Genomic DNA, 144179 nt, shown 5'->3' on the forward strand with positions numbered 1-144179 from the left:
TATTTTATGTTTTCCTGCAAAGGAGAACAGGTAAGAAGAACAATGGCTGCTCAAATTTGATCCAAAATATTATGGTTTTAAGCAGATGAATAACCAATGTTTAAAACTATCTTACAATGAGACATAAAGCAGCAAGTTTTTGTCTCCAGAGGTGCTTCATTCGGGGTTATATGACCACCTTCTTTGAATGAAGGAGTCACACGTGGAATAAAGAGTCATAATAAGTGACTTCTAAGGTCTCCTTTTACTATGATTCTTGGAGTCTATGACTCTGGCTATCATGTTCACTGGAGTTACACGTAACCATGTGAACGTCCTGCACTGTTGAATACATGGGCATACATATTGGAGGACCAAGAACTCAGAAAATGCTTTCTAGTGGGCACAATAACAAATGTTGATGAATCCAGAACCCTTTGGAAATGATTGCTCATGCTGAGGGCGTGGAGGGCTAGGGTCGCAATGTCTTTGCACTGGTCTCGGCATCAGAAACATGAGCTCAGACTTAGGCTCTCCTAATAACAGGCTGTTATATAGAAAGATCTCCTTACTTCCCAGGGTTTCAAATTTATCCTCTGGAAAAATAAACGAGGTTAATTAAACAGTGTAATTTCATATATTCTTTCCAGCTGTAAGTGATTGTATATAGATAGGAAGTGAGATATATTTCATTTTTAAAAATCCCAATAGATAATTATCCAAAGCCACATAGCTATGAACCAATCCTTTACTTCACAAACCTAATCTTTGTTTTACAAAGGATTTCCTTGAGAAAGCATGCTAAAGAATGTTTATTTCTACCAATTTTATTTACACACAGTTTTACTATCATGAAATAAAATTGGTCAGTATCAGGCAAGTAGGAGGTGAGAAGATTATAAACATTATCATCATTTACCATTGTTGTACAATTTCCTATATATAAACTACAGTGATTAAAAGCATGATTTTACAATGCTTCTATTAATCACAGAACTATTAATCCATTGCTGAGTTTATGCCTGCTCCATGAAAAATCCTGGTGACTGACAAAAAGATGAAAACATCATGGGTGCTTAGAATGAGCTCTAATTGAAAGGGCTGGCTTCAGTGAAGTTTACTGTTTGAAGAGGGATTTCAGTTTATGGCTGGTTTTATTTATTTAAGAGCTAAATTTTACTTCATTCCTCTCATGAATTGCATTTTATTTTAAGTAGTGAAAATAGTCTCTATCAAGAAATAGCAAGAAATGACAGACGTGGGGCAGAGATGACATGTCAAGTCAGGGCTAGATTGCAGAAAATTTGGAAGTCAGAAATTTATCTTTTCCACCCTAACTCTGATTTCTAGGTCCTTATGTGTTTCTAGCATCCCTACCTTTTGCTCAACTTTTTAATGCTTCAAATAATTCCAGGTTTCCATGCCATTGTGAAAAGTGGTCTTGTAAAGTCATCTTGAGCTGCTAAAGGTTAAACTTCTTTAAAATACCAAATCCATTATATATCTAAGATTGAAGGAATTATAACCAGATTACTAAGGTGTGTACAAATCTTTTTACTTTATAAAGCACCTTTTTCCATTTATTACCTGATTATAATCTTACAACATTCTCTTGAGGTATATAAGTTTGATATTATTCATATCTCTTGTACATGGGGAGGGAAATTGTTTAGAGGGTTTAAATGGCCTATCCACAGTCTCTGAGCTAATCACTGGAAGAAGATGAACTCTGACTCAAGTTTCTCTATCGTAAAACCCAAGGATTCAAACAATGCTTCTGCTGTAGTTACCCATGCCAACCATAAGTGGCTGACCTCAACTTGTCTTCTCAATGTTGTTTCTTCTTTTTTCTATTTCTTCATTATTCATTTATCATATAAGCCTTCGTTTTTATAATCAGAAAAGTCCTAAACTAAAAAAAAGAAGTAATCCTTGGGGCACATATCTAGTTTTCAGTGATGAATGGCTAAAACATCCAGCATGTCACCATCTATGTTCTTATAGACTTTGTGAAATGGTACAATAAAAATATCATCTCATCCCAATCCCTTGTTCAACAGATTAAAAAACAAGATCTCAGAGAATCTAAGTGCCTTGAACAATGTTGCATGCCTAATTAGGTGTAGAGTTAAAACAGAAACTAAAGTTGCCAACATGAACTCTTGTACATATTCTTTTAAAAAACAATTTTTTTTCCCCTTAACGTTCTCTAGGAAAAGAAGTTCCACAGAGTTCTTCAGTGTCCTGTTCTATTTTTCCTTCTCACTGGAATCTTTTCTTTCTGTCCAACAAAACTAAAAAAATTCCTGATTTTGTCCAACTTTGTCCTGATGGAAACCAATCAAGAATTTCAACAGGAGGGCCAGCCCAGTGGCATAGTGGTTAAGTTCGAGCACTCCTCTTAGGTGGCCAGAGTTCGCAGGTTCGGATCCTGGGCATGGACCTACACACCTCTCATCAAGCCATGCTGTGGCGGTGTCCCACATATAAAGTACAGGAAGATGGGCATGGATGTTAGCTCAGGGCTAATCTTCCTCACCAAAAACAAATAAATAAATAAAAGAATTTCAACAGGGCTCACTGAGTGTAATACTTCATATAGTGATGGTAGCCTGAGTGTCTGGTGTCTAACTGCTAGCGTTCTTGTGGGGAGGGTAAAGAGAATGGTAAGGGGACATTTTGGCCTTCTAAAATGTAATAGTTTAGTGACTGGATGGCGTGTGAATAAAACTCAGCAACCGTGGAATGACCATACTTCCATGAGGACAAGCAAGTCAGAGTGTAATGGACATGGAGATGCGCCACCCAGACCCCCTTTGAGGAAAGACTCGCTGCCAGTTGTGGGAAGTGTGGTCAGCAGACAACCTTCTGTCAGCACCTGCTCAGCAAAATGGAGCTGGATCCACCCTTTTCCTGAAGAAGTCATGTCCTTCCCACCTCTCCCAGGGGGCAGCCTGAATCCTGTGCTGCAGCAAGGAGTGGGTACAAAGGTGCCCCACTTTAGCCTGACAGAGGACAGCCCTGATGGGAAATACTCGCTCCAGAGCTCCCGGCCAAGTTGGTGGAGGCCTGGTCAGGCATGCACTACAATTTAACTTCTTTCTCTGCCCAGTTTTGTTTTCTCTCCCTTTCCTTCATAGTGATGGCTGATAAATATCTTGCATCCCAAGTATTTCAGCATCTGTGTCCCAGAAACCAAGTCTGCAACACAGAGTTGCCGTGCAGGGAGAGCCGAACAGTGCAGATATGCAGGGAGAGTCAGAGAGAGAGTTACGATAGCTTTGCATTTTCTGCTTTTGTTCTCCTGAACGCGGCTATAATTCTGCCTTTTTATTCTGTGTGCCAACCTTACAGATTAGAATAAATCACTTTCATTATTTTTAGTATTAGTTTATTGCTTAATTTAATTCAAATCAGTTTTTGTTTCTAGAAACCATAGTCATAACTATACAACTGAATATGACTGAATGCCATATTTGGTAGTACTGATACAAAGTATAATAAAAGCTAAAAGAATTAAAATATTAGTGTGAGCTTCTGAAGACAGAGAAATAAACAAGAATGCCAGATTTTAACCATTTTTTTCTCCAGCCTCATTTTTATTTTCTTTCCCTTTCTTTCTCTCTTTCTCTCTTTCTCTCTTTCTCTGTTTCTCTCTTTCTCTCTCTCCCTCTCTCTCTCTCTCCCTCCTCGCCCCCCTCCTCTCTCTCCCCCCCTCCCTCTCTCTCTCTCTCTCCCCCCCCCCTCTTTTTATTTTCTTTCCTTTAATTCTTCCTCTCTATTTCCTCCTGGTCTCTACAACTAATTGTTCCTATCCAACAGCCTGAGAAGATTCCTATGATGCCAAAACAACAAATGGAGTTTCTAAGAGTGGTATGTCTATCTAGTCTGGGATATTATAAGGGACAGATAGTGCCAGAATTTCAGCAGATCCTGTATGGCATGGCCAGGGCTTGTATTAGAGAAAAGGAAACAAAAACTCATGAACAAAAATTCAGGTCCTGCTGCATTTTATTCCACATCGAGGAAATTATAGTCTACAACTTAGTTAAGTTACCTAATCTTTCTATGCTTTTTAGCTTAGCATCCTTCATGTTTCTCCTCTTTCTTTCTAGTTCAGTGACATTTTTTTCTCATCCTCCAAATCCTTAATTTACTAGGTTGGAAGCTCTATGAAAGAGAGAAGCATATCTATCCTTTTCACCTTGGTATCCCCAACGCTAAGCATGGGTCATAGGGCATATTTCAGTGTATGTTCACCTGAAAAGATGGGTTTATTTATTAATAAGTGAATGTTTAGCCTTTTCTTACTGTAACATATTTTATAGAAGTTATTTTATTTGACTCTGATAACAGGAGTCAGCTCTAAAGTAAACTGAGACCCCTAAAGAGTTGCCCTCAGGCAGATGCAGGGCCTGAGCCCAGTGGGGTCTTCTGCATCCATAGCCACTTTGCTTTCCTTGTTAGCAAGAGCAGCAACAGGCTGCAGAGATAGTTCCTCTCTCAATCAGCTGCCAGTAGTGAATGATAAGAGTAATAAAGCAAAGCTTCCTGGGATGCAAGCAGATCAAAATTACAGGTCCCTACTTCAAAGGTTTAGTTTTGTTTTACTAACATGCATATTAATGAAAAGCAACGGAGATTCTTCCAAGTCCCATTTTGCTTGCTGAAATAGAGAGAACCGAAAGGAGGATCAGAAGCCCCATTGAAGCCCAACTTCAAATGCTCCAATAGATCTGTAGTCTCTCAGAAACCAGATAGGTTGACAGAGCACCAGGGTCTATGGCAGCTGAATACAGCAAGTGATGAGTCAATGATTAGTGATGACAGTGAGACTTCAAGCATCCTGGGAAGTGCAAAATAACAAGTGGCTCTTAAAAGGAAGCTTCAGACTCCTAAACCAGAGTTCAGCGTTCACCAATGCATGGAAAGCAGTGTGGAGCCTTTGACCTAATCAGTGCCTGCAGTAGTGTCTCTTGATTGTCTGGCACATGCATTTTATGCTTCACTTTTAATCTTTCAGGTTTTCCTTAGGTGTCTGTTCCCCTTCCCCTTACTACTCCACCCTATGTTGTGACTCGTTAGTGGGTCCCAGCTGACTCATGGGCTATGGTACTCACCCTTTCACCCATGCTATGCCCCATGCCCTCTTCCCTTCTTTCTCCTAAAGAGGATCCCTCATTCTATCTTATCCACAGAGTTTCCTTAATTACTACACCCCATACTTCTAAGAATCACACATACAATCTGACTGACACATAGCTCAGCATTTTAATTTATGTTGCTCTTTGTGCCATTTTTGCAAGAATATAGGTCTACAATGCATCTTCCTGCAGGTCACTGGTTGTGTTTTTTAATTCCTTGGGGTGAATTAGCACGTTACTAGGTCATAAGAACATGCTTAATATAAAGTGACAGACTTGTGTTATCAAGCATCATGTATGTATAAATGATTTGTTCCCTAGCCCTATAAAAATACACGTTCCCTATCTCTTTACAAATATCTTCTGGCATTTTCAAGATGCTTCTGGAAATGGAAAAGGCTTTGCTTTAAACATGAACCAACATAAATGTCATCAATAAAAAGACATTGTAAATTACACACAAAGCCCCCTCTAGTGAATATAACCATATCTAAATCTCTTTGTACATGTTTGGTACACTGAAAAACTTTTTCTTACTATCCTGTTTATATTCTAGGAGCAAACTTAAAGCAAATTTTACACATTGGTATAAATGCTTTGTTCATGACAGATTTACTGAATAATTTGACCTTACTCCATTTTCTTTTCTAAATTTGCACTCAGATTGGTGAGGTTTAAAACACATTTTTGATGTGAAACACTTTGTGTTGCCTTAATGTAATGGAGCTGCCTGAATCACTGGGTGAGTCTGAGCAGGATTATAGCAGGCTGTTCATCTCCTGTTGCCATGCCAGTGACGTCTGGCCACGACATGACGTAATGAGTGCTGTCTAGTTTAATAAAAGACGAGTTCCCCTCCAGTACTTCAGGAGAGAGATTTCAATCAGTTCACCGTCTGGGCCTCAATCTACCCTCAGGTTGAAATCATGCTGTCAGCAGCATCTCAGCTTGCCGTGAAGAGTGCTATCCAAAGCATGTTTGCTTGGACCAGCTCCAGACTGAGAAAGCCCGCAGCACAAGATAAACTAACAAGCAAAGACAAGGACATTTTCCAAGTAGTGATGACTCCTGATCGCATCCCTAAGTTCTTCATCCCTTCTTTGGATGTGGCACGTGTAGACTTTCGTCTAAAATCAGTCAAATTCCCAGAAGACTGGTGTCTAGAGAGAAGACTGTCTGATGTGATAAACGGCAAATCTCCTTCGGCCCAATGCAACTCAGAATCTTCTATAAAAGAGAAGAGAATGAAGAAAAGAGAAACCTGGTGCAAAAAGGATTCTCTGTCCTTGGCTAAGGGTCTTGCTGACTGCAAGGATGTGCAAGGAGCTATGCGTCACTCAGACCCAGCAACCAGGGCTGCCCTTTCGTTGCCGCATCTCCCCAAAGTTACAACCCCATATGGGTTTCTCACACTAGGTGAGAGCCCCAACATTCGAAGGAAAGAATCACTCTTCTTTGAGTCTCACAAAGCTGGGATCAGACCCCTGTTTTCACAGAGAAAAGGAATTATTGGCCTCCACAGTTACCCATCAAACCTTCTGGATAGATCAGGAGACCAGAGCAGTCATTCCCAGGCCCCCGACTTCTTACTGAAGCAGAGCAGGACAACATCTTTGGAGCTGATGGACCAAAATCCTTCTGCCTCTCCAACACATTGCCCTGTTGAGCCTGAAAACTGTCATTTCAAGGAAGAGAAAAAGACTTTTCAAAGACTGATGATGAAACACCTTCCCAGCATTAAGTGCACGTAAGCACAAGTCAGACACGGGCAGAACAATGTTTGGGTAATGCAACGTTTACCTGTAGGATTCCCATTTTGCGTATCAGAAGTGATTCCAGGCACGGAAGCAGCTGCACTGTTCTCCGCCTGCACATGGGCCACACACAATTTCAGCCCTGTAAGGAGAGATCTGCCAGGTCACTCTAACAAGAAGGGTAAATCATTAGTAAAATATATACTTTTTAACGTATTTAACTCAGTTGGGCTCCGTTTTTGGTACTGTCATTAAGATCAGTGATTTTTTCCTAAATAATGTGGTTAGTAGAGTATTCCTATTAGATTGCTGCAAGCTCTGGCTCTGTGTTAAATGCAAAGTTACAATCAAAACCAGGTAGAGAGGTAGGAGAAAGGATGTGGCATAGTGCAAATAATAACTATTTAAGGCATTTGTAAATGTTTGAAAGATAGTGTAAGAAATGAGAGCAAATGAGAATTTCTGTATTGTTTTATCCACGTGCCTTACTAAGCACTTTTTATAGGTCTAGACAATATGTAATTCTTACTGTGATATAAAGTTCATGAGATTTTCTAAATGTATATGCATATATACACTTATAAGAGATGAATATTCGTTAGTTTATCAAGTACTCTTTGTTCATAGGTAGCTGAATGAAGTTTATCCTTATAGAGGTATCAGGTGCCTATAGAAAACAAAGCACTGGTAATTGTTTTTCTTAATTTATAAATCTTGGAGGCTTGCGTGCCTCTTTTGCTTGGCCATATTTTGTATAATGTGCTCAGCTGAAAGCTGTGCCACCATATTGTGTGTAATTACTAAAACCAACAAAAAATGTTTTTGTTTTCACGTCTTTCAAGAGCGTTATTTGATTCTCTAATGTATGATGAGTGAAAAAAAATGATATGCTCAAATAAAAAAATACTTTCCAAAATCTCTCTGACTCCAGCTCTCTGTGGGAAGCTGTAGTGAGGAAGGTAAATGAGGGCCAGGGTATAACTAATGCCCTTGGTGAACTCATGGTCTGTTTCTGGTGATAGAACTCACATACAAGAGGCCAGTAAAAATCAATGTGGGAATGTACATATTCAACCATGGGAAAAATAATACTGTCTTGACATGGTACCTTAATTGCCTATAATTGTTCTTGAACTCCAATATGCCAAAGCACACAACACAAGAATGAGAAACTTGAATGGCATATATTCATCACCTATTTCTAGGAATGACATAGGAATGTGAGAGAATTTGTTTTGGGTCATCATTGTAAGAGAAACGTAAGTGACATGCTAACTTTTTCACTCCAACAGTAGATACAAATTATCTAACTAGCTCAAATTATAGGGAATATTGATTTTAACTTTTTCCTTCTTTTTTTCTTATCAGCTTTTTTTGTGTGTGTGTGGACAGTATCTCTATAACTTAATATCGTGCAGAATTTCCTTTATTCTCCAAGAAATCAAGTGTAATTAATAGTTTTCTTTGAATCTTTGCCTTAAATATTGTTTCATAGAAATTTATAATCAGATTTATGCTAACATCAAGTAGTAAGATTAAATAAAGAGAAATATTTATCTAAAATTAAACATACTAAACAAACCTAAAACTATTCTAAAATAAAAAAATTTATTTTGAAAAAACACACTAATGAAGACATCTTTAAAAGTTAAGGAAAAAAATGTGATGAGCTCTAGTCTGTGATTGAGAACAAAAATCTTTGTTCTTTGATCTTTATAGAATGTCCTTTTCCCAACTCGATGAGAAAACTGAGCAGGCTTCAATAAGATTAAACAAATCACTCAAAGTTACATGGTTGTTATGCGGCAAAGTCAACATGTGAAGTCAAGACATCTGACTCCCAAATAAATGCTGTTTCTATTATTGATATTTAATTTTAACAAAAAGAGAACTCATCAATAGATTAACTAGTTAAGCAAGATCATAAAAGAATAGATCATATGGTAACTAAGTAGTTTTCATGAAAATAAGGGTGAAGGAAAGTTTAGGTCCAAAGATTTGTGCTTTGCCCAGGGAGAGGGAGATTGGGGCAATACTACTGTGGGAGGCTCTGAGTCTCCTAGGATTACTAGGAGAGTGACATCAAGACTAGAATGCAAAGGGAAGTGAGGGCACTAAAGGTGGAAGTAGAAAGGCAAAGAATATAAACAAAGGCCATGTTTATAATTTTTCTAAATCCTGGATGCAAAATCCATGGTTCTCTAGAGTTACAGTGTTCTAGAAACAAAAACGCAGTGTCTTGTGCTCCTGGCACTGGCACAAACTCTGTCACACTTAGAGGGGTAATGATTAGTCTTATGTGTCACTTTGACTAGGCTATCGTAACCAGTGATTTAGTCAAATATTAGTTTAGGTATTGCTGTGAAAGTATTTTGTAGATGTAGTCAAAATCTACAACCAGTTGACTTTAAGTAAAGGAGATTATCCCCCATGATGTGGGTGAGCCTCATCCAATAAATTGAAGGCCTTAAGAGCAAAAAACTAAAGTTTCCCATGGAACAAGGAATTTTGCCTTAGGACTGCAACATCAATTCCTTTCTCGGTTCCTAGACTGCTGGTCTGCCCTACAAATGTTGAATTTACCTGCCAGCACAATCATGTAATCCAATGCCTTCAAAATAAATCTCTTCATTACATATATACATGTCCTATTGTTTCTGCTTCTCTGGAGAACACTGACTGATACAGCAGGGCCCCTGTGAATGCTGCAGCTGCTGGACTATCTGTAGAGCAGAGTGTGCACGGGAGTCAAAGAGGCCCCCTTCTCTGTCGCCTTTTGTCTAACTTCCTCTGGTGAGAGAGGGAGACCCAAAAACATGGAGTTTTAATTCTGAGGAGAATTTTTTTTAAAAAAATTTATTTTGAATCCTTCACTTAGGACTGACTTAACAAACGGTCAAAGTGGCAAACCTTGGTTTTCTGGTCATTTATCGCTTCCTCTGATGGAATTGCTCGGAGCCTGTGTGTTCTCCCCGTTTCCTCGCTTCAAACCTGCTCATAGGAAACAGACAACCAAACGCAAATCTTCTCATAAAATCAATTCCAACTTGAATTGTACATGCTTAAGTTGCTATTACTTTTTCTAAGGGAATTGACAGTTGAAGCTTTATCTCTGATCTTGTAATGAAAAGTATGGTGCTATTAAAGACTATCAGGAATCACAAACCCAGTGGAAAGGCAGGGCCTCCCCCACTGGAAGTCTGCTGCACATGCCCTTCTCCCACTTTCGCATACACTGGGCTTCCTATTAAAACAGGGAAGGTGAAATGTGATCTAAAACTAATGTTCAAAGAAGCAAGGATACTGTCATGTGGTGTCTGTTCTTACACCATATCCATTGACTTAACTGTTCTCTTGATTCCATTATCTTTACCCATGAAAGAGTGTCAATAGTCTGAATCCTACACCTTTGAATATAATGTAAGGTTAAATATTGACAATAACCAATAGCCAGTGTATTTTGTTATCACTAAATTGATTTCATATAGTTTATCTTAGTGAGCCTCATGGTAACTTATGAAGTATATGTTATTATCATTTCTATTTTATGGATGTTGACATTGTTAATTTGGTTTCTTAAGATTAAACTTGGGCTTCCTCTCATCAAAGTCCAAGCCCTTTCTTAATCTAAGGAACTTGCTACCCTCTATTAGCAGTTCCAGATTCTTACATCTTGCACATGAGTATTTTTTTCTAAGGTACTGACAGAAAATTCATAACTTTCATATTTTACTATGTGATGGTATGAATACTAAATATGATATAATATAACCATTATTTCCAAAAAATGGCCTGCTACCTCAACAGAATGGAAAGGAGAGAATATTAGAATAAATGTTTAGAAAATCAAATTAGCTTTTTATTCTTATATATCAGTGAAAAGAGTAAAACTTTTGATCTACGTGGTTATTTGGCAATATTGTTTGTAGGCGAGTCCTTTTTCACACTTTTATTTTGTTTTCAACTCAGTTCAACTGATCAACAATTTATTGCTACCTCCCTGTAAACCCAGCACCATCCTAATTGTTATGGGAGATAAAAAGAAATGTATAAATATAAGTAGCTGGCCTCAAAATTAATAGTTAATCCTAACAAACAATGGTTAATGAACGTTCACCATGTGCCCGGCACCCTGTTAAGTGCTTTATAAGCATTATCTCCTTTAACCCTGGCATAATGGCATAATGCCCCTGCCGCTATTCCCAGGAAGCTCATGACAATAAAAAGACTTGTTCACTATCGCATGACTAGAAAGTAGCAGAGCAGGACTCAGATCCATGCAACAAGGCCCTAAACTTTGAACTTTTAATCACTAAGCTGTATCAACTCCCTGGAGACAAAATACAGTCATGCGCCACATAACGACATTTCAGTTAACAATGGATGACATATACGACGGTGGTCCCATAAGACTAGTACCATATAGCCTGGGTGTGTGGTAGGCTATACCATGTAGGTTTGTGTAAGTATACTCTATGATGTTTGCACCATGATGAAATTGCCTAACGACGCATTTTTCAGAAGATAGCCCTGTCATTAAGTGATGCATGACTATACACAAACAAACCAATTAGAGAAGCATAATAGAGCAAACCATACAATAGGAGATGCTAAACTTTAGATATTCAAATATCAAGTGTGGCCAAGAAAGGAAAGACCCACTTAGACACAACTTATCCTTCACTAGAATGAAAACCCCAGGGCACAGCATTGATCTGTCTTATTTACTGTTGTATTTCTCGCCCCTAATCCACAGTCTGGCACATAATAGACGTTTAATAATTATTTTCTGAACAATTTATTTAAAAATGATTAGTAAATCAACAGAAGAATAGATTTTGAATGTATAGAGAGGAGGGAGTGGGTCACTACTGATGGTGGAAAATATGGCTTTTTCTTCCATTCATTTGCTCTACCAACAAATATTTGTTGAGTTTCACTGTGCTAGCGGCTCATTTGAAGAATGATGAAGAAGGTAGTGTGGATGCTTAATCATGCTTGGTCTGATATAGAAAGACTAGAGCCATCCAGACTTTTGGAGGAAGCAGACTGACACACAGAAGTGTATTTGGACATCTGCAGACACAATGTCTGATCTCATTTATGTCCTGGGGCAGCTACAGCTCCCTCTCTGGGGAAGAGGTCATAACTTGTAAGGATGGTACGTTTCGTGATCCCATTTTATATACGCTGAAATAGACCTTCATGCAAATCCTAGTTAGAAACCATTTAAAAACAGACTTGCAACGGGCACAATTGATGAAATTTGAATATGGACTGTGGATTAGATGATCTTATTGTATCAATATTAAAAAATTTCCTGATTTAGATAATTCTGATATGGTTCTATAAGAGAATATCTTTGTCTTTAGGAAATAAAAACCTCCTTAAGTGAGATTTCTTCTATCTCTACCTAAGACTTGGCTTCAAATCATCTATTTGATGCTTGAACAGGCAACACATTAACAGATTATCATAAACATCATCATTTCTAAACCACTTACAGCTTGCACAGTGATTTTTTTGGTCATATTCATAATTTCTGTTGAGTTTCACTGTGCTAGTGGCCCATATGGAGAATAATGGAAAATTGTGAAAAAGGATAATGAAGGGAGACAAGCCCTCTGACATATTAAAATACATTATAAACCTGCAATAATTAAAACATCATGGTACTGACAAATGAGTTGAAAGGCAATTCAGTGAAATGGAATAGAAATTCCAAAAATAAACCTTAGCATATATGGAATTTAGTATATGATAAAGGTGGCATCTCAAGTCAGTGGAGGAAAGTATGGATTATTTAATAAATTGAGTTAGGTCAACTGAGTGACCACTTAAAAAAATAAAATTGGATTCACATCTCAAAAATTTAAATTTTGATCAAAGAGACACAGTGGAAGATCTATTTTATAACCTCAAAGAGGGGTTAATCCCAGTTGATTATGGGAAAATAAAGCATTATGATAAACACATTGCATGTATTATATTTAAAGTGTCAGAGCTAAGTTTTGAAGGATGAATATTTAATTTTTTAATAATCAGTTAAGTAAGGATAATTATTTCTATTTCTAGACAGGTAAAATTGAAACGAAAGAGGTTAGCTACATTGGCATTATACATTGGCAATTATCAGTGAAATATAGAGTGAAGATTCTCCATTCTGGATGCACAGCAGAATGATAGGGAGAATTTCGAAAAACTACCATTGTCTGGGTGCCAATCTAGAAATTTTGATGTAGTTTTTCTAGTGCTGGTCCTGGGCATCAGCTGTTTTAAAAAGTTCCTAGGTGATTCTAACGTACATCTTGGGTTGAGAAACACAACTGTAAAGATAAGATTTGCAACTAAGCTGGTAGTCTGACTCCAAATCCTGTGATCTTTCCACAACAATATTTGTGATAAACTAAAGGAACAATTACAAATAGAGTTTAACGATTCTGCATTCTTAATAGTTTGAACACTAACAAAAGCATAGAAAATAACTCAAAAGCAGCTTTAAAATTGTCATAAAACTTGTGCATAATAATTCTGGAAAATATTACTCTCAAGCTATTAGTTCTTTTGTTTCCACACAGTTCTAAGAGCTTTAATATTGTTTTTTATTCTTTAGAATTATTAGAACATAAAATTAAGATTTAAAAAATTATCAGTGGTATTATCGCAGGCCTCTCCACTGGAACAGCTTAAAGAAAAGTTTTAAGAAGAGGCCGAAAGTCAACCTACCTTTGCCAGAGAGATGAACACAACTAATTCCATGATACTTTCCATCCCTGTCTTCCTCAGGTTCTGGAAAGAAATCCGAAACCCCTTCATAATTCCTGATTTCCCACACTGTCCCTCCAGTTTGGTTCTGAATATCTCCTAAAATGGTCCACAATCATGCCCTTCACAAGCCACACACTCATTCCCTGCCTCTTCTGGAATTCATTCTCCAGCAAAATGCCTGCTTCATCATCCTCTCCTCTAAGTGTCCTTTGACCTTCTGGCTCTGACTGAAACCTGGCTGTCCTCTGACCCACGCTTCCCCAGCAGCTCTCTCACCTATGACTGCTTCCTCTCTCACAAATTTTGAACCACTGAGCTCATTACATGCAAAATCTAAATATCAATGTCCTAGGATTGTTAAAGAAAAAAGTTATTCTGACTTTTGTTAAAACAGGAAGCAAGACTTTACTCAGGACTAATGCGATAACTATCAAGACCTACAGTCGGAGAGAAGGATCTGGTTCAACTGAATACAACAAAGAGAGCTGAGGGTTAGCCAATGAACAGAGTGAGGGATCAGTGGATGAAAAATTACTGAACGGAGAATCAAGGGTAGGGGGATTAATGCTAATCCTACTTAACAGGATTTTTGCTGAAGGCAGGCCAGAGGGATCAGATATCAAGGGTGTGGGATTCTCACTAAACTAATTTAGCAATATTCTTGCTAAAACTGGACTCAGCAAGGACAGGGGCCAAGGTGAAGGCTTAGGGAAGAGGGTTCAAAGCAGCCTGACCAAAGTTTGATCAAGGACAGAATCTCTGTCCTGATCTAAGGATTATAAAGACAAGTCGGGGGATCATGGGTTTATGTTTCCCAACACAACATTTGTTTTCCAACTACCTGTTTTTATTTTGTTGCAAACAAGCACATCAGGTTGTTGAGTTAGGTGGAGGGAGATGGAGTGCCTTTTACAAACATACTGACATATCCTTCGTGTAATAGACATTCATCCTTCAGGAGAAGGGGCCACTGTTTATTGCCAGTTACCACGTGGCACCTGTGTTGCCTTGGCACTTTGTGTGAGTTGTTCCATTTGAAACCCTTTAAGGGCTGGCATTAATCATTGTTAGGGGAGGTTGTCTTTAGTATAGGAGAAACAGGCTGAAAAAACTTAGAGTGAGCCAGTCTAACTCCTCTTCCCGCCTTCAGAATGGGTCTTCCTGAATTTAACTTCCACATTGCCAAAAGGTTGATATATTTCAGTAGTTAGTAGATTTTACTGTTTTGTTCCACAAATGAAAATCCTTTGTCGAAATCTCATTTCCTAACATATAAATTCTATAAAGAAGTCATTAATGAGCTGCTCCTGCATGAATCTCAGCTTTCACAATTCACCCTATACTTCAATGAATATTAATAATTTCCTCAAATACCTTGGCTCACACATTCATGCCCCATCATTCGCATCTGTCTCTATCTTTCTGCACTGAATTATTCTGTGGTAAATAATATTAACCCTAAAATCTTAGGGGGGTTAAACCGACAAAATTTTATTTCTTGCGAACAATACAGGTTTGCTGCATTTGGGCTTGGGTATCTGTTCATCGCACAGGGACCCAGCAGGCAGAGTAGCTACCACCTCAAGTGTGGCCAGTCACAGTGCCAGAGAGAAAAGGAAGAGCCCAGCTCATTGGGCAGAACTGGTCCATGCTCCGCCTGCCCAGGTTGGGCGAAAGAGAGAGAAAGTGTGTCTCAGAGGAGGAAGAACCAAAATTCTTTGGCTAACAACACTAATGATGACCACATACTGGTCTTCTGGTGAAGTTACCTAATTCTTCCAGAACTCAGTTCAAATATTTCCTCCTTTCCTGATCGCCACCTCTTTGCACCCACTACTCATTTGCACTTAGCATATCATACTAAAATTATTAATTTACATGCCAGCTCCCCAACTAAATTATTAGCTTCTTGAACATAGAAAGTGTATCTTATTCTTGCATTTTTGGCACCTAAGCCAGTGTATTTTTTATTGTGCGTATAATTGTTGAATCAATGAAAATAAGAAAAAATAATAGCTCTATTTCTGGCTGACCAACCCTTCATTGGTGAGTAACATTTTGCCATTAGAAATGTTGGTTTTTGGTGTAAGGCTGTATTCCCTAAGAGGTCAAAGTATGCCATGAAAAATAATTTCTTTCTGCATCATTATAAATGAATTTGGTGAATTTAACAAACATTTATATAACCCTAAATCAATACTAGACATATTAACTCATTTAATCTACATGTAAACCCATTTTACAGATAAGGAAAGTGAGACACAGAAGTTAAGTAACTTGTCACAGCTAGAGAAAGGCAGTGCACAAATTAAATCCCATGCCATCCAGCTTCAGACTCCTTGCTTTTGACCACTAGACTATGCTGACTTTTCGAGTAACATGACTTCTTGAAAGGATAATTGAGTACTTTGCTTGGGTTATACTAATGGGAAGAGTTTAAGTTGATCATATCAGTGGTCCCCAAGCACTTGCCTATTTGTGGAGTAATACTGGAATGGTGTAAGAATCTCCCAGGGAATCAAAGAATCCATTTGGTATAGCTGAAATTTAAAATTAAACAAAACTCACAGATTATTTTGACGCACAGCCATACTTGTAACTCAGTAGTCTAAATTATTGTATCAAAATTTGTCCCTGTAAAGTAATAGGCTATTCATTAACTCATAACGATAACGGCAGAGTAGGAAATAGTTTATCACAATGGGTAATGGCCATCTTAGAGTGGAGTTTTAGTTCTTTCCAAAGAAACTTGTTCCAGTCACATGATGGACGGTGAAAAATCCCAGGGATATTAGCTCTCTCTGTTGCTTGCTTATGGAAATGTTAGTACTATACTTAAGAGCACGTGATAGCTTTAAGTAGAATCATCTGTCATAATGATAATGTATTTATATTAATTCTTGAGATAAAATGAAAAATTTGTCTTATAAATGTATATTTGTATTTGCCAACAATTTTTTCATGCCAACTAGTATATAAAATATATTAAAAGAACTCTAATGCATTAAGTGAGCAGGTGTTGCAAACATCCCAAGGTTGTTTAGGCAATGGGATAATTTAGTTCAACTGACTTAATGAATGCCCACATTATTCATAAAGGCTTCACACTGGCCTGCCCCCCAGGAGCCTTAGGTATTGCTTTTACAGAGTACTCAGCTTAAAATGATTACATAGTAATAAATAAACAATAAAGTATATTGCCAACTTAAAATGGACACAATCTGGGAGAGTTTACCTAAATATCAAATAATAAAATAGGTGATATCAAAAGTCCCTTTTACGTTTCACTCCTGAAACAGTCTATTAGCAAGACATGCATTTCTGAAAAAGGGGAAACAACAACAACAACACACCTGGTGCCTGCATTGCTGTATATGCTTTTCCAAAATGCCAACAATTAGCTCTAAGATGATAATGTGACCAGTCTTACAGGGCTGTATAATGAATGGTGTTGTTTCAATTTGGAATAATTGATGTATTCATATGCATTCTAGGTGCAGGAGAGTGCCACTAAAGAGGCATGGACTCCATATGACATTCCCCAAATCATACCCCAATGAAGGCTAATGACACTCATTAAAATAAAATAGCATTCATAGAAAGACATTGGGAATTCAAATGCTCTCCCATATTATAGGATGTCGTTACTAGATTGCTTTAGCTATAGAGTGACAGGAGAATATATATGAATATTTGGAAGAAGGAAATGTAACTGTTACTTCTTTGTTGTGTTTCACATCTATCCACATCAAAGCTGATCGTATTACAGCGTTTCTGCTACGCCCAAATGTTCCAAACTCCAGAAAGCCACCATCTTCCTTTGGGCTGGCTCCAAATTCATGCTGTCTTTAGTATTCATAAACATGATCCCTTAAACTACTCCATAACAAAGCATCAGACAGTCTTCCCCACATCCAGTCAGTCATGGTGTCCTGTGTATTCGGCGACACTGCTACAGCTGTTTCAGGTCCTCTTTGTTTGTCACCTGGGTAATTGCACAATGGACTCCTGACTTCCCTGTTTTCTCTCCTCTATGATCTTTTGGTCATACTGTGGCCCAATTTATCTTCTTAAGTCACCAGTCAGATACTGTCTGCCACCTTAAGAACACTTGGAGTCTCCTTGTTTTCTACAGAATAAAGTCTAAAACACTGTACCACTCATTGGATTTTCTTTGTGCTTTTAACTCTATCCAGTCTTTTTTATCTTATTTCCTTCTACACCTCTCTATCCACTCCACACTCAAGAAAGAATATACTTTCAGATATTTCTTCCAATATAATGTTAGACAATTTCAGCAATAGGGATATTCAAACGCTATAATCCATTATTGACCTATCGTTATACGATAACTATTTACTAATCATTTATTTCTAACAGATGTATACACTAATCATGCTTTCATAAGGGAAATAAACTCTGACTGCCTGTAAAGAGAAATATTTCATAGCTGGTTAGTAAAAGAAAAGGGGAGATATGGTTGCACTTTCTGAAATATGGGTGATTCCTGTCGACAAGTACCTGGGCAAGTCAAAGTGATCATGACAGGGAACATGCTTATGAACATAAGTAGATGAGATAAGAGGCAAAAGATGGAGGGATGTGGGGAAATGGTGCATCCATATGCTCTTTTATTCTTCATCTTTTCTATTTATGGGAGAATCATATGCCTGGGGTAAATGTATTTACATAAAGTTATACATTTTTAGTGCTCAAAGAGGTTCCATAATGCAAAGAAGACAAGAATATGCCAATGACAAGAGGAATTGGAATCTATAATGCTTCTGTGAGAACACGTAGCACATAGAACTCTCTGGATTTGAGTGTTGACTTCCAGAATCAGAGGCAATGAGTGGAGGTAATAGCGGGCCCCAATACCATGAGCTAAAACCACACTCTAGAGGCCACTGAACAAGGAGTATATTTGGTACATTCATTATTTATTTGAACATCCCCACACCATTAATGCTCTGACACCAATTCTCTGATACCAACTGGGTGACCTGCCATGCAATTCTGTTCTGACACTAACTACCCAGAGTTAGCTTCAAAGTCCGCAGGTTTAAGGGCTCAGTCCCATAAGACTGTTCTCACTTCACATGCCGGCCACAAGTCTCACGGACCACCTGCACTTCTAACAGACCAGCTATTAATTAGCAGGTTCCCAGAACTCCTTCAGGTTCAATGATTCACTAAAATGACTCACAGAACTCACTCTAAGCACTATAGTTACTATTGTAGTTTTATTATAAAGGTTACACATAGGACAAGATTTGGAACTGTCCCAGACACAGAGCTTCCATGCCATCTCTCTGTGGAGTCAGGGCACATCACTCTTCCTGCACATCAGTGAATTCACCAACCAGGAAGTTCTACCAAGTCTTGTGTCCAGAGTCTTTATTGGGCATGTAGTCATGATTGATTAAGTCATTGGCTAAGTGATTGAATTCAATCTCGAGCACTTGCTCCACTCCTTGGAGGTCGGGCTGGTCCAAAGTTCCAAAATTCCAATCATGTAGCTGGTTTTTCTGGTGACCAACCGTCATTCTGAAGCTATCTGGTGTTCCACCTTGTCACTTTGTTAACATAAAAATGACACTCCTATCACTCAGGAAATTCCAAGGGTTCTAGGAGTTGTGTGCTAAGAATTTCATGGGGACAAAGACTAGATATATTCTCCGTTACATCACACCACTTTTCCATCATGGAGCATATTTGGTAAATTACCAAAATTCTGCACTATTTTAAAAATTTTTTTATTTATTCAACTTATGCAATGTGTCAGAAATAAAAATAGTTCAAGAAACATCCATATACCCTTTTTCAGTTTCATTCAGGGTTTAACGTTTAACCCCATTTGGTTACTTTATCATTCGTTCTCTCTCTCTCCCTCCCTTTCTTCACACACACACACACACACACACACACACACACACACACACGTTTTTTTCCTAAACCATTTCAGGGTACTTTACATGCATTATTGGCACTACTCTTAAGGTTATGATAAAAGTTTTCTCTACTAAAAGGCTTCTCTTTGTCCATGCAAATGTAATTATGTTTATTAAGGCAATTTTTTTTCTATTTTGTATTATTGGTAGTTATTTTCATTTCCATCTTTACTAAAGGTGATGGATAAAGATGTTATCATTTTACATGTAGATTCCTAGAACCCATTCCCTATTATTATTCTGACTTGTAGGCCTCTTAAGGGCCCAGGAATCTCTGTTTTTAAGAAATACCTCCACATTATCCTGATCCAGGTAATCTTTTTAAAAATGCTTTGAGGGTCATCCCTACATCATCATCAAGTCTAGTGCTCAGTAAATATTTTCTAAGGGGAAATGTTTTGTAAAGGAAATTATTTAATGAAATTCTCTTGATTTTTATTATCCAAATATTGATGAATTATGTTATATTCACTATATACTATAATCTCCCTTACAATGAAAAATGGCAGACTGAGATACTAGTAAGTTACTGTATATTCTGTACAGTCAGAAATACTATACGCAAGTATTTTTGATTTAGTTTAATCTCTATCTGAGGCTGGATTCCCCAGAAGAAACACCTAAGGTGAAGATTCAGGTAAAGAGCATGAGGGAAGCAGGACAGGGCACAGAAAGGAGCTAAGCCAATATGTGTCTCAGCTGGAGTCTAGATTTAGCCTGATCTCCATGGGAGATCTGGAGCATAAATTGTACTACACAGAGAAAAAACCAAAAACAAGGAAGCTGGCTTCTTGTATTCATGTCGGTCAGTCATTTGATACCACCAATTGGGGGGGTAGAGAACACCACCTCCCAGGCAAGGCAGCTCCCATTTGGCTGAGGACAATCCTCCAGTCAAGAGTGCAGCTGAGAGCATTAGCAACCAACACTCACAGCAGCCAGGAGACAGGAGCACCAGCTTGGTAAAGGGAATTTGGGAAGGACGTCAACAGTGTCCTCTACAGTCTCAATATCCAAACAATTTTTAATGAATATTTAGCAGAGTTCCAGGGTGTTCCAAACACTATGAGGTCTCTTCAGATGCCCAGATACATTTTAAAATTTAACATAATGGTTTTGGGATAGTCTTTGAAATATGCTCACTTTCATGACTCTGGTAATTAAGCTTTAAAAAGGACCAGGCAGCTATTAAAAGAAGATTTTCAGGTGTACATACTATAACATGGTGCTCTAGAGCCAAAATTTGAGGTTGATTATCTATATTCTCAATGTAAACCGGACACTGCCCCTTCCTTCCTTTCACTCACTATCTTTACTTCAAGCTATTTATTCAAGTTATCCCTTCTCCACTTAAATGCAACCTCTTTATAGGCAATATCTGCATTGTTTCGGATATATATTCCTGTTTATTTTCTGTTCAGTAAATGCTCAATTCATGGCTAATGAGTAACTAAACATATGTATGAATGTACACAACTATACTGTGTTTGGACCAAAAATTCTCTGAGTGCACCTGAGAAGGAGGACAAACATATGGAATAGTAATTAGCTTAAATAAGATATAATTTACTGCTAAAGTTGGTTAGAAAGGCTGTGACTAGGAAGCTAACGAAATGATAAGACAGTGAATCTTGGTGAAATATTTTTCTGGCTGAGAATCAATAAGGATGAATAATCTGGTTGTTGAATCATCTAAATAAAAACAATAATGCCTTACTTGTAGGGAAAAGACAGGAATGAATGTAAATAGTTCATTCTTGAATTCTATGTGAATACATATTTTCAGGTGGTGGATTAAATATGGAACTGGAAGAGGAGATTGTTTTACTTCTAAGCTTGCACATTTGCACATCATTTTTTTTTTCAATTTGTCAGATTCTTGGTACAGATGGTGTACCAGGTGGTTTAAAAATCTGTCTAACAACAATAACAACCGAAAATCTAAAGTCATCACTCCTTTTCTGCAGATGTTGGTTTTTGTTCTCATGGCAGCCACCAAGATCAATAACTTCTTTCTCCCTTAAAATAAAAACACGTGTTACTTTTAGTTTATTTATGCTCAATCTTTAATCTGAAAATGATTTTAAATGGCTTATAATGATATCTCAAAAAATTTTGTTCCCTTAGTTGTTTTCTGAGTGTTTGGCTTCCATTTTCTGAATATTTTAGCAGTTGCCTAAATGTTGATTGTTGACTCTGGGATCTAGCTTTTATCTCTGTATCCAGTATGAAGCCCCATTTTCTATCTTGCACCACTAATGGCCAGAGCTCAAGATTCAGGACTCATTATTTAGAACAAAAGCTCTGATGTATACAGATGGCATTTGCAGAAATGGTGCTGGGGCTCTGCCAACACTGGTACCTTGGGTAGCAGGGGAGGAATGCTGGAACAAGCATGGAATATGGAAATGGGACAGCCCAAGTAAGCTTTACATTAGACCTCTAGACAAGTTGATGAGACCATAATCAGGCACCAGACATAACCGGAGAATTACAGAAACACGTTAGTAATGAATTAGTCAACAAAATACCATATTTAACCCAATTACTCTGTTTTCTTTAAATGTTACACCTATTTTCATTTCTAGTAACAAACATTATGCTTTATAGAAAATAGACGCACATATTAATCCAAATTTAATAAATGCTTATTAAACAATAATCATGGACTAAATATTTGAACCGTTAGAAATGACTTTTTATTAAGTTTTGTGTTACATAAGTTCATTTGAAATGCACCAATATATAAACCTTGAAGTTTGAAAGAGCTTGGAATTCAAAGGCTATGAGGGGAAGAGTAGTTAGTTTCCTCAGCTCTCATTTCATGGATACTTACAAGGGCTGGGTTATAAGATTCGAGGAGGAATGTACTGATGGTGATCACCTCCATGAATATTTGCAAAATAAGGAGGATAATTGACTTGAACTTGCTCTATTTTGTATTAAAAATGCCTAGTGGTATATCATGATTTAATAAGCAGAGAGCCCCTTCTGTATGGCAGATACTACACCATGTGTGGAAGACTCAATAACAAAATAAGACATGGTTTCCTGATTTCATGGCTCTTGTAGTCATGTGGGTCTCAAACAGAGGTGATTAGCCTCCCTAGATAGGATGTGGAAAAGAGGCAAGTGGTGAATGTGTGTATATGTCAGGGGGCAGGGAGAGAGCTTGGGGCCCACTGATTGACATAATGATTAGATAGGGCTATGGGTCTTTAGTGGTTAAGGTCCAGGAATGGTAAACATCCTGCACCGCCTGGGAGGAACCCACACAATGAAGAATCACCTGCCCAACGTGCTTATAGCGTCTCTCTTAAAGAACACTACAGGAGGAAATTCTGCCATTTGCAATAACATGGATCGACCTTGAGGGTATTATAAGTCAGACAAAGAAAAACAAATATTGTTTGATCTCATTTGTAGATGGAATCTAAAAAACAAAAAAATCCAAGTTATAGATACAGAGAACAGATTGGTGGTCGCCAGGGGAGTGGGATGGAGGTGGGCAAAAGAGGTGAAGGTGGTCAAAATGTATAAACTCTCAGTTACAAGATTAATAATAATAAAAAAGAAAAACATTGCAGGAAAGAAAAATAATGTGCACTTAGGAAATAACTCATAAAATTAAAATACAGAGTTGCAGCACATATGAGGGATATTACAACATGTATTTGAGATGTCTAACCTAACTTTAGAGCTTTAGAGAATTAGGCAAGTTCTTTCAAAGGAAATAGCAACTGGAGGATGAACAAAGGTTAATTATATGAAATGGGATTGGAGAGAGGTAGTTACAGTCTTGTGCAAAAGTCTGTGGGCAGAAGAGAAGATGCCCTGTACAAGGAATAAAAAGAAATTTGCATAGAGGTAATGTGACTGTCAGGTGGGGAGTGGGGAGAAATGAAGCTTGAACAAATGCCAGGACCAGGTTATGCAAGGCCTTATAAGGTGTGTGATGGACTCTGGATGTCATCCTGAGAAAAACAGGAAATCACAGGAGAATTTTCATTTAGAGAGTGACATGACTATAGGGGAGAAGAATATTCTTCTACCCTCTAGGTTCTTCTGGATGGTCTAAGAAGTAAATTGACATGAAACAGAATAACAGGAGAAAATCAAACAAATTTAATAACATGTATTAAATGTTATTAATAACATTTATTAATAATTAATAACATTTATAACTAATAAGATGTATTAAATGTATTTCTCCTAGGAGAAACCCAGGAAACTGAGTAACTCAACAAAATGGCTAAAGCTACCACCTTATATACCATCTTCAGCTAAAGACAAAGGAGAATGTTGGGGGTAGTGGTTTGGGACTTCAAAAGGGAGGAAGGCAATTCACATGGAGAAGGAAAAGCAAATGTTTGATAAGCAAATGTTTGGTAAACAAATGTTTGCTGGACCTTCTGTAGACAATGGGACCAGAGAGAGAATTTTAATAAAATTGGCCTTGCTAGGTGTCTTCTTGTCTACCATGCCCAGAGTTATCTATGGAGATAGCTTCTTCCTGGGATAGGACTTCTATCTTAAATTCTTGTAGGCAGTTGAGGGAAGGTCACAGTTTTTTTCTGAGTCTTTTGTTCTTCAAATAATCAAATTTGTAGAATAAATTGAATGATCTTCTAATATCTGTTTACTTTTCCAATAAATTCTTCTGCCACTGGTGTCCACAAGCACTAAGAGAGATGAGCAAGGGAGTAGAGAAAAGAAGACAAGCATTGTATCAGAACATCAATCAGATGCTCAATATGGATGGAATACTTTTCCTGCCTGCATCCTCATTGCCCCATATAAATATAATGCAAGACACATATGTAATTCTACATTTACTCGTAGCCATATTAAAAAATCACAAAGAAATAGGTGAAGTTGATTTTAATAATATACTTTTATTTGACCCAATATATTTAAATACTACCTTTTCACCATGCAACCAATATAAAAATTTAATAAAATAGTTTACATTATTTTTTTTTAATTTTCTTACCTAATATTAGAAATGTAGCAAGCATTTTATACCTATAGTGCATCTCAATCTGGACTAGCCAAATATTTTATGTGCTAGCCACATATGGACAGTAATTACCATATTGGACAGCACAGGCATGATGTTTGCTAGTGAAGAAAGAACAAAAAAATATTTTGATTGTTTGCTGTATAATTGGATAGAACTTAGATGTTTTCCCCCAAATCAAGTTTTCTCAGGAACTGAGCGAAAGCAAAATCCCCCTTTGTACCAATTGATTAAAAAGGAGAAAGAAGGAAAACATCACGACTCATTCTTTTCTTTCGGTCTATGGATAACTCTATGAGGCGAACTTTATGTAACAAATTGGTGATTGTTCTCTTCATAAATCAGAACCCCGTGATTTCATTGATTTTACCAAATGGCTCTTTTAAAACTAAACAATAAGTGAAAATTCCTATTTATTTTAGTGCTTTACTTAATGAGAATGTTCAAGGTCTGAGATAGGTGCAAATAGATTTGGAAATGTATTCGTTCAAAACTCAATGTCCTAGGATACAATTAATTCTTATCATTTCAATTCATAATATTACATGCTGTTTGAAGGTTGGCTGCGAAGAAAAGAACAAAATTGCAAGCTCTGTCCTCTATCCCAGGGACAGGAATATACAGCACTAACTGGAAGAAAATAAAAATGTCTAAAACTTAAAAACTACATATTAGGCATTTTATAAACACCTCACATGTTAATTCATTTAATATTTAGGACAATGCTATGAGGTAGACATTACCATTAAAGTCATTTTACAGACAAAGAAGTAGCAGCTCACAGAGGTCGTGCAACTTGCTCAAGGTCATACAATCAGTAGGTGAGAGATCCAGGATTTGAACCCACACAGTCTAGCTCCAAGGCTCTTCTCTTCATTGTTACTGAATACCGAATACAATAGTTACTTCTTGAATGAATGAAAACATGATTTCATCACAAAATGAGTTATATTTGGATATAACACACAATGATTTTAGGATTAAGAAAAGGAAAAATAGGGGCCGGCCAGGTGGCGCAAGCAGTTAAGTGCGCGCGCTCCACTGCGGTGGCCCAGGGTTCTCAGCTTCGGATCCCCGGTGCGCACTGACGCACTGCTTGGCAAGCCGTGTTGTGGCAGCCTCCCATATAAAGTGGAGGAAGATGGGCATGGATGTTAGCCCAGGGCCAGTGTTCCTCGGCAAAAAAAGATGAGGATTGGCAGACATTAGCACAGGGAAAAAAAAAAAAAAAAACAAGAAAAGATAAAAAAAAAAAGGAAAAATAAACATGAGCTAGATTGGTCTTGAATAGCTTCAAGGAAAAAGTAGGATTTAAATGAGGTCTTGGAAGACAGTAAGTTTTACAGATGCATAGTATGGCAGCAAATGTATTTAGCACATGGAGAAGCATAGGAGCAGAGGACAGAGAAGGTGACTAGTTTGGGTTTGAGGAGACCGTGCAGTCACAGTTCAGAACAGCTCACATGAAAGACTGACCGGCAAGAGCCATGCTAGTGATTCAGAGGTGGCTCTTGGCCAGTGTTGCAGTGGTTCCCCGCCTTTTGCTTTGTTTAGTCCAACATAAAAAGCTATGTCAAAGGGAGGGTTTCCTCAATCTATGCAATTCCTTACAGTGCAGAATATGTTGGCCTGGCAGTTGTCCCTTTCTTGGTTCATGTATATTTAGTACAAATCTTTCCAATATGAAATGTACAACCACATGAAAACAGGGGGGAGACAATAAATATTAGGGCTTACAACCTGTAAAAAATCCAAATTTTCCAGGAATTCTTTCATATTCCCACTACTTCCCATATCCCACTCTCAGATTGGATTTGATGTTCTGGCTTTTGTGTTCAAGCTCATATCCCTGTATGCATTCCATCATCAAATCTTGTCTCCATAGACAGATTTTTCCCCCAGCTTTATTGAGATATAATTAACATATAGAAGTGTATAGTTTAAAGTGTACAATGTGATTATTTGATACAGGTATATATTGCAAAACGATTACCACAATAATGTTAGTAACACCTCCATCACCTCACATAATTACCTTTCAGGTGTGTGTGGTGGGAATATTTAAGATCTACTTTCTTGGCAACTTTTAAGTATATAATACAGTACTGTTAACTATAGTCACCATGTTGTACATTAGATTCCCAGAACTTATCTCATAACTGAAAGTTTATACCCTTTGACCAACATCTCCCCATTTCTGCCACCCCCCAGACGCTGGCAACCACCATTCTACTTTCTGTTTCTAGTACGACATTTTTATATTACATGTGTAAGTGAGATCATACAGTATTTGTCTTTCTCTGGTCCCAGATGTATACTTCTTGCGATTAAAAATCTTGTCTTATGTATCCTTGACTCCTCAGTGCCTGGCACTGAAGTTAGTATATTGGTTGATTAATAGTACAATGGTTATGAGAGAGGATTCCATGACCACATGGCACAGCTTTGACTCTTGTCCCTGCCACTCATTGACTGTGCGACTTTGGTTAAATTACTTACCTCACAGAGTCATCGTAAAGATTCAAGAGTTAAATATATGTAATGCACCAGACCAGTACCTGGGACACATATGTGCTGTATAAGATTCACTATTCTATATGTTTTTGTTTTTGAACTGAATTGTTAGGGATAAAAAGAGTCGTCTCCTTTCTGCAGAGATCTTTCTAACTTGCTCTTCTCTGATGCAGAAAATTCTCCTGACTTAACTCTAAATGTATTAAACTTTTACTCTATTGTCATTCATTCCCTTGTTAATCTAATTAAATCAATAAAAGTATGTACTTTTAATATAGGTGCTAATATCTCTTGTAAGCACTTCATAATATATAATTTGTACATGTTCTTGAGTGTTTTCTTTCATTAATATGGGGTAATATGGAGCTTCTGTATTCCATCAATGCAGAGAGTCTTGGGCATATTTCCTCTTTGAATACCAATAGAACTTTGGTCCCCCTTAGTGTTAATGTTTGTTAAGGGTAATATAGCCTCGGATATACTCAGAAACATGACGGCCAGAGGAAGACATGGGAAGAGGTGGGGATGGGGATCCCTCCTGGGACCACAGACAGACTCCTCTAACCCTGCAGCAGATGCCCTGCAGGCTCATGGGATGCCACCTATGGGATGATTGCCTTTGTGAGTTTCTTCATTTAAAATGTCTTTTCAAATACCCTACCCCAAATAAACCTTAACATCTGGGAAGAGAAGCCTATAGAACACTACATACAACTGTTAAATATAATACATTGTGTTTACTTGTTCTCTTACATCTCAGAATTCCTCCATATTGATTATCTATTTGGATACTTTGGGCAAATACACCTTTATCCTCCTTTATCCAAATACACCTTTTCATGCGTTTATTCCAGACCTAGCCCAGGCTCCTTTTGCCTTTGAACTAACAAGCCTGACCTTGGCTCTCTAAAGCTACATGTGGTCCTCCATTTCTGTGTGCATGAATATTGGATATTGCGTCAGTAAGATTTTAAGCTGTTTGAAGTAGTGTTGTATTTCACAGATTTCCACTCTGGCACCATGTGTTATATGTAGTATGTTTTATAAATTTTTCCTATAAAACTTCTGAGAAACTTAAAGCTTTTGTAACTTTTTAAAATTTAAACTAAAGAAATTGACATGAACTTACGAAGAATTCTGTATTTGAAGTAATTACTTATAATTGCCTCCAAATAGAAATGAAGCTGTGACAAAGATTTGGAAACTCTGAAGGATAATGTCTTAAGTGCTTTCGAGTGGTGAGGTGTTTTAAATGAAAACTCCTTCATAGAAACATTGCCCATTGGCAGTGTTTTATATTGCAAGTACTGGCTGCTTAAATTTTTTTGTGTATTTCTGACAGTTTGTAGACAACAGACAAAAATTCCAAAATGGACTTAGGCTTCAGGTGAAAATGTTGAATGTGTTGAAATTTTAACAAAGATTATATTTACCTGATGTGAGCATATTGGAGCTGGGCTGCCATGTAAGGGAATGACTCTATTTCACAGGCATTCTGCTTCTACAACAATACAAATATAAACTAGAAAAGGTAATAGATATCCAAGAAGTTGAGAATCTAAAATAGTGCATTTTTTCTGGGTGGAAACCCACTTAATTCCCATTCCCTAGTTTCATGTTTTGCTTTAAATTGTACAGAAAGAATAAAATGGCCAGGTCTTAGAGCTATTTCAGTCTTTGGGACTCACTGGTTGGTGTACTTGAACAGGTCATTTGACCGACTGGATCTCAGCGTCCTTATTTGTAAAGTGAAGATGAGAGTACAAATCCCTCAGGTTCTCCCCTTCACTCCTCAGTCAGTTTAAAGGCCATAGTCAACCATTATAATACCTCCCTTGCCTGCTTTCTCAGAGTGGTGTTGTGCCCTTCCCAGTTCATCATCAAGGCACATGATGTCAGCTAGTCCCAATTTCAGTGATGTTAACTTCAATCACTTGGTTAAGGTAGTGTTCACCAGGACTCTGCACTAAAAGTTAACATTTTACTTTTTAAATTAATTATTACTTTGGAGATACTTTGATAAAATGTTAATATTATGCTTCTTATCAATCACCTACTAGTTTTTTAATCTGATGATTGCCTAACTCGTGAAGATATCATGCTTATCTATCACCAACTAGTTTTTTAATCTCTTAATGATTATCTAACTCAGTCAAGCCTTCTATATCTAAAAGAGCGTTTCCTTCTTCTCATTTATTTATTTATTTATGTATATCAATATGGTTTCATGGATTCTTATTTTATTCGTTGCTGTCATTATTTATTTTGATGCCCAAATTGTCTCAGATTTGTCCAGTGGGAGCACCCTCGACCTAGTCCCTGCATGTTTTTAATATGTCTCATGAACATTTCCTTACTTTCTGGAGTTACAAGATGCAGGCTCATCAGTACTTTCACTGCCTTAGTGGTAGAGTTAGCTTTTTTTCTAAGGAATCTTGTTTCTCTTAATGAGGAATGGTATTTAGAAATGAAGATCCGGATGCTAAGTGAATTCCTTGCTACTGAGGCTTCATTGTTTCTTGGCCCTCTCTGGCTGAGAGTTTTTATGATGAAACGTTGTTTCTACCTCCAAGCAGAAAGCAGACGTAATCATGGGACTCAGTGTTTTCCCCTTCTCTCAAGTATCGCAGTCCTGTGCTTCATGTTATGACAGCAAACAGATACCTTATACATTTTGTGCAGTCATACTGTTGTATTCTGTGGGAAGACAAGCAGGTACCCATTACTCTGTCATGGCCCTGAAGTATGATTTTGTTTTGTTTTATAGCAGGTGAGAGACAGAAATTTTAACAAACATTTGTTCTAATTCAAGTCAGCTTACGGAACACAAAGCAAATAAAGGGGACATTAATTAGAGGAACTATCATATAAATATGGAGAATTTATCATGATCTAAAGTCCTGACAAATGCCACATGGTCAGAGTTCCCCTATGCTCAAGATATGGCCCCTGCAGGACACTGAAAAAAAATCTTGCCTCTGCCTCCATTAACTTAGTCTTTTTAGTTTGATTCAATTTTGCAAAGCCCTACCCCTCTTCAACTTTACACAGAGAAGTGAAGGAGGTGGAGAAGAATGGAGATTTGTATGTTTCACGACTGCCCATTTGTTCTCTCTTTATAAATACATCAGAATTAGAATAGTCCATCTTGTTTACGGTACCTTAAGACTGAAGACAGGAAGGCTAAGGGGTATGATATATTTTGTCAGACACATCAAGCTCCTCCTCCTGAATAAGTAATTTCATACAAAGAGTAAATATTTTAAAACTATGTAACTTCTTTCTTAAAGATATTGACAAGTTGTATTATTTTTCTTTACTAGTCACCTAGTTAATGTACACTAGTCAAGTTGGTATATATCATTTGATGAAGGTGACAGAGATTAATTTATCTTTCTATCTATTATTTCATCAATAAATAGGTTAACAAGTGAGAATATAAAATTCTTCCTATAAATCTTAGTTATGCTGTTATTATGATACTCATTTAATTTGGTAAAATAATTTACTTATTACCATAATATAATCAGAGTGATACATTGCTAACATTTCACTACATCTTTACTAGCTTAACAAAAAAACTTGCAGCCAAGGCACACTCCAATGGAAGAAAACTGTAGAAAAATGAAAACTTTGTATCAATAATTCATGTTACCTTGTTTGTCAACTCTATGTTACTCACTCCACGTTGTTATTAATTCTATTTTCATTCATTGTTCAATCTTTAGTTTCTAGATGAAATTTGCCACAGGGCTGCGGAATATATGAAGATACTGCACCACTTTAAAAGAAAATTGGGAGCTGAAGTTATATTTATTCAGAAAATATTTATTGATTACATGGTACATAAATAACATTGTTTTAGATACATTAGAAAGTATGTAAATACATGAGAGGTCCTTGTGGACCTTATAATTATATTGAAGAGTCAAGTTATGCCTTGGCAAAGTATTGGAAAGTACCTTCAAATATATTATTCTTAGTTCTGATTGCTAAGTATTATTAATATTATCCAATTTTATATTGAAATAGTAATGACAGACAATAACAATAGCAACAACAACAAATACCCTAATGTAAGGACATAAGTAGTCTTTCCAAGGCTACGTGGCTAATTTGATGAAAGCTGAAGGCTAACTTAAGTCTTCTGATTTAAAACCACAAGTTTTTAAACTGCTAACACCAGATTGCAAAATATTATATTACAGTCAAATGAGTGATGGAATCTGTGAGTGTTTTGAGTGGTTTCTAGAAGTTAGCCTTACAGAGGTGATGAGACCTCGGCTAGGATCTGAATAATGAATGGAGTTTCACAGAGAATGTGGGATCAGGAGACTCTTGGGAAAAGGGGAAAATGATGGGCAAAGGACTCAGAGCATGCCAGCTGCTATGTTCATGAATATGCCAACGAGAAGAAAAGATCAGCAAGACTAAAGAGCCAGAAATCCAAGGAGCGTCAGCTCTGTCTATGGTCTGCAGCATGTGTCAGTCATATAAGAGAAATCAACCATTCTGAGTTCTGATTCTAGGGGAAGGTAGTCTATGCCAATGTTCCTTATGGAGGAGGGGGCTGGTTATAAAACCTCAGGATCTTGATTTGACTCTACTGTAAGAGATGTTTCCTGTCTAGCAAAACCACCCCTTTCTGACCCTCTTTTAAATCTTTTGGAATGATACAGTGACTTTTCTCAAGGCTACTCGTTTTCAGGGTGTGAGAATCTTGCTCACAGGAAAGCATATTTTCAACTCCTCCTGAGACTCCCATAGAGGCTCAGCCTTAATCGTAGGGAGAAAATGATTGCCCATGCATTGTGATCTCAGAGGCAGCAGAATGGAAAGAGGACTAGAAAACAGATGACCTGAGCATGTAAAATTGTGGCACTACACATGAATTGTTTAAGTCCTCTGAGTCTCAGTTTATACATTTACTTTAAAACTAGGATTAATGCCTTCCTGACTGACTTCTCAACTTTGATGTGACACTTAAATGATATTATCGATCTGAAAGGGCCTTCCTTGTTCAGTAGTATCCATCTCATGAAGGTTTCAGTTTTAAAGGTCTTGGTATTAATCAATCTTTAGCCTCACTTCTCTATAGTAACAAAAGGAAATGTACTTAAGCCAGCAGGGAGCATCTTAACAAGATCTGTTGATATCATTACATATGATGCCATGCATCTCTCTCATATGAACCCCATTCTTTCCATTCTCATCCCCATGGTCTTAGTTGAGGCTCACAACATTTCTGGCCCAAATTATTCCAACAACCCCTCTCAGCCTGCCTTCTAAGCACAACCTACCCCCATTCAACTCATTCTTCTCACTTATTCAGAGTAATTGTTTGCTGTCCTACTCAAAGTCCTTCAGTTTCCACTGACCTTCCTCCCCACTCTCGCTATACCTCTAAAAAAAAAGTCTAAAATTCTTATCCTCGTCATAACACACAGGACTTGTCATTATCTGCCCTCTTAAGGCTGCACAAAGGCTAAGGAAGACAGCTAAATTTAGCACCAAACAGACAGCACTTAAATCCAGGTTTTCTTACTCCCAGACCAAGACTTTTTTCGTCTGAATGATGTTGATAAAAGATTTAACCCAAGAAGAAAATGTTATTATACAAGTTACTATGTTAGTATCAACAATACTGCCAGCATTACAACATTTCTACCTAAGAAAAACATATAAATAGAAAATAATATTTATTAGCCATATTCATTAAAATAATCATGATAACTATCATTTAATCAATGCATACTATTGCTAGTCATGATGAAAAGAACTTTGCACACAGTATCTCATTTAATTCTCATTGTAAGCATACAAACAGGTACCACTTTATCCATATTTTATAGGTGAAGAAAAAGATTTACACAGATCATATTACTTTTCCAAACGCAAACAGCTAATGGGTAAGGAGTATATGATCTGTGCTCTTAACCACTAAGATTTGTACTTAACTGAAGTAATCAACTGACTTTGGGAATGATTGGGTAGAAAGGAAAACATTTAAAATCTGGTAGAAGATAAAACAAAATGTCTGTTTAAAATTAGAAGCCACCAGTAAAAAAATAAATAAATAAATCTCATGGACATACTACCTTTTCTAATTTCCCATTCACATTTCTGGTTGTCTGGGTATCCCAGAGTTTCCCAAAATATAATTGACAACAATATTGTTATAATGAATTTAAAGTACATAAATATAATATTTTCTATTTTTGCACCTATTGAAATTATTGGGCATATGTTTTGGTTATAGTTCTTCTTGAGCTGTTTACTAAACATCTCTTTGGTTTATTTTTTATTTTGTAAAGATCACATTTAACTAAAAAATGTTAAGTAAATTATGCCGTTCAGGAATCTAAGTAAGTGGTTCTTGACTTATAGCATTTTCCCACCTTAAATTCAATTGATATGCTCTAAGAAGAGATTTTAAATTAATCTTTGACATGCAGACTAAATTTTCACATTTTAAGAGGAAATGGTGCTGTATAGCCATGCTTCCTCATGGTACCTAATTATCTTCTCTCTCACCTGAGTGAAATTAATTGTCCCGGACACCTACATTCAAATGATGTGCACACTGTGTAAAAGAAAGGAAGATAATAAATTTATTCTCACCGCTTTTTAATTTACGTCTCTTGTCATTAATCAATCCCCGTGGTACGTGAGTTTATATTTCTAGTTTGCATAATACTTGGAGGATTTTTCCCAGTCAAAACTAGGTGCTGATACATGCCTTGGGAACTCTGAGTGGGGATTTTTTTCCACTTAATTAAGCCAAAATACTTGTGAAAACCCTACTTCTCTAGATTATTGAGGCCAGGGGACTCTTTGAGGAGTCCTTTGGTGAAAATACTTCTGAGAATCTCCTTTACAAAGCTAGTGTTTAAAGACAATGTTACAAATCTCACCTTGACCTTTGTAGAGCAAGTGCTTTGCTTAGAGTGCATAGATGAGGTCCAGCACAGGAAGTTTCTAATCATAGATAATCTTGCTCAAGGGAAGTCATTTTACTGCAATAAATACTTAATAATTTTTTCTTCTGTGAAAAAAAAATCCAATATTCTCTGATGACATCTTTTGGAATTTTGCTCCTTTTTGTATGGGAAGGAGAATTCTACAGTCGGGTGAAAGATGAATATGATAACCTAGAATTCAAAGTAAGTCTATTGGTGGAAGTGGGCGATTACCTTGGAGAAAACGATTAGAAATAGTCAAGGGCTATTGCTTCTTTTATTTCTGTTTTATTTCTCTATCCTACCATACTTGCCATTTTATTATTTCTTCTTTTTAATTAAAAGTTAATTACAGAAATGCTCAAAGGCTAATATCAAAAATGTCCACATACTCACCACTCAGAGCTATCAAATGTTATCTTACAAAATTTTTAATATTTTGTAATGAAATAGTACATTACTTAAGATGATGCCTAAGATTTGCTTCATATAAGCAAATAATGCAGGAGAGGGAAGTGAGTGAAAGTATAGACGTAACAAATTAACCAGGACTCTACAATTGTCGAATCTGGAATGTTGGATGCATGACTATTCTATGTACTTGGTGTACGTTTGAGTTTTTCATAAGAAAAGTTTTAAAAAAATCTTATGTAAATAGCTTCATGTTTTTGCTCTTCCTAATAAATATGCCGTAATACCTTTTTAATAATGGTCACTTGAACCCTGTGTAATTTGGGAGAAAATAATAATGACAAATGGTGTTCAAGTCCCCTCATTCTACTCCTCAGTCCATCTCTCTTCCCTTCCAGTAGCACGAAGATGATTTTGGTGTGATTTCAGCCATATATATTTTAGTTTTGTTAACTAAATGTGTATCGATAAATAGTATATTATTTCCTATATTTTAATGTTTTACATAAATAATGTTATCTTCTACCTCATGCAAGTTATTTTTTCCTATGAATAATTTTCTTTTAGATTTATCCATGTCATCACAAATGAATCTAGTTCTTTCATCTTACCTGAGGTAGAATAGTCTATTGCTGGATGTAGCCACAATTTATTTTTCTATTGCAAGCACTGCTACAGTGAACATCCCATTATACAACTACTTGTATACTTTTGCAAGGATTGCCTTAGGGTACATACCTGGAAGTCAAATTTTTCCATCATAGGGCATTTTCATGTTCACCTTCACTAGACAGAGTCAAATTACTCTCTGGAGTAATTGGGAGAGTTCGAAAAGTGAGAGAGCCCTGTTTTGCAGTAACTTTTGATGAATGTCTGGAATTGATTGGTTCTAATTTTTTTTTTTTTTTTTTTGCTAATCTGATGGTATGATGCATATCCCATTGTCATTTTATTTTGATTTCTCTGATTACTAGTGAGAATAAACATCTTTTCAAACATATGTTAGCCTTTCAGATTTTTTCTTCCGTAAATTGCCAGCTCATATTCTTTGTTTTTTTCCTATTACAACATTTGATTTTTCTTACTGATTTGTAAACATTCATTATACGTTTAGGATACTAAGCTGTGGATAATCATAACATAGAGATGATGCCAACAAATTTAGATATGTTTTATCACCAGTTCAAGGTCATGCAGATAATAACTATACCCATGACACTTAACTACAAGCCCTTTTTCTCCTACACTGTGCTACCTTTCAAATATCAAATAATAAGGCCAAATAAAAGGAATTCTAATACATTTTACATTTCTGAAACTTCATAGTTTTATCAATGGTCAAGTTCATGAAGAAGGTAATTTTTCTTCCATGTAAAAATTTAGCTGCTTTGTGTTGATGAGTGTGTAAGGATGATATTAAGAAAAGCAAGAAAATTAGATACTTCCATTTTCAGACAAAAACAGCCTCCTGAATTTGGACACTTCTTAAAATTTTTAAATATGAGTGATAAAGTCTATTAACAGATTATATTCCTGCAGTGGGTGCAGCTGTAGCATTGTCACATAATGGATTCATTTTTGATGAGTGTTAATAAGAGCAATTAAATTATCCATGGGCTTGCTGAACCATGTGATGCTGGATGTATAAGACATAAATTCTAACATCTTATTTATTTAAAATACAATTATGACAGTGTTCCCACTAAAATACCTGTGCTTCTTGACATCACCTGGAAAGCAAAGAGGTAACATATTAAATCTGAAGTTTGGTACCAGGTGCCAAGAAGAGAGAACTCTTCCTGTTTGTCACCTTCCTGTCATAGAATTTTGCTATGTTTGTAAAATAACACGATTCTTGTGTTGCTTTAAAGACTTTGAAGCATCATCATAGCGATAAATAACATTCTTTGTTCTCTGAACAACTTATAGAGACACAGAGAACTCAGAAGAATAGCCGGCCTCACCTGGTTTTGCCCTTAGGCAGAAAATAGATGCAAGTGCTTGCTCCAGGGTGTTTTTCATTTCTTCAGAGTCTCACATGAACTTCAACTGATTGTTCTAATTGATCCCCCGAGGTCTATAGTGTACATATGGAGCAGCATGTGCATTCCTAGGCTGGGTACAGAAAGAAGTGACGGAATGTCATGGATTGTCAAACATGGGAAAGGGAGGACCAGGCAAAGGAAGTTTTGAAGGGCAATAAGGAATTTTGTCCTTACCAGTCCGTCTTGTGTGTCACTCTACACATAATCGGTAGCTCAATAATTCCACTAAATTGAGTGTTTCTTGCAGTTTTAGGCACATTTATATTAAGGAATATATAAAAATGAATATATTTTGTAGGTCCATGAAACAAGCAGGGGTTTCTAGATGGTAAATTTTTCCTGGAATTTGTTCACTTAGTTTTTGTTTGTTTGTTTTGTATTGGTTCTTGTTATTGCTGTAACAAGTAGTGAAACACACTCACTGCTAATGATGAGTTTGGCTAAATATCCAAAACCTAACCAGTGAATCCCACCTCAAACCTGTAACTCTTCTCTTGTTTCCTTGTTTGTGTCAATGACATCTACTATTATTAGTCATCTCGGCTTAGAAGAAAACATAGAGTTATTAGTAAATCCTTTCAGTCTTAAATTTCCTATACCAGATCAAGTGAAACTTTTCTTTAGAATAACTGTAGTGGGATTCCAAATTTACTCACACTGACGTTTGGATGTATGAAGAAAATATAACCAATTAGTCTAGTACTGTTGATTAAAAAGACAATTCTTTCCACACTGCTCTATAGTGGTACCACTGTCATCATCAATAAAGCAGTCATATATATGCTGGTCTGTTTCTGAACTATCTGTTTGATTTTATTGGTCAGTTTGTCTATCTTTGCATCAATACTACATGATCTTATTTAATATATCATTATATTAGGTCCAACATTTATGTTACAAATCCTTCAGATTTGTTCTTTGAAATTGCCTAGGGTATTCTTGACCCTTTGAATTTCTAAAATAATTTTAGAATTAACTAGTTAAATTTGGGGGGAAGGAAGCTTAGATTTTAATTGGGATTGGCTAAATTATAGATTAATTTTGAGAAAATTGACATCTTTATAACATTAAATATTCCAATATTGAGATGAGACATCCCTCCATTTATTTAGATTTTCTTCTATTTCTCCCCAAAAATATTGTACAAGTTTCATTGCAGAGGTCTTCATATTTTTGTTAGGTATTCAGATATGATACAATTTAGATTATACAGAGATCACTCAGTGAAAACATAAAGAAAAATTTGGAGAATAGCCACATTGGGACAAGGAAGAAGTACAGAAAAGAAGTAATCAAAAGTAGGTATACAGGTTCAAGAAATATAGAGGTAAAATAAACTTGTTTTGGTGACTAGATGTGAAGAATGAAGAAATCAAAGGAGTCCATAAGGGCTCAGAGACTTTAAAGGGAGTTAAACTTTGTAGATAGGTTGTGTTTGATGCAATTGTAGAAGGGCATCCAGGTGATAATTTCCAATTAAGTGTTGTGTACAAAAATGGGGTTGTATAAAGCAGTCACTTAACTTGTAAACCTAATAAGATCAGTGACTTTATCTCGTTGATTGTGATATGCCCAGATTCTAGTGTGTGACCCATATAAAATCCTCAATAAATACTTGGTGAATGGGACAGCAAGAAGAAAGAAAGGAAGGAAGGAAGGAGGGAGGGAAGGAGGTAAAGGAGAGAGAGACAGAGACATGGGGTGGGGGGAAGAGAATAAAAATAAAAGAGAAAAAGAACCCAGAGTATCTCAGAAAAGAGACAGGTCCTTTTCTGGTAATATAAGTTATTTCCTCTTAAGTAGTTTTATCCTCACTACTCTGATCACATTGTTCATCTCATTTTCATCTGAAATGTTTTATATGAACATAACGTAAAAGGGAAATTTAGATGTCTTTATTATTGTGAAAATCCTAATAAAAGGGAAATGTGATCATTCAATGAATATTTATTTGTTCAGGTTAGTAAGTATAATGATAATAATTTTTACTTTGCAATAAAGCAAGGAATGAGAATGGGTTATTGCTTTTATAGCCCAACGTTTATTTCACTTGATTCAGAGACTTTCACATTATTGCATTTAAGAAACAATTACTGTACTATCCAGTTATCATTTTATTAAGGTAAAGCCATCTTAATACTATGACACTTAAATGTAAATTTCAAGGGAGGATAATTCAAATTTAAATGAGTCTATGTCTTGAAAGTTGTAGGAGTTCAATTGGTTTCTACTAAATGAAAATATTTTTGAACTTCTTTGCTGAAGTAGGAAAGCTGAAACAGATTTAAGAAGTTTCTTAGGTCAGCCTCTCACCTTTAAGCAAAATAAGCTCTATTTCACCACAGAAAGGTAAAACCCTATTCTAGTCTGTTCTTCTATGACATCGATTTTCCTTTTCTCTTGACTATATGTCCATGAACCTTAGGATCTAAGTGTCTGGTAGACCTTTTGTTTGTGTGAGGAGTTGAGTCCAAGAAACTTTGACATGCAACATTTTCCCAGGCCAGTGACAGAATAAAGAAGCCAGCAGGGCATACAAAATGAGAGATGGAGACCTGAGTAAGTCAGGAGTCATTTTAAGGACAAAGTCAAAGATACTTGTGGCTAGAAGGGATTATTAGAGTAATTCTTACTCTAATTCTATCTCATTCTAAGTAACATGGACTGTTTGGTAAAGTGACCATAAAAGAAAGTTGAAGAAAATATATCATCTTAAAATGGTAGCCAATCTTTTAAAAAGATACACTCCAAAAATAGAGAATATTTAGTCCAGACTCAATGTCATTACATTTCAAAAGGAAATCTAAGAAAGAGGAAGTAAATTAATGTTCAAAAGCATGTTGTGTACCAGATTCTCTCCTAAAGTTATCTTTAGGAGAGATAACCTATCTCCATAGGTTATCATCATTTTTTTCCATTTAGTCTCAAGATATGATATTATCTCTGTATTAGTTTCTTAGGCCTGCTGTAAAAAACTACCACAAACTCGGTGGCTTAAGCAATAGACATTTATTCTCTGACAGTTCTAAAGACGAAAAGTCCAAAATCAAGGTGTCAGCAGGACAAACCTTCCTGAAGGCTCTAGAGAATAATCCTTCCTTGCCTCTTCCAGCTTCTAGTGACTCCTGGTACACTTTAGCTTAGGTCTGCATGACTCCAACCTCTGCTTCATCTTCACACGGTCTTATTCTACACTTCTCTCTATCAATTTCTCCTTTTCTTCTCTTATGAGGACTGGTCGTTGAATTCAGGGCTCACCCTAATCCAGGATGATCTTGTCATGACACTCTTTACTTATTTACATCTGCAAAGTTCCCTTATTTCCCCAAACAAGATAACATTTACAGATTCTGGGAGTTAGGACATGGAGACATCATTTTTGTCACTCATTTGGTCACCACTCAACCACTATAATCTCCATTTTTTTTTACAGGTGAGAAAAATGTGACCACAGAAGATAAACAGCTTCTCAAGAACCTATTAGAATGAAAAGAAATTTAAAACCTAAAAAAGAAATTCAAATCCTAGTCTGAGACCAAAAACTTTGCAGAATAATTCTACAAGACCCAAATTGCAAATTATGATTGTGATTGTGCTGACATATGTAATCTATAAAAAAGACAAAACTGTATTTCTGAGAAGATTTTAATGACTAATGACATTGAAGTGTCAGTTAAAATATAAATAATAAACAAAACTAATAGTATACCATAGATTAGTTAAAATCATGTCTTGCAAAAAATACCAAGAAAAACAGAGCAAGCTTTGGAGCCATAAGAAGAATAAAAAGGGTAAGCACTCTTGTCCTTGGTGATGATGAAATATTGTTAATAGATTACATAAAAAAGAAAACCTTGATTCTTATTTGTATTTTGGATATTCTGTCAAGGAAAAAGATCTTTGAACTGAAAGTGTGAGAAGAAAATTTTGAGAGTAGAACTGAAGTCTAAAATGGATGAAGAGTTGGGAAGAGAGGAACTAGCTTTTTCGAACATAGATGAATTTCAGCTAAATATATGATGTAACTTCTGGCTGGTAAAATCGCTAATCTACCTTGGTCAAGTTACAAAATGATGAATAATTAGAGTTCTGCTGAAAGGAAAAAGTTGTGTTTATCATGACATTGTTTTAAAAGAGAGAGGTGTAGTCCAGAAATTATACATTGTCTAAATTTACCTCAACCTCTGGGAATATTTGAGAAAGGATTATTCAAGGATTGCTAGCAAGAGTCCAGAAGAACAAAAATGTGATCATTACAACCCATGATAAAGTCAATAAAGATCATTCATTCTATTCTAGGATGATTTCTTCAATTGGTACACAGGAAAAATCTGGAAAATATATTTAGCTTGAGAAGCTCCGATACCCTCCTACAACATTGAGGTTATTGGTCAGATATTAGCAACTAGTTGACTCACTTTAACCAAACAATGCTGCTTAACACATAGCCATTTTCTATATATCCATTTGTCTGCACCAGTTCTCACTAAATTCATCCCTCATCTCCTACATTAATTTTATAGCCTCATCTGTCCCCCAAATTTTGATGTCTCTACCTGCCGATTCATTTGCCATATTGCTGTCAAGCCAATCTACTAAAGTACAGAATTGTCCGCGTGAGTCCTTTGCAATCTGATCTTATCCTTATTTGATGTCCTTCCACCAATATTCCCTTTCATCTTTATTTCAGCCATTTCTTTTTCTAAATGAGCCCTGCAACTTAGTGATTCTATGACTTTGCCTGTGTGTTTTCCCTCTTGTTAAAATACTGTTGTCCTGGTAACCACCTAGTCATGCTTTAAGGGCCTAGAACAAATATTATGATTTCTTAAAGATTTTTTCTGATCATTATCCCATCTCACATCCGTGATTAAATTATTCCTGTTATTGTATAAATGTAGCAATTATATGAATGACGACTTCTTCTGGTTTATTACTGATCTATTTCCCCAAGTAGACTCTGAACAGTTCTAGGACAAACCTGTTTCAACCATGTTCTCAGTACTCAGACACTGGTACTTAGCAGATACAAACTAAGCATATATTTTACAACCAACATAAAGTTTCCTTGTTCTCTGGCAAAAGAACCATTAATCGCCTAACTTATCTTGTCTAATGTTCTTAACACAGCTGATGGAGATGTGAAAACCATATATGTATATTTATATATATATATTATTTATATGTAATTATATTATATATTATGTTACATATAATATATATTATATAATTATATTATATATATTTAATATTATTTTATATTAATATATTTTTATATAAAATAAATGTATATTACTAGCTAACAACAGAATTATTTTAGGATCTGTTTAGAAAAGTACCCAGTAAACTTAGCAAACTGAGTCAGCAGGGTATAAAGAAACAAAAGAGACAAGCAACTTTTTCTACCTTAAAATAGAACATAAGTTAAAGGCTAACAAAAGTTAAAGAGTTACATAGGGAGAAGCAATTCAATCAAAATGGTGGGAGAAATTGTTATAATACTTTGGAAACGGTTGAGTCGTTTTTTTCAATAGTGTTGTTCAGTGTTTCATTTTATGTGTTTGCATACTTCATTATTCCCAAACACATAGTAAAGTCTGCTGCATACAGAAAGACTCTTGAGTAAATTTTTTTTAAAAAATGTAAGACAGGAAAGTAGCAGATTAAAGAATTATACTGACCTCTTCATAGCTGGAAACAGACAGCATGTGCAGGATTATAAGACAGTATGTAAAGTGAACTGATTAAGTGAAAAGCAGAGCTTTGGTTTCACCGAAATCAGAGCAAGGCCTTTGGACTTTTCATAGGACCTGGAGCAGGATTATACCAATTTTGTTTAGATCTTTAAAAGTAGGATTGACCAAGGCTGAGATTTGTATAGCATTAAAAATGTGGTTATCAAATTTTCAGGTGGCTTATAACTAGAAGGGAGATCAAATATGTTGAAAGCAACATCCCACATCTAATGACACAAAGTATAACATGGTCATACATACATATAAGAAAGAAAGATATGTAACTTAAAGAAATCAAAAGAAAAATGTTTGGGAGGTTTGTACAGCAGAGTTTAATATAAATCAATTTTGTTAGGTTGTCAAAAAATTATTGCAAGTATTAATATGTTATCTTGAACAAAAATTTAAAACAGAGTTCATAGCACTCTACTTGTGTCTCATAGGAGAACTTGAGTTTGGTGATGACTTTTTAGATATGACACCAAAGGCACTGTCCATGAAAGAAAGACTTAATACACTGGACTTAATTAAATTTGAAATGTCTGCTCTGTGAAAAACACCATCAAGAGAATGAAAAGATAAGTCACAGTATGGGAGAAACTATTTGTAAAAGAATTATCTGTTAAAGGACTGTTATCCAAAATATACAAAGAACTTTTAAAACTCAGTAATAATAAAACAAACCACCCAATTAAAAAATGAACCAAAGATCTTAACAGAAAGCTAACCAAAAAAGATATACAGATGGTAAATAAGCACATGGAAAAATATTCCACGTCATACGTCATCAGTGAAACGCAAATTAAAACAACAATGAGCTATCACTACACACCTATTAGAATGGTCAAAATCCAGAATACTGACAACATCAAATGCTGGCAAGAATGTGGAGCAACCAGAACTCTCATTCATTGTGCAAAATGGTACAGCCACTTTGGAAGATAGTTTGACAATTTCTTACAAAACTAAACATACTCTTATCATATGATCCAGCAATTGCACTTCTTGGTATTTACTCAAAGGAGTCGGAAACTTATGTCTACCCAAAAACCTGCACACAGATGTTTATATCAACTTTATTCATAATTGCCAAAACTTGGAAGCAACCAAGATGTCCCTCAGTAGGTGAATGGATAAATAAACTGTGGTACATCCAGACAGTGAATGTTATCCAGCGCTAAAGAGAAATGAGCTATCTATCATGAAAAATCATGAAGAAATCTTTTTTTTTATAATTTTATTTATTTATTTTTCCCCCAAAGCCCCAGTTGATAGTTGTATGTCATAGCTGCACATTCTTCTAGTTGCTGTATGTGGGACGCGGCCTCAGCATGGCCAGAGAAGCGGTGCGTTGGTGCGTACCTGGGATCTGAAGCCGGGCCGCCAGTAGCAGAGCCCGCGCACTTAACCGCTAAGCCACGGGGCCGGCCCAAGAAATCTTAAATGAATGTTACTAAATAAAAGAAGCCAATATGAATAGACTACATACTGTGTGGTTCCAATTATATGACATTCTGGAAAAGGCAAAACTTTGGAGCCTAAAAAATCAGTGGTTTCCCAGGGTTAAAAGGGTGAGAGAGATGAATAGATGGAGTACAGAGAATTCTTAGGGCATGACACTATTCTGTATGATAATAAAATGAAACTACATATACAATATGTAGCATAATAATACATGTCGTTATAAATTTGTCCAAACCCATAGAATATATAACACCAAGAGTGAAACCTCATGTATACTATGAACTCTGGATGATAATGATGTGTGTAGGTTCATCCGTTGTAACAAGCTTACCGTTTCTGATGGGAGATGTTGATAATGGTGGAGGCTGTGCATGTGGGGGGGCAGGGAGTATATGAGATATCTCTGCACCTTCTACTCAATTTTGCTGTGAATCCAAAACTGCTCTAAAAAATAAAGTCTATTAAAAAAATTATAATAGAATATTGTAACCAGGATACTGGACATTGATAAAATCCACCAATATTATACAAATTTCCCCAGTTTTACTTACAAGGTGTCTTTTGATGCAGAATCTGAACAAAGCATGAAAAAGGAAGCAAGAGGAGAACCAGTCACAGAGGATTTGCCTCAGAAAGGGCTGAGGTTTCATAACTTAGAAAAATTACTGGAGAAACAAGGGGAAGTAGGGGTGTTCATGGGTTGAGTTGGAAGGAAAGAACCTCTTAGTTTGAAATAACCTTTCAGTGGTTGTGGGAAGAAAGCGAAGGAGAGAGTTTTAGGACTGTGCATGCCATCTTGTGAAGAACATTGAGAATAATAGTAATGAACAGTGAGGATTTTAAAGATATAGACACTTCCCACTTTTCTGTGTTTAGTCTGGGTTTTTAAAAAAAATGGAATTTATTTTTTTATTATTTTTCTGTTAGATTTATATTTCTTCAAATTGTCACGGACAGAGACAGGGGCACAGAGAGCCCTGTGAAATTAAACAAAGACCACACAAATGAGAACAAACACAGGCTATTTATTCAGAGCTTGCTATAGGAAGGGAGTCAACCATCATTATTTGCATTTGGCAGAGACTCAAAGGCAGAAAAGTCAGTAAACAAACTTTATAGTGGAAAAAAAGGAAGGTTCACGTGTGCTCTTGTTGGAGGTTGTTGGCTTGGTGAAGCTAGAAGCAGGCTGACTAGAATGAGGCATCTTATGTGATTGGTTTGGGAAGCATGTTTATCATTCTCTGGTTTTCCAGGTGTTGGGAGAGGGGACAAAAAATTGGAAAACTGAGAGTCCTCTACCAAGTCCTGCTTAGTCTGGGCTGATTGCTGCAGAGGTTGGGGTTTGGTTCCTTGAGCTGGTTGCTGAAGAGACTGTGGGTCAGAGTTGTTCTGTCAAATATGATTTGGCCATTGTCATTGGTATATTCAGTCTCTTAGCCCTGGTTTTCCTCCCTCCCTCCCTCCCTTGCTCCCTCCTTCCCTCCCTTCCTCCTTTCCTTCCTTCCTTCCTTCCTACTTTCCTTCCTTCCTTCCTTCCTTCCTTCCTTTCCATCTATCTGTTCATCTGTTTGTCAGGCTTATCCAGCTGCCTCTTAATAGCCCAGTTACATTTCAAAACTTGGATTGTGAGGCAAGATTTATTCACATGAAATTCCTGGCAAATTATTTCCTTAAAGTATAATGTGGAGTTTTGAGAATGGAGTGATCAGCATAAGGTAGAAAAATAGAGCAATCTTTACAGAGGAAGCAAGACTTTAACTTTTTTTCAAATATACATTGAGCACTTAAAAAATGAAGATAATATCTTTAGCCTTGGTGATAATGTGGTCACAGTTCTATTTACCAAAAAGCTCACAGTGCAGTTAGGAAGGTAGACAAAATATATATATAAAGAATGTGAAATAATTATTTTAATAGAAGTTTGAACAATTTTTTGTGGAAATACAGAGGAGAAAACTACTTGTTCTGACCAAAGCAGATGGAATGGGCTTCGCGGAGGGGAGATATGCAGAGGTTTCTAAAGATGAGTTGGTGCTTGTAAAGTAGACAAGAGAGAAAGGGCAATCTTTACAGAAGGAATAATATCTGCAAAGATGCTGGAATATTAAAGATCTGACAGACCCGAGGAATGGTAAGAACTGTGATGTGGAGAGAGAGTCTTCTGCATTAAAGATGTGGTAATAGGTTGGGTCAAGATTCTAGAAGACAACATTTCATGCTTAGGAAATGGTCTTTGCTCTTCGGTCCTACAAGATACGTTTTTTTAAAGTAGAGAATGAATATGATTTGACATTTTTAGCTGATAGTTCTAGTAGCAGTGTGGGAAGTAAACTTCAATGAAGAGATATTTGTTGGTAGTAATAAGAGTTAGAAAATTGTGCAATATTTCAGAGGAGGAATCAGATGAGACTCTGAACCAAGACATTCCAAAGGGGATGCAGAGGTGAGTCCTACGCATACTGAGAGACACTTTCAAGAGAGAATTTGTGAGATCTGGTAATCAAGTAGATTGTGTGTTGAGGGTGGGGGTTGGGAGGATGAATAATGTGTTTACTAATTTTGTTTGGATTATGTTGTGGGGCCTTGGGGCCTCAGTTTGGAAATGCAGGTTTGATATCTGGAAAATACACAGGAACTAGAAAATAGATATTTGGGTCTTGTGTCATATATTTGGGAGTCCGAGAATTCAAAGTTTTTGAATTTATAAGATCCTTGATGACATTATCCAGTGTTTCCAGTGGGAGTTGGTTGTGAGATCAGCATTAGCAAAAGTACAGCAATGGGATTAGAAACGCCTGTAAAGCATTTTATCATGAGAGATATAATTATTTAAACAATCCTATGCTTTAGTTTTTCAAAATTAAAAAAAAAAAGGTTGCCATTCATATCTCTATTATCTCTTTAATTGAAATCAGAAACATTTAGCCCTTTTAGACTGTGTCTACACCTGAAAATTAAGTGTGGACTAAACTACATTTTTGGGGGGAAATTTCTCTAAAGTGTAAGAAAAAATATGCAGATATTGTTGTACACATTCTCTCTAATAGTTCCTCAACTTATAAATTATCCTTTGTTTCTAGTCTTCAGTTCATAAACATTTCTTATTAAAGATACCATTCTTGTAATTCCACAAGATTTACCCTACAAGTATTCTTAAAAGGTGAGATTTAAAGATGCTTGACAAGACACTTGGTAGTAGACACTTTTTGAGATTGCCTCAGGTACATGCACAATAATTGAGTAAAAACTTGTCTGCTTCTTGCAAATGGAAGAAAGATACATGCATTGATTTTGAACACTTTCCATGTGCCTGATAAGAAGCTGTGGCTATTTTATTTTCTAAGCACTGTAATTATCAGCAAGGGAAAAAAAGCCAAGAGAAGCAAGAGAATTAATATGCTCTTTTTTTCCTCTCTTCAGAAATAAAAGTAAATTCACTGTGTGATAGCAAAGCTAGTAATGCCCTTCTCACTTTTATATTAATGACCAGAGATATAAATGCCCGAGGCATTGCCTTCAGGTTTTGATAGCTCTGAAACCCAACTCTAAGACTTAACAATAAAAGAAATGGTTTCTTTTGCTCTATAAAGATTAGTGATGCTATTTAAGATAGTGCCACAGGTACATAGCCAATAGATTTCTCCAATCTGAGTGGATTTTGAAAGAGCCTTTCTCTTGGGACTCATCAATAAAACATTAGATTCAACTTTATCTTATAAAAATCTTTTAAAGGAGGTAGGTTTAATACAGAGTAAATATTATAATATGAAAACCACAAGAATTACATTTTGCAAATGAAAATGAACAGAATTGAGCAGCACAGGGAAGAAAGGTTTCATGTAATAAATTAAAGTTAGGAAATTATAGCTTTAATTTAGGAGTTGCATTTTCTTCAAGGGAAATATAAAAACATTTAGATAAGGACATATTTTTTTGAAATCAAATGTTTGAAATAAATGGCTTTCTTTAAAGCAAATGGACCAAAAACTTAGAAATGGGGGGAGAAGTCAAGATGGCGGCATAAGCGGACTCTGAACTCACCTCCTCCCGTGGACACAGCCAATTTACAACAACTTAAGGAAAAAGTACCCCTGAGACAGAACTGAAAACTGGATAAGAGGAACTCCTGCAACAACGGACAATCCTAATTGAGGTGGCAGAGGCAGAAATTCCCTTCTGGAGAGGAAAAACGCTGCCTTCACAAGCGGCCTGCTTCACGGCCGCCGGGAGCAGCCTATAGGTCCGCAGCCCTCCTTGGAGGAGCGGGGCCCTGAACTGGGGAGCGCCCCCGCTGTGGGTATTTTGTGGACCCAGCACAATTGAGATGAGTGGCATAATATCTGACTTTGCCTGCTACTAACGCATTGGGGAGCACCCCCAGAATAGCTGGTTCACAAAGAAACTAAAACCGACTCTTAAAGGGCCCACGCGCAAACTCACCCGTTTCAGAAAGCAACCTAAAATCACCAGAAAGAAAGGTGCACAGTGCTTTGGTGAAAAGAGACTCACCTAATAGGCCCTGAGTGCATCTCGGTGAGAGGTAAGACCTCTCCAGGGACTGGGACATTGGCGGCGGCCATTGTTGTGGCCTGGTGTGGGCGTGCTGACACAGACACCATTGGAGTTCTCCCTGGGGCCTGCTAGCCCAGGGTCTGCCCCACCCACTAGAGCACCGATTTAATCCAGCTCAGCCAGGGCAGGCAGCCCACCCTAGGGATTGGCCCCACCCAACAACAAGCCCTCAGGCAACTTGTAGGCCTGCATAGATTGGTGACTGGATTCTCTGCAGCCTGGTGACTAAGCCCACTTCAGTGGGGCAGGGCTTGCACAAGGAGCGGGTGGAGAGTGTGGAGAGGTGGTGGAGTGTGTGGGGATCCCACCGTGGAGAGACTGGGTCCACTTCAGGAGGTCGGGGAGCACACACACAGGGCAGGGCTATGTTGACTGTGTGCATGGACCTGTGAGCAGTGGGGCTTGCTGGCTACAGAGGACTTGTGCTTCTCAAAAACCCACATGGGGGTTTGCCCCACCTTCCAAAGCCTGAAACAATGGGGTGCTCCCATGCCTGAGGCCAGGCCCACCCAGCTGCAATCCTCAGAGAGCTGACAAGAGACCTAAAGCCTGGAGGCTTATAGCCATTGTAAGCCCCTGAGGCTAACAACCTGCTACACTGGGGGCCTACTCACTTAAAAGAAATACTGCAACATCAATGTGGTATTAAAACTTGCAGCCAACTGTGCTGGGGCTCCTCACACCTGATAAAGTGACTGAAGGGCCCACAACAACTACAAGCAGCTAAGCATTACAACAGCTTGCCAGGAGCATAACTCGGCCTCCCTGGGTGCCTACAGGGAGAGCAAACAGGCCACAATAGAAGGACACACATAGCCCACATAGGAGTCACCCCTGGAACATTGAGCACTGAGGGAAGCACACGGCAGGCCTCCTAAGCCATCACTTATATAAGGTCACCTATCTAAGAACAGGAGATGGAGCTGACCTACCTAATACATAGACACAAGCACAGGGAAAGAGGCAAAATGAGGAGTCAAAGGAATACATTCCAAGTAAGGGAACAGGACAAAACCCCAGAAAAGGAACTAAATGAAACAGAAATGAGCAACCTACCTGACAGAGAGTTCAAACAAAGAGTGTTAAGGATGCTCACTGATCTGGGGAGAAGAATAGATGAACTCAGTGAGAATGTCAACAAAGAAATGGAAGATATAAAAAAGAACCAATCAGAAATGAAGAGTACAATACTGGAAATGAAAAATTCACTAGAGGGACTCAAAAGCAGAGTAGAGGATACAGAAGAACGGATCTGTGAGCTGCACGAAAGACTAGAAGAAATTACCCAAGCTAAACAAGTAAAAGAGAAAAGAATTAAAAAGAGTGAGGACAGTCTAAGGGACCTCTGGGACAACATCAAGCACACTAATATCCATGTTATATGAGTCCCGGAAGGAGAAGAGCAAGACAAAGGGGCAGAGAATCTATTTCAAGAAATAATAGATGAAAACTTCCCTAACCTAAGGAAGGAAACAGACATCCAGGTACAGGAAGCACAGAGAGCCCCAAACAAGATAAACCCAAAGAAGCCCACACCAAGACACATCATAATCAAAATGTCCAGAATTAAAGATAAACAGAGAATCTTAAAAGCTACAAGAGAAAGTCAAGTTACATACAAAGGAAACCCCATAAGGCTATCAGCTGACTTCTCAGCAGAAACCTTACAGGCTAGAAGAGAGTGGCACGATATATTTAAAGTGCTAAAAGGAAAAAACTTACAGTCAAGAATACTCTACCCAGCAAGGTTATCATTCAAAATGGAAGGAGAGGTCAAAAATTTCCCAGACAAGCAAAAATTAAAGGAGTTTATCACCAAGAAACCAGTGCCACAAGAAATGTTAAAGAGACCGATTTAAGGGGAAAAGAGAAGACCACAAATAGGAAAAATTATCTATTTCCATGATAAGAGGGTAATGGATACAAATGCACAAAAAAGAGGTTAGATATGATATCAAAAACATAAAATGAGGGAGGACGGGAGTTAAAGAGTACAGCTTTCAGACAGAGTTCAAACTAAAGAGACCATCAATTCTGTGTAGAAGGAGAAAGGAACAGAGAAGGACTACTAAAACACTGAGAAAAAAAAAGTTAAAGCAAATGGACCTAGCCACATACTTAGAACAATAGATCATAAAGTAGACATTAATTGAGTCTAACTGAATCTAGAAAAAGATAAATATTGATTTATTGAATGAAAAAATAAACAAATAAATTGGGGTTGAGTGGGAAGTGAGTCATATATCTATTTTTTTCCTAAAATGTTGGGCCCTTTCACTGAATGACTACAAGCATCTATGTACACACACACACACACACACACACACACACACAAATTTAGAACGCCTCTTCTAGGAAGAGTGATTAACACTCCCTCCCTTCCTGCAAGAAACGTTAAATACTAGATTTTCATAATAGGAACTTGTATTATAACGTGGGACAAACCTATGTGGCCAGAGATCTAAATGTAAGTTTGTAGTCAAAGTATTTGGCAGCATGGATTTGTCCAATAGCCAGAAAGCAAGCAAGCAAAAAAGCAACAACAAAATCAAACTTAAGGCCAAGAGAATAATCTGGGGAGAAATTATGTCATTGCTGGGGACAGGTGATAAAATTCCAAATGGGCACTATTAAAAAGTAGAGTCCACAGTGCTATTAAGATAATTTTAGGCAGGAAACAATAAATACCCAAATACTGTCTTGGCACTCTTTAGGTATACGACTGCTCTATTATTCATCGGGCTTTTGCCATTCAGGAAGCTAATAAGTTGTGTTGGGCCAATGGAACACTGCTTTTGCCAACCCTGCAGACCCAGGTGGCTTTGGCCCTCTCAGTCTTAAATCTGAATTTTGGAATCTTTAACTTCAACGAGATGGAAAACTAATGCTTTCCCATATCAGTGTAATAACCTTAGAACCAGCTATCACATGAAAGAAAGTGAGAAGATTTAAAAAGAGAGAGAGAAAGGAAACTGGGCTACTTCAGGCTCTGATCATTCTAACCACATGAAATTCATGCTTGTTTCACTCAAAAAAGTATTTACTAAACTCCTATGTGGCAAGCACTGTTCTAGGCACTGGACTACAGTAGCGAAAAGCCACTCTAACAGTAAACCAAAAGTACCTCCTCTTATGGAACTTGCATGCAAATTCATAGGGAAAGGAAAAGATACAAACAAAGAGATCATTCCAGGCAATTAAAACAGCAATAAAACACAATTAAGCATGTTACAGTGACAGAGAGGACTGGATGAGGGCATCCATTTCTGGCAATCTGGCAGATCTGGTGTACTGACCAATGTCTCAATTGTGTTGAGAAAAAATGTAAAAATATTTTCAAAGGATATTTTTAAATGTTCCAATGTACAAGAAAAAAAAAAGAAGGGAACTTCACAAACCAAAAATTAAGAAGAGAGGGAACTCAGAAAGGTAAGAAGAGCACAGAGTCCAGCTTCTATCTTCAGGGTATTTTTCAAACCGAGTGAACACGAACTTTGGTTTTTTGTTGCCTCATGGCACACATGGGAGGAAAAAACAGTCAGATTTACACAAGAGGGAGAGGCTAAGAGGAGACATCTCTACATAAAGCTGAGACCCCAAAGGGCTAAATCTTAGTGAGTAGGTGTAGCAGAAATAAACCTTCCATCCCTTAGGAGAGTCCAAAGAGAAATTTCAGTGGTGAACCTGGCTGCTGAATGAGAAGAGAAAAAAATCTTGGGGCCGGCCTGGTGGCTTTGTGATTAAGTTCAGCATGCTCCACTTTGGTGGCCCGGGTTCGGTTCCCCGGGCACAGACCTATACCTTTTATCGGCTGTGGTGGCGACCCACATATAAAACAGAGGAATATTGGCCACAGATGTTAGCTCAGGGCAAATATTCCTCTGCAAAAAAAAAATCTGTCCTAAGAGTTTATAACCATAACTAGGTTCTCTTCTGATTTTGAAGTCCAAATTCATGCTACCTAAATGGTCTGGGGAAAAAAATCAAGCTAGTAATTTTAGTAAAGTGGTCCCTGATATGTAGTTCCCCAAGAAATAGGCAGAAGCAAATCTTCTCAAAAAAAACCCACCTTGAATTTAGTCTTAAAGATTTTTCACACTTATAGTTACGAGAACTGTGACCTCACAGTCAAAAAAAGAAAAAAAAAAAAGAAAAAACATACACACAAAGAAAGAAATGATGTTTTATGAACTATAAACATACACACACACACACACACATAATGGAATCAGATCTACAAATTCCTCACATATTAGCACTGCAGACTCAGAAAACAAAGTAATTATTGTTAATATACTTTAAAAAAGAAGAAATTGAAAATGGGATTAAAAGTAAGAGACCATACAAAATGACTAAGGAGAATTTTTTTATGTTAAAAATAACATCAAAATGAAAAATATGTAATGTTAGAAATTTAAAACAGTGGACTGACAATAACAGATTAAGCCCATTTAATGTTAATTAATTAATTGGAATATAAAATTAAAGAAATCATCCAGAATGCAACACAGAGAGTATAAAAGAAATTAAAAATATGAACAACTAATAGACATAGAGTATATAAGCAGAGCATTTAATATATGCCCAGAAGGAGGAGAATGGTAGAGAAGAATAGTTGAATATGCAGTGACTGAGAGGCTTTCAGAAGTGATGAATGACAACAAAAGATTCAGAAGGCCCAAATAATCTCGAGCATGATAAAAATATAAATAAATATTTTAAAAAGTTTGCCACACATTTCACCACAAAGCGAGTGTTAATAAATCTCAAAGGATTGATAGCATATTGATCATGTAGTCTTAACACTATGCTGCTAAGTTAGGTGTTAATAGCAGAGAGAAATCCAGCTAAATACCATATATTTTGGAATTAAGCAATGATCTTCCAATAAACTCCTGTGTAAAAGAAAAAAATCACAAAAGGAATCAGAAAATATTATCTTAAATGCACATATTAGTAATAAGAAAAGCTAAATATTAATGAGTTAAACATTCAATCAAAGGAATTAAGAAAAAAATTAATAGAATAAACCTTCAAACAAGGTAGAAAGGAATAATGAACATAATAAGCAGAGAACAGAAAATAAAGAAATAGAAAACAAATACAGGCAGTGCTTGCTGTGTGTGGACCATAGAAATAACCATGCAAGGTGAAACATGCAAATAATCTTAATAATCTGTGGGAAAAATTACTATTGTGCTATGACTTAAAAATTTTGGTCAAAATATTAAAAGCTTTCTCATTGTTGGTTATAAGTGCAAGGAAATAAAAATATTAAAACTAGTATTTATTTAGTATTTATAAATTAAAACACTAAATGTATTGAGAATTAACATATTTTATTTCTTTGTAAGAAAATTTTCAAGAGTAGTTTGCTTGCCTTCTTCTCGTTGAATAACTTATGGTATGTTGTTTATGCACTGGTGAATCATGCTCCTTTCTAAATTGGATTAGCTTCCAACATTTTAGTCTTTGCATTTTCAATGTTGTGAAATATTTCTGAGAGTTCTTTTAGTGTGTAATTTTTGCCGGTATCACTTCCTCTGGGACATCTTCATCCTTTTCGATGTAACCACTTTCCTTGTTTACTTCCATAAGTTCACCTTCATTAAGTTCCTCGGGCTGCGTGCCTATGGTCTCTCAAAAGATGTCAGTGTCAATGATATTCCCATAGTCAGCTATTTCTACTATAACTCCCTTTACATTCTATTTGAATTCTACAAAATTATTTGTGCAATATGGTAAAAGTTTCTGCCATACCGAATACATATTACTCATTCAAACATATTCCTGCCATGTTTGAATGTTTTCAGTTGTGTGCTTTATGTCATATTTATTCCAACACCAAGCTAAAAAAAAATTTCATGATTTCTGATTTCTTTGTAATTATTCTTTTCTTTCAATGTGGCGGGTAACTTTAGTTCTTTGGCCTGAATGGGATCCTTGATTAAGATTTTTGTTTTATTACAGCCTTTTTATGCCCAAAATAGAAGGAAATGCTCTATTTCAATCATAAACAGCTCTCTATATTTAGTGAAATTTAAACTAAAAAATGTCAAAATGACTTTACCTTGTTTTTAAAATCTATCAGACTTTTTCAATGCAGGCCTAAATTTTTTCCTGTCTTTGTTTTGCTGTTGTCATTTTCAAATCTTCTAATCATTTCCAATATCACTTTCAGTGATTTATTTTTTTTCTTTGCTGCACTTTCATCTTTGTTGGTCAATTCTTTCTTTTGATTATCCATACATGAAAATGCTGCCTTTATCACTGGGAGACAAGAAGGCAGCACAACTATATACTTTGCTATCTGTTCATGAATTGAGTAACAGATGCTCAGTGATCAATCACCAACACACTTTGAAAACAAGGGACATGATTATGCAACTACTCACAGTTAATATACTGTGATAACTGAAATGTTATCTTTGTTATTGGGGGACTGATATTTTTAACCATAAGAACTAAAATTTATGCATATCAAAACAGTGCAAGGTAAGATTGCCTGAATATAAATGGTGAAGATTGAAAAATCCAAAAGCTTGTTCTCTTAAAAGACTAATAACATCGACAAAACTCCAGTAATATTGGTAAATAGAAAAGGCTGACACAAACACACACACACACACATACGCAAGGAATGGTGATGGCGACATTATATGGTGTAGGTGATAAAATGATACTAAAAGGAGGTGATGAAATATCATACCAATATGTTAAAAAGCTCATACAAAATTATCAAATTCCTGGAAGCTTAACTTCTCAAAATGAAACCAAAAAGAGATAAAAAACCTGAAGAGTCTCGTAATCTTTTAAAAGTTGAAAGAAAAACTTAACAATTCCTCCAAATACAACAGTAGATATAGAGAGTTATACTACCAAATTCTACTCAACATTCAGGGAACAAATTACAAATCTTCTACCACTGGCCCAGATCAGAAAAGTGCAGGGAACACTTCCTCATCTCAATTTTTATGAGGCTACTCTCAGAGGGATACCAAAATCTGACAAGGAAGTATGAGAAAGGAAAACCATAGTCCCAGTCTCAACAAATTAGAGTGAAAATTTTTCAGCAGAATATTGATACATCAAATCCCAGCAAGGTACATCAAGACCACACTGGATTTACATTAGGAATGAAAAAATAATTTAACTTCAGGAAATTGATAAATCAAACCACATTGACAGATTAAAGGAGAAAAACATAATCTTTTCAGTCAATAGACGTCAAAATGGATTTGATGTTTTTTTCCATAAAAATTTTTAAATAAAAATTAGGAATAAAACATATTTTAAAAACGTCCCATAGCAAACAGCCTCCTGCATCATGAAATATTGAAACATTCTCTTTAAATGGTAAAAAGACAAGGTGCCCTCTCCCATCACCATCGTTCTGTTCGGCACTGCACCGAAAGTCCCAATGAGCACAATAAGGCAAGAAAAAAAAGTATAAGATTGGAAATGAAGAAACAAAAATTCAATATAATTGCATGGAGTATGTACAAACTCTATAGACAAATCATTAGAATTAATGAGTTTAGCAAGTTGTTGGATACAAAATATTTATCAATTATATATGTGTGTGTATATATATACTGTATTCCATATGTATTCACTCTACACATATATGACAACAAAATACATCATTTTTCAAAAATATCATTTATCGATTAAATTATAAATTAGTTAAGAATCTAAAATAATGGATAATTCTTTAAAAAGAAAATTATACAATATTATTTAAAGATATTTACTAATACCCAAATGTATTTAGGAAATCACTATGTTCATAGACTGGAAATATGTCAGTTCTCACACATTCATGTTTAGAGTCAATACAGCTCTAACCAGAAACTTCGTGCCTTATTTATTTATTGGACCTGGACAAACTAATTCTGTAACTTATACGGAAAAGAAAAAAATCCATGAAGAGCCAAGATTACCCTTAAAAAAATAGGGGGGTATCCTGATAAGCAATCCTAACAGTTGATATTGGTATAGAGATAGGTAGTATAATAAATTTCAGTCCATGCATTTTTGGAAACTGGATTTATGATAAACCTGTTACGGTAGATTAGTAGAAAAATTGTGTAGCAGTTCTTTATTTCCAAAAATGATCCTGAGACAATTCACTATTGATTGTTACATGGAAATCAATGAAATTGTACCCTACCTAAAACCATACATAAAAACCACGTCCAGTTGATTTAAAGAGGGAAAAAGTAAAAGGCAACATTTTTGGAAGATAATATAGGAGAAGATTATTATGATTTTGATTGGGGAATGATTCCTGAGACAAGCGTCAAAATACTCAAGCCACAAAAGAAAGCAAAATTAAACTCATATAAATAGAAATTAAAAAATTCTGTTTGCCAAAAGACAGACACCATAGACTAGCATAATATCGGGCACTAGAGAAATAACTAAATGATTTTCAAAGCCAAGTGGGATTGTGCCAACATAGATCCTGGATGGCTATACTAAGTGAAGTTAGAGGGATAGATGAAACAGTTCGGAAGAGAAATTCAGACTTAATACAATATCTTTACAGTTAGATAAACTTGATTTTGAATTTCTACTCTTAGGTCCACTCATGGTACACCGAACACAGCATTCCTTAACTCTTTGAACTACAGTTGTCAACCTGCCAAGTAGAAAGGATATTTCTTACTTCATAGGCTTTCTGTGAAGCTAACAGAGGTAATCACAGAGCTAACATCCATGGAATACTTTCTCTGTGCCAGGAACTGCACCTATATTAACTAATTTAGTCTCCACAATAACGATATGAGATGAGTATTAACAGTATTCATGTTTTTCAAATGTGGAAACTGGCTTGCCTGAGGTCACATAGCCAATAAGTGGCAGAGGCAAGAGTCAAACCCAGATGATCTGACACCAGAGTCTGAGCTCTTATCATGACCTAATCTGCCTTCCCATCTCTGTAAATAATTTGTTTGTAATGCACATGGATATTGCAACTCAGCAGACATAACAAATGACGGTGATTATTATTTTCCAAACAATCTTTCAAAATGCATATTGTTACTCATCTTTACAGCTAAGAAACATGATTTCAAATTATATAATAGGGAAGAAAAATTACTTACTTGATGTAATTAAAGAAACACTGTATATTTTATTCAAAACTTTCCCTGAGGACTGACAACATTGCAATAACTTCTTTATGTGTCAGTTTTTCCCAATATATACTGTGGGCTTCTCAAGGTCAGGGACTGTGCCTTATCCACTTTTTCATTCTGCATGAGTAACAGAATGCTGGCATATAACGGATGCTTCGTATGAGTGTGATAAAGAAAGAAATGATCCTGGATTTAGGACCAGCTACCTAGTACTAGTTTGGGAATAACATCTGATTTTGTGTCAGTCGTGTCTTCTCAGGTTATTCTTGTCTCTCAGGTTATTCAACCCTGCATGTTAATAAAAAGGTAGAAAGAATGGGATGTGGACTGAATTGGAACTCACATGGTTTTACTTGTCTAATATCTGTATGCGTTATCTTGCCTTCTTTTGTTCCCCAGAACTTCACACAATCCTGGGCTCACAGAGGTCATTTGCAATTTCTTACTGAATTCTCAGAACACACAATTGTTTGCCTGAAACTAATATGCAAAAGGATGTGGTCAAATAAAACTTTAGAGATGGTGAGATTTCCAATTTCCTGGATTCCTTTGAAACAATTTTACTCACCGTGGCACGCGGATGTCTGACTTGTTGACTGTGTTCTAAATCAAGGTGAAGAGACTGCTCAGGGATTCTCTAAAGAGGTATTTCTCACACCTCACAAAACTCAAACGTTCAAAATGTTCCAAGAAGCCTTATAGTGTGTGATGCATTATTTTATTTCCCTTATAAACATGCAAGTGTACATAAGAAAATTCCTACAACTGTATGAATAGCGAACGACTTGCAGGAAAGAGGGCAATGCCAGATCCCAGATTCTCTGATTTCACAAAGTTCTTGCCTGTGCGTTTGGGATTTACACTTTCTTTTGTCTTTCTTTCCCTTTACTTTCTCTTATTTTTCTTCCCCTTTTAGTTCATTTCCTAGCTAGAACTACCAGAACAGCAGCTGCAACTTGATATAATTATTTTAATTGTTTGCATGCAATAAAGCTGTTAAAAGCAATTTTAATTTTTAGCAGTAAGTAGGTTTTATTGTGAAGTTATATTGCTGCTCATAGCTATCCAGTGTAATGGGTACTTAGGAGAGTATTTTAATCTGGACTGTTATGTCTCCTTGATACACCGTATGCCTAGCCAAGTGTTACAATTTTGCCCACAGGATAACAAAAGAAATGCGAATAGGAGCAATTAAAAGATATGAATAATACTGACACCTCTTTATTATCTTCCAGGTACCATTGAACTACCCGAGACATCAAATGGTAATGATGCAGTTACAGTTATTTGCCAATCAAAGTGATTCCTGAGGAAGCACAGAGACATTTATTTCCAGGCTTTGATGGCTATTGTACTTCATTATTGGATTTGGAAAATAAAGCAGCCGTCAATAGAATTGTCCACGTGGTAACTGAAGATGCCAAGCCCCTCCAAGGAGTCAGCACACATGGGCTAACTTTGTACACCAGATAATGGACATTAAACTTATGTTTCCTGTGTTCTTTCACAATGTCAACTTCTTTTAGCATCTTTTTCCTTTTTTATTTCTTTTCTTTTCTCCCTCCTCCTTTCCTTTCTTCCTCCTGTCTCTCTTTGTATTAATTCTGTGATTTTCTGTGCCTCACTCTGCCCCTCTTGCTCCGTTTCTCTTTCTGTAGCTGACTGCAACCGCGTTATAGGCACACCCCATTTACTACTCCCAAAAGTGGTTCTGCCACAGGGCATTTGACCCTTTACCTGCTTGTATGTGCTTCAGTTATAAAATGTGGCTTTCGTTACAGTACAGGTTTCATTCTCAATTCTCCTCATTATTCTTAAGTCTAACATTTGAGCATGATTTTCTTTATCCTTTTGCCTCTTCCTAATTCACTCTCCTATCCTTATTTTAATCCCTTCCCCTACAATGATCGTGTTTTCCAAAGTCCAATTCATTTGGAAGCTTTGCTGAAAATCCCTGAGGTGAGATACTGTGTTTGCTTCTTCCTAACCTCCCTGCCATCCAATCATCTATTGCAACCTTCTGTGTTTCACTCTGGAGTTTTCCAGTTAAAACAAATGGATGGGTCAGCATTAGTTTTGATTTTGTTTCCCAATTCCATCTAAAAACAGACCGAATCCACGATATTAATGCTGTAGAATCCTCTGCTGTGTTCTCTCAGTACTTTTCTTCTTTCTGCCCTTTCCTTTTCGGGGTAGAAATTGTTCTCTTCCTCAAATCAGAGCTCAAGCATTGTCCGCTTTCCAACCTCTCCCTTCCAGCTCATAGTCATATGTCTACTAATTTCAGTTTTCCGTATTTGCTGAGTCTGATCCTGCTTAGATGTTTAAGATTTCTCTTAATTGTCTGAAATAAATGACTAAAGAAAAAATAAGTTTGTCCTTCCATATAGATACTACCCTCCTTGAGGGCAGTGTTTATAACTTAAAGTTCTTTTGTCTCTGTGGGGGATCAGAATTGGCCACCCTAAAATGTGTCTCTTTGCCTTGCCTTGATTATTTGTAAGAACAAAAGACTCTAAAAGAAACTTTGACCTCCCCCAACTGCTAAAAGAATTTAAGATAAAAGGCCTGTCCCCAGCATAGGCCATCACCATAGATAACTCTGAGTATCAGCAGACTGTGAGGGTCCTTGCTAAGCCCATTCTTATCATTCTTATCTACCAAACATTTGCGTTTCCATTTCCATGTGAATTGTCTTCCTCCCCTTTGAAGCCCCAAACCACTACCCCCAACGTCCTCCTTTGTCTTTAGCTGAAGATGATGTTTAAGGTGACAAGTTTGGCCATTCTGGAAAGATACATAGCTTTCCTGGGTTTCCCCCATGCATACATGTTATAAAGCTTTGTTTGATTTTCTCCTGTTATTCTGTCTCACGTCAACTTAATTTGTAGCCCAGCCAGAAGGACCTGGAGAGGGTAGAGGAATTCTCTTCCTCCCCTACGTCTCCCACATATATCCTGGGCACAAACAAATACATGGTTATATGAGTGGTTTAAAGCTAATTTAAGGGCCGACCCTGTGGCTTCGCAGTTAAGTGCGTGCGCTCCGCTGCTGGCGGCCCGGGTTTGGATCCCGGGTGCGCACCGAGGCACTGCTTCTCAGGCCATGCTGAGGCCGTGTCCCACATACAGCAACTAGAAGGACGTGCAACTATGACGTACAACTATCTACTGGGGCTTTGGCGGTGGGGGGGAGGAGGAGGATTGGCAATAGATGTTAGCTCAGAGCGGGTCTTCCTCAGCAAAAAGAGGAGGATTAGCATGGATGTTAGGTCAGGGCTGATCTTCCTCACAAAAAAAAAAAAGAAAATTAAAGCTAATTTAAAAATCTCTTTTTCTGACCACATTCATACTGACTAGTAGTAAAAATAAAACAAAAGATAGATAACACTAGAATTATATTCAGTCGTCCTGAATACTAGACCCAGCTTTCTCACTTGCTAGCGTATCTCTCAGAACTTCAGCTTAGCCATAAATAATAATTTTTGTCCTAATTGTCAGAGTTTCCTTATTCTGGATCATAATATTCCATCATTCTCTAGCCATGGCAATACCAGTGGACTTGTATTTATTTCCATTAAAAGTTCATAACCATCAGCAAATTTCTGTTGTATATCATTTATGTACCAGGCACTCTTCTAGGGACTGGAAATATTGCAGTGAGCAAGACAGGTAAAATTCTTGCCTTGGAGCAAATGATATTTTGAATGGGGGAGAAAGATAATAAACATTTCGGGTCTTTAAAAATAATATTTATGTGATTTAGATATTGATAAGTGTTAGGAAAAAATAAAATGAGGTAATGGAATGCAGAGTGGCAGGGGAAAGCTTCATCAAAGGTCGGAGGGAGAGCTGAGCTGAGCTAAGTCATTTAAGCTGCCCTGAGTGACGAGAAGTAGGCAGCCACATGAAAATCTGAGGAACAAGATTCCAAGTGGAAGGGACAGCAAGTGTCATGTCCCTGATGAAGGAGAAAGCCAATGTGGTAGAAAAATACAGCACAAAGATTTGGTTTTTACATTAAGTGAGATGGAAGCCACTGGAAGTTTCTGAACAACGAGACAGGACATGCTTATGGTTAAAAAATTCACTCTCACTGCTATTTGAAGAAGGCCCTTTGGGATGCTGTGGAGCAAGAGGGAAGCCAAGGAGACTAGGGGAGAGAATTTTGTAAAGAAGATCCAGAATCAAAACAATTCTTTAATAGGTTATAGCGTAAGTGGGAGCCTTATTTGGGAAAGCCTAGTTGGCTGTTTGTGACTGGTTGTGCTTAGGTTTCATTTTCTTGGATTTGAGTGCATTGACTCTGGCCCAGATTTTGTTTTGCTTATGTAGGCTACCAAGGCATTTGAGACACGCCAGTCCAGCGGCCTCCACATTTAATTACTTTAACACTTGAAACAGTCTGTCTTTGCAGAATCAGTGAGTACTCTCTTTGCTGAGCTGCATATGTAATACACCTAGCAGGAAATGTTCACAGAACTGGTCAGCACAGGACCACCCATAGACTATTACAGTAAAACACACCAGGGCTGTTTCTGGAAGTTCTGCATTCCTTTTGAATCCTTCCCCTCCATTTGAGAATTCCCTTCCTTAGATACCCTGGGATTCCCTTCTCCCATGTTGAAAACTTTTTTTTTTTTTTAATTTTTTGTTTATTGCAGAAACATTGGTTTATAACATTGTAAAAATTTCAGGTGTACATCATTGTACTTCTACTTCTGCATAGATTACATCATGTTCACCACCAAAATACTAATTACAACCCATCACCACACACATGTGCCGAATTATCCCTTTCACCCTCCTCCCTCCCCACTTCCCCTCTGGTAACCACCAATCCAATCTCTGTCCCTATGTGTTTGTTTATTGTTGTTATTATCTACTACTTAATGAAGGAAATCATACGGTATTTGACCTTCTCCCTCTGACTTATTTCACTTTGCATTATACCCTCAATGTCCATCCATGATGTCACAAATGGCTGGATTTCATCGTTTCTTATGGCTGAGTAGTATTCCATTGTGTATATATACCACAGCTTCTTTATCCATTCGTCCCTTGATGGGCACTTAGGTTGCTTCCAAGTCTTGGCTATTGTGAATAATGCTGCAATGAACACATGGGTGCATGTACCTTTACAAATTGGTGTTTTCAAGTTCTTTGGATAAATACCCAGCAGTGGGATAGCTGGATCATATGGTAGTTCTATCCTTGATTTTTTGAGGAATCTCCATACTGTTTTCCATAGTGACTGCACCAGTTTGCACTCCCACCAGCAGTGTATGAGACTTCCCTTCTCTCCACATCCTCTCCAACACTTGTTGTTTCCTGTCTTGTTAATTATAGCCATTCTGACAGGCATGAGGTGATATCTCATTGCAGTTTTGATTTGCATTTCCCTGGTAGTTAATGATTTTGAACATCTTTTCATGTGTCTGTTGGCCATCTGTATATCTTCTTTGGAGAAATGTCTGTTCAGGTCTTTTGCCCATTTTTTAATTGGGTTGGTAGTTTTTTTGTTGGTAAGATGCTTGAGTTCATTATATATTTTGGAGATTAAGCCCTTATCAGAAGTATGGTTTGCAAATATCTTCTCCCAATTGTTAGGTTGTCTTTTCGTTTTGTTGATGGTTTCCTTTGCTGTGCAGAAGCTTTTTAGTTTGATGTAGTCCCATTTGTTTATTTTTTCTATTGTTTCTCTTGCCCGGTCAGACGTGGTGTTTGAGAACATGTTGCTGAGACTGATGTCGAAGAGCCTACTGCCTATGTTTTCTTCTAGAAGTTTCACAGTTTCAGGTCTTACATTCAAGTCTTTAATCCATTTGGAGTTAATTTTTGTGTATGGTGTAAGGTAAGGGTCTACTTTCATTTTTTTGCATATGGCTATCCAGTTTTCCCAACACCATATGTTGAAGAGACTTTCTTTTCCTCATTGTATGTTCTTGGCTCCTTTGTCAAAGATTAGCTGTCCATAGATGTGTGGGTTGATTTCTGGGCTTTCAATTCTATTCCATTGATCTGTGTGTCTGTTTTTGTGCCAGTACCATGCTGTTTTGGTTACTACAGCTTTGTAGTATATTTTGAAATCAGGGAGTGTGATACCTCCAGCTTTGTTCTTTTTTCTCAGGATTCCTTTAGCTATTCGGGGTCTTTTGTTGTTCCATATAAATTTTAGGATTCTTTGTTCTATTTCTGTGAAAAATGTTGGAACTTTGATAGGGATTGCATTGAATCTATAGATGGCTTTAGGAAGTATGTACATCTTAACTATGTTAATTCTTCCAATCCAAGAGCACGGAATATCTTTCCATTTCTTTGCGTCTTCTTCAATTTCTTTCAGAAATGTTTTATAGTTTTCGGTGTACAGATCTTTCACCTCTTTGGTTAAGTTTATTCCTAGGTATTTTATTCTTTTTGTTGCAATTGTAAATGGGATGGTATTCTTAATTTCTCTTTCTGCTACTTCGTTGTTAGTGTACAGAAATGCAACTGATTTTTGTATGTTGATTTTGTATCCTGCAAATTTACCATATTCGTTTATTACTTCTAAAAGTTTTCTGGTGGATTCTTTAGGGTTTTCTATATATAAAATCATGTCATCTGCAAATAGTGACAGTTTCACTTCTTCCTTTCCAATTTGTATCCCTTTTATTTCTTTCTCTTGCCTGATTGCTCTGGCTAGGACTTCCAGTACTATGTTAAATAGGAGTGGTGAGAGTGGGCATCCTTGTCTGCTTCCTGTTCTTAGAGGGATGGCTTTCAGTTTTTCACCATTGAGGATGATATTAGCTGTGGGTTTCTCATATATGGTCTTTATTATGTTGAAGTACTTTCCTTCTATACCCATTTTATTCAGAGTTTTTATCATAAATGGATGCTGTATCTTGTCAAATGCTTTCTCTGCATCTATTGAGATGATCATGTGATTTTTATTCTTCATTTTATTAATGTGGTGTATTACGTTGATTGATTTGCGAATGTTAAACCATCCCTGCATCCCTGGAATAAATCCCACTTGATCATGGTGTATAATCTTTTTAACGTATTGTTGTATGCAATTTGCTAGTATTTTGTTGAGGATTTTCGCATCGATGTTCATCAGTGATATTGGCCTGTAATTTTCTTTTTTTTGTGTTGTCCTTGTCTGGTTTTGGTATCAGGGTAATGTCAGCTTCGTAGAATGAGTTAGGGAGCTTCCCCCCTCCTCAATTTTTTGGAAGAGTTTGAGAAGGATAGGTATTAAGTCTTCTTTGAATGTTTGGTAGAATTCACCAGGGAAGCCGTCTGGTCCTGGACTTTTATTTTTGGGGAGGTTTTTCATTACTGTTTCTATCTCCTTACTGGTGATTGGTCTATTCAAATTCTCTACTTCTTCTTGATCCAGTTTTGGAAGGTTGTATGATTCTAAGAATTTATCCATTTCTTCCAGATTGTCGAATTGGTTGGCATATAGCTTTTCATAGTATTCTCTTATAATCTTTTGTATTTCTGAGGTGTCTGTTGTAACCTCTCCTCTTTCATTTCTGATTTTACTTATTTGTGCCTTCTCTCTTTTTTTCTTGGTGAGTCTAGCTAAAGGTTTGTCAATTTTGTTGATCTTTTCAAAGAACCAGCTCTTGGCTTTATTAATTTTTTCTATTGTTTTTTTGGTCTCTATTTCATTTATTTCTGCTCTGATTTTTATTATTTCCCTTCTTCTACTGATTTTGGGCTTTGTTTGTTCTTGTTTTTCCAGTTCCTTCAGGTGCATTGTTAGATTGTTTATTTGAGATTTTTCTTGTTTGTTGAGATAGGCCTGTATCGCTATAAACTTCCCTCTTAGAACTGCTTTTGCTGTATCCCATAAATTCTGGCATGTCGTATTTTCATTTTCATTTGTCTCCAGGTATTTTTTGATTTCTTCTTTGATTTCTTCATTAACCCAGTCATTGTTCAGTAGCATTTTGTTTAATCTCCACGTATTTGTGGTTTTTCTGATTATCTTCCTATAGTTGATTTCTACTTTCATACCGTTGTGGTCAGAAAAGATGCTTGGTATTATTTCAATCTTCTTAAATTTATGGAGACTTGTTTTGTGGCCTAATATGTGATAAATCCTGGAGAATGTTCCATGTGCCTTTGAAAAGAACGTGTATTCTTCGGTTTTTGGATGGAATGCTCTGTATATATCTACTAGGTCCATCTGTTGTAGTGTGTCGTTTAAGGCCAATGTTTCCTTATTGATCTTCTGTTTGGATGATCTATCCGTTGGTGTAAGTGGAGTGTTAAAGTCCCCTACTATTATTGTGTTACTGTCTATTTCTGTTTTTATGTCTGTTAATAATTGCTTTATATATTTAGGTGCACCTACATTGGGTGCGTAGATATTTACAAGTGTTATATCCTCTTGTTGGATTGTTCCCTTGATCATTATGTAATGCCCTTCTTTGTCTCTTTTTACAGTTTTTGTTTTAAAGTCTATTTTGTCTGATATGAGTACTGTTACCCCAGCTTTCTTTTCATTGCCATTTGGGTGGAGTATCTTTTTCCATCCCTTCACTTTCAGTTTGTGAGTGTCTTTAGGTCTGAAGTGTGTCTCTTGTATGTAGCATATACATGGGTCTTGTTTTTTTATCCAGTCAGCCACCCTATGCCTTTTAATTGGAGCATTTAGTCCATTGACATTTAAAGTAGCTATTGATAAGTATGTAGTTACTGCCATTTTTTAACTTTTTTTTTTTCTCAGTGTTTTACTAGTCCTTCTCTGTTCCTTTCTTCTTCTATACAGAATTGATGGTCACTTTAGTTTGACCTCTGTCTGAAAGCTGTACTCTTTAACTCCCCTCCTCCCTCATGTTTTTGATATCATATCTAACCTCTTTTTTGTGCATATGTATCCATTACGTTCTAATCATGGAAATAGATAATTTTTCCTATTTGTGGTCTTTTCTTTTCCCCTTAAATCAGTCCCTTTAACATTTCTTGTAGCACTGGTTTCTTGGTGACAAACTCCTTTAATTTTTGCTTGTCTGGGAAAATTTTGATCTCTCCTTCCATTTTGAATGATAACCTTACTGGGTAGAGTATTCTTGGCTGTAAGTTTTTTCCTTTTAGCACTTTAAATATATCGTGCCATTCTCTTCTAGCCTGTAAGGTTTCTGCTGAGAAGTCAGCTGACAGCCTTATGGGGTTTCCTTTGTACGTAACTTGACATTCTCTTGCGGCTTTTAGGATTCTCTCTTTGTCTTTAATTCTGGACATTTTGATTACGATGTGTCTTGGTGTGGGCCTCTTTGGGTTTATCTTGTTTGGGGCTCTCTGTGCTTCCTGTACCTGGATGTCTGTTTCCTTCCTTAGGTTAGGGAAGTTTTCATCTATTATTTCTTGAAATAGATTCTCTGCCCCCTTGTCTCGCTCTTCTCCTTCCGGGACACCTATAACACGGATGTTAGTGCGCTTGATGTTGTCCCAGAGGTCCCTTAGACTGTCCTCAGTCTTTTTAATTCTTTTCTCTTTTACCTGTTCACCTTGGGTAATTTCTTCTAGTCTTTCGTGCAGCTCACAGATCCGTTCTTCTGTATCCTCTACTCTGCTTTTGAGTCCCTCTAATGAATTTTTCATTTCCAGTATCGTACTCTTCATTTCTGATTGGTTCTTTTTTATATCTTCCATTTCTTTGTTGACATTCTCACTGAGTTCATCTATTCTTCTCCCCAGATCAGTGAGCATCCTTAACACTCTTAGTTTGAACTCTCTGTCGGGTAGGTTGCTCATTTCTGTTTCACTTAGTTCCTTTTCTGGGGTTTTGTCCTGTTCCCTTACTTGGAATGTATTCTTTTGCCTCTTCATTTTGCCTCTTTCCCTGTGCTTGTGTCTACGTATTAGGTAGGTCAGCTATGTCTCCTGCTCTTGGATAGGTGACCTTATGTAAGTGATGGCTTAGGAGGCTTCCAGTGTGCTTCCCTCAGTTCTCAATGTTCCAGGGGTGACCCCTATGTGGGCTACGTGTATCCTTCTGCTGCGGCCTGTTTGCTCTCCCTGTAGGCGCCCAGGGAGGCTGAGTTATGCTCCTGGCCAGCTGTTGTAATGCTCAGCTGCTTGTAGTTGTTGTGGGCCCTTCAGTCTCTTTATCAGGTGTGAGGAGCCCCTGCACAGTTGGCTGCAAGTTCTAATACCACATTTGTGTTGCAGTATTTCTTTTAAGTGAGTAGGCCCCCACCGTGGCAGGTTGTTAGGCTCAGGGCCTTACAATTGCTGTAAGCCTCTAGCCTATTAGGTCTCTTGTCAGCTCTCTGAGGATTGCAGCTGGGTGGGGCTGGCCTCAGGCACAGGAGCACCCAATTGTTTCAGGTTTTGGAAGGTGGAGCAAACCTCCTATGTGGGTCTTTGAGAAGCACAAGTCTTCTGTGGCTGAGAAGCCCTGCCGCCCACAGGTCCACACACACAGTCAACACAGTCCTGCCCCGTGTGAGTGCCCCGACCTCCCCAAGCGGACCCAGTCTCTCCACGGCGGGAGCCCCACACACTCTGCCACCACCCCACACTCTCCACCCACTCCTTGAGCACACCCTGCGCCGCTCAAGTCGGCTCAGTTGCCAGGCTGCAGAGAATCCAGTCACCAATCTATGCAGGCCCACAAGTTGCCTGAGGGCTTGTTGTTGGGTGGGGCCAGTCTCTAGGGTGGGCTGCCTGCCCTGGCTGAGCTGGATTAAATCGGTGCTCTAGCGGTTGGGGCAGACCCTGGGCTAGCAGGCCTCAGGGAGAACTCCAATGGTGTCTGTGTCAGCACGCCCACACCAGGCCACAACAATGGCCGCCGCCAATATCCCAGTCCCTGGAGAGGTCTCACCCCTCACCGAGATGCACTCAGGGCCTATTAGGTGAGTCTCTTGTCACCAAAGCACTGTGCACCTTTCTTTCTGGTGATTTTAGGATGCTTCCTGAAACGGGTGAGTTTGCGCGCGGGCCCTTTAAGAGCCAGTTTTAGTTTCTTTGTGAACCGGGTTTTCTGGGGGTGCTCCCCAGTGTTTTAGTAGCAGGCAAAGTCAGATATTATGCCGCTGGTGTCGACTGTGCTGGGTCCACAAAATGCCCACAACGGGGGCGCTCCCGGCTCAGGGCCCCGCGCCTCCAGGGAGGCTGCATACCTGTGAGCTGCTCCCGGCCACCGTGAAACTGGCGGCTTGTGAAGGCGGCGTTTTTCCTCTCCAGAAGGGAGTCTCTGCCTCTTCCACCTCAGTTAGGATTGTCTGTTGTTGCAGGAGTTCCTCTCATCCAGTTTTCAGTTCTGTCTCAGGGGTAATTTTTCCACGAGTAGTTGTAAATTGGCTGTGTCCACGGGAGGAGGTGAGTTCCGAGTCTGCTTACGCCGCCATCTTGACCCATCCCATGTTGAAAACTTAACTGTCCGTTTACTCATAGATTTCCCTTTTTAAATCAATTTGTGTAGATAATTAACCACTCTATGTAAAAATCCAACCCTAGGTTAGACAACAGCCTAGAGAAATAAACAAACCAGACAGTTTGCTAAAAATGTCTTCTAAAGGACTCTAGTTCTCATTTGGGCAACAAATACAATGAGACTACCTTAAATCATATGTATGATTAACAAGAGAAAGTCCACAGAAAGCTGTATGGGGAGGCCCATTAGCACAGGGCAATAATTTTCCTCATGGTGGCTAACCAAATATCCTCCAAGGTTTATGAGTTTTCTACAATAATATTTTAAGGTTTGGTCTCTATTTTGATGATAATATATGCTTACAAAATTAATACAAGCATATTATGCATTATCTGGGTGAACACTCCAACTGGGTGAAGCACTCCAATGGCATGCACACCAAGTACACACTTTAGTTGACCATGACTTTGGAGAGAAGAGCAAATGAATAGCTGTTGGGCTCTCTCTGGAAGAAAGCCCAAAAGTACACCAATGTGAAGGTTTATAAGTAATTAGAGGAGAGAAACATAACAGGAGAAATAGGAAAACTGAGTTATCACATAGTACAAGTAGTGAAGGCAGAGACACAAAGAACCCCATATCACGACAGTCAATCCATAGGCAAAGCGTGAGTGGAGATTTACTATCAGCTAAATACCATCTAATCCATTAATTTAGTGTGTTTAAAATGAATTTTATTGATTTTTGTGGGATTTTTTTCTTTTGCATTTGATTTGTAAATTTGATTTTGGTTGTTATAAGAAGTTTAGGTAAAAGAATACTGTAATTCATTTTAGTGCATATTTAGTTTTATAATAAAAAAGTAATTTAAATAAACTATGGATTCATGAGAATTATTTTTCTTTAAAAGAGTTTAATATGCAAATGAATTTTGGAAAACACCGACTTTAGAGCAAGGCAGATGTGGATTTTACCTTGGTGCTACTATTTACCAGATGTGACAACTTGGCAGTTCTTTTAACAACTCTGAACTTCAGAGATTTTGTCCACAAGTCAGGAATAATACTTGTATCATTAGACAGATGTGATGTTTATAGAATCATTTATTGATGATGCCCCCAGATTTTCCTGTTTCATTCACAATTTCTCCTGATCTCAGTAGCCATCATATAATCTGCACCCTAATGGCTATATTCTCTTAAGTATCTCAAAGGCACTTCTAACTCAATATATTCAAAATTTGCTGTCTCCTTTACCCAAACCTCCTCTAGCATTCCCTAACTTGGTGAATGACACCATCCTTACTAAATAGTAGAAGTCATCAACTAAAACTTCATCATTGACTTTCATTCTTTCTGTTGCTTCACATGTAAAGACATCCCTAGGTCTTTCCATTTTATTTCCATAATAACTGTTGAATCAGCACTTCTCTATGTCCAACAGTGACTACCTTAGTTCAGGTCCCAATCACCTTTCTTGGATTACTAGGGCAGCCCTTATAGCAAGCCTGTAGCCTTTCTTCTCTCCAATCTGTTTTCCATGATAAAGGAAGATCCATCCTTTGAAAAGATGAAATTGGTCACACCTGCTTATAAACCTCTGAGGCCAGTGCCTTCAGAATATAGCTTAATTTGTTACTATGGCTTATAAATTCTTTCATGTTCCAGTTTCTGCTTACATCTCCCAATTTATCAACATCATTTCTTGGCCATTTTTCCAGCCATTTTCAACAATTATACTAATTGCAATTTTTCAATTGTGTTATTCTTTCCCTCATCTTTTGCACGTAATGTTCTTCTGATTCCTGGAATATTGATGCTTGAACTCTATCCTCCTTGATTTTTGTCTGTTGTGCTTCAACCTTCCCTGGCCTGCAAAGACCAGATGTGTGCCCTTCAACACATCTGGTCACGACACCCCAAACACCCTGTCTTTTGTATTGTGTACTAGTTACCTCATTGTATTTAATTATTTGCTTAGTATTACTTATTTTTTTAATTTTACTGTGAGCTATTTGCAAGAGATTCTTTCTTATTCATGGTTGTACTCCCAGGGCCTTTTACACATAGCAGTTTTTAAATAACTTTTTTTGTTGAATGAATACTCAGTACAAAGTAGGTGCTAACTGAATATTTGATCATTTTTATAAAACGTTTGTTCTTTCTAACTACAAACAACATTTAGAATTTTATTCTGTTCTCTTATTTTTCTCATGTATATTTATCTCTTTGTGAAGAAAAGTTACTCTTTATATTTCTTGAATACCTCATGGCTCCCATGATAGCTTGAAACTCATAGTAGGTGCTTAAAATACTTACTGTTTAACTCAGTAATAAAATTAATTAAAATGTCAGTGAATTTATAGGTATATCCATCAAAATGATTACCTGAAGCTGTTCAGACAAAGACACTGGTTGAGTGACGAAATATTTAATCATCTGATTAAAGTATTTTTACACCATTTAGTTCTTATGATATGAGAGAGATGGATTTTTTGAGCAGAAAGACCTTGACTCTGGAAATTGATCTACTCAGTCACCAGAATGATGTTCAATTAGCCAAACACCATTTTAGATACTTTCAGTTAACAATGCCCAGAAAAAGAACACTTCTCTCAAATATAATTTTCCATGCAGTTTTTTCTTTGTTTACTTTGTTAGAGAGATTATAAATGGGAAGTCATACTAAACTCTCATCACATGTATCAACAGAAATATCTATTCAAGGGAATACAAATTATAATAAAATAATAAAAATAATAATAACTTTATATGTTTTCATATATTAATAACTGGACTTTTGTTCTTGTCACAGCTAGTGACCTTGTTTCAGTTGTATCTGAGAAGGGAAATGGAGAAGAGGGAAATCAGCTGATTCTTTTGACAGAGAAAGATAAGTGATGATAGCTAATTACGCTTAACATCTGGGAATTACATTGTATTAAAAAACCTGGGAAGAGAGAGTGATCAGCATCTCAGTTTCTTTTTCATTGTCATGCTCTGTATATAAGACCATTTTGAAAGGTAATTTAAAAGGGTAATTCTCAGAGGATTCTGTATTGTTTAGAATGATAAATGCAAAGACGTAAGAATCTATATTTATTTATCATATGATTACAAACTACCTACGATTCTTTGTTTCTTTCCATGTTTCATGTATATAAGTCTGTTACTAACCATATATATGGAAATAATACAACTTACAGCTCAAAAAAATCATAGTGAAAATTTTAAAGTTCTTAGAGCAAAATGATAATAAAAATACTAAATTTCAAAATTTTGAGGTGCAGAAAGTGTGGTACCTGAAGGAAATCTATCACATTAAATTGTTATCAAAGAAAATAAGTAAAGCTCAAAACTAAGAAGTAAAACAGACAAGACACTGAAAAATAAAAGCAGAACAAATCCTCCCCAAAAGTAGAAGGAAAGATAAAGAGCATAAGAGAAATTATCAAAAGTTAAAGATGAGAATAGAGAGAATCAATAAATTCAAAAGTTGGCTTTGAAATAGCTAATAAAATAGACTAAAATTCTGGTGAGATTGATCAAGAAAAAAAGAAACAGGATTGAAAAATAGAACATGATTATAGATATAGCAGACATTAAGGAAGCAGAAAAATTTTTGAGTAATTTTTATGGCAAAAAATTTGAAGTTAGACAAAATGGATAAATTCCAAGAAAAACATAACTTACCCCAAATTACCCAAGACAAAGTAGACAGTATAACCAGATACACAATCATTAAAAAATTGAATAGGTAGTTTAAAATCTCTCTCCCTTAAAAAAAATAATGAGGATGGTTTTTAGAAGGTTTAAAATTTCAAGGAATGGATTATGCAAAACATTGAAAATATTCCAAGGAAGCAAAACAAAGGGAACAATTTCCAACCCATTTTACAAGGCTCTTAGGACTTTGATACAAAAATCAGACAAGAAGAATATGAAAATGAAGAATTATATTTCAATCCATTTACACTCACCTATGAGTCACCAGCATTTCCCATTTAAGGCATATGAGTATAAATAATGCGACAAGATTTCTGCGAGTTTCAATCTCTGAAAACTGTTTGCAGAGAGGAATATCAGGCATATTTCTAATCGTGTCTCTAATATTGACACTATCCCTAGAATAAAGATTTGAATTTCCAGAGCTTTAAAGAATTTTAGTCATTAAATGCAGAAGCTATAGTCTCTTGTTTTACAGATTAACTCTATTGTCTTAATCTGTTTGCAATTTACAGAGCTCAGTTCAAACATTAATAAGTAGTAATTTTATAAACAAAATAAAGGAAACTAAAGAAAAAGAGAATAAAAGAATATTAGCATATAGGCAAAAGTAAGCAATTTTTATGTCCAAAGGGGAAGAAAATGAATGCTTATTGAGCATCTAAAATGGCCCAGAGACTATTCTAGACATGGTAATTATGATATCTCATTTAATTTTCCTAGCTTTATATGACAGACAATTAACTTTGTTGTATAAATGGAGAAACAATCTTATGGGAGTTGTTACCTGCCTAACTTCACCCAGCCTGTAAGTAATAGACCCATGATTCAAATGTAAGTAAATTTTGGTTTCAAAGCCCATGCTTATATTGTGCTGAATGGTTTATTTAAGTATTATAGAAAATTTAGGTTTAGAGATTAGAAAGTAAAGAATATGTTTTTAGTAGAATGACACTCACCGATATTAATAATTGATCAATCTTTGTCCTTTCTCCCAGTCTGTGATACTGAAATCATATATAGACTAATAAACTTAATGAGTTTTCTCAATAAACTTTTTAATTTTGGAATGATTTGGGATTTACAGCAAAATTGTAAAAATAGTGCAAAGATTTCCCTTATATGCCTCACACATTTTTCCCTAATTGACATTATCATGGTTTGTTTGCCAAAATTAAGAAACTAAAAAAAACCAGAGAGAGATAAAGAAACACGCATTACCAATATCAGGAATGACAGAGGGGATAGCACTACAGACTCCACAGACATTAATGATACTTAATGGTGAAACAATGAATGCATCCCTCTAAGATGAGGAACAAGGTAGGATGTCTATTCTCTTCACTCTTATGTACATTGTACTGAAACTCCTAGCTAGCGCAATAAGGCAAGAAAAATAAACAAAAGGCATATAGATTGGAAAGAATTAAACTGTCACTATTTGTAGATTACATGATTCTTCTGCATAGAACATACAAAGGAATGTACAAAGTGAACAAACAAATAAGCATAAATCTTCTAGACTTAATAAGTGAGTTAACAAAGTCACAGGATACAAAGTCAACACACAAAAATCAATTGTAATTCTATATACTAACAATGAACTACTGGAGACCAAAATAAAAGAAAACAAAAAAAAAGTACTGTTTATAATAAGGACACAAAAAATTAAATCTCAGATATAAATCTAACAAAGCAGGTATAAAATTTATATTCTGAAAACTACAAAAAGCTATTGAAATAAGTCACAGAAAATTTTTATAATTACATATTCAGCTAAGCACCTGCATACAGAATATTTTTTATAAAACTCTTAAAATTCAATAATTATGAAAAAAATCTAGTTTTAAAAAATGGGCAAAATATGTGAACAGATACTTAAAAAAGGATATATACATGCAAATAAGCAACAAAAAATACGATCAGAGCCATTAGTCATTAGAGAAATAAAAATTAAAACATCAATGAAATGCCATTATACAACTTTTAGAATGGATTAAGAAATGAATAATAACAAATACTGACAAAGTTGCAAAGCAACTGGAACTCTCATACATTGCTAATGGGAATTCAAAGTGGTAGAGCCACTTGAAGAACAGTTTGGCAGTTTCTTACAAAGTTATACCTACACTTAAACAATATGGCCTAACAGCCCGACCTGTATTTATCAAAGTGACAAGAAATCTTATCTTCACACAAAAACCTCTATATGAATGTTTGTAAAGATTTTTTCCATACTTGTCAAAAACTAGAAACAGCCCAAATTTCTCTCAACTGTGGAACTGATAAAATAACAATGGTACATCATTCAATAGACTACTACTACTCAATAACAAAAAGGATCAAACTACTGACATGCAACAATGTAGATGAATTTTAAATGCATAAATTAAGTGGAAGAAGCCAGACTAAAAAGACTATATACTATATTAATCCATTTATATAGCATTCTGGAAAAGATAAAAATTTAAGAGACAAATTAAATGTTGAATATTGAGGGAGTGGACTTGTGGCAGAGAGATTTGGCTAAAAAGTGACACGGGAATTTTGGGGGTAAAGGAATTGTTTTATGTCTTAATTTTGGTATGTTTACATCACCAAATACATTTATCAAAACTCTCAACACTATACACTAAAAAAGATGAATTTTAATTAAGTAAATTTACCTTAATAAAAAAATGAAAACATGAAAAGTGTAAGAGCAGGATTATTTTCTCATCAAAATGACAAAGGGTACAGCGCTCAGGTAAGTGAAATATGAGCTCCTGGAGATTCTTCCAGTCAACCTAGGCTCCTCACTCTAAGTTAATTGTGAAGGAAAAGCAGGCAATGAAGAGTGATTGATTCTTTTTGAAAAAGATGAGCTAGGAACCAGAAAAGTGAAGGAAATCCAGCGTTCTAAGAGTGACAAATGAATAGAGATTTTTAAAACTTGTATACGTCTTTTACTATAATTTGTCTCAAATACTTTTCCAAAGAGTGGTATTTAAATATGTATTTTATTTTGGGTTTTTTTTGGCTTCATTGAGGTATAATTGACAAATAAAATTGTAATACATTTAAAGTGTACAAGTTGATGATTTGACATATGTATACATTGTGAAAGGATTCCCATCTTTGAGTTAACACGTTCATCACTTCACATATTTACTTTTTTTCTTTTTTTGGTGAGAATACCTGAGTTCTACCCTCTTAGCAAATTTCAATAATACAATACTGTACTATCAGCTATAGTCACCTGTAATACATTAGATCCTCAGATTGCTTTTATCTTATAACTGAAAATTTGTACTCTTTTACCATTTCTTCCACCCATTAGCCCCTAGCAACCACCATTCTACTCTCTGTATCTATGAGTCCAACTTTTTTCTTAGATTCCAAGTGATACCATGCAATATTTGTCTTTCCCTGTCTGGCTTATTTCACGTAGCGTAATACTCTCCAGATTCATCCATGTTATCACAAATAGCAGGATTTTCTTTTTTTTAAGGCCGAATACCATTCCGTGGTATATTTGATAGAGATTGCATCAATAGATGGCTTTGGGTAGCATGAACATTTTAACAATATTAATTCTTCCATCCATGAACAGAGAATATCTATCTATTTACTTGTTTCTTCTTCAGTTTCTTTATTAATGTTTTATAGTTTTCAGTGTACATATCTTCACCTCCTTGGTTAAATTTATTCCCAAGTATTTTATTCTTTTTGATGCTATTGTAAATGGGATTATTTTCTTAATTTTTCTTTCTGATAGTGATGCCTGCCCTGATATCTGTTCCCTTACATTAAATCCAAATATATGTGGTTAAAACCAAAAGCACTCATCCTCTTTCACTGCTTCTCTAGGTTGCATTAATATGTAAATATTGATTTTTTTAAACCTTGAACTTCACAAGACAGATAAAAGTTACAAATTGTTAAAAGCCCCGGTGGCCTCACACTCGGCTTACACTGAAGTGTAAGTTTTGGCTACTTATGGGTCTTTTGATGTTTTATTACAGGGAAACTGATATCCAGAGAATATCAAGAAGCTAAAGCTTCCCAGACCATTACTCTTCAGCTTCCTGGCTCCAGAATCCACCCTCCACCATGGAGGCACCCACCTGCAGATTTCCTTAACTCTCCATCCTCCTCCGAGCCAGCAGCCACGCAAGGCCAAATGCAGGCTGGTGGGAAAATGCCAATCAGCAAGGCCACAGGCCTCCCCTCTCCACAAGCAGCTGTATTCCACGTAACCTTTAAAACCCCTTGCCTCCCATCTTTCAGGGAGATGGGACAAATTTGAGGCCTCACCCTTGTCTCTGAGCTGACATCACCTGAAATAAAAACCCTTTCCTTGCCATAAGCCTGGCATTCCAGTTTTTATTTGGTCCCTCTTGTGTGGCAGGTAAAGAACCTGTGTATGTGTCTGGTAACAATACTTCCTTGTTAGTGTATAGAAACATAACTGATTTTTGTATATTGATTTTGCATCCTGCAACTTTAGTGAATTCATTGGTTAATTCTAACAGTTTTTTTGGTGGAGTCTTTAGGATTTTCTATGTATATCATGTCATCTGCAAACAGAGATAATTTTAATTCTTCCTGATTTGGATGACTTTCATTTATTTTTCTTACCTGGTTGCTCTGGCTAGAATTTCCAATACTATGTTGAATAAAAGTGGGGAGAGTGAATGTCCTTGTCTCGTTCCTGATCTTAGAGGAAAAGCTTTCCGCTTTTTATTGTTGAGTACGATGTTAGCTGTTTGCTTGTAATATATGGCCTTTATTTTGTTAAGGTATATTCCATCTACACATAATTAGTTGAAAGTTTTCACCATGAAAGGTTATTGAATTTTGTCAGATTCTTTTTCCACCTCTATTGAGATGATCATATTAATTTTACTTTCTTTTTTTAATATGGTGTATCACATTTATTGATTTGCACATGTTGAACCATCCTTGTATCCTTGGACTAAATCCCACTTGATCATGGTGTATAATCCTTAAATGTGTGTTTTGTTGAGGACTTTTGCATCTATGTTCATGAGGGAATATTTTAACCTATAATTTTCTTCTCTTGTAGTATTCTTGTCCGGCTTTGGTATCAGGACAATTTAGGCCTCATAAGTGAGTTTGAAAGTGTTCCCTTCTATTCTATTTTTGGAAGAGTTTGAAAAGGATTGGCAGTAAGTCTTTCTTTAAATGTTTTGTAGAAATCAACAGTGAAGCCACTTGGCCGTGGACTTTTCTTTGTTGGGAGGTTTTTGGTTACTGATTCAGTCTCTTACTAGTAATTGGATTGTTCACATTTTCTATTTCTTCATGATTCAGTCTTGGTAGGTTGTATGTTTCTAGGAATTTATATATTTTTTCTAGGTTATCTATCTAATTTGCTGGTGTATAATTTTTCATAGTAGCTTTTATGATCCTTAGTACTTCTCTGTTATCAGTCATAATGTGTCCTTTTTTATTTCTGATTTTATTTATTTCTCATATTTATTCATTATTTATTTTATCTTTCTTTTTTTCTTAGTCTAGTGTGTAGAGATTTAATGTAACATACCATCCAGGAGGGCAGGTTCTTCTTTAGTTCAATGATATTTGTTCAGTGCCTACAAGAATGCTTGGTACATAGATTTTATATATATACACACACACACACACACACACACACACACACACATACACATACACACACACATATATATATATACGCACACACATATATCCACTATAGAAAAGAGAGTAACTGAGTGAACTGGAATCAGATGGTAACCATCTTTTCTAAAAAGCAAGCAAAGTAAGCTAGATCCATATGTACCATGTGGAGTTTTGGGTTGGAGACCCAAAAATAGGAAAACAATATGTTTATCAATATCCTCAACTGGAGGAAAGGTACAGTAGCTTCAATTTGTAGACCTAGCTAGTGTCTAGCATGTGGTAGGTGCTCTAACAATATTTGCTAAAGTCACAATCATTGAAAGGAATTGAGGCATGACTATTTATATTCTCATTCATTCTGACCCTATATAATCTTCTCTAAAATGTAAACAGAATATTATTTTCAACTGTAATTCTTATCGTCTTACTTCCTTACTTAAAACTATTTCATTATTTCTCATTTTTCTTAAGCTAAGGCCTTACTGCCTCAGATGGTTGACTAGTACCTGTACTGTCTGGCTTTTATGTATCTTGCTAAAATCATCTCTCTCTGTACTCAATATTTTAGAGTAATGCTGATGCTCATCTTTAAAAACCATATTGGACTTGCACTAAAACTTTATTGGACTTGTTTTGTAGGTTCTTCTTCTAGAACTAAATGGTCATTTTTTTTTTTTACTTACTCCCTTCTGTAAGGGAAATATTTATTTCTACATAAACACACTGAACAATAAATAAAATAAGGAGAGAGGAGACAAGAAAAAAGACTTAGGAAAAGAATGAACTAATAGCCACATTCATAAAAGTACATAAGTAAGAGCAAACTCTTACCAACTCTTCTTTCGTCTTCCCCTTGTCACCCGTGAGGAAAAGAGGACTCAGCCATAATATCCAAGTCTTTCAGAAATATAATCAATTCAATATTTTTCCAACACAAAATTTAATTGAAAAAGTAAATTATTTTGTGTTATAAAGATTATTTTGAAAACCATTTGTATACTAATTAGAATTCTAATTAGTTTCTATAATAAGAAAGGTGATGAAAATTTTATTTCTCCAAAGCTGTCTGGAAATATTATTAAGAAGTTAGTTTAAAAGCAACAGCCAATTAAGACTCTTACTTTGGATAGAAAAATAAACATAAAATACATTTTACCTAGCTAGCTCTTTAGAAGAAAAACTAAAGACAGATGACTATGAAATAATTAGAAAGGAGAATATTGCAATGATCTTCATTTTGTTCTGATCTACCAACAGCACCACAAAATAAAAGTGGATGATATATTTCTTTTGTTACTAAATCAGTCCTGTTTACCTTTTGTATATTTATCCAGTAACCTCCCCCCCCACCTTCTTTTACATACCAATTGCCTCCTTAAGTTCTTATCTACTTCTGATCTACCTGCAGTCTACAGTCAGATTCGCATTCCTAAAACATTCCTAAAATTCCTAAAACAGTATGTATGTGTTTAGGAATGTGTTTAGGAACCTTCCATTATGGTTCCCCATCCCTAATTACTTAAAGATGTATTGCATCTTCCTCTACCTCTCAGAGACCACCCATCATAATCTGGCTTTGACAACAGTGTTGCTTACCCATCTTTTGGACTTCATTTCCATAATATTAAAAAACATCTATTCTCTTTTTTAACCAAACTTTTCTATTTACTTTCCACCCTATGTAGCAGTAGTTTTCTGACATCTTGGATAGAACAGGGAAAAAGAAAAAACAACAAAAGTGAACAGAGCTTCAGAGAAATTTGGGACAACATAAATCACACCAACATATGTATAATGGGAATACCAGAGGAGAGAAGAGAAAGGAGTAGAAGTATTTGAAGAAATAATGTCTGAACACCTCCCAAATTTGATGAAAACATTAATATACATAGTCAAGAAGCTCAATGAACTCCAATTAAGATAAACACAAAGAGATACATACCCTTAAGAATATTAGTCAAAATATCGAAAGTCAAACAGAAAATCTTGAAAGCAGTAAGAGAAAAATGATTCATCACATACAAGGGAACCCCTTTTAGATTAATGGTTGACATCTCATTAGACAATGGAAGCCAGAAGGCAGTGGGACAACACAGTCAGAGTGCTCAAAGAACTCTCAACCAAGAATCTTAAATCCAGAAAAACCATCTTTTAAAAATAAAGGAGAAATAAATGCATTTCCAAATTACAAAACAAACAAACAAACAAAAACCAGAATTCATTGCTAGCAGACTTGTTTTACAAGAAATGCTAGAAGAAGTTCTTCAGTCTGAGAGCAAGTGACATCAGAAAGTAATAAAAATCCATAGAAGAAAACAAAGAGTGTCAATAAAAGTAAATATGTAGGTAATTACAACAGACAATATACTTGCATATTTCTTGTTTCTACATCTTCTGATTTCAAAAATAAATTGCATAAAATGATATATATACAATTGCATTAATGATCCTATAATTTATTTCACATAACAGCTCAAAGGAGGTTGGTGAGGAAAATGGTGTATGGGAGTAAAGAAATGACAACAGTTGGTAACACGGATCCATAGGAATGAATGAAGAGAATCAGAAAGGGTAAATTAGAAGTTTAATAAAGCAAACTCTATAAATTTATACTTGTCTTAATTTATTCTCTCAGCATAATTAAAAAATATATGATTATTGTCTTAGTCAGTTTGGGCTGCTATAACAAATTACCATAGAATGAGTGGCTTAAATGACAATTATTTATTTCCCACAGTTCTGGAGACTAAGTCCAAGATCAAGATGCTGGCAGATCTGGAGTCCAGTGAAAACCTGCTTCCTGCTTTGCAGACGGCCATCTTCTCATTGTATCCTCACATGGCAGAAAGCAGAGAAAGAAGAAGCAAGCTCTTTTGTGTCTCTTCTTATGACACTAATTCTATCATGAAGACTCCACCCTCATAACCTAATTACCTCCCAAAGGTCTCGTCTCCAAATACCATCACATTGGGATTAAAGCTTCAACATATGAATTTTGAGAGGACAAGAACATTCAGTCCATAGAAAGTATACAAAGTAATAATTATAATAAAATATTATTCGGTTCAAAACATATAAATAATATATATATAAAATATACATGTGTTTAATATATATAATGTATACTAAAAAGAAGGTAACATGCATGTAACATATATACAAAATATATGTAAAATATATTTATATCTATTTAATATGATATATATAAAAATAATAGTACCAAAAAGGGAGAAGAGAGAATGAAACTATATGAGATTAAAGTTCCTATATTTTATGGGAACAAATTCAGTATATATCTGGCGTAGACTCTGAATAGTTAAGGTATATATTGTAAGCCATAGAACAACCACTAAGGAAAAAAAAAACTCAAAAAAGTAATTTAAATAGTCATTGAAGAAATTAAAATTTTACACTAGAAAATGTCCATTTAATAAAAAAAAAGCAATAGAAGAGAAATAGAGAAGCAAAAATGTCATAAGACATATTGAAAACTAAAAAAAGATACAACTTTACAATTTTATGCTATCTAGAAGAGACACTCTTTACATTAAAAAATATAATAGGTTGCCAGTAAAAAGATGGGAAAAGATATACCATACAAACCGTAACTATAAAAGAGCTGAGTGGCTTTGCTAATATTGGACAAAGTAGATTTTAAAAGAAAAAAATTTACTAAAGATAATGAGAGATATCTCTCAACAATAAAAGGTTCAGTCTATCAAGACAATACAACAAGTATAAACAAATATACACCTAGAAAAAGAGCTCCAAAATTCATGAAGAAAAAACTGACGTAATTGATGGGAGAAATAGACAATTCAACAATAACTAGAGACTTTAATACATTTCTCTCAATAGGGAAAGAACAACTAGGCAGATGATCAACCAAAAATTAGACTTGAGCAACACCATAAAACAGCTAGACCTCACAGACATCTACAAAACACTCTACCCAACAGAAGCAGAATATATATTCTTCTTAAACATAAGTGGACTTTCTCCAGGATAGACTATACACTAGACCATAAAATAATCATCAATAAATTTTAAAGAATTGAAGCCTAAAATGTTCCCTGACTATAATGCAGTTAAATTACAAGAAAAAAAAAACAAAAGGATATTTGATAAATTCACAAATAGGTGGAAATTAAAAGACACATTATTAAATAACCAATGGGTTGAAGAGGAAATCACAAAGAAAACTAGAAAATATTTTGAGATGAATGACAAAATAAAAACACAACATACCAAAACATATTGGATGCAGCTAAAGCAACATTCAGAGGAATAATTTTAGCTATAAATGCCTATCTCCCAAAAGAAGAAAGATGTCAAAATTAACAACATTCCCTCTTAAGAAGCAAGAAAAAGAAGAGCAAACTAAACCCAAAGCAAGCAGAAAAAAGGTAATAATAGAGTGGAAAAAAAATATCAATAAAGAAAATTGACAGATCTTTAAACTGACCAAGAAAAAAAAAAAAGAGAAGAGGTGAAATTATTAAAATTAAGATGAAGATGAGGGCATACGTACTAATTTTACAGAAATAGTAAGGATTTTAAGGGACTATTATGAACAATAGTATGTATGCCAACAAATCAGATAATACTTAAAATGGACAAAGCCTATAAAAAATGAATTACTGAAAATTACTCAAAAAAGTAGAAAATATAAATGGATCTATAACAAGTAAAAAGATTGAAGTAATAATTAAAATTTTCTCACAAAGAAAAACCCAGGTTCAGATGGCCTTACTGTTGAATTCCTCCAGACTTTCAAAGAATAATAATCCTTTACCAACTCTTCCAAAATAATAGAAGAATAGGGAACACTTAACAACTCACTTGATGGAGCCAGAACTATTCTGATATCAAAACCAGACCAAGATATCACAATAAAAAAAAACTAGAGTCCAAAATCCCCTATGAATGCAGATGTAAAACTCCTCAACAAAATACTAGTAAGCTAATACAGTAACATATAAAAAGAATGATATACTATGAACAATTGGGATTTTGAAGACTCATACTTCTTGATTTCAAAACTTACTACATAGCTACAATAATCAAGATACTGTTGTACTGGCATAAACATAGACATACAGATCTCAGAATAGAATTGACAGTCCACAAATAAATATTTACATTCATGATTAATTAATTTTAACAAGAATCTCAAGACAATTCATTTGGGGAAAAAACAGTCGAATCAACAATGGTTCTGGGACAACTGGATATACATATACAAAAGAATACAATTTGACCTGTACCTCATACCGTGCATAAAAATTAACTCAAACTAAACTATAAACTTTAATGTAAGAGGTAAAACTATAAAACTCTTAGAAGAAAACATGGGCATAAATCTTTATTACCTTGTGTTAGTCATGATATTTTAGATACATACCAAAAATACAAGGGACAAAAGAAAATTAAATAAATTGTACTGCATCAAAGTTAAAAACTCTTCTTGCTGCAAATGATACCATAAGTAAAGTGAAAAGACAACCTATAGAATGGGAGAAGACATTTGAATATCATTTATCTGATAAGAGTCTTGTGTCCAGAAGACATAAAGAACCCACACAACTCGTACACAAAAAGACAACCCAATTAATAAGTGTACAAAGCATTTGCATGCACATTTCTCCAAAGAAGATATACAAATGGCCAATAAGCACATAAAAAACTGTTCAACATCGTTGGTCATAGGAAAACTAAATCAAAACCACAATGAGATATCACTTCCTTCCCACTAAAATGGCTACAATAAAAAAGACTAGCAAGTGTGGCAAGGATTTGGAGAAATTAGACCCCTTGTACACTGCTCATGAGAATGTAAAATGGTGCAGCTGCTTTGGAAAATAGTTTGGCAGTTTTTCAAAATTTTAAGCATAGAGTTACCATATGACCCAACAATTCCACTCCTAAGTATATATCTTAAAAAAATGAAAATATATGTCCACTCAAAAATTTGTACATGACTGTTCATACAAGCATTTTTCACAGTAGTCAAAAAGGAAAAACAACCTAAAGATCCATCAACTCATGAATGGATAAACAACTATGTGGCATATCCTCACAATGGAATAATATTCAGCAATAAAAAGAAATGCTGACACATACCACGACCTGGATAAACATTACACTTGAAACCTTGAAACAACCTTGAACAACCTTGAAAACATTATGCTAAGTGAAAAAAGCAAATCCATAGAAACAGAAGGCAGATTAGTGGTTTCCAAAGTCTGGGAGAGAGGGAAGTGGAGCGAAGGGCAATGAGGAATGACAGCAAATGGGTACAGGTTTTCTTTTGAGAGAAAAACATGATCTAAAATTAGATTGTGGTGGTGGTTGTGTAGGGGAAGAATAGAATTCCTCCCCCCATTATAGGTCCTTCTGGCTGGTCTACAAATTAAATTGACATGAGACACAATAACAGGTGAAAATCAAACAAAGCTTTATAACATGTATACATGGGAGAAACCTAGAAAAGCTGAGTAACTCGCCAAAATGGTGGAGCTGCCAGCTGAAATGTCATCTTCAGCTTAAGATAAAGGACGATGTTGGGGGTAGTGGTTTGGGACTTCAAGGGGGAGGAAGGCAATTCACATGGAGGTGGAAAAGCAAATGTTTGGTAAACAGAACTTGGATAAGAATGGGCTTAGCTATCTATACCCAGAGTTATCTATGGTGATGGCCTGCTCTGGGGACAGGGCTTTTATCTCAAATTCTTTTAGGCACTTGAGGGGGAGGTCAAAGTTTCTTTTAGCATCTTTTGTTCTTAAAAATAATCGAGCCAAAGAGACACATTTTGAGGTGGCTAATTTTGACCCCCCATAGTTGCACAATCCTGTGACTATATTTAAAAAGCATTGAATTGTGCATTTTAAATGGGTGAATTGTATGGTATATCATTTACCTAAATAACACAGTTAGAAGCCATAATTCACATCATGCTACATTTTTCCTTAAATTTTTCCAATAGCTTCTCATTTTATTTGAACTAAAAGTAAAATGCTTACCTTCATCAACAGGATCCCCCATAATATGGTCTCCATGTTAACCTCGCTGTCATCATCTGCTACTGTTCTCTTTGCTCACTCAGCTACACTTGCTGCTGTGCAGGTCCTTAACATGCTAGCCTACTCTTCTTTCAGGGACAATGTGTTTGCTGTTTTTCCCACCTGGGACTTTTTTTTCCGTAGATACTATATGGATTGTTCCCTTATCTTGTGCCTTTGCTCCAACAAAGCCTTTGTGAGACCACTGTACATACTTTAACTTGAAACTCCCTCTGCTAAGGCACTCCCATCCCCTTTCCATGTCTTATTTTTTTTCCCATGTCATTGATTACCATTTGGCCTCTTTTGTTTGTTTTGTATTCTTCCATCTTCTTTCATTAAAATTTAAATTTAAAAAGCCATAACATTACCTATTTTGTGCATTGTGGTTTCCTCAGTACCTAGAACAGTAGACTATTACATGGTAGGCATGAAAAAAAATTTGCTTAATGTATTAACAGTCATGCGCCATATAATGCTCTTTCAGTCAAAGACAGACCACATATACGCCCGTGGTTCCATAAGATTAGTACCGTATAGCCTAGATGTGTAGTAGGCTATATCACAGAAGTTGCCTAAGTACCCTTAATACCACAATGGAATCATCTAATGATGGATTTCTCAGAATGTATCCCAGTCATTAAGTGACACATGATATACACAAACAAACCAATTAGAAATGTGTAATACAGCAAACCACACAATATGAGATGCTCAAAAGTAGGTATTCAAATGTCAATATTCAGGTGTCACCAACAAAGGAGAGATGTATGACTGTATTTTCATTATGTGGCTAATATCTTTAATTTCCTACCTCAGCCAAGAAATGCAGTAACCTGGTAGAGCTTAAAATTCTTGCATAAAAGTAAAAGTATTTTACCATTTTGAAGTGGAAAAGTGGAAAAATAAAAACCACACAACATGCTTTCTTAGTTGAAGTTAAAGCACGAATATCTGATAAGTCATATCAAACATGTAGGACAAGATCTAATTAATTGACTTCTGCAGCCAACACAAATTATAATTTGTTCTCATATCACAGCTCTGACAACATCAGTTAATCTTTCAGTACCATTCCCTGAAATATCTGTCTTTACTGCTCCAGGTTGAAGAGATTTAATCAGTTTGGGCCTGACCACAGCAACATCTGCCTGTGCCTGCAGGGCTGACAGTCAAAGAGAGATGGAGTGAGGAGAATAAGCCTATTCCTCCATGGTCACCAGGGTAACCGGAGGCATGATGGCTGGCCTGGCTGGCATTTCAGGCAATGATATTCAAAGATTAACTTGTGTTTTCATTATGCTAGACAAAGCAGAAAGAGTGACTCAAAAGTCATGAGATAGATTGTTGCCCAGATGTGACATTAGTGTTATTGCCTTAACACACAGTATGAACTACGAAATCTGAGGGGGTATGGGAAGGTCACCCAATCCATAAAACATCTTCCCCACTGTTCTGACATGACACGTGCAATTATCAACAGTAATGGTTCATTGCTTTGGGTTAAGAAGCATTGTTTTTAACAGTCCTCTGCCAAAAAGACTACTCTCAGGGATTTTATGCATAAAAACACATCACCTGCCATTAACAGTATTTTAAAATAAAATAATGTTTCGTCATTTGGAATTCTTTTGTTTGAAAATATAAGAAACTGACTTGGACTGGTATGAGAAGAAAGCAGCAATTTAGCATAGAGAGTGTCACGTATGCTAGACGGAACTGGAATCAGATTAGATGCTCCCCAAAACTTTTCTCCGTCTCTCACATTTGCTTGTCTTTATAAGGGTTTTATTCTTTTCTATTTCCCTCTCTCCCCACAACCTACCTCCCAATATTCATTTTGCCTTCTTCTCTGGTCCATGTGGAAGGTTAAAAGTGCCCTCCTTACAGCTTCCAAAGGCACATATTTCACCTCCAGACAAAAAAAAATGATACAATCTGTCCCTCTCAGTCCCAATTGCAAAATTCCTACAGAGATCATCTTTTTGGCTACACTCGTGTAAGGGGTCCACACCCTAATTGGAGCTATAATCACTCGACTCTATCAAGGTCATATTATGCAAAATAGTTTCCAGGTCCAAAGGACAGCTAAAAGTGGTGTCAGGAGCTGGATGTTATCTTCACAATACCTCTGTACTGAACATATTTTTAAACCTAGTTGTATAAATGAATAAATGTTTACAAAAAAGAAAAAAATGCAGAAAAATCTAAGAATATAAATCTACTTCTGATCTCTTCTCCAGAGACAACTGCTGATAAACTTATGGTATTTAACTGTTAAAGCTTAGCCATTAACGCTTTAACATGGATGTGTTGGGGAGAAAAAATTTCCCTCTACTCTCTTATGTTCGGTTCTTGGGACACTATAAATTAAAATGACAAAAGACAGATTAGCAAGAGAAAAGACAACAGTTAATCACATAGGTGTGAGAATTCACAAAAATGTGACTCAAAGGGGTAGTTAGAATTTTGGACTTATGTACTGTCTTAATAGGGGAAGGGGAGAAAAAGAAATGGCATTTATGGGAAAACAAATGACTTTTTAGAAAAATCTATGGGTCCTTAGGAGAATAGATGAAAGATATGATAGCTTCGTGATGTTGTCTGCTCAGAAGTGGTGTAGAGACTTTTCATCTCTGGCCTTAAGAGTCAATCTTCCCTGGTTGCTCCCAAGAAGTGGATTTATGACAATTTAGTTCTTTTAGGAGGCTTTGCTTTTAGACACATAAGAGATTTCAGGACCTCAAATGCCTTCTGCTCAAAATAATTTTTATGCCACAGTGGCATATTCTTGACCCCTTCAGATGTATTAATGTGATGTCTCCTTAAAAGCAATTAAATTACCCAGGTGGAGGTTCAGAGGATAAGTGGCTCTGTTTATATAGAAGCCACAAAGCCAGAAAATGTTTTGAACAAGATAAACTCTTGAGAAGTGGTGAGAGGGAGCCTGGGAGAGAGAGAGGCAGGCACCAAGAGAGAGAGGATAGGCAAGTTTTATAATGTACAAAGGGTCCTGAAAATGCCAGTCCATGTGACTCCTGAAACAAATGAGTGAGATGAGTATGATTGCTGTCTTTAGCTCTTGTGAGAAGATAGAGCCTAAGAGCATAAGCGGGATATGGTAGCTTAGCTATAATCATTCAGAGTATAAATTCTGGAAGGAGTACCTGAAAAAACAAGTTCTGCTCTTCCAATGGATCCCACATACAGTGTTTGCAAACCACGTCAGCACAATCTGGCAGAGGCACCTACCTGATACGGGTATTGAGAGGAGTATACAGTTATATGTAAGGAAGGCACTTACAACAGTATCTAGCACATTGTATCCACCTCAGCAAGCACCAATTGGTTTGGGACCACACTTTGAAAAGCTGCATAGGTTAGTGGTCAAGAAAATGGACTCTCGAACCAAACTTCAGGATGGAGAACCTGTTTCTTTGCTTACTGACTGTGCTAACCTCTCTGTACCTCATTTTCCTCATCTGTAAAATGGAACGTTTATAGAAACAACCTCCTAAGTTTCTTCTTATTTTTTTAAATGTAGATTAAGTGAGTTAATATATGACAAGCACTTGGAACATTTCTTGTCGGCACCACATAACTGTTACTATTTCCAAAAGATCCATCAGCCAAGTGCAATTGGGAAGCCCAAAGTAGAGAAGCATTATAAGGATGATTAGTCCATGACTTCCAAGAAGGGATAGAAGGCCCAGTTTCTTCTCGCTGCTCCACTGTGCCAGCCATAGGATTGGGGCTTCATTTTATGCTGCATGCCCTTGTGACCAAAGGGATTACTTTAACTGGCTTAAATGAGTCTGTATACTCCTCTGGATCATGCAGGTCTGGTTGTCTCATTTGTTGGCTTGTTTCTTTTTGCAAAACTGATTAGTTTTCCTTTGTAAACATGTAATGACAAATTGACAAGTTTATCCTCTTAATCTGTGATGAAGGAAACTGGTAATTTTAATGCTACATTTACAGCAAATTGATCAGGGTGCCCCAGTGCAACGACCTGATTGTTCAATTTCACTGACCAGAGTGGTTCCTGCTATTCCACAGCGTCTGCAGGTTAATGTAAAAAAAAAAAAAAAAGTCAAGGGGCCAGCCCCGTGGCATAGCGGTTAAAAGCGCGCGCTCTGCTGCTGGCAGTCCGGGTTCGGATCCTGGGCGCACACCAATGCACCGCTCGGTGGGCCATGCTGTGGCGGCGTCCCGTGTAAAGTAGAGGAAGATGGGCACAGATGTTAGCCCAGGGCCAGTCTTCCTCAGCAAAAAGAGGAGGATTGGCATGGATGTTAGCTCAGAGCCGATCTTCCTCACAAAGAAAAAAAAAAAAGTAGAACCAGTGGGTGGTGGTTTCTTTTGTCTGCAATTAAACAAAAACCATTGATTCCCACCAGTCATGTCAATTTACGTATCTTCAATTCACCCAATCATTGTTTTTCAACGGTGGGACTGTGTTTAGTGCCACTCCAGTTCTCTGGTAGTACAAAATTCCTAAAGTTTTTGCAATTTGAGAGTAATTTTTAAATTTATTTTTTCGAAGCATAAATAATTTAAAATTGCTTATTAGAAATATAAATCAATTAAAAGTAAGAAATTGGAAGACTGAAATTTAAAGCAGTAAAAATGTAAAAGTTAATGAGAGGGAATTTAGAAAATGTGAAAGCCAGAAGTTTGTAAAAAACAAACATGGAAAATGTGGTAGCTAAGACTTCCAACAAGAAATCTGGCAGTAAAGAAAACCATAGAATTACTCCAACAAAAATAGTGGATTAGCATACAGCAGAAGCAGTCAATCTAAAAAGTTTGAGAGTTTTTCCAGATAATTATTTAAATATGGATTTTATTGCTGTAGAATTTCAAAAGAGCCTAATATTTGAATCTCATGGGAGAATAAGCCGTGAACAATCACCACAGTAGACTATCACTTGTGGTGACAAGCACTATTTTGCAAACTGTGAAGGAGATGGTGAGACATTTTTGAAATCACACAAGAAAATCATAAACAAAGAAGTACAATTGCAAATCTACTTGAACAGTGCAGCTCACTTAGTATGAGATAAATAATGCATTCCAAACAAAGTCTATATAAAACTTTTCTTTGCTTTCAAGAGATTTAGTCCAGTTAGGAGAAAGAACATGGTCTTGGGCAGAAAAATAATTTGATTATTAGCTGGCAACCTAGATAAAAATACCTGGCAACCTAACTATAGTATTACAAGTGCTCTTATTTGATTGTACTGTTTAGTCTGGTACCTTTTCTTATGCATATTATACTTGATTAACTTATGTCTTCTAGTTCATTCATGCTTTTTTTCATGAAAGATAGTCTTTTTTTCTTTATTTTAGTATTTTTTCCTGATCATTTAAGAGGATGTAAAGACTTCTCTTTGATCACATTTGAGAGGATTGATGGAAAGCAGAGTCATTTATGCCTAGACCATGAGCATTTCCCTAAATGCTGATCAGTGGGATTATTGCTCAGGGAGATCGTTCTGTATGCTTCTCACTTTCCTTAGACTTGGTCTCAACAGTTCAGGAGAGAAGCAGCAGGAACAGGGACTCCAGGACAGAAGGTGTAGGGGTGGCAGGATGGGAGGGCTGAGAAAGGGAGTTGGAAACATCAGATAGCCCCCGGGCTGCAAGGTTTGCGCACATGCACAGAGAATTAGCAGTTTCCATGTTGAAGTTTCATTTCTAACAACAGGCTTGAGGCTTGGTCAGGGTGCTGCACTGAGGACCAGCCTGGCAAAAAATCAGGCTCCTGGTTCAGCTCCAGGTCAGAGTTCCCTGAAGCGTGGGCTAGGAGAGAAGCTTTTAAAGACTGCTCTTTTCTAGGGCAACTTGGATCTTTCCCAGCATCTCTATCCTGGAAGAGGGCTTTCTTGTGAATTAATAACGGGCTCAACAGTCTAGAAAATTCAGTGAAGTGACTTCTTATTCCTAACAAACTCCTACTATCCATGGTGGTTAGGTCATTTGCAGGTCCCCTACAGCGATTCTAGCCTCCACAGTCTGGGGAAGATGGGTCCCTCAGGGTCCCAGGGTTCTTTCTTTTCATTTCAGATCAGTAAAAGTAATTTATTTATTCCTAAAGGTATGAATGCTGATGTGCCAGTAAACAATAATAATAATAATAGTAGTTATTATTCTAAGATGCAAGCATGTGGTTTAGATTCTGCCAATCAGATATATCCTTGAGAGATGCAAAAATGATTCAGAGTTGAACTCTGTGGGGAAAAGAGAAGAGGTGTAAATGGAGTATGAGTTTTGCTTCTGTGAATTGTCGTGGAGTCAGCATGGTTCTGTACCTAGCACTGTGGCTGTGGCTTCCTGATTTGAAAGTTTCCTGAATGTGGCAGAGATTGCAGTTCCCTTGCTGAGCCAGTTCTGCAATGTGGAATTGAAATTGCCCCAGAAGCTTGGCCTAAAGTCAATTTCCTTAGCCTTTTCCCATGCTTCTGCGAATTATCTAGATAATTTATGGAATCCTTTCCTCTAAAAACTAGTTAGAGTAGATTCTCCGGTTAAGAACTCAGACCCACAAAGATCCTTTCTAGTTTCTCTCTTGTAACACTCTCTGCCAGACATCCCTATTCTACTTCCAAATGGAGATAGGTTTTAAACTGTCCTTGATCCATCAAGAATTCCCACTTGTTTTAATTGCAAATTTACTTTAGTTCAGAAGAATGCATCGAGGCATACTCTGTGCTTCAACTCTGCTGGATCCAGAACTAATAAAAATAAATACAACATGATTCTTTTTTTTTTTTTTTGTGAGGAGATCAGCCCTGAGCTAACATCCACCAATCCTCCTCTTTTTTTTTTTTTGCTGAGGAAGACGGCCCTGGGCTAACATTGGTGCCCATCTTCCTCCACTTTATATGGGACGCCGCCACAGCATGGCTTACCAAGCAGTGCGTCGGTGCGCGCCCGGGATCCGAACCAGCGAACCCCAGGCCGCCACAGCGGAGCGCGCGCACCCAACCGCTTGCGCCACCGGGCCGGCCCCTACAACATGATTCTTTGTCCAAAAAGTTTTTATTTATGAACAAAATGAACATAAATTTATCAAGAAATATATTTTTGGTAAAATATGTTTTTTTCTATAGTCATTTAGTATATAATTAGCAGTGTAGAGTTCTGCAAGAATGACTCTTCCTCTGAGCTCGTGTCATGACTGGTTGACTTGTACTTCTGCCATGGTGTTGATCATATATCTCTGTAGTTGTGTGTGTGGGTGTATGTATGTATGTGTAGCTCTGTGTACGTGTTTTGTCTTCGGATGTGTAAGCTCTTCTGGAGTAAGCCTTATATATTATTTATTTTTCTTTCTACCACTATCCTTAGCACATAGCTGGTACTCATAAATAGTTGTTGAAAGAAAGAATGGCCAAAGTAGGCAAGGTGTATCCGAAAGAATTCTAAAGATCCTATAGAAAATCAGGAAGAAATACCTCTCCTTTATGGAGTTCTTTCCTTAATCAAGCTTCCTACACTTCCCAACATATTTACCAATTAAGAGGTAATTTTTTGTTGTTGTTTTGTTGTTGCTGTACAAGCATATTGCTAATGAGCAAGACAGTCATATATCCAGGAAACACGTGGAGTGAACACTTTCTGCTTCTGTCTTGTCTCCCCAGCCCTGCCTTCACTGTGATTGCCTTAATTTTTGCCAACCAGTGCCTTGCAGGAATAATGGGGTTTCTGAAACCGGTATTCTCATGCACTAGCGTTCCCTGGACAGCTTTTAGAATTCCTGATGCCTAGGCAATACCCTAGACCAATTAAATTAGGAGCTCTGTGGGAGAGTCCTAGGCATCAGTATTTTGTAAAATTCAAAGGAATTTCAATGTGCAGTCAAGGCTGGAAGCACTGCTCTAATGATTTAATGATTTAATATACTTTAATCAAGTATATCTCTAAAAACATCTTTAGATGAAAAGCTGCTCTGCTTTCTTGTTATTGAAACCATCTGAAAGAATTTGCAATGTGAATAAATGAGTAAATAAGACATCTTTCAAGTATCCTTTAAGTGGGTGAGCTTAACTCCCAGTCATAATATTGCCATTCATAGGCTTTTAGTAATCTAAATTATTCTAATCTAGTCTAATCTCTTTGCTGCTCTAAATTGAGCATATATATTGTCCAATTGAACAGAACACTATTTCAGAGTTTATGACAATTAAATTTCCTAACTAAACAAATGTTTAGCTTATTCCAAATAAGAACATAATCAGTTCCTTAAAAACAAAACAAAACAAAAAAAGAATGTCAAAAACTGAACAGCAGTCTTGTTCCTCTTTTAAGTTTCTTTTCTTCAATTAATGTAATGAGTTTCTTTTCACTGAGGAAGCACACATTTTTAATTAAGCTAATTAAAAGCATAATGAGCATAACTTGTGGTTAAATATGTTCCCCATATATGTCTGTATGATCAAATTTGTATACAGTTTCAGGGTAATAGCTAGGGGAGAATTTTAGATAGGTGTCTGATTTTGGATTCTAATACGCTTTCTTAGGCCTTAATATTTTCTCTGTTCCATAGACGTTTTCTGGACAGTTATGCCTCCTAACTTTTTCTTAATTGTTCCAGGGAGAGAGAAAAACTATAAAATCTTGGAATCAACTTTCCTGCCATGCCACCTTATTTTCCATTACAACACCACCACCTCAACCTTGTCTCCAGCCCCCATTAGATTTTTTGACTCTTTTTTCCACCTATTTCTGCATTATTTTCTACTTCCTCTGAGTTCGTTGATTTCATCCACTCCTCAGGCTCCAAGGCTATGAAACCAAAGGCAACAACACTGGAAGAATGTCTAATTGTTCTGGTCTGGCCTCCCCCAAACTGGATCAGAGAGGTGACAGTTGACTTCCTCTGCATCTGGAAAGGCTGGCTGGCTTGGGTTCATCAATTCTCAAATGGCCTGAATTTTAAACCAATCTATTTTCTTCCCATGGACTGGATGTAAATGTACATGTAAATAAGAACCATGCAAATTTTCATCAGAAATGGAATCTAGGGAGTAGAAAATGCTGTTTACTAGACAGGTGATCTTGGGCAAGTTAACGTTTGTGTGCCTTAATTTCTAAATACTTATCATGGGAATGAAAATACTTACTTTTTATGACTATTACAAGGAATAGAGATAAGATATATAAAGTACTAACAAAGTGCCTGGCACATGTAGTACCCGTCAGAGAATTTGTGATTCTTTTGTAGTTATTATGATGGTTAGGATAACATGTGTGACCACATGATCAGGACAAAGTCTTCATCTATATATATGGGATTGAAAATATCTATCTTTACGATCTTGCTACGTGGAATAAATTTGTGATGTATATGAAAATGATTTGTAATTCATAAATCACCATGAGTGTCAACTATTATTAGTTGCTTATACTATTGTATTTTATACTCATCTAAACTATTTTGATTTTCTAAAAGTGTCTTTACTAATCCAACTCCTAGAAAATATATAAGGACCTTGACTAATTAAAGCTATAAAATTACACAGGTACAGTTCTCATAAGGAAATTGATTTCTTAAAGCTGCTAGAAAAACGCCAAGTATTTAGGGGGATAAAGGGGATACTGAAGGAAAGGTATCCAGCTACCAATTTCATAAGGTCTGTTTCCTCCTTGAAAGTCCAATAAACTACTGGAATACCTGAAACCAACATACCTGAAACCAACATAGACGTTTTTTTTCCCCCCAATTAAATGCTCTGTTGTTTCCCTTCTCACCCCCTCAGGTTATCTCATTTCATCCTCTCTGGGGAAAGAAAAAAAACGGTCCCCTTTGGATTAAATTTCTAAAACTGACATTTTGATGTCAATCCATGTTAAATTGGCTACCCACTGAATCCTGTCAAGATTGGAGATTAAGTGACTGTTAAACTTCAGCTGAACTCAAAAAGAACTACAACTGGAATACTAGGAGATTAATTCCTATTTGTATTCTTTGCTGAAGATAAAAGATCCCAAATTTGGCTATAATCAGTCTGTCTGCATTGTAAATGATTGATGAGCTGAGTTAATAAAAAGTTATTTTTTAACAAAAACTTTTTATTACACATATAATGATTTATTACAAAAAATAAGCAAATAGAAGAATAAAAAATTATTTACAACTACCCAAAGATAACCACTTATAAAATATTGTTATTTACCATTCTATGTGCAATATTTTAAACAAAAATATAAACTATATATATATATCTCTTTGTAAACTGGTTTTTAAAACATAAGGCTACATGTTTCCATGATAGTAAATACCATACAATACCATATTAATATTTTCACAGCATTCCATTGTCCTTATTTAAGTTCCAAATTATTAATATTTGAAATGTTTTAGAATTTTCCTTTTTAAACACACTATGATGATCAGACATGTATATTAATCTCTGTACACATGCAATTACATCCTAAAGAGTGATTTCTAGAAGTGGGATTCCTATGCGAAACAATAAATATAAGTTTAAGTATTTTGATACATGTTACCAAAATTTACCTCCAGAAATTTTTTATTTTTATTTTTTTACCAACTTCTCCTACCAACAGTAGTTTGAACTCATATCAAACTCATTCCCACATGGCAAAGTTGGAGATTATCACCACTTTTAATTTTTGCCAATCTCAGAGGGAAAACATGGTAATGTTGCTTTTAAGTGTATTTCTCTGATTACTAATGTGGTTCAGCATTGTTTTACAAGTTTATAGTCCTTGTATTTATACTTTTGTGAATTACCTCTTAAAGATCTTTCTCATATGATCATTTGAGGGTGTTGTTAATATTTAAATGATTTATTATTATGAAGACTGATCCTTGGTCTGGATATATTGTAAACATTTCCTCAGTTTATTCACCTTTAACATTACTTAAGGTGTTTTATTGTTGTTTTGTGTTGTTGTTCTTGAGGAAGATTCACCCTGAGCTAACATCCATGCCAATCTTCCTCTATTTTTTAGTATGTGGGCCCCCAGCACAGCATGCCCGCTAACAGAGTAGTGTAGGTCTGTGCCTGGGAACCAAACCCGGGCTGCCGAAGAGGAGTGTGCTGAACTTAACCACTAGGCCACCGGGGCTGGCCCACTTAAGGTGTTTTTGACACACAAAAAACTTACATTTCTAAGTTTTAAGTTCATATATTTTCTAAAAAATATATGACCATTTTTTTATTTCTGTCTCTTGTGTCATGCTTTGGAAAGAGTTCCGCTACCCTAAAATACAATAAATTTCTCTCTGTACTCTTCCTTGTAATTGTAAATGATTATAAATAATTTACTCAAATAATCCATGAAAACATTTACATTATGAACAGTTCCCACAAAACTAACATACATTATAGAGTAGAAGTTTTTATCAATATGAACCCCTTCCTATCTATTTGTAACCCTAGATTAAACCACTGTACAAGGATCCAGTTGGCTATAGATCCTTCATGATGGATTTCTATGCATTTACAGACATTTACATACATACATACATACATACTTATATTTTGGGCTTTACATTTACATAAATGTGCACCAAGAGGAGAGAGAATGACTTTAATAACCAACTCATGTACTTCTGGGAATACATTTTTTTTTACCAACTTTATCATTTGTGGAATAGTTTGCCCATCTCTTTTATTGAGACAATAGCTAGAATGCATATAGAAAGGTAAAGGATAATATTTGCAACAAGTTTTACTTTTCTTACTGGTATTTTTATCTATTTTATCATTACATAACAATGTAATTTTTATATGTGGCTAAGTCTTGCTGAGTGAATCTTCATTAAATTTCACCATTTCTGAAGGTTTCCATGGCTTAACGTCAATATTTACCCAGTAATTCCAAAGAAAAGTTGTTAAATAATTTAAAACTCACTCTCTTTAGTCTCTGTATTTTTACAAGCAATATTTGAACCTTTTAATAAATATTCTAGGTGCAATTAGAAAAGCTCTCAGTGAACACCTTAAAAAGAAAAAGAGTTTGCTGTATTCTGAAATAAAAGACAAAGAATATACTACATTCTGTAGTTGGAATTTCCTTTCCAGATGCCTGTTTTGCATAAGTTTTGTATTTTGAATAGGAAAGTCATAAGGACAAGCCACTGGCTTGGCAAATGATTCATCCGGATTTCAAATAACATGTGTAAAAATTACAAAAGCATTGGTATTTGTTCTCTACAAAACTCATTTTCTCTTTCTGAACCCCTTTTTCGTCATTTTTTTTTATTAACATAAACCTCAGATCTAGATGTCTTTGTGCTATTCCTACTGAGCTGACAGCATGTGTCAGGATGAAAAGACAAATTAGACATTGAGCTTTGCATCAAAGGAACTGACCACTGAGGAGGGAGATAAGGGCATTGACTAATCAGTGTTAGATATGGACTAAAGAGTAGTGAAATGAAAGAAGGATGTTCCCACAACAATTAGTCATGAAGACAGTTGGATTTGGGCCTGATGAATCTCCTCTTCCGAGGAATGAGAACTTCCTTGGAACACTAGCAACCTTCATAGAAAATTTGAATAAGTTCCCCCAAAAAACATAAATCTCATGTTGGATGTTAGACCTATCTACTGGTTTGCTAGGGTTGCTGTAACAAATCATCACATATTGGGTGGCTTAAACAATAGAAATGCATTGTCTGACAGTTCTGGAAGATAGAAATCCAAGATCAAAGTGTCAGGAGGGTTAATTATTTGTGAGAGCTATAGGGAGAATCCGTTCCATGCCTCTCTCCTAGCTTCTTATGGTTTGCTGGCAATCTTTGGTCTTCCTTGGCTTGTAGAAGCATCATCCCTATCTCTACCTTCTTCATGTGGCCTTCTCACTGTGTGTGTGTCTGTGTCCAAACTTCTCAATTCTATAAGGATAGAAATCATATGGATTAGAACTCATCCTAATGACCTCACCTTAATTTAACTAATTATATCTGCAATGCTATTCCCCAATAAGGTGTTCTAAGGTAATGGGAGTTAGGTCTTCTTCATAAGAGTTTTGTGGGGGACACAATTCAACCCATAATAGCGTGTAAGAGTATTTCCAGATGCCTCACTTCCACAAGATAATACTTTAGAACCCTTTCCTTTTTAGGAGCTTCCCATAGTTTTGTTTTTCCTGTGCACTTGCCCACTCAGAACTTTTACTCCTTTCTACAGGAAGTTTACAATGCATATTAAGAGTTTTGCTAAACCATTGTTTTTGAAACTGAATTCTAAGCAGTAAGAGGGCAGAGAGGGAAAATGGTTAGGGCTCTATTTCTATTTACTTACACAACTAAGGTAATTCTGTTTTAATATATTTATTCTTAATTTCCCTGTAAGAAATATTAAAAAATAATTTTGCTGCCTTAAAAAATTGAGAAATAATGAAATTCAAAATCCATCTTAAACATTAGGGATTAATGAAGTGATGAAAATATTCTGAAACTAGTGAATAATGATGGTTTCACAACTTTATAATGTACTAAAAACCACTGAATTATCCACTTTAACAGGTGAATTTTATTTTAGGTGAATTATATCTCAATTTTAAATGCTTATAATATCTTATCAAGAGAAAAGCAGGTATGTGCAAACGCTTTATAATCCTAATATTACACTCCCTGTCCAAAAATAAGAAAAGTCAAAAACCACAGAGAAAAATAAAAACCATTAGGTATTGATCTTTAACACACAAAGTATCATCATTTAGATAAGACACGATACCACCTTAAAAGGAGATCTTATTTTTTTTATTTCTTGCAAAGCATTAGAGATTGACTGAAATATAATAGCTATTCAATTAATATATGCTAATGGAAGTCATATTAGTGAATTAAGAGTGTAAATTTTAAAAGTGGCCACATCTGTACATAATTCCAGCCCTGCCATTTAGTAGGCTTGTGACTTTGGGAAGATTTCTAAATCTCTCTAGGCCTGTATAAATGGGGGGATAAAATGACACTTATTTCAGGGAGTTTTAGTAAGGATGAAATGTGATAATGTATGTAAGTCGCTCATTGTAGTGTCTGCTAAATAATAAGTGCTCAATAAATAGTAGCTATGTATCATTACCACTATTAGTAGTAGTACTACTACTGTCATTGCTTATTATTGAATTGACTATCCTCTTTCGTGAATTATATACTTTAAAACTGAAAGCCTCACTTTCAATGCAGAAGCCCTTTATTGCATTGGTTGGCCAGCTGGATAACTGCATATCAACATTCACTCATTCGGTCAGATAGTCCATAAATATTTACTGAGCATTATGTAGCTTAATTTCTGGGCAAAGTCAGGCGCCTGTGCCCTATTTCTGGCATCTACTTTTGGCTCTATGCCTAATCATCTGATTTCCGGCGCCAAGCCAGCTGTCTCTGTGCCCAGCGACAGGGGCTTTATGGTTTGTTCTGTCTCCAACTTTGATCTATTGTTGTTCAGCCCTCCTGGTTTATATGTCAGTCTGCCTTATCACCAGCCCCTGGGCTTATGGCCTTTGATTTACAGTCTACCTTAAAGAACTGATTTGGAGTTCAAATCAGGTGTGAAACCTCTTGATCCAGTCATCTATGCTCCTTTGACGTAAATCTTGGCAACTGAGGCCTATTTATTCTCCTATTGGCTAAATTTGCTGGAACACTAGCTAAAGGAAATTATTCTATAATCACAAATTCTGTCTAAAAAGCAATAATACCACCTTGCCTTTTATCTTTTCAAGGAATTTTAAAAATAAACCTCTTATATTTTCACTAATTTCTCTGTGGTAGTAGAATATAACTTACTAACCTCGATCTTCCCTCCCTCCCTCCATACCTCTTTTCCTTCCTTCCTTCTTTCTCTCCCATTCATCTATCTGTCTGTCTGTCTATCTATCTATTCACCTACCTATCTACCTATCTATCTATGTACCTATCTATTTAAATTGAGAAGTTATTTGACCTCCCTAAAAACACCCCAGTCATGAGCAGCAGAAAAGTTTCAGGGTTCACGATTCAGCACCCTGACTTGCTGATTTCACCTCATGTGCATTTTCTTTTGTCTCATACATTTTGTAGCCTCATCAAGAAGGACATTGTTTATTCAGATACCAGATTTAATATTTTGACCATTTTAAATTCATCATCTGAGCTTGTTAAGCAAATAGTTTACTTAAGAATTCAGGTTTTTTTCTTCCTTCTGTCTTTTTGTATTTTCTTCTACTCTTCCTTCCTTTCTTCTTTCTTTCAAGTCATTTGAATTTGCCATTTATTTGATTTTATAGACATTGGACATGAGAACAAAGTCAAAGGTTATTATTCTTAGCATTACCGAGAAATATCTGATTTGGAAAGATTACCATGTATTATTATAACTTCACTCTATACCAAGATCTTTTACCTGTTTTGATCAACCTGGGCAGGGAGAGAGAAAAAATGTTACGCTATTAAATATAACTTTAAAATAACATTTTATTTTTGAGGACGATAGCCGTGAGCTAACATCTGTTGCCAATCCTCCTCTTTTTTGCTGAGGAAAATTGGCCCTGGGCTAACATCTGTGCTCATCCTCCTCTACTTTATATGGGATGCTGCCACAGCATGGATTTGATAAGCGATGTGTAGGTCCGTGCCTAGGATCCGGACCCGTGAACCCCAGGCTAGCGAAGCAGAGCACATGAACTTAATCATTACGCCACTGGGCCAGCCCCTAAAATAACATTTTAATCTAGTGGTACATAATATAACAATTATAGGGGCCAGCCCAGTGGCATAGCGGTTAAGTTCGCACGTTCCACTTTGGCAGCCCAGGGTTTGCCAGTTGGATCCTGGGAGAAGACCTACTCACTGCTCATCAACCATGCTGAGGTAGTGTCCCACATAGAAGAGCTACAACTCGACAACTATGATATACAACTATGTGCTGGGGCTTTGGGGAGAAAAAAGAAAAAGAGGAAGATTGGCAACAGATGTTAGTGCAGAGTCAATCTTCCTCAAAAAATAAATAAATAAATAAATGCCTGCTTTCTAAGCAAAAAATATATATGTATAACAATTATTTAATATACTATCTTTTTATATAATAATTCAAACTCATTGTAGAAAAGATTAAAAAAAATAAAATCTTGGCTTTGAAATGTCAAAGTGCTCAGAACTGGTACATCTGTTTACGTGGGCTTAAACTGACTTGGATGAATCTCTTCATGGCTCTGGTTCCTGTCATTTGGGACCTGCTCACGCTGCTGGCAGGTATTTTATACCAAATTCTGCCATTCTGGCTTAGGTCTCGTGAAAGGGCTTTACTTAATTCCTGAACAGAGCTTCCCAAACATAACCATCTCCTTGTTTCCACTTCAGTCTAAATAGAATCAAAATCAGTAACGATGAACTGAAGGCAATTGTGGAACGTGTGGACCTGTTCGCTCTACAGTGTACTTGAGTGTCAACAACGCTAATTGTGATGTTCTGCATGGTCAAGGAGAAGTGCTGTCAATGGATCAATATCACTCCATCGTTTTCTGACCTCTGCCCCCTAAAGACTACATTAGTTAGGCTCATTTACTTGGTAAAAGATAAGTGGACACCCAAGTTGCTCCAGGAAATGGGAGTTAGGGGCAAATATCTGGGGACGTAAGGAAACCAAAAAGGGCTCAGGACTAATGCGAATAGACTTATAGAGCAGTAGTAATTCAAATACATCAATGGCTTTATTAACATGACACAAGCTGTCAAGTTTTAATAGCAACTCTATTACTAATCATGTCCTCAGAAGCAGACATTTGTTGATTTCTAAGCCCTAGAGTCTCTCTTTATTTTTGGTTTTGACAATTCCCTGGAGCAGATCAGACTAGTCTGGGCTGTCATCAACCTGTAGGTAACACAAGTCTAGCAGAGAGTTCTCAGTATGAACCACTACCCAGACCCTTGCCAGCCCATGGGTGCTGTTCTGGTCTACTCTGGACAGGAGGGTAGAGTCACGTGGTACAAAGGATGGTGACCTAGGAACAAGAAACCTTTCTCAAGAAGGGTAGGTACAGAGCAGACTTCCTAAGGCAGGTGTTCAAAAATCATCTCAAGCAAAGTGATGGCATCCAGGAGAGGGATTTAAAATTTGTAACGCTGTTAATAAAAATGGTTTATGCTCTAGTTTAATTAAGGACATCAAAACTGCCCATTAGGAAAACTGTGATAGAGATGTAGGACGGTTTAGGCTTTCTTCCTCCTACTATCAGTCCAATTCTTCTTCAGTCTTCTAGAATACAATGCCTAAGTTCTAATCCTAGATGATCATCTCTCAGCACACATCAACGAGTTAACTTACAATGAATTTTCCAATAACTACAAAAACTATGCATTTATCAAAGGAGTACCATAAAAGCCTCTGGTGGAATTAGACAGTAGGGTTATTTTTAGAAGGCAGGGACCCCAGGAAAAAATATGGAGTTATAGATCAAGGTAAAAGTGTATCTACATCATGTAGTGTCAGTGTACGAATTCCACACACCGCCTTCCTCTTCTGTACCATTATCCATTGGTTCTATTTCTAGATTCCATGGCTTTGAGATTATTCTTCTATGATGTTGGTGTATGTGTTTATCTCACTGGGTTTCTCAATACTCTTGAAGCAAAATCTAGAAGGAGCAAAGGATATTTGATCTGAACACCAGCAGGCAATTGATTGTGCACCCTTGTTCACCTAAAAAATAAAGCAAAAAATAACAAAATACACAATTTCCCATCTCAACAAGTAATAAATAAAAGTGGATATGATAGGTCATTTCTAAACAAACATTTTGCCTGCCTAATCAAAACTTTACAGTTTAACTCTATTAGTGGCACAAATAACTAGGAAATTCTTCATTTTACATAATAAGCCAAAAATATTGAAAAAATATGTACTGTCTTTTGAACATTCTGTTGGATTTGAATAGAAGTGTAAGCCTTTGCTTTTGGGTAAGATTCCTTCTAGAGATATATCAGGGAAACATTACCAGAAAAACACACCTGACATATGACAGTCCAAAGATAGTCTCCAAAGATGACCCTCAAGTGACACACAATAAATCACGTTAGGTGGCTTATAACCATCTTATGACTTCTAAAAGTTCCTTGCTGGGCAAAGGCTTTTATCAATCAAGGATAGGCAGGAAACTCCTAACATTTTTGAGGGTTGTTTTCCTCTCAATTTCTGCATGGTCTGATCCCAAATCCAACAGAGCTTGAAAACTCCATTGGATGTGAATGGAGGAATCCTCTCACAAATAGAGGAGCACATTTCCTCTGGCATGTGTGCTAGCCAGATTCAGAGTCCTCAACTTCAGGCAATGGATGATTGACGGATAAAGTAGATTGGTTTAAAAACATTTTAACAGTAGAATTCTGGGCTACTCAACTTGACTTTAATCCTGAGATAACTCCTAGACTATCTCTCAAAACATCAGTATTTTCCTATGCACAATCATCTTTATTTTTTGTTGAACTGATATTATGCCGTTATTCTGTGGACAAACTATGAGTTTATGGATTAATACATCAATGTTAGAACTTAGACTACAGGATGGAAGCCCAGGTAGATTATGATTTATGTTCTCAACTCAAGGATTACTATACACATGCACACAAACACACAAAACACACACACCTTTTATTTGTTTGCTTATTTTCTATCCTTCCTTTACCGTTTAATTCTTGCATAGAGAAGCAACAGTATAGGTTTAACTATCATAGATTGTCAGCAACTGATTAATATTATTAGCTCTCAAATGGGATTTCCAGATGAAATTAACAGTTTGTCAATTGAAAAGTCTTCTGGATTACCCAAACTTAAAATTGCTATTTGGGTGTATGTAAAGATGTGAATGCATTTAAACACATGCTGATTATAGCCTGTTCTTGTGAACTAGCAGGTATCTTTTACAGGCAGGCACCAGAAGAAAGGCCTGTTGTGACTTTCACGTTACTTGATGCACTGTGACTGACTGGATCCATAGCATCTTCCAGTCTGAGCTTACATGAGGACTAGAGTACTTGTCAACCCAATTTAGTTAAAAAATAAAAATAACATCACATTGATTTGTTCTTGTGTAGATATCAACACAATCAACAGGGTTATGCCCCTATTCTCTTCTTGAACATTTCAGGTTTTCTTACGTGCAGAGCAGAAGAATTACAGTGATAGGTATATTGTCCCTTCTAATTTTAGAACTTCTGAGTCCCAGATTGCCAGGCAAATGACCACTCCAGAGTGGTCTCCATTCCAGGAACAACTGCCTTCTCTCATCTCCAAAACTTTGAAAAAAAATCTTGAGTTAGTAGTGATATTAGAATTTAGTTCCCTTTTATTATTTTATCTAATAATTCTCATTTCTCCTGAGGCCTTTTTCATCTTACTCATTCTCTCCTCATATTTTGTACCCTTTCCAGCATGTGCTCTAATCTCCTGTCCATAAAACCTACTCCTACTCATCCTTTAATAAATTTGTCCCACCCACTTGAGCCCATGATGGTTTCTCCCTAATTTTATCACCCACATCACGCGGTCACATGAATCTTCCTATTTTTAAGAGACTTTAATACTGGTAAAACAAGTGGATTCTGTAGCAACAGTGTGTCTTCATATTAGCAAGGTATTTATTTAATACAAATAAATGGAAACATCTCATACTGAAGATTTTTGAAGCACAGCAAAAGTACGATGTAGGGGAAACTGACCAAAGTTTGGTGGAGTAAAAGATTAATAAAATTAAGTATGTGGATAAAGCTGATAAACCAGAGAATTTTACCTTTGCCTTGAGAAGTAGTAAACTGAAGAGAACAAAAAATCATTACGGTTGGCATTGTTATTACTGTCTTCAGAAGACTCACTTTAAATGGAACATTGAAGAATGGGAGTCCAGCAAGGAGAGAAATACCCTGATTGTAAGAGCCCTTGGAATGATGTTAGATGAGGAAGAGTCAACTGAAAGGAGGATTCCAAGTGAAGCAAGAAAAGGCCTAGAAGAGGCCTATGAGCATCATCACATTTTTAAAATATTGTTTTGGAGAAGAGTATTAGATAGATAATATAAAACTAATGAAAGTCACAGCAAAGGCCAATAAATAGAAGTTATGGAGATTGATTCAACAGAGACCAGAACTTTCTAAGTATTGAGATGGTCCAAATGGAATACACTGCCCTAAAAATTTAAGAATTGGTGAATTCTCTGTCACTGGTGATGACTAGGGAGAAATTGTCTAACAATACTTCGGAAATGTTACAGAAGAGATTAACTTTTCAAAAGAGGTTAGCTCAGTAGTTAGAATAGATCTTACTTAGCATCACTTCCTAATTCTCAAGTTTTATTTTATTTTTAGCTGTGTTAGCTTTCTCCCTAGGTAGAGTGGAAATTCTTTGAATTCAGTGTCTGTGCCCAACATATTTAAAAAATTTTCTCCAAAGCTACTGAAAGCAGTGCACCTTATCCATATGCACTTGATACATATTTGTTGATTAAGTGTTTTAGACAAAAGCTAATAACATATTAATGATCAAATTTCACTACAGTGCCTCAAATTTGTCCATGAGACTCTTAGGATCAAGCTTTGGGAATTTCTAGTCACTCCTTCCGCTTCAGTCATACCTCTTCATTTTCCATCAAGTTGTGCTTCCCCTTATTGACCAGTATGTCCATTAGGCGTACGTTATCATTCCTCCATTTTAGTTTCATGTCCGAGGCCTCGCAGCAGCTGCACTTTTGGAGTGAGATGGAATCCTTCATTATTCAGCTTCACTCCTTAACCCTCCATCGTCCCTCCACTTATGAGAAACCTGCGTCCAGAATTAACTCATTTCAATTAGTGGCCTGTCAACTCAGTGAGGCCTATTTAAAACTTATTAATTCTAGACATGCACTTAATAATTTGAAGCCAAGCGTAAATCCATATCATAAGACAGAAATAGAGAACAATTTCTAGTAATGAAACCATTATATGATGACAAGGATTATAAGTCAGCTGATAGCCTCTCTTTACAGTGTATCCTCGGATCCTTTATTTTCTACTTTGGCAATCAGAAAAGGTCATGAGTTTCTTCTTCAAAGTAAGCTATATAACCAGTTCTTTGGTTTCTGTTTATCGAATCTATTTGACTAGTAGGTTACACAGAGACTTCAGAAGGAACAGGTTCAGTGTGCTGATGGTGTTCTGCAGCACTCCTCCAACAGCTGTAGCTGGGCCATTTGTTTGATCAGTTCCCTAGTGTGCATTTAGAAGTCTGAATTGATATTAAAATAAATAAAGTTTCTATTCAGTGATATTAGCTTTTACATTTTTTAATTAGGTAGATCATTTTTTTTAATATTGCCTCTTTGAGCCACCAAGATAGTTACTAGGAGCAACAATAGACTAGACAAATAATGTCTGACCAGCCTATTTGTTTATAGAGTAAGAGATAGAAAAGACCAAGCTCAGAATTTCCATCAGACTTCTGAGAAATAACTAAAGGATGAAGACAATGATGATGATTAATGACGATAACAATGAATAAGGTGATACTGACTATGATAAGGATAAGGATAGACCTGAGAAGAAACAGAACCTTTTTTTACTTTAGTGCTGCACACTTACATCCTATACTCGTTCTAGCACATAGGAAAATGTAGTGTTGAATAAGAAATAAGATCTAGAGGGTAACAAAATATGGCACCAATTAAAAATAAAATCCACTCTGTACTTTCTGCTCAATTTTTCTGTAAACATAAAACTTCTCTTAAAAAATAAAAATTTTAATTTAAAAAATTACAGTAGTATTAGACTAACCATTAGATCTTATCATTTAACAATTTAATGAAGAAATATTTACTACTGATTAAAAAAAATTTTAACCCAAGGCCTTATTACTTGCAGCCCTTGTACAAAGCTATGCAAAAAGAATAGTAGACTTAGAGGAAGATCCTAAGAAAAATCTTCTTTTAATGTCATATGTAAGCAGATTGATGTATATTTAGCATATTTTAATAAAGCATATTAACAAATTAACCTATCAGACTGTCAGCTGACATTGATGAAGCTTTCTGCTTCTAAGAACTTTTAAAGCTCATGAACTATATTTGCCTAAAGCCAAGTAAGACTTTTAGAAAACTTAAGTGACTCTCAATCTAGGAGCCATGTGAGACTGTCCTGGTATAGATTTTCAAAACATTCCTGTCCAACCTTTAACTTCCCTTTCATCTGTTTTTGTCACATGTTTCTGCATAACTGATAAAGCTCTTGTACAAGACTTGATGCTGAATAAGAGGCAACAGAAAAGGCCTCTTATAGTAATGGGTTCGGTCTGCTAATTTAAAGTTGAGTCCTCTGTTGAAAGTCCTTTGAGCAGAAATGACTCACAGTTCAAACGGAGTAAGATGTTCCCATTGGGATCAGAGTCCAGCACTGAGATACAGTCAGGTTCAAGTGTGTATGAGAATCTGGAGATACAGCTTTGCAGAAATCTATTTGCATCAGGATCTAGGAAGCTTCCAGGGAAAAGAAGTCTAGAAATAGCCAACTTGACTCTAACAAAGTTGTCTTGCTAGAGAGAAGTTCATTCTTCTGAACACATACAGTAAATCTGAAACCAGGAATGTGTTCTTGACCTGGTCCACTGTGAGTTATAGGGTGAAAGAGAGAGAGGAGCCACAGTTACAATTAAAAGATATGCTTTTTAATCAAATCTAAGGCAGAGCTTCCCAAACTTCAACATGAATGTGAATCACTGGGGATCTTATAAAAATGCAGATTCTGATTCTATAGGTAAGTTGGGCCAGGTGAGGCTTATGATGCTGTGTTCCAGAGAATAGCACAAGGTCTCTGGTATTATGATCTATGGATCTAAGACATTAGGATCCAAGGTGGAAATGTTATGGTGGTCCTTTTATAAAGTGTGACAAATAAGAGTGGCATTTTCCGCACTTTGTCACCAGACACTGAATAGGTTTGTAATATCACAGGCATCAGCCCCAACCAAGACATCCAGCAGTGGCATTAGAGTTAGCAGATACTGAGAGAGGGCTCCAGGAGGAACAGCAGGCCTCCTGCTTGGGGATCCAACAGGATGGTAGAACCTAGCAAAAGTGAAGGTGTTGCAGAGTGCAAGGCCACGGGGCTGCTCTAGCAAAAACACCTCCCCTCAGCAGAGGGGAACCACGCAGAAGAAGAGAGAGGTGACAGAGGCGTAGAGTGGCTTCTGGACTATTTGATAAGGTCTTCCAAGAATCATGCCTTGGATATGCCCATAAATACAATGATTGGTCAGGTTGCACTTGGGGAACGTGGGAGTCTACTATAGCTATCAGGATAAAAGACAGAATAAACATGAGCAAACACAGAAACCATGACAATTATGTTTATAAAAATGTCAGAAGATAGCTCAATGGATTTTATAATTTCAAAGGTAGTTATACATACAAAACATCATCATAAGAATTCACACTGTTTGAGATTGAATATAAGTTATTGTAGAGTGGACAAGAAGAAGATAAGACAGGATTTTGAAGGAGGGAAGATAATTTTTACATGGACAAACTGTGAATTGGCATTTCTTACAAACTGAATTTGCCCAGATTAAGCCAAGAAAGCATTTTAGAAAACTTTAAAAAGTGATTCTCAGTCTAGAGGGCACATCAGAATGTTCTGGTGTAGAGTTTAGAAACACTCCTGTCTAACCTTGAACTTTTCCCCTACATAGTGAAATATTCTAGCTTACCCTAAGGATGTACTATATCTTAAAACCTCCAAAGAATGCAACTTACAGTAAAGTTAATACTCACAAATTTTGTTTCACAGTGCCAAATATCTGGAAGATCAGTGTCTGATTCAATATAGCCATTCCCAGGTTGTTAACTCATAAAAAGTGGTCTCTTTATACTAGAATAAAAAAATCAAGACAATATTGTTTTAATATTGCAATAATTTGATATTCTATAAATACAATAACATTAAATACATATGAATTTAATTTCCCATTGATTATCCAAAATTACAAGTACTTCTACATATGTATTTTGGAATCTAAATTGATAATTTATAAGATACACAGCTTTTCAGACATGAGCTGACATTGTTATAATTTACCTCTGTGGTTTATGATCTCGTACTTTTATAAAGGCAACCTAGTGTATTGGAAAGAATACTGGCTATAGAGTCAAGTGACATAGATTCTAATCTTCATTCTGTAATTTATTGGCATTGTGACCATGAGCAATTCACACAACCACTTTAAGACCCAGTTACATTATCTATAACGTAAGGATAATTAACTTACTCATTGATTAGTGAAGATTAAATGGGAAAACATGTGGAATATCAAGCACAGGGGATGAACCACAAATGTAAATTTCTTGCTTCCTCTCTGGGCTCTCATTTCCTCATCTGTAAAATGGAGATAGTATTATAATTGCTCCCTACTTCACAGGGTTGTAGTGAGGATCGATTAACAAACGGATATGAAATGGACATTTGTGATGTTTCTGAAGACTCTCCTTACATTTTGGTAATTTTCTTCTCCCTAAGGAGGAAGACAGAGAACTCTCATTCACGGTCTCCCTTGTAGCTAGATTTTTCTACTCAAACTAACTAGACTGGTGTTATTGCTTGCAAATAAGAACTCTGATTAGTACAAGATATATCCTTTGCCTTATAAATAATCAAACATTTGAATTTTATTTGAAAGCTGCATATCGTGACAAAATGAATTTGTCCTCAACCAAATCTTTGGCAAAATTCAGGGTATCTTTACCAGAGTCTTGCTCAGTTAAATCTGCTCAATGGGGAATTGACGTAACATACATCTGAGAGAGATCCAGGGTAACTTGATAATCATTTGTGACAATTGGGTAATCATATAGGAAAACAAAAAGTTTGTTACTTATCTTCTTTCTACACTTATATAAATTCTAGATGGAACCAAGACATAAACGTAAAAAGTGAATTAATATAAATGTCTCAGAAGAATATGTTAATTTTAAAATAAATCCTAGAATAGAAAGACATTAAAATTTGGACATGCTACCTAAACACAATGAATTAATGATTGATAGCTATGATTACACTGAAAAATCTGAATGGAAGAAAAAAATCACCAGAAGCAAAGTCAAAAGACAAATAAAAAACTGGGGAAAATATTTTCAACACATAGCACAAAAGTCTGCAATATATAAAAATATCACATAGAAAAAATGAGAAAGAAAAAACCATTAGAGCCTAATAGAACACTGGATATGAACAATTATTTCAACAACAACAAAAAAGAAATATTCAAGTATAGCCTTTAAATATAGAAAAAAATGACCAAACTTATTTGTATAAGGTAAATGTACGTGATAGTCATAACATTTTTATATATCCAATCAAATAATTTGATACCATGGTGTTTAATGGGTCAAAGAAGACTGACACTCTCAAACATCGTTGATGGGAATATAAGTTGGTGAAAATTCTATGAAAGAATATCAGCTATAGCCATTAAATTATTAAATGTGCTTACACTCATGATTCAATTTTTAGGAATTCATGCTCCAGATAACGTACTAGTGAACTTGAAAAAATATACATAAGACGATTCATTGCAACCTTGCTTAATATAGGAAAAGATTAGAAATAACATAAAAGTCCATTAATAAAGAACTGGTTAAATAGATTACAGTAACTCCATACAATGAAACAGGGTCAATTTCAAGATTAGAGTAATGATTGATGTGAATGCTGAGACAGAATCATCAAGATACCTTAAGTAAAAAATCAAGATGTGAACAGTGCTTAATATATCATCATCTTTACATATTTCAATGGGTAATATTTAATTTTATACATATGTTTTATGCATATAGAAAGACTCTATAGGAATACATAAGAAACTCCTAACCACAGTTGTCGCTGGGGAAGACAATTGGCTGACAGACTGAAAAAAATCACGTTTGAGTTTGCAAATGTCTATATTTAGACTTTTGTACAATGGACGTGATTATTCATTAAAAATTTGATTAATGATAAATAAATTAAGACAATACAATACCAGATTTATGTTACTGCAGTTGTATGTGACTTGTCTAAGTTAAGGATGCTAGTGGCAGAGCAATTGGCAGAACTGTGTTTGAAAACAAGATTTTCTGACTCCAAGGTCAGAATTCTTTTCATGATCCTACTTTCATTTTTAAAAAAAAATCTAAAGGGATTATAGAAGTAACTCAAGTAATAGAACTTTAAATTAATGTAAACATTTTTTACATCTTCTATAGATGTGAAAAAACAGATGGTATTATGTTCTTCTTGAAGATAACCAAGAGAATCACAAAGCCACGTACATGCGGAACTTATTGATTTGTCCAATGAAACCTAACATCATGAACATTGTACACCGATTTTTCAGAAGAGTGCCTTGAAATGCATCTGCACATTTTCCCCAGCTGAGTTTGTAGACTTTCTATTAAAATCAGCACATTGTTTTGAGTAAAGCTCCACTGAGAGCCAATTAGGTTTAAGTTTGGGTTAAAATTGAATGACCATGAATCCATATTACAAGATGTTAACAAGCGTTAACTTGAAGTCATAAACTAGCATTTTACAAGCTGAATGAGAGACCATGAATCACAGCTTCAGAGACTGACCATCTTTAATGCCCTGCAAGAAGTGCAATTCCTCTTGCTAGAACAGTTTTGAGGATGTCCTTTCAAACCAAAACTTTTAAAACCATGGAAAGGTCAATAGAGTCTGTAGTCTGGTATCTTCAATTCTGTATGTGCATAGAAGCTTGCAAGATTCAAAAAGCTCACAGGAAAGTGTTCCTGTCAATTTTAGATCAAGAATAAATTGAAAACAACTATGAAACTTTGCTCTATTTTTGTTCTATGTTGCTTAAGAGACTTCATGTTTCCAAATATTTTTCCCAACAATTTCTTTAAATGGCCATGGTAAATTAAGCTATTGCCTGTCTGGTTACTTCTATTAGAGTCCACCATAACAACAATAATTTACACTGAATGATATTGTAAGTATAATACAGATAATATTTTTGACATACTAAATGAAGGTATTTTTGTCTTTCATAATCCCAAGGTCTTAATTGTCCCAAATGGTGCCCAGCTGGGAGGAGATGCATCTCAGGACATCTAGTGAGTATCCACACAGTTGTGTGAGCAAAATTGAGTTTCCCTCAGACAGAGTGTTTGAAAAAAGGAAGGGCAGAAGAACATCTTGAGAAAAGACAAACAGCCTGATATTTACATTTTAAACCAGAAGAATTATTGTAATACCTTAAACCCACTACTAGAGGGATTGAAGATGACTAAGATCAGCTTAATTACAATCATTAAAGAAAATCACATCTTTTTTTCGTTTCATATTCATACTGTGCAGAATTTAAATCTACCACTTGTATTTTCAAACATACAAGATTAAAAAAAGCATGTACATTATGGCATCATATAAGTTAAGATTAATATTGGCTTGCAAGTGACAGAAAACCCAAAATCAGTGGTTTAAACATGATAGAAATCAATTCACTCTCAGGCAAATCAAATTCTATAGAAATAGTCCAAGAAGGGTATGATGGCATCATAATTATTCAGAACTCATACACCTTGTATCTTATTTGTCCATTTTTAACATCTACCCATGATCTGGAAACCCATGGGTTTTACCCATGATCTAAGATCGCTACTCATGCTCCAGCCGTTATGCCTGTATTCCAGGAAAAAAAAAAAAAAAGTGGAAAGAGACACTCTCACTCGTTAAAATGCTTCCTGGAAGTTGTACATAGTATTTCTATTTTCATCTAATTGGAAAGAACTCGGTTATATACCTTTTAGATCTGGCTTGAAGAAAGACCACGTGACCAGCTGAAGATTGAGACTGTATTCCTAGGAAATAAATATTGGGCAAAATGTAGCAATTTCAACTGTATGTCGCAGTTTAGCAAAGAAGAAACAACATCCAGGGTATTGGTGACGCAGCATTTCCTAAAAGAATGTCTGAGATTGCCTCTAGAGTTTTCTTCTGAGCTGCTGACAACAATTCCCCAGGTTTGTTGGTAGTGATCATTCCCAACAATAGATATTTGCTTCACGACTATCAAATGCACACCGCACTTCTCTGTTTCCATACTTTTTGCATAGAATTTTCATTTCATTATTGAATCAGAGTAAACTATTTTTAAAGAAATTGAAGATGCAATCAAACTCAAGATGTGTAGGATGAAATTGCACGTAAATCAGCTGAAATGATGACAAATGAACAGCTCTGACCAAGTTCTCAGATACAAAGGAGGTGATGTGACGTGTTTGTAAGATAGTGCCAATTAGTTCACCCTAATTTCAAAGACTTTAGAAAATGAAAAAATATAATTTAAAAAATTTATGAAATATATTATTTATATTGACTGCATAATTTTAAGTGAAGGTATTATATTTATGATATTTAATCATAAATACTGCAATGGTGTCAATTTTTTCCAAAATAGTTTGTAGAATTAATTAATTTTGATAAAACTTTAGGTCAGGATTTATCTGAAAATTTGAGCAAATTGTGTAATATTCCAGTGATTGAATTCACTGATGAGAACATTGTCTCATTTTTAGTTTACTTTAAAAAATAATATTCAAATTCCCTCATTACTAACTTAATTCTTAATGTTTTCAACAATTTTTAATTTTAATTTTTAACGTCTATAGTTAACATTTTGTTCAAAACCACCATTTCACTGAGAATTTAAAATTCATTAATATATGACTATATGAGATTATTTTTTAAATTTACTTGTGATTTTACAGATACTATATTTCTTTTCTCTTAGCACATTTTATAGATGTTAGTATAATTTATTAGTTATTTTTTAAAGAACAAGCTTTTGAATTTATAAATTAGATATCTTTTAATATTTATTATTTAGTTTCTGCTATCTTTATTGTTTCTTTCCCTTGTATAAACGTGTGATTTGTATGCTTTTTCTAATGTATTATATTGAATTTTAAGTTTAATATTTTTCCTCTTTTACATAATTTTATAAAAATAATGTATTATAAAGTGATTAATTTTCCTCTGGATGTTGCTTTACTAAAATCTCCTAGGTTTTGATATGTAGTGTTTTCACTTTTATTATTTTTTAAATCAGTTTGTTATTCTTATTTCTTACTCCATTCACAGAATGTTTACTTTAGGGAATCTTTATTTTTAACATTAAAAAAACTGGAGTTCCATTATTGCTGTGGTTATTCAAACTTATAATTTTGTAGCTGATGTACATTTTGGTGTGATAATGTGGGACTGTTTACTTTTTGCTTTATATAAGATAGAGATAGTGCTTGTTATGTGTGTGTGCATGTGTATAGGGGTATGTGTGTGTCAGAGGATATGTGTGTGAAGGGTGTGTGTGTGTGAGTTTATGAGGGGAGGCATATGTGTATCTGTGTATGCATATCAGTGTATGTGAGTGTGGAAGAGAGTGAGTGTGGGAGGATGTGTTTGAGTGGGGGGGGTGAGTGTGGGAGATGTGTGATTGACTTTGGGTGTGCATGTGTTCATTGGGTGTTTCTTTCTGTTTGTGCTTGGGTGTGTGTTTTGTGTGGGATGTGCATGTTTGTGGGGGTGTATCTCTGCGTGTATTTCTGTGTGCAGGCATATATATATGTGCATATTTATGTGTGCTGGTGGGGGGAGAGTTGTGAGTTTGTGTGTTGGGGAGGCATATATATGTCTGAGTGTTTGGGGGTGGGAGTGACTATGGTTGTGAGAGTGTAGGTATGTGTGTTTGTGGGTGGGTGTGGGTAGGTGGATTGATGAATGTGTGTGTGTGCATGTACACGTATGTGGGGTGTATGGGTGTACATGTGTGTAAGACGTGTGTGCTTTTGTCTGTGTGGGGAGGGATTTGTATATGTGGGTAGGTATATGAGTGTATGTATTTATATGTGTCTGAGTGCATGCTTGCTGGGAGGTAGGGTTTGTGTGTGCGGTGTGGTGTGTGTCTATGTGTCTATATGTGTGTACTTGTGTATGGGTTTGTATGTGTGAGTGTGGGTGGGTGTTGGTGTGGAGAGTGGTGTAGGGTGCTGGGTAGAGCACAAGAGGACTCCAGGCCAAGATAGTGGAAGGGAACACCAGGTACAAGCACATCAAAGTAACTGAGCAGGATATCCCAGTGACTCTAATTCAGTTTCAAGGATGGCACCATGTAGGAAAAAAGAAAGAGAACTGACCAGAGAGAGAGGCAGGAATTTGACAACAAGGAGCTCTATTGTCTGCTGCTGCAGAATTTTCCCTCCCGGGGTAGGGATTTACTCCTATGTTCTGGGGGAAAAGGAAAAGGAAAGAGATTTTTCCCTTAATCTGAGTTTTTCCCCTTTGTCAATTTGCATATTCATATGTCAGTTTAGAGAGGGTGAAAGGACACATCTTCCTAAGCCAAAGGGACAAAGTAAAGATGCTGGAGAAAGAGGTGTGATGGAGAGAATCAAGGTTCCCAAGGTGATTTGAGAGTATGGTTTCAAGAGGATAAGGAGCTAGAGTGATAGTTTGTAAGGTTCCAAAACCATACATACGGTGTTCAGAAGCATTTGTCAAATGAACACTGTTTCCTCAGTGAGTTAAGGAACAAAGTCATGTGTTGATATAGAAGGCATGTTAAATAACTTGGGTGTTTAAAAAAATAGTAACATTTATAAAGAACTGGTTTAGTCAACAGAACATTAAGTTAATTAGGGATGAACAAATCTCTTATGTCTAAGGTATATATTTTTTAAAAATATTTTAACTTTTCTATGTGCCCTGCCTGATTCTGCTTCAGTAGGTCTTAGGTGGGGCTCTGGAATGGGTATTTTTATGTAGAGCATCAACGCACTTTTAGACAGTCTGCACCAAATACTGAGTGACATTGAGAGATTACTGGAGGTAACTGAATGTGGTAGGCTGAATAACGTCTCCCAAGGTGCCCATGCCCTAATCCCCGGAAATTATGAATGTCTCCTTAGATGGAAAAAGAGACTTTGCAGGTAAGACTAAGTTAAGGATCTTGAGATTGGAGGATTAGCCTGGACCGTCTAGGTGAGTCCAATATAATCACAAGGATCCTTGTAAGAGAGACGCAGAACGGTCAGAGTCAGTAGGAGATGTGACGAGGAAGCAAGAGATTGGAGGGATGCAAGGAGTCAAGAATGAGGGAATGCAGGTGGCTTCTAGATGCTGACAAAAGCAAGCAAATGGATTCTCCCCTCAGAGCCTCCAGAATGAAGCAGCTCTGATGACACCTTGACTTCAGCCCAGTGAGTACTTCTGACTTCTAGGACTATCAGAAGATGAATTTGTGTTGTTTTAAGCCACTAAGTTTACAAACCAATGCACTGAACATACATTTTAGTGAAGCCAGTTATAAATTTAATTAAATTTTCATATAAATAGACAAAATCAATTTAGGATAGATAAGAAAAGACAATCAGCTGGGCCCAGAGTTGGAGATGGTAAAAACAGTTGCAGAAGGAGGTGTGTAGAGTGTGTGAAAGGGTGGACGTAAGAGCAGGGTTGAAAGAGTACAGAGAAAGACGCTTGGATGGGCTGATGGTCTAGAGGAAGAGAATGAAGCTCAGAAACCTCTGATGACATGCAGGTGAAATGGCGGCTCTGTGTATGGGAGTAGGCATAAAGAAAGGAAGTTGTAAGAGGAGAATTTGGGAAGTTTGACGTAATAAATTCACTTCAAAAGGCACTAACCAATCATCCACTAAAGACCCAGCTCTGTCATTGCTGAAATAGAAAGAAATGGAATTCATGAATGGTTTGCTGGCATCCCATCCTTTGTCCATTTAGATAAATTGAGTGAGTCAGACACAGATTTGGAACTCAAATGAAGTGAATTACGTATGGCTTCTGCTGCAGCAGACTATGGATTTCATAGGACTGGATATTCCAGAGCTGTAAATTTTAACTGTAGACAATTTTATTCTAGGAAAAAAAGCACTTTAAATACGGGTCAAATAAGTCCCAGGAAATCTACAAAAGGACATGTCAGTTAAAGAACAATACAGATTCACAGAATGATAGAGCTAGAAAAGTTTTCATGGATTATTTGATCCAGTTTCCTCATTTAACAAAAAATAAACACGTCCGGATAAGGGAAAATACATGTCAGCTAATTCGCATAGCAAATATTTAGCAGAAATAATAAAGTCAGAACTCCTTACCATACAACCAATAACATTCCCCTTTTTCCATACTGCAAACCAGTCAGTGAACTTGAAAAAAAGAATTGGCTATTTGATTAAATAGTAAGAGTCCTGAATGTCACTTCTACAAACTGATGTGGATGAAACACTTCTATCTGTTCCCAGGATTTACTCAAATAAACAAATATGAATTAAATTACTTCTGTGTGCCAGACACATTGCTGACAACATGGAAATAAACAGAATACCCTGCTCTTCTTGGGAAGGAGACAGATATGTAAACATCTATACATATATGGACCACCCAACTTGACTTTAAATTGTGTCGATAGCTGGGATTTGGGCATTTCTCAAATTATCTGTCATACTAGTGAAAAAAATCACAAGGAATTATTTGAATAAGTAAATAAGAAAGAAGGTGAATTTGGGTGAAAAGATACAAAGTATCTAAAAAAGAGAGGAGTCAGAGAAAACCTTGGCTCAAAAACAATGCAGTTACTTTTTATAGCATCAGGTCCATTTTTTCACATATATTCCAACCAGATTTAGTGATTTAATATTGTGGAAAAAATATCTCTAAGATAAATTAATTAATATGTTTCTAGATATTTTGTGTGACTTTGCAAGACAAGTCAAAAATGCATTGATACCTGTGACAACTGGAAGAGAATCCTGTCTTCCCCACACTCGCATAAACACAGTGTGTCTTTGGTACATTGGAGTTCTCCAGTGAGCACCGAAGGCCCCAGGGCATTAGCAGTATCCTAGGCTGGGGTGATGGAGGGATCTGTTGCTTAGCAGTAGTGCCCCAGGCAGCTTGCTGGGTGAACTCAGGCAGTGATGTGGAAAGAGCTTGCAGCTTCTCAGGGACAGGTGTTCACCAAATAGGACCAGGACAGGAATGGAAGAAAATGTCAAAGTCGCACAGTGGCAAAAGCTACTCTGGAGATCCCCAAAATGCTTGAAAGGGTTTAAAAGGATAGAGGAGCTGCATTAGCAAGATGGAATGCAATTCAAAGATATGCTATTTATTAAAGTCAGCATTAGTCTTATTTGCATCCCACAGCAAGCATGATCTAGGGAAGCATGGATTTTACATCTGCAGGTAGTTAAAGAGATATAAACAGACAAACAATAGAATGTAATACATGATATATTAGGAAATTATACAAGGTATAGAAAGTTTATCCACATAGATATACACACAAGTGGCCAATTATGAAGACCAATTATGGTCTCATGAAGACCTGTGCATTTATGTTTTAAAATAAATTCTTCTTGCATTTTCCCAAAATACACATTCCTCAAAGGGGACCCACCTTGTCTACCTGCAGAAAGAATAATAAAAAATTAAAATTTTATAAAAGCATGGGACCTGTGTCAAGTCATAATGACTTCACCTGTAATAAAGGGTCTATTAATATGGATGAGTTAAAAATGATCTAGTTAATCAGTTTGAGACATGATGAAAATCTATCAGAGCAGAAAAGGAATTGAAAGTCTATGCTTTCAAAAGCCAAGAACAATTAAATCCTCCCAAGGAAAATGTCCAAGGGAATTTCAAAATTGCGGGCAAGGGAAGACGAGGAGACAAAGATATCGCTCAGTTCATTCCCCATTGTGGCAAGACTGTTGCTTCTGATGGGTTGAGCTATAAGCATGTCTTTTTTCCCCAGTGTGCTTGTCACTAACGTCCTTTTGTTTCTAAAGTCCTTTGTTACTAAAGTCCTTTTGTTTCCTATAATCCCTATATCTCCCAAGAGTGGATATATGTTGTTAACAAAAGGACAATTGTTCCGCTGGGTGCCTTGAGGGATTTGTGTACATAAGTTAGAGTATTATTTTTAAAACTGCTTATTATGACCCATTAGTGGATTTTGAAATCAATTTGGTGTTGCAATCTGTGTATAAGGAACTAGCCTAGTATAGACCAGAATAGGTGATATAAATCACCTCTCGCCTAAGAAGTGTGCTTCGTGAAGTTTTTGTTTCATTTCTGTGCATGCATGCATTTGTACTGAATCACACTGTTAAACGTGTTTCTTACAGTATATCATGTTGAAAAAGTCTGAATGCACTAAAAGAAATGAGTGAGACTCACATTCTCTCTTTGCCCTAAGACAAGAACTTCTACGAGTTCAATATAATAGAGAAACGTTGTTGTATGGAAATAATTTTATAACATGCTTCTCTTCAAAACGGTAGCACTTTTGTCATGTTTAATCTTCAGCAAACGTCTTCACAAAAGACTTAATGTGATGGTGGCTCATTCCAAATATTCTTATGTGCACAAAGGATGTCTCTTGCTAATCTTCTAGACTAGCTTCAATTTTTAGTACATCTCTGTTTTCTTTGAGATTGAACTTCTGCTTTGTATCTCATCTCAGTTTTCTTATACCATTTTCCTCAATGTATCTTTGCTTCGTGTTTTGGTATTTTCAAACAATCATCTTCAAACTACTCACGCCATGAGAATTTAGTTCCTGTGTTATAATAACAGGGTTTGAAAAACATTAAACGTTCAATCAATTCAAGTATAGTATGCCAAGTGTTGACTTATGTGTTGTAGGATATAATAAATGCTTAATGTGCCACTGTCAGGAAACATATAATCCTGAAGAGAAAACACATGCAAAAGATCTTTGAAGAATACAAATCATTATGTAATTAAAGACTAAATTGTACGAGGGGTACAGATGATAAATATTATGGTAGTTCAGGGGAGAAATTGATCCATAAAGACTAGAGTCATCCGGAGAACATTTTAGGGAAAGTACAAAACTAAAGTCCACCAGCAACGCCCCAAGGTAAGTTAGTTGACAATTTCCCTTTCCTCTGAGAAGCCTGGAAAAAATAAAACACTGAGAGTTTTGATGACATGAAAACAAGAAGGATGATGGTAATGTTGGAGTATGTTGGAGTATGGGATACCTTTAGAAGGCAGGCCTGGCTGAGATTCAGCCTTGCAGAGCACTGGGAATCCAGAGGAACGCCTGAGGGGCCTAGGGAGGGCGGAAGGCCATGGGACAGGGAGGTGAGAGCCTGTTAAAGATAATCCAGTGCACGTGAAACTTTTCCCAAACTAGCACATAGTAATTTATTCTAAGGCAAAAAGTGGAGAAACGTCATAAACTAGGAAGAAGTAGGGGAAAATGGTTAACTGTTGCCATCTATGAAGAATTGATTTCAGTAACCAAGAGACTGGATATACCAGTAGGTTTAAGAATTAGCTGTTGAAGTCCGGGGGTAGGCAGAACAGGGTGATATATCAGCTTCATGTTGTCAGCCATGTCACAGGCTTTGTCTGCATTTTTTCTCTACCTTCTTCAACATACGGCTTTTATTCTCATACTGCTCCATGATCAAATGTTGCTGCTGGAACTCCAGTCGTCATGTCAGTATTCAAAGTGGAAAAATGGAGAAAGTGGGGGCTGAACAAAAGGGCAAAGGCCAGTGCCAACTGTCTGGAGCAGATAATCTCCAAGTTTCCTTCCAACTCTATGACTCTAATGGCATTAGAGTGTGGCGGTAACAGAAAGAGATCTCTGAGATTAATACAGAGCAAGTAAAACACCCTTCTGTACTCTTAGCACTATGATTAAGATATAAACTTTTTGTTAGAAGGAAACTTAGGGAATATATGTACCTAGATGTTAGTGTTTGGAAAAGTTCATATCATATCATAATTAATATTATTATAATAAACATTTAAAAAGTGTTTCATCTGACACAAGCACTGAACATAACACTTTATACTAGTTTTCTCCTTATAAATAGCTCTCCTTTGGGGTATGAGCCAAGTATTATTATTAGACTAAAGTATGGATGAGGGAACAGGCGTAAACAACCTGCCTAATATCGCGCACTTAGCAAATAATAAGACCAGAAGTTGAATGAATCTGCTAACAATAAATGCATTTATTTCAATATATACTAAAAAGAGAGAATACTAAGATAAGATTTTTAACTGCTTCCTTGCAACTTCGCAATGGGGGATGGAGTTGTTAGGGAAGGATGTTGGCAGCTAGAATGCAATGTGTGTCCATCAGAAACAAGTATCCCTCTTTATCTGCAGTGGATTCAGCGAGACACTAAAATACAGCTGCTAATTACCAAACCAATTTAACAACAAAAAATATTTGCTTTAACAGATCCTATAGCAACCAAATCGCAACTCCGGAAATTCCCTTTAACTAACAACATTTCCCTTCTTTCCAGAATGCCAAAAGAAGCTCTGAAATATCTCTATTAAGAAATGTCAAGAGGATCTATAGTGACTGAATCTTGAGCTCACCAAGCAAAGGAAAACAGAGCTATTTGGTTAATGAGAACTTTCTAAAACATTGATAATGAAAAATGAACACATGAAGCTTAAAGCATGAAAAGAGAAGTTCATTTGTCTTAATAATACAAACTATGATATCTTATTTTTTCATACACTCTTATGTGAGGATTAAACTATTCCATTAGTATTCCATTAGTAAATGAGATTAGTGTTTTTATATTAACCCACAGACATCATTTCCATTAAATTTCATAATTATAGAGCCACATAGTCTTTTCATTGTATTGTCCCAAGTAAATATTTTCATTTAGATGCTACTGAAAAAAATGGCAGATCTGAATAAATAGAAAGTGAGCCAGGTAGTAGTCATCAATAGATTGTGTGGAAAGCAACCATGACAGTTTGGTGGGGGAAAAAAGCCAAATTGGAAAACAAAAGAAAAAAAAAACAAACAAAGAAGCAGCAGAGAAAGAAAGACACAGATAGAATAAGAGAGTGATAATGGGTGGGGGGGCGGGGAGAGAAAAGGAAAAGAAAAAGAAAAACAAGAAGGAGGAGGCAAAGAAGCCAGGGAAGGGGAAGCAAGGAAGGAGGGAAGGAAGAAAGGTAGGAGGGAAAGGTGGGAGGGAGGGAGGAAGGAAGGAAGGAAAGAAGGAAGGAGGGAGGGAGGGAGGAAGAAGGGAAGGAAGAAGGGAAGGAGAAAAGGAGAGGCTTGGTGATTTTAAATCAATCACAAATACAAAACTTAAAAGCAGAGTTCATGAAAGAGTTAGAAGTCCCCACACCCTATCAGTTTTCTCTCCTCTCATTCTTGTTCCTTCCTCAGCTACCCACATAAATCACAGATATGCTGCTTCGTATCTGGTGTGGGACGTTGGGATGGGGAAAAGAAAATAAAACAAAGCAATGCATGACAAATTAGATGATAAGGTTCTTATCGTGGTTCTGAAATATCACTTTATGTCATTGGATCAGTAATGTGATCTCTGTGGGCCCTACCCTGTGGGCCTTCATTTCCTGTGAATTACATGAGAACAGTAGAATGAATACATATAAAGACTGCTTTTAGCTTTAAGTTTTTAAGTTATTTCTAAGGCCTCTCTCTCTCTTTAAGAAAATCCCCACAAAAAAAGCAGACACATCCTTGTGAGAACCTCAGTCTTTGGGTGCCTACGACACTCTATTTAGTTGTTTATTTTCCCCTCTGTCTCTCCATGTTTGATTCAGCGCCTTCTGGGTGGCACGCTGTGTTAACTGTCCAGGATTGACTTAAATATGATGACTATGCAGGAAAGTTTGCCTTAGGGACGTCTTCATTCTTCTTTGCTACCCAGAAATTCAGCTAGTGCATTCCTCCTCCTCTTAAATGGAACCCCTCAATCCCTGAGTTCCTGCTGCCTGTGTGGAGCAGCTTATCCCTGATAGCTCTTCTCCTCAACTGGACATTCTCAGGACACTTTTACTCCAATAGGACCCACCTATTCCCGGTTGATGAATGGCTAATATCATATAATCCAATAATCTCATCACCGTGAATGTTTTAGCAAGCTTGTTAATTAGCACATTCCCACGTACAGTTAACATGAACACGAATGAACCCAGACTTGTACCCTTCTTCGACTATTTGAAGATTGTTTTGTGGGCACCGAAGAGTCAGAGCACACAACTGAAAGTGAGAGTGAAATTTTCTTCTGAAAAGAATCGATTAGACAACTGTCAGCCGTCTTGGGAACAGCTTAACATTGGACAAAAAAATAAGGATGCAGGGAGGTGAGACTTAAGAAAAATGTTCTTCTTTCAAACTAAAGTTGATTTGAACTAGGTACTGAGACTTAAGAATTAGGATGAAAACTGTTTGAAAAACACTTTTAAAAACCTATCTCCTGGTTTTTTTTAATAATTTAACATGAATATTGAATAGATTCACAATCTACATAAGGAACTACAGAAAGCTCAATTCTACCCTTCACTTAAGATTATCTTCCAAGTTGGCCTAACATATAGTCTATGATAAATCTATTTTATTAAATTAAGTCCATAGTCTACAATGAGTGTTCTTTATAGTTTTTATGCCAAATTACCTTTGGACCAGAAAAGTAAAGGGAAGCTTTCCAAACCTAAGCTTACTAGGGGAAAAAATATTGTTGTATTAAACATGTTTTTTGGATGTATCTAAATTATTTTTAATTAAATTTATATAGTATTAGATGCTATGCATACTTAATTACTGTCTTAAGTTACGGGAAGTAGATATAATTTAACATTATTCCTGAGTCATTATTTATTACCTTCAATTGGACTATAACAATGTTTTCAGGAGCTGCTGAAATATATAGGCTATATCTCTCTGCAGGAAACAGCCATATACAGATATTTTAAATCTTTTTTGATTGTTTATTTAACACTCTCTGTCTCTTTTCTTGTTTTCAGTTCTAATTTTATTTTCCTCTATGTTATGTCTTCTTATAACCTATCTCAATTCTTCCAATTTGCTGCATTCTATCTATTATAGACTTGCAAACAATGGCAAATAGTTATAACTCTGTTCAAATAGTATCATGAATAAATTTTGAGCCGTTGAATGAAGAGTATATATACTTGTCGACACATGCTTTGGAACTTCTGTTTTTTGTTCACTCATAAATGTTTCAGATTTTATTTTTTTCTAGACTTTTTTGCATCCTCTTGTTTAAAATTGCTAGATAACTAAATTCCAGTTTGGTAAGAAGTCTAGAAGTCAGAAGATGGAAGCTTGCTATTGGAACATGATTTCATGGCAGATTAGATGGACTTTGTCATTATTGCTAATAAGGCAAACTTTCACTTTTCTGTCATTCTCTGCCTGACAAATTGATAACTGCTTCTTTTGCTATGTTCTTCATTATCTACTGCCTTTCTCTTTCATAGAAATGTTTAATAGCTTTTCACTACAGCCAGCACTTGATTAAAAGTCGCTGAGATATATTCAATGAACAACACAGTCTGAATTTAATTAACTTTAAAAAAGAAAAAAACAACCTGCTTTTAAACTTACATAGGACAAAGTATTGTGTCAGTGGAAGAGGAGAATGTGTGTGTACCTGGCAACAGATGGTCTTGGTAGAATAACTTAATTCTGACTTTAATGTTAAGTTTTGATTAATTGAAGGATTTTTGTTTGGATAATAAATTATTCTCTCAAATTGCAGGTTAAAGTTTGAAACAGCTTGCTGATCATTTGTCTTTCCAAAGTAGAGAGTCATTAAGATCTAAATTAACTACCATATGTTGGATTTCTTTGTTTTGAAACTGTTAAAAATGTATTTCAGGAGATGAATTGCCTGGTCAAGGACTCCAGGGGAAGTTAGTCAATGTTATTTGAGGATGCTCATGCTCTGTCATTTATCTCAGAAGGAAGAATGGTTCTGTTACAATAAGGTGACAACCAGGGACACACCAATAAAGAAAGTAGAGTAGATTCTATAAGGAATCTTCTCTCTGGTTATCCGTAAGGTGAACGATAGTCACTGGAACAATGGTAAATCAAGCACCAAGTTCTTGTTAAGGTGGTAAATGATCAATTCCATCTGCTCCTTAGGATGAGACGGGTTACTGCTGCCACAATTTAGCATCATTTTCTGCTATACATCTTCACACCTGGATCAGATTGTTTGCCATTTTGACTAATGGCTTAACACCATTGAAGCACCAGTGGGATATTTGCTGGAAATAGAGACAAACTCAGAGAATGGCAAAAGGATTAGGAGTTAGTATATTCTCCTAAGTCAGTCTGTACATAGAGCCTTGCCATGCCTAGGGGATGGAGAGATAAAAGTTACAGTGGAGAAAATAGAATTCAAGCTGACCTAAACATAAAACACATTTCAAGACGGGTGACACAGAACAAAGAGCCTCAAATAACACTAAAGACTTTTGTTGGACTGCAAAAGGAAACAGAAGGTCAAGAAAGGTGTGAGTTTAAAGTACTATGTTCCTACAGTCATTTTTTTCCAGCCATTTTAACCCATCAAAAGTTTTCACACTTTATTTGTATAAAAGGTAGCATTTGTGATTCCCATGACCTCTTTCGTTGATCTCGTTTTGGCCACCATTAAACTGTCTTTTACCTATAGCCAATTTCTTCATGAACAAAGTTTTCAAAAACATCAATCTTCTGCTGTGATCAGATCTTCCAAGTGCTAAAACAGACTGCCAAGGAAATCTCAACTGGACAGCCTGGATGTCCACTGCTGAGGCACCAAAGGCTGAAAACAGGATTTCTGGTGCCAACACTCAGACCACACAAGAATGAGAGAATTGGATGAACAGTATTTCAAGCACATTTTCTGTACTAACTTATTTAATCCCCACAATAATGTTATCAGCTACACATTATCTTCCATAATACAGATGAGGATGCTAATGCACAGAGAGGTTAAATATCTTTATTAGGCTGGCTTGCTATAAATATTAAATACATAGATGTCAGGGAGTGATGCCGTAGAGATAGGCACATTAACAGCAGAAAAAATGACAGCTGACAGCCTCATATAAGGGAAGGCCATGTAAAAACCAGTAATAACCCTCCATTCCCACTGTCTTTGATCTTCCCATCTTTCTTTCCCTTCTCTTCACGGTACAGAGTTGTTGAGAGGTACCAGAGGGCTTGCTGAACAGTTGGTAAAGTGGAGAGAGCAGGCATTCTGAGGCACAATGACAATATGCCTGCCAGTGCTGAAGGATGTGGGGTTCTGGGTAGGGTAGGAGATTCCACAAAAAAATGCTTGGACTGTGTACTCATTAGCACCCAAAGACAAAGCACTCTGGGGCAGGTCTAGGACACAGCATGATGAAAGGGAGGAGTGCAGATGTGGCAAAAGTAAATGGAGGAAACTAATGGCACAGTTGTGAGATTGGTTATATTGAGCAAATAAGTAAATAAATACACTGAAGATAATGAGAGCCAGGTTTCTCATTGGAGAAAGTACTTCAAAATACTCAAAGGGTAGAGGACAGAATCACCCCTGATGTTAGAATCCATCATAGACATATATATAAATGTAGATATCCATATAAATACATATTGCATAGTTCTGTCTTCTTAAAGACCTGGAAGTAATGATACTCCACTAGAAATGAACACATCCAGTACCCACACCTTGGGTATTTTTAATTACCATCAGAGCTTTTTAGAGAAATATTAGAAAACTGCCAAATCCTAGGACTATGAGAGGGAAAGGACATGAAAAGCCTAGAACATCTTGCTTTGACAGATGCTTGTGAATGTTGGAAACATATCAAGAAGACATAAGAACCAGTGTGAAGGGGCTCCCTGCTAACCAGATATGGGACAATTAGAGCATCAAAATAAGTAATGATAACAACACATTGAATAAAATAGAATTCCATGAGTTTATACTGATATAAATAAATTTATGAATAAATTTGTAAGTAGGGGGAGAATAAAAAGCTCTTCTTTGCAGTAGAATGCCCATAATAAATGTAGAAAAAGTATTTGAAAATTACAGTTTGATGATCGTCACAGTGCTAGTCATCAGGTAGGCGTTGACAATGGTGGCTAAGGCAGATGGCTGATAGACAGAGGTTTAATGAAGAACAGTACATTGGCATGCTGTAGGAAAATACTCTATTACAAAGGGAAAAATTGTGAATTTAAAGTGGAGGAGACACTAGCAGGACTAGGCATTTACGGTTAAGATCACTAGTGGTAGGATGGATGGATATTCTATGTCCCTGGTATGAAGCACTAAGAAGACGAAGAAGGGCACAGCATCTCTTTTTTTTTTTTTTGAATTTCTGCCAAGGAAGCACGACATGAGTCTAATCATGAGGTAATACTGGACAATACAGTTAAGAGTCATCTTACAGAATATAAGACCTATAGACTAAATATATCTAAGACATTAAAGACAAAGAAAGGCTGAGAAACTATTGCAGTTTGGAGAAGACTGTATTAATATAGAGATTAAATTACTGGGTGTTCCTGGATAAGAACCTGGACCAGAAAGAAAAAAAGAGACATAGATGGACAGCAGTACTGCATCCATGTTGATTTCCTAACTTAGAAGGTTGTATGGTGGTTAGATAAGAGAGTATTTCCTTATTTGGATGAAATAAATGCTAGAATATTTAAAGGTGGTGGAGACATTCTGTCTGCAGCTTGCTCTTAAATACTGTAGTTCAAAAAGATTAATGACCCCATGCCTATGTGTGTGAATGTGTGTGCACGTTCATGTAGAGAGAGGGAGGCTAGGGAGCAAACGCAGTAGAATGGAATTTTCACATTTTGGAGAATCTAGATGGATGTGGGAGGGGTTTTTATTGTACTGTACTTGCTTTTTCAAAGATTGAAATTATTTCAAAATAAACTATTAAAAATCAACCATAGTAATTCTACCCAAAATTCTAAACTTATAGCCACAAAGGATCCTAATAACCAAGATATTAATAATGATTAATAACCTTAATACCACTGAGGGACATTATTGCATCAACTCATGGTAAAATTGATAATCATAGGAAGGATACAGAGTCTCAAAGTTCAGTAAGTAGGCCAAATACTTGTACTATATTTTTAAAAATAGTATTCACTAAATTTTAAAAAGTAAATGAAAGTTTCATTTTTAAAAGGAAGCTTCAATTATCTGGAAAATAATTGTACAGAGTAATTCTCCTTCTGTGATGATGATGAATAAATGAGGCATCCCTGTGAACGTTAACAGTACAGTTAAGTGATTGTTTATTTATTAAGACTACAAATAGAATAGATGTGCTTCTTGAGGTATGATCCTTGGTCTACCCACAATGCTCATTAAAAATACAGCTTTTAGACCCATCCCAAAATTACTGAGTCAGAACCTTTAAGGATAAGGCCCAGATACTTGCATTTTAACAAACATTGCCTCCTGCCCCAGCCCCCAGCTAGTTAGAGACTGCGGCTTACCTAAAACTTGTACTATTAGAAAAGCCACCATTCTGTACATCTCAGACACTCCAACTGTGAGAATTAGACTAATTTTAATACCCAATGTGTCTATTGATGTTTTATTCTGCTGTGGAGGCTACGTTCTCCAATCTTTGAAGAGCCCTGCATGCTTCAAATCGAGCATTCTCACCATCTTCTGGGGAGGTTAATCCATATAATACTGCCTGGTAGATGCATCAAATATTTTCTACTAATTTGCTCAGATAAGGAATCTGATATAGATAGAGGTTAAATAACTTGACCTCAGTTTATACATCTAGCGAAAGGAAGAAATCTAGTTATCAGGTCACTTGTCTTCTTAGTGAAGCCTTTTTCCAACATGAAACATTGCTCTGAATTTTGGAAATGAGCAGTGTCTGTACGTATAAAACAGATCATCCATATATTTTGGGCTCTGTCAACCAAAAGATTTGTGGACATTCAGAAAGGGTATCTATATCATAATGAGTTATGTTGCCCCTACCTCCACCCCACAGCAGAAGAAATTCTTGCCGGGTCTCCCAAGCTAGCACAATTTCTCAATGGACTCCAGTAGGAAAGGATGGAATGAAGTTCAGCTCATTATGTAAATCACTCACTTTTCTCCTCATATTTATTTATCCAATGCTAGTTTGTTAGCTAGAGTTGCCAAACCAAGCTAGTAGCCAGATCTCCTGAATCCTCTGTTTTCCTTACCCAGTGATACTGAGTGGCGATCTTCCAACATGTCTTACCCCTCTTATTCCATATGGCCAAAACTCTGGTTAACGTTCCAGCTTTAAAGACTCACGAGCTGAACTCCATGGTGGTGCCATTTTATCATCTGCCATTTGATGTTCAGTATGAAATGTTCAGAGATATTTATACATTTCACAATCATGAAAATAATATGAATTTCTCTGACAATAATTTATCCTTCTTAATTGCTTTTATTCACATTATCTCCTTAAATCCTCATGATGTCTCTATAAGGTAGGTAAACACATTTTTTCAGAAATTTTGTTGGTTAGGAAATGGAGAGATGGTGCCCATGATTACAAAAAATTTTATTATAGACTCAAGATTAGAACTAATGTATCTTAATTCCTATCTTCTTGTATTTATAATATAGATACAACACAATGATAGGACTCAACTCTGATTCGTGTATTTATTTGATCTATAAAAATCAATTGATTACTTATCATCTGCTAGGTTGTACCAGATACCAGTTATACAATTATTTGTTGAGGAGATAGACCAACAAATGGGCAGCGTGATAAAGGGCTGCATTGGAGGGAATGTACAGAACGCTGTGGCAAAACAAAGTCTGAGTGGCTAACCCGGACTTGGGGAAGACCATTCTAAGATGGGGTAATCTTTCTAGAATTCTGAAAATCTAATAAATTACTCAGGCAAAAGGGATGAATGGAAAGAGAACCCCAGGAAACCATGCCAGCTTACCTAATAGACAGGTCGAAGTACAGGCTCAGGGCTCCAGAAAAGCAGGGGTCCAAAGAAATTAGAAAACAAGTATTAGAAATATCTTTCTATCAAAGAACAAATAACCTCACTGTGTTTCCTTACACTTACTTAGTGGTTTGATATTACGTTTACTTTGAGTTTCATGAAAGTGGAGGGTCACCTTATCTTTCCAGCAATTAGAGTTTCTGAAATTCTCAATCCCACCTTGTCTAGAGGAAGGAGAAAGTATAGTATATTGGGGACTGACAAGATTCAGTCTGGCTTAAGTATACTCACGAGATCCGAGTAATGACAACAGGAGTGAGCAAGGGCATTTCAGCATTCTCTATATTCAAAACTCCTGTGGTGTGGGAGGAGTTCAGATTCTGTTTTAAGTGCCCTGGCAAGTCATAGAGGCAGCACAGTGCAATAAGATCCTCCTGGATCCTGGAATTTGAATCTTACCTCTGTCACTAGCTTTGACTCCCGACAAGCTTCTTCACCTCTTGGTGTCACAGTTTCCTCATTTGTAAATTGTGAGGATTGAACTAGCTAATGAGTCCAAAGACTACACGTAATAAATGCTAAATGGCTTGTCGGTTACCATCACTGAAAGAGTTTAATGAGGTGAGTGACATGATCAGATTTGCTCTTAGAATAGTTATCTAGGTTGCAGTAGGCAGAATAGGAGATAAGACTAGAGTCAGAAGGATGAATTAGAACACAGACCCAAGCATGATGATGATAACATAAATGATCTGAGTGGTGGAGAGTTAGAAAGAAGGAAGTGGATTTCTCTAATAGACAGGATTGATTGATTAATGAGAAGGGAGCAGGGAAAGACATCAATATTGACTTTCAGGTAGAGGAACAGCTTTAAAAGTGTGTGCTAGTGATGGAGGGGCAGTATATGGGTTTTAACCGGTCTGGCTGTAGTGTGGGACTGAATCATAGAACAGGCTGTGATGTGGGATCTGGGTCATAGAACACTCTTGGAATATGAATTAGAGAACCCTAATGTGAGATTTCTATCTGCAGCAATCCGTTAATTTTATGGATCTTAGATCTCTGATCTCCTGATCTGAAAAATAGGGGCTGGCCTAAACTATTTTTAAGGTTGCTTTCAGCTTTAGCATTTGGTAGTTCTGATTTTAATATGTGATACATTCCTACTAAGTGAAGAACAATGAACAAGAGATTGCACTGAGGAGCTGAAGACCTAAGAGGAGACTGTGAACAGAACCATTTCAACATAGAAGAGTATCTTGTATTTGTTTTTCCATTAGGCTTGGGTAGCTGGTTTTTGGCTGTGACTCAGCAAGAACTAGAAGCCTCTAAGTAACTTTTAATCTAATCAATTTTGAAGGCAAACTGTTTTTTTCTATACATTTATCATTCCGAGTCAGAGGAAAATGAATTTTACCTAAAACTCTTACACTTTGAATATTCATTGTAGAATAAAATTATAAAAATTAATCATTGTGACTGCATTAATGAAAAAAAGTTAAAAAAAAAAAAGGAATCCACAAAAATTTTAAGTTCAGGAAAAGCTTGCACGTTTAACATTGGGAGGTATGGGCAATTGGTATGACCTCATTTAAGGATGCCCGTGCCAGTCCTGTGTGCCATAAAAGACTATTGTGAAAATCAAATGAGCTAATGTACTTGAAATAATGTTAATGTTATTTGTTGGTGGTGTTGTTTTAATTGGAAGAGCTTCAAGGTATCAGGTAAGAGCTTCTTTCTCTTCTGAGGATAGGAGCAGATTTTTACTTTGAAGCAGCAGCATTGATCTCACATATTTGAAATCCTGGAAAGCTAAGTATTAAATAGAAGCCCAAGATATTGTCCTGTGTTAAATGTATTTCCCTCATGCTTTCTAATGACCGGCATTTCCCTCATACTGACAAAATGCTAATGTCCTGTGGAAAATTTATGTTCTTTCACGCTTTACTTTAAATTACTTTAATTAGATAATCAAATCAATTCCACGAGGCAGATAGTAAGAGCGAATGCTTGGGGTTATCATGGAAATTGAAAAAAGAAAAAATTTAGAACAATTTTTGGTAAGTGGGTAGTGTGAGGAAAATTGGCGTCTTGAAGACCAGAGAAAGGAGGCAGATGATGATCTGAAAGTGTCTCAAAACGAGACTCCAGAGAATAATGGAGACAAATTGAATACACAAATGTGGCCTAGATTTGTGGTGGCTTCTGGTGGATATTATAACCTTTAAGTTTCTCTTAACTGAGTTAAAGACTAGTTTGAAAACCTGTGAGACTTAGCTTCCCAGTTCCACTCTATTTATCTTGTAATGAGATGAAGAAAGCAAAACAGAGGAAGAGCAAGAATTCTCTGGACTTGTCTGAAATTCTTTATTTTCATTTCCAGTCAGTATATAGCTAGTATGGAGCTATAAGCTCAGGTGAGCAAGTCAGATTACTTTTTTTAAAATTTTACATAACTCAACGACAAATTCAGTACACCCATTCTATTGATTGGCAGCCAAAACACACCTCAGTCATTCCAGGGATTTCCTGGAATCTCACCCAGCTTCAAGGAGATATCACAGTGGTGATGGCAGTAGGCCATGTACTCCCTGTCATGTAGTCTCACAGGCTGCCTGAAAGACAGCATCATCCCAGGCTTCTTGGGTCCCCAGGTAGGCTTACCCTGTGTCTTGCTTGGGCCAAACTTAGGCTCTGGTTTGCCTTCCTAAACTCCAACCCTCCTGTGGGCATTTCTACCTCCACAGCAGAGCTGCCAGGAGGAAAGGAATAGACAATTCCCCATACCCACTCCTCTATCAGCTTCCGTTGTCTCTTCCTAGTCTAGGGGAAATAATCACTCTAGGTTATTTTGAGGCAGTCTGTGAACACCTGGGAATCTCATATTTTCTCCAAAGATGTTTGGCTTTTCAAAATCCAAAACAGGTGACTGTAACTTCCTGTTTTGCTACCTGTTTTCGTCTGAGGAAAAGAAGTACAAGGCCATGCACCTGCTGCAATAGGGAAACAGTGAGAGAAAAAACAAGTGAGGAAAAAAACTGAGACATCTTGCCACTGTGGTGCCTACTTACATAAAAATGTAATTTGAGTCTAAATAATTTGACAAAAACACCAATTCCCATCCACCAGTAGGTGGAGCTGTAATCTATCAAATAACTAGTGGATGAGGATTTTTGAACAAAAATAAAGACTAATCACTATATAGAATACTGTTTACCAGGCACGGGTCCAAAGGTTTTGATTGTATTTACTCAATACAACAAAATACCCTGTCAAGGGAGTAATGTTATGCCCATTTTATAGATGAGCAAACCAAGGTTCAGGGCAGTTGAATAATTTGCCCAAGTTCACATAGCTTGTAAGTGCAGGTGCTCAACCACAACTCAGAGAGTCTGCCTCCAGAATCACGCTCCTAAAAACAGAGTACACTGCTTCTTTATATTCCTCTCTGTCTTTAGTAAAGGAATTGCTCTTTCCTTCCTCCCCTCTATCCTGCATTTTCTAAACATTAAAGAATTAAATACAAATCTTTAAGTCCTTTGCCATGTGTTAACCTTCAGGTAGAATAGAAACAATCATCACAATCTGTATGCCTTTGCTTGATTCTCAGACAACTGTTTTTAAATGAGCAATGTCCTCTCATCCTTCCAACTCTTTTCTCATGCAGCTCCCTCTATCCCTAAGCCATCCATCCCTTGGTCCTCCCTGTTAACAAGTTACTTGTCCTTCAAGCCCAGCTCTATATGTCCCATACTCTATAAAGTCAATCTCTTCCCACTTTACTCTGGGTGAGTATTCTCACATTAGTTTTCTTAAACTTCTGTTACACTGATTATCATTTTCAATTTGTAATATACTTAATAGTATGCCTGGTCCACACAATGTATATTTCTTGAGGTAAAGGATACCACATGTCTTCATTTTACATCCCAGTACCTAACACTATCTTAACAAATAATAGGTACTCAGCCAATGCTTTTTTGGATGAATAAGCCATTGTTACAGGGACCTGCAGGGAAGGAAGAAAAAAAAGATCAGTGTTTCCTGCTGTTGGAATTGTTGAGCTTTCAAAGGGGTTTGGAGCACATGTCTTGAAATTTGTATTCTTCTTGTCTTTTCCCAAATGGAAGCAGCTGTCCCTTAAATTTAAGACAGAAACTTGGTCTGAAAAGCAACACTTGCTCTGTTCCTGCAGACATCTCCAAGAACAGCTTGTGTGAGTGCAGTCGCACCTGACAGTGAATATTAAAGGTTTGGCCTGCTGCATTTCTCACTTTCACAAAGAATCATATTTGAATCCTGTCTCACCAAGTAATGATCTCATCTCTACTTTGCTAAATACCACATTTGCTTTAACAGACTGCTTTCAGGGAATTACTGACTGAGGAAGTGGCCAAAGATAAGGGATCAGTGTCCTTCCTTTCTCCAGACTACCAGCCTCCAACTGCAAATTATCTCAAGAGACAACTTGACTAAGCAGCCCAAACCCAATTCTTTATCTCCTGTTCACTTAGAAGGTGCTATTCAAACAGGTCTGCCTAAGTCTTTCTTTGAATCAACAAACACAGACTAACTCATTGGATCCAGATGCTGATGTAGACCCGCTTTACTCGGTAGACCCGTTTTTAGCTGCAAGCCCCCTCCATTTTTAGTTGCAAATGCCTTGACTCTTTAATTAGAATAAAGTTTTCGCTAGGTAAATGTTAGAGACAATGACAATATTATTATCACATTGTTCTCTGTATTTGGAAACAGCTCCTGTTCAGATCCTGTTGCCAGAACAGGATCACTTCTAAACAGAAAAAGTATTGTTTACATTTCAATTACACCTCAAGGAATAGGTTTCATCAGGGTTCACAATGAATCACTTTTGCATGTATTCATTGTTAGGTTAAAAAATAGAATGGGATGCATTAATACTGAGATTCTGACTTAGTTTTAAGATACTACTTTGATTTTGATGTTTGTTATACTCATTGCCACAGTTTTTAATACAGTAAACAATGACCCCCGTAAAACTAAATCAAATGGATATTAATCAGTCTAAATCTTACCAAATCTCTCAGTAGCACTTGATACTGTTAACTGCTTCTTCCACCTTGAAATATTCTCTCCTCTTGCTCTCTGTGACACCCCATCTTCTTCCTATTCTTTTGTTCTAAGAGAAAGCTCTAAAAGAGATGTCAACATTCAAAGGTCTGATAGAGGAGAATGATACCACAGAGAATACCAGAAAGATCTCTTCTCTTCCTAGGCTATTTCCTCATGCCCATGGCTTCTTCAATTGCTCTTGATATGCTCATTACTTTCAAATTTATATATTCATATAGTTGTTATCAGTTCTCTGAGGTTCAGATCTATATATCTGTGCCTACTCAATTTTCCCCATATATATCTCCAGATACCTCATATTCTATCTGACAAAAGTGAACTTATGCTCTATAGCATCCCTTAAATCTATTCTCCCTATGTTGGGACACAAATCCACTACTTATTGTGCAAATCAGAAAGCTAGGGACCGCTTTAAGCATCTCTCAGTTCTTATCTGCCCATATCTAATCAATGATGAAATTCTAATTTATTTCCTGAATAATTCCTGAATCTAACTACTTGGCTTAACCTAGTTTTTGCACCTTAATAAGCTCTAATCCTTTCCCATTTGGATTACTATGAGATCCTCCTAATGGAACTCCCAACATCACGTACATCTTTTCATTAACCATTTTATACCAGGTAACCAGAATGATATTTTAAAATTACAGATCTGATCATGTAGCATCTCTAATTCAACTCCTCAATGAATTTCTATTGCTCTAAGAATGGAGGTCGAAATCCTTAAAACAGCATGCCACACTTCTCTTGGTCTGGACCCTGCCTTCTGCCACCTCACCCTGTGTTCCTTTTCCATAAGCTCTCAGTGGTTCAGGCACACTGGCCTTTCTTTGGATTCTCAAACATGCCTAGCTCCCTCCTGCTACAGGGTCTCACTCGTGTTATTCCCTCTGAATGCAAAGCTTTTCCTGATCTCCTCTTTATCTGTTAACTCCTACACCGAAGTCAGCTCAAATGCCACTTCCTTAAGGACATATTTGCTGAACCCGTATATAATGTCATGTCTTTAGTTATAATCTTCTGTAAAACACTTCAAAGCATTTAAAAAATAATTCTGTATAATTAATTGTTTTCTGTTTGAGTATGCTGGTAGAATGCAAGCTCTCTGAGGAAAGGGCCCATTTGCCATGTTTACTGCAGAGTCACCCATAGCTAATGTCAAAGATAAACACAGCTGGACATTAAAGTGGTGAAAACAGATTTTATTCAGTTACTACTGACAGGAGGGGAAAGAGCTGAACTCCATTCTGATTGTGCAGAGGTGATTGGGCATTTTAAAGGGAGAATGAGGAAGAGTGGACAATGGGGACTCAGAAGAGTCAGAGAAGTGAAAACTACAAAGGGTTGGTCAGCGTAAGTGCGATTAGGCCAGCTGGTTCTGCTAGCTGCCAGTTACTGCAGCTATGATTCTGTCTTCCCACAGAGACTGGGAGACAGAGGCCCTATCCTATCTGATTACATTTGAAAGGAATGGCTCTCAGGTGCTTGAGGAAGATACTTCTGAGTTGTAACAGATACGTATTCATAATTGTAAGACCTTATTAGTAAATATTCTAGGAAAGGGAGGTCAGGGGCCTATGGTCAATGTTGGCATAAATAAAATTTTGGCATAATAAAATTTTCTTGACAGTGTTGAGCTTTCTCAGGCAGGCATTTTAATTGAAGGCAGGGTCATCCTAGGGACACAGCCTTATGCTGCTAGAAATCACGCTGCAGTTTGGTCGAGTATCTTAGTGTAGGAGTTTAGATGGAGTTGTTATACATTGAGAGTTCTGCAGTTCTCACTAATACAGTGCCTGCCTAGAGTAGGCACTCAGTAAATATTGTTGAAGGATTGAATGAGTTATGATCTTGTGCAATGAGCTTGCTCAGAATGCTTACCATTAAGAAAAGGAAGCTTGGGATGATATAGTACCCCAATTCTTCTCAAACACCTTACTCCTATTAGCATCAGCCTTTATAGCTCATTCGAGTATTATTAAGCTTATTAAGGAAGGGTTGTGAGAGATTTAACATGATATGTTAAACAAAGTGAGATTCAGGTTCACTCCCAATTACTTTGCCGTTTCCATGTACTCTGCCTCACTACACCCATATCCCACTGCTGGGTAATCTGAAAATCAGGACACTTCTGGTTGCAGGTACAAAAATCTGATCCAAGCTGACTCAATAGAGAATTAATTGGCTCACATCTCTGAAATGTCTAGGGAGAGAGTTGGCTCCAGCATTGCCATACTGGGGAATTAGATGATGTTGTCAGGGCTCAATTTATTCCCTATCTCTGGCTCTGCCTTCTGTTGTGTTGGCTTCAGTCTCAGGTCCCACCTGGTAGCAAGATGATGGGAACAGGTCCAGTTCATACAATCACTCAAGTTTATATTCACCAGGGGAGAGTAAATCCACTCCCTAGAAGGCTCAAACAAAAGTGTTTGCATTGAGGCTTCGGAGATCTCGTTGGCTTGGTAGAAGTGTGTACCCATCCCCAAACCATCCAGTGTTGGGGGATAGAATGATCTCATTGGTTCATAGGCATTGCTCACATGTTCCATTACTGGATCTGGATTGGAGTCAACTTCCTAGGAAATACGCTCAGAGAGTAAGGGTTGGAGATGGGAACCCTTAAACAGACATGGGAATTCTTTCCCAAAGAGTGTAATAGGATGTCTCGTAGCTCAAAATACAACAAATATCCACTATATTGACTTCTTATTGCATTCTGTAAGTACACAGTTTCCTTCTCTCTATACATATTGAAGGAAGAAATGTTAGATAAACCCATAAATCAATAAAGGTTTATTGCCTCTAGAATTACAAATTTATGTGCCAAATCTTCAGAGCCGTTTGTCAGAGGGGAATTCAATCTTCGAATAAGACCTTAAAAAAAATAAATTATTTTTGGACTGAGAGTAAAAGATTCAGAACTCCAAAGACCCATACCTGTTACAAAAAAAGTAGTATTTTAACAAAGTAATTTTTATTAGCTTAATAACGTATTTGTAAGTATTAGATATCACGTAAGTTTCTCAGCCTTCTGCTGCAGATATTTTTTGTTTAATTGTTTCAAAAATAAAAATGGCCATGAGCTCCCACCCACCACCTCCATCCCAGGAATAGTGAAAAAAAGAGAGGTTGTCATTGATTAAGCTCATTGATAAAGACATGGACATTGTGTAATGTCCTCAGTTTATGAAAGATCTTTTTTTTCCTAGTGTCACCCGTATTATTCTCTGTGAAAAAGCTTGAGAAAGTGAGACACATGAGCTTACCTATTAGGACTTCTAACCACAATGAATCCAGGTGTACAGTGTGGTTCAGGCTTCAGTAGAGGGAGACAGTAGCATTCATTCTGCATCTCCAGAACATAGAGAGCAATTTTGTCCAATAAATAGTATTTCTGAGCCTAACAGCACCTGCCAAAATAGCACATTTATAACCAGAAAGTAGCTCACTCATCTACCAGGGCCACTTTCAATTTATAGTTAGAATTCTGCTGCCTCAACTCTGTGCTCTAATGTCAGAATTATTTCTGGCTGTGTATTGCAAACACTATTATATTTAGTATACACGGCTTTCTTGAATGCTTTGTTCTGGGGACCATTTACTATCGATTTGTGTCCAGGTGCATTTATCATGTTAGCCCAGCACAGTAATTAAATGGCTGAAGTCATTCTGTATATGAATACACTGTGCTCATTATTACCATTCCACTTAATTCAGCATCATCTGTAGACTTCTAAATATTGCTTCTACATCATCATCTAGTACATGCTCAATAACATTCTTGCAATTTAAATGTCTTTCATTTCCAGCTGTGATTTTTGCTCCTAAAGTTTCATCAATTGTAGCTCACAATATAGATTTGTGTAGTAATGAAATTGCAGCTCCGAGAAAGACTTAAATAGTTCATATGGTTTGTCCCCTGCCTTTAGAATGAATCTCATTTCGGAAGATTAGATTTCATTTTATTTTCACATATTATTGAGAAAAATCTTCAGTCTTCCTCCAGTGCTTGTTGGGCCTTATTTTGCAGATGTGAAAATGCTCTGCTCAGTTCTCCTGCTGCAGAGAACATAACTGACTGACAGCTCCAGCTCCTATCCCTCTGGATCCACATTTTCCCCAAGGTCATGCTTCCTGTGACTACTCCTAGGCAATGACTGAGCCTTGTGGGGCTGAAAGCAAGCCCATTCCAGCAAGACATGTTACTCCTCCAATAGGTGACTTGGGCCTGGAACTTTCCAACAGTCCTTATCAAACCCTTCCGGGAGCTGTGCTGCAGTCAGAGACTCTTCCTACCCCAATCCTTCCTTATTCCCTCTGTCCTTCCATAGGTGCCATGCCTGCATCAGAGTCTGAAGGCTTTCCCCTTCTTCCCCTGCTCACTCCCCCAATATACCTCTGTCATTGCCAATCCCATCTTGATGTCTGCTTCATGAAGGTCAAAAACTAATGCAATTTACTGTTAGAAAAACTTTCCTCAGATTCAATTATAATTCTACCTACTAGCAAAAAAATTACTCTTTCAGTTTATTGTTTGGTGGAGATGGAGAAAAACAGTAAGAAGGATGAAATATTCCTAAATCTAAAGAATTGTACTGCAGTATTTGAAAGCATTCTTTCTTCTCATTAGTACAGAAACCCTATAACTTAATATGACATTACTAACTCATGTACCTAATTTATTGCATTCTTTATTTCTACCATATTTCATAGATTCTGAGGTAAATGTTTTTGATATTTTAACATCTCTGAAGTTGTGATATATTTTACAAGTATGGGCGTGTCATAGTTTAAGTGGCATCCTATTTTCCTTGGTGATAAATAAATTGAGTATCTTACAAGCATTGGCTTCTAAATTCTATCAGTTTCTGTGTCTTCTGTCTATACAGTTTCTCTGTATTGTGTGTGTGTGAGTGTGTGTGTGTGTGTGTGTGTGTGTGTGTAGAGCTCTGAATCAAGCATTTTATATTTTCTCCATCTCCATTTGATTGGTGATTTGTGTAATGGAAGGGGATCTTTGAATTCTTCCATATTTCAGCTTCATTTAGCCATTCTAATACAACTTTTTTTCCCTAGATATCTGAAAGAAAATCTTAAAATTGTGTTCAAAAATTTGAAATTCTTGGATACTATGAGACTTCTTTTTTCTCTATTGAGTCTTTAGTCAGTTCTGTGAATATATTGAAGACGAATGATAAAAATGCTCTATTAGAACCCAGATTCCATCTATTTTCATCAAATCAAGTCCTCATTTGCATTCATTGTTGGTGCAATTGCTTCCAAGAAGAAGCAAAGATCATGTTAAAAATCAAAAAAATGTCACCACCGTGGATCAAAATTGTAGTATAATCTATTGATGTGCAAGTTAAAAATCACCAAGAGAGAAAAAAAGAAATTTCACTGATACTTATTGATAATGTAATACAGTGATTAAGAACATATTGTAGGAAGTCATATTTACTTGAGTAAAAGTCATATGATATTAACTAGCCTTAGATGTTTGATATTTATTAATAATTACATAAGTGACCTTGTATGTCACGAAGAGTCTGTGCCATCACCTCTCAGTTCCAAACCCACCCTTCTATAGTCTGCTGTGTGAGGCTGTGCCTGAGACGCTGCAGGCAATGTTTCCGCTTTGCCAGGGGTTCCCTGTTGGGCTCTGCACTTCAGGGAGATGGCAAAGCTGGAGGAGGGAGAAAGGACTCCCTCCTTTCTGTCTGTTTGCTTTTCCTGTCAGTATAACGACAGCAACACTTCTTCACTCCAGCAGCAGCGATTTCTTCCTGTGGCAGCTGCCAAATCCAATTTGTGGTGGTTCCAATGTTTGTAGAACGAGCTTTAATGAACCCTTTGAGAGGCAACAGCATCAGTCAACTGGTGCTAGTGCCCACTCTCCAGAGACTTGGGTCCTGGTCCCATAAGGTCCCTCCTTCAAGACCAAAGACTCCGGCACCATTCAAGCATCACCTCTTCCTCTGAGGTCAGAGTTTCAACTCCTTGGCACCCTCCTCTCAGCTTCTAAGTTTTCATAGTTCCAATCTCACCTCTTTGTTTTCTGAGTCCTAGGTGTGGTAATTGCTTCCTGCAATTGCTACCTCGGAGATACCATAGCGTGTGGGGTGTGCTGGAGCTCCTCACACCAGCTTGCGTGAGCTGATTTTGCTCTGTCTTCCCAACTTTGTGTTCAGTGATGTCAAGTTGGTAGCTTGACATCAGCCAGGGTGACAGTATGTACACCATTGATGTCAGAAAACACTGAAAAACAGGGTCACTAACACTTCCACATCACAGACCAGTTTACTAGCCCACCACACCTTAGAGTCCTCTTTTTAACTTTTTAGTTACCTAATTAATAACTTAATACTTAGTTAAGATGTCTTTAACTTAAAATCTCTTTGTTCAAATAACTAGTGAGGTTTCTGACTTCTGACTAGACCCTAAATGATCCAGTATCATTTTTCTCAACCGTAAAAGAAGGAAATTTTTAATACTTACAGCGAAAGTTTCGTGTGAGGATAAAATGAGACAACATAGGATGCTTAACCTAGTACATTGTAAGTATTCTTCGGGGCCAAACAATTTATTAAATGTGAATATATCATTTTGTAACCAATATTTTCTCTTTCCTCCATTTTAAGCCATTACTTAGAAAATTCTCAAAGGAGATAAATTTGCCCCTAAGGAAATATTTGGTATTTGGTAATGTCCAGAGACATTTTGGTTGTCACAACTTTTGAGGGAAGGTCATTTGGGCATCTAATGGGCAGAGTCCAAGGATGTTGCTAAATGTACAATGCACAGGACAGCTCCTCACGACAAGAAATGACCCAGCCCCAATGTCAATACTGCTGAGGTGGAGAAACCCTGAGTTAGAGTGTTAGTATTTCATTAGTATTCTTGGCTAAGCAGAAAACAGAAATTGTTTTTCTGTTCAGGTTCTTCTTCATTTTGTAAAAGTCTTCTTATTGAAGAATTGATATTAAGAGAGACAGAGTGAGAGTGAGAGTGAGGGAGCGGGCTTCACATGTAACAGCTGAAAACTGGAAATAACACAAATGCATATAAATAGGAGAATAGGTAAATACAGTGCAGTATATCCATACAGTGGAATACTGCTCAATAATAAAAAGGAGCAAACTATTGATACACACAAGAACTTGGATGACTCTCAGAATAGTTATGTGGAGTCAAAGAAATCAGACAAGAGGGGCCGGCCCCGTGGCGTAGCAGTTAACTGCGCGCGCTCCACTGCTGGCTGCCCGGGTTCGGATCCTGGGTGCGCACCGACACACCACTTGTCAGGCCATGCTGTGGTGGCGTCCCACATAAAGTGGAGGAAGATGGGCATGGATGTTAGCTCAGGGCTGACCTTCCTCACAAAAAAAAAAAAAGAAATCAGACAAGAAAGAATATATATATAAATTTTTATTTTGTTTATCTAAAACTTTAGAAAATACAAACTAATTTGTAGTGACAGAAACAGATAACGGGATGCCTGGGGAAGTTGGAAGGGGAGAAACGCAGGAGCTAAGGATTAAAAGATGCGCAAGGAAAGTTTTGTGGGTAATATGTTCACTGTCTTGATTGTGGTGATGGTTTCATGGGTATAAACTTACTTCAAAACTTATCAAATTTTACAATTTAAATATGTACAGTTTATCACATGTTAATTAAACTCCAGTAAGGCTATTCTAAAAAGTGTCTCCATTTGAGTCACAAACTCCATGGTCACCCTATCTAGTATATGCCAAAGGAATTTTTGTTGAATTGAAATGCTGTTCCTTTTTCAGTAGCAGCAAAAGCAAAATCAAAAGATTAGATGGATAGGAAGGAATAAAAAGGAATTTAGAAAAGAGAAAATCTCTGTAATAGAGACATTCAAGTCGTCAAGTGAAAACTACACTTATTATCACCATTAAATTTGCCTTTAGTGGACAAATCATACAAGGATCTCTAAGATTCTTCATGGCTGAAATGGCTAGCTCTGCTACCAATCAGCTTCTCTTAATTTACGGACTTAAAAAGGGATATGACTGACTGCTCAGAAGTAATTTATTTTTCTCTAATTGGTCTCTCAGTGTCAATAAAAACAAATTGACCGTTACAGTGATGAAACTTGTTGGGTTTATCTGCATAGCTAGATGTATAAAGACCTCTGTTCTCACTCTCATACATGCTGAAGCACTTCACATTACATTTGGGTTCTCCATTTCCCTGTCTGGATAGAGTTACAGTAATTTACCTCTAAAACTTTTTCCAATTCTAATAAGAGTCTGCGATTCTTTTACGCGACTCTACTTGTAATATTTCTTCTCTTGTAAGATATTTGTTTTCTTTTCTTTTGTTTGTGTCCATCTTCCTTCTGTCTCTCTTCCATTAGCATTTTTTTCTTCTCTGTCCTCTAATCTAATATCTTCTCTGTTTTTGTGTATTAATGACCCACATTTTACAGCTTTTTCATTGTAAGTATTCTGTACCCCATAGAAAAGCCTAATTTTACTGCTATTTGAACTGGTAGAATGGTCTACATAATTCTTAAAACAAAGCCTTATTACTTACGTGAGCCTGAAAGAAGTGTGCTGCAGCATGTTTTCGCCAAGGTGGAGGCTTGTCTCAATTTTAGAAAATCAAACCCTTATGCCACCTGGTGTCTGTCAAGGAAAATACAGTCAGAAACATTAAACTGTATCTTCAACAAAAGCAGAGTGGCATATCCCAATCTACAGAGGTTATGTATAATTTATTCTACTCATATGACACATCTCTCCATGATGACATGTTGTCCCTCACTTGAACCTCACCACTGAGCAACCCTAGCATCAGCCTAGACAGGGGTTTGTTACTCTTCATTAATAGTCCCTAATTCCCCATTTTCTAGAAAAAAATTACTTCCCTCATTTCCTCACTTCTCTGTTCATTGATATAAGATCAGAAAATTCTAGAGCCAGAAAGGATCTCAA

This window comes from Diceros bicornis, chromosome 16 (assembly GCF_020826845.1).
Source record: "Diceros bicornis minor isolate mBicDic1 chromosome 16, mDicBic1.mat.cur, whole genome shotgun sequence".
In the NCBI taxonomy this organism is placed as follows: Eukaryota; Metazoa; Chordata; class Mammalia; order Perissodactyla; family Rhinocerotidae; genus Diceros; species Diceros bicornis.